The 144179-nt window shown below is 37.3% G+C and overlaps 1 protein-coding gene across 2 annotated transcripts; it reads left to right on the forward strand.

Annotated features, from left to right (window-relative positions):
- The first annotated feature begins 13299 nt into the window (after positions 1-13299).
- Positions 13300-83731, forward strand: LOC127416901 (sucrase-isomaltase, intestinal-like). Of its 2 annotated transcripts, none has more exons than XM_051656493.1 (48): positions 13300-13385; positions 14202-14319; positions 16908-17005; positions 17189-17309; positions 20881-20990; positions 21698-21849; positions 26237-26408; positions 26557-26656; positions 26923-27035; positions 29297-29422; positions 31618-31749; positions 31901-32017; positions 34221-34334; positions 34776-34860; positions 34997-35114; positions 36869-37040; positions 37822-37938; positions 38417-38571; positions 39107-39191; positions 42087-42143; positions 43625-43749; positions 44284-44372; positions 44519-44568; positions 45022-45195; positions 47452-47595; positions 48641-48844; positions 49076-49230; positions 49706-49874; positions 54782-54878; positions 56722-56834; positions 57164-57289; positions 57750-57881; positions 59173-59292; positions 59625-59687; positions 60885-61001; positions 61320-61410; positions 63132-63270; positions 63397-63530; positions 64665-64699; positions 64934-65050; positions 70885-71033; positions 71487-71571; positions 72684-72740; positions 72919-73043; positions 73149-73237; positions 73813-73862; positions 78400-78573; positions 83506-83731. In XM_051656493.1, the coding sequence occupies exons 2-48, from the start codon at positions 14220-14222 to the stop codon at positions 83578-83580; spliced, it is 5442 nt and encodes a 1813-aa protein (XP_051512453.1). In that variant the 5' UTR covers positions 13300-13385; positions 14202-14219; the 3' UTR covers positions 83581-83731. The 2 variants fall into 2 exon arrangements, with proteins under 2 accessions (XP_051512453.1, XP_051512454.1); XM_051656494.1 differs by having other exon boundaries at positions 43628-43749.
- Positions 83732-144179: the final 60448 nt, after the last annotated feature.

The following is a 144179-nucleotide window of genomic DNA, read 5'->3' on the forward strand; positions in this document are numbered from 1 at the left end:
TTAGATCCACAACTCACCTCAGCGTGCTGCCTTAAGTTGGAGCTTCAATTTTAATCTTGAAATATCTGCTTGTCTTGGTGTTAAATGAAGGCATTGTATGACAAAACTATTATTTCTTCACTGTGCGGAGCGAAGAAAGTGTGTCACTTTGTTTGAAGAGCTCGATGCTGCAGCAGTTATAGACTCGGCTCGAGTGGCAGTCTGTGACAGCGCGCGAGCTGTTAGAACTTCCGCTGTCGTAAAAGTCCCCTTCAGTAATCTCTCAATAAATTACACATTAACTAAAATTAAACCCAGTAATGTAACGACAGGAACACCACCCACTGTAACGAAGTAAAAGTAAAAAAAAAAAAAATATTAGACATTTACTTGAGTGAGAGTAAAAAGTACCCACTTTTAAACCTAATCTAAAAGTAATTTTCTTTTCCAAAAAGTTACTCAAGTAAATTAGGTAGTTACTGCCCACCTCTCTGTGTGTGTAGGGCATAGCATCATTAATTACTGTTGTGCTGACATTTGCTCTTCTATCTGGTATTGCTGACTTCCTTTAGTGTGAACATGCAGTGGATGCACAAAAACAGGATGTGTGTGTGTTGTATGCATGTGTGTTTCAGAGTGATTTTGTGGCACAGTTGCACAAATATGGAGTTCTTTCCTAAAACAAAAGGAATGGCAGTTAATGCATTATAAACTAACAATGAACAATATTATAAATAAAAAAAATAAATAAATAAATAAAAAAAAAAACAGTAAGCAAGATTAATAAATAATGTAAACAATCAGCAGTCCATTACACAACACATTTCCTAATCTTACAAATAGAAGCTTATTGTAAAGTGTTATCAATGCAATGTTTAACTGTGTTGATCACAGCAATGGCAGTTTTTTATTGAATGATAAAAGAAAATGTCGAAGTCATATTTGACGCCACAATCGAAGAAAAAATCGATAAGAAATTATACTTAATAAATCATATTTAAGAACTGTTTTTAGATGTTATTTTTACAATTAAGCACATGCATTTGGAAATTTTAATTACTAGTTTGTTTATTATTCCTCAATGATTATAATTATATACTAATTACTGTAATACAGTCATGTTTTTCCATTACAGTGATGATAATTTTGAGAGTTGATATGTGCTTTTTTTCTGGTAAATTGCCACAATGCAACAATTTCTTAATGGTTTTAAAATAGGCTTAATTGGTAAAATACATTTTCTTATTGGCAGAGACAATAGCCATAGATGCTATTTCCACTAAGGGTATATAGCAACCAAAAGCATCTTCTTTGCACTATATGTGCAAATAGTGATATATGCTATTTTCACCCCTAATTAAATACTAACATACAGTTTAGGGGCATAAAAACAGCATGTTCATTGTATTTAGTTAGAGTCCCACTGACACCCTACACCTACCCCTAAACCATGGTTGTACTACAGTAACCATAATATCACCATAGTATTTTGTAATATAAGTAACCACAAAATCAAAACATGATTACTATAAAACACCATTTTACTGTAGTAACACCATGAGTAATTGTATTAAATCTATGACTTCCACCAAAAAAACACGATTAATTTTACCCAAACCCCCCCCCCCCCCCTCTCTCTCTCTCTCTCTCTCTCTCTCTCTCTCTATATATAGCTAATAAGAGCCTCCAAAGATGGATTTTTTTGCGATCAGTTCTGGGATCAAGCCTGTCTGACCACATTGATGCTCAGTTCTGTTTCAAAGCAGTCATGTTCAGATTATTTATACAAAAACAAACAATCCATGTTCTTTGAGTAGAACCTGCTATTTGCTGTTGGCTGTTTACTGCAAGCTTAATTAACAGAGAATCACTTATAGTCCATCTGTTTCATATTTACTCGTTATAAATTCAGATATGAGTGAGACAAGCTCTCCCAGAGGAAACATGTATTGCTCAGAGGTTGCTCTCTGAAATCTCAAGGGAGATCTCAGTTGTTTTGTTTAGTTACAGTTGGTCTCAGATGTTTCTCCTAAAATTTCTTAAAAGAAATAAAAAAGCAACAAATCAGCCAATTTTTGACATACTCTGCAGTAAGAATACTGTATAGAACTATAAAAATGTGGATAGCATACCTCAGATAAATTGTTCTTGGAATAATTGGATAAGAAATATATTTGGTCCTGGAAATAAAAGTCTCATTATTTATTTATTTTTTTTTCCATATGGGTATTGATTATGACCAGGAACTCCGAGGTTATTAATCAATGGTATATTCTTCTGCTGAAGCCATTGCTCTGCATTATTTCAACTTAATTCATAAAATAATCATGTTTAATATTTGATCAAATTTGATGCAATCGACCAATCAGAGAATCATGGCACACAAATCTCACCAAAGAGCTCTGCATTGACTGTCCACTTCTATGACGCACTATGAATGATGCAATCGAGTCGGTCTCCCTTACACCCTTAAACTACTTATATATTTGTATATATCTGTATACTGTATGTTACAATATACTTAAATAATGTTGATTCTATACATATAACCAACAATTAGTTTTATGTTTCCATCTTTTTTTTTCTTTTTTTTTTTTCTTATAGCATTTGCAATGCTTCTCTTAATAAGTTGAAGGGTTTCACTTCCTATTGAAGTAGAAACCATCATGTATTAAGAATCTAAACTGGTTGGAATGGAAGGAGTTGTACTTTTTTTAAAATAAAAAAAAATTCCATGAATTTTAGCTTGGATTTCAACCATATGACATGAAAATAAAAGAGCACAGATGTCTGTAAATGGATGAGACAGCCATGGTCATGAACTGTTGTTCTATGGAAAAGCGCTACATAAAGGTTCTTCAAAATTTCTCTTTTGTTTTCCATTGAACAACCTGAGTGTGAGTAAATGATTGCAGAATATTATTTTATTTTTATTTTATTATTTTTTTTATGAACTATCCCTTTAAAATGTGGGGCTTAAACTGACCATATTTTAGCCCCAGTCATTTAGCTCTCTTCCTATCAGTCTCTCGCTCCTTCTCTGCCTGATGGAATCAGTCTGTGAACAGTGAACATATCTGTCTGGGGTGATTCGTGACTCCAGGCCTTTCATTCTGACAGGCCTCCTCTGCCATCACCCTCTCTCTCTCTCTCTCTCTCTCTCTCTCTCTCTCACACACACACACACACACACACTCTTTATCCTGACAGCAGGCTGTTCGAAGAGTGCTTGGACGCAGAACACCAACATTTCCGATGCAACCTGTGGCCGAGGGGTCAACAAGGCACCCACCGATGATGTCGTGCTCTGCCTGCCTGATCAGGCTCTGTCGGTCCAACTATACACACACACACACACACACACACACACACACACACACACACACACACACACACACACACACACACACACACACACACACGTGTACTGTATAAGTGTTTCACTTACCATTTGTTTCACTCTTCCTCTAGTTGTCCTCACTTGTCTTTCATTTCAGGAAAAACTCAGGATTTTAGTGAGGTATACCTTTGATGTGCATTTGAGAGTGTTTGCACAGTTCTGTGTCAGCCAGTGGTGTTAACGTGCAGAAATCACAGATACGATGCAAGGATGCTCTGAGTGGTTGTCAAGGTGTTGTGATGCGGTAGCTACAGTCTTCTGAGTGATTTTTAATGCATTGCTTTACGGTTTATATGTTTTGGGTGGTTGCTATGCTGTTGCTTACTGGCCCAGGTCAAAAGAGCCCACCCTTAAAAGTATAGTTCACCCAAAAAACATTTCCTTACCCTCTTGCTATCCCAGATGTGTATGACTTTCTTTATTTTGCAGAACACAAACAAAGATTTTTAGAAAAAAATATCTAAGCTCTGTTGGTCCTTACAATGCAAGTCTTTATGCCATCCTGGTCCCTAATTGGCTCAGGTCACTCGTTCAAAATATGTTCAGTAGATTTTGTACTCTTGATGAATCAGAAAGCTAAAATCCCTGCTGTGTTTGCATACACGTGTATGTGTTTCTGCATGTCTCAGAATGCCTCCATGCAGTTGTCGACTGATGTCTCTCCAAAGGTACACCCTGTCACCCTCTGTACCCTTTACATGTCAATCAGAATGTATTTGTACCTTTTCTGTTCCTAAAGGGTACATCTTAATAACTTACAAGCTGTTAAAAGCATACAGTGGGTACATCTTTGTGAGTACTGCCCCGGTGACAAGCTGTTGTATCACTAAAGGTACACACTTTTCTAACAGTGCAGGCCACTGAATTGGGTAACGATAAGCTCTGATGACATCAGAACAAATTGCTCTGAACGAGGTGTATATGAGTCACCTCTCAGTGACAAGCAACAGACACCACGCCACGATTCATTAGACCAACTGCTGCATCATTTCTCACCTCATATGTGTGACACGATCACTTGTGTGTCCCTGTGTGAGTGGAGATAGATGTGAAGACAATGATCCACTTTATTCAGAAGTTTTGAGACCTGTATTTTGTTGCTGCCTGTGAGGGACAAAGATAAAAACAGGAGATGTTTACAGTGGGATATGGTATAATGAGAAACCAGCAACATTGTATTTGACTTTGCACAATCTGGTGGTTATCTGAAGGTTATAGAACCGCTCTACAAAGACAAGACAAAATGTCTTGATTGTCCAGTAAAATGTGGATCATGAAGTAGTCTTATTCTGTTTTCTCTGAATATTACAGCAGAGTACAGTTGAGCCTAATATTTCAGATTAGCCTATATAACTTTACCTACACTTGTGCAGATCTGATTAAACCTGAATCCCTCTATTGCAAAGTTTTCTTTCATTCCTTTTTTTTTTTTTTTTGTCTAGTTAGGTCTACCAGAGGCTCACAAAAACTAAAGGGAACTTATAGATTAGAGGTGAGTGTTTAATATCTAATTTTAACAACTAAATAAATTAGACTACATTGACCTAACCTTTTTTATCAGGAGGGTACAACACAAGAAGAACAAATCGGTATATAAAAATCATGCTTACCTGGCCTATCTAGAGAGAGAGAGAGAGAGAGAGAGAGAGATAGAGAGAGAGTGATAGGAGAAGTTCCTTATTGAACAAATGATAAGGGTAAAATGTGTGAAAGTTTGCCTTGTGTTGTTCCTGTCTGTGTGTAGCACCTACTGCTCTGCATTTCCATCTAAAGAATCCCAACGTTAGAAACAAGTTCATTTTAAACAAGGTCCCTTATCATTTCATTCTGATCTCAACAGTTTATTCAGCTAATTTTGGTATTGTTTATGAACGTATAGTGCAGGCTTTGCAAAGATGTTATTGAAGGATGCATCAATGCAAACTATATTGGACCTGACAACAAAAACAACTACAAACATTGGCAGTAAACATTTCAACTAATTTAATATGCACAAAGGGTGTTTACCTAAAAGTCACAGCAAAAAATAAATAAAATAAATAATAATTATATATATATATATATATATAAGTTTTTGAAATGGATGACTTAATAATTAAGAAAAGCAGCCACTAAGCATCCCAGGTGATACCTTAAGAAGTTGGTTAAGAAAATGCCAAGAGTACATTTCTGCAAAATCTAGGCAAAGTGTGGCCACTTTGAAGATGCTAAAATATAACATAGTTTTGATTTATTTTGGATTTTTTAGTCACAACATAATTCTCATATTTCCATTTCTATTATTCCATAGTTGTGATGACTTTACTATTATTCTAAAATGTGAAATAAATAAATAAATAAAATAAAATAAAATAAAATAAAATAAAGAAAGAATGAGTAAGTGACCCTAAACTTTTGAATGGTAGTGTGTGTGTGTGTGTGTGTGCGTGTGTATATATATATATATAGCACTGTTTTGATGCTACATTCTTAAATAACATTGTAAACACATCAAATAGAAATAAAATAACATTCTACAAATATATATGTATATGTGGCTCATTAAATCCGAATTTAGTTAAATCTGGTTTTATAAAGTTATTTTGGACCCTTCACACTCACAAACAATGTTATCGGTTTTAGTTGTACGAATAACACACACACACACACACACACACACACACACACGTTGGTGTGGCTATCCTTATGAGGAGTCCCCATAGACATAATGATTTTTATACTGTACTAACTATAGATTCTATTCCCTAACCATAACCCTACCCCTAACGCTCACAAAAAAACATTCTGCATTTTAACATTTTCAAAAAAACCTCGTTTAGTATGTTTTGTTTTTTTAAGCAATTTGAATTATGGGTACACTAGAAATGTCCTCATAAACCACATTTATAGCATAATACCCTTGTTATTATCAGTTTGTAACCTAAAAAAATGTCCTCGTAAACCACCCAAACCTGCCCACACACAAACACACACACACACACACACACACACACACACACACACATAATATGAAGCATAATTAATTACATGTCTTTTGCTAAAACAAATAAACACATCTTTCAAAAAGTACACACTATATGTGTATAAGTTACATGAAGTGCATTAGTGTAAAAATAATTGAAGGTATTTTACTTCTATATGCATTTTCTGTAATTATCTCCTTTACTATTGTCAATGAACTCTTTGGCCATAAATATCTTCTCATGTGCAGAGTCCACCGTGCACAACTTTTGCCCACCCCAGCCTTCACCTCAGTGACATTCTGTCTGGTAATTATTAACTCTGCATTCTCTCTCTGTCTTTCTATCAAAAGTACCAGATCACTTTATTTCACTCATAAAGGCCAGATAAAGCCACACTTGTGTAAATTTGATCTGATTAATTGCAGAATTATTATGGTAAAAAGTTCAAGATCAAATGTTGCAACATGAAACGGTTTATGGCTTGCCAATTGTATTTTACATCACACATGTTTGGGCACACATTATTATTATAGCATAATCAGAGATAAGAGGGTGTTTTAGGTGTTGGCAGGTCAAATTAAAGCTGAAGTCAGAGAATTTAATGACATATTGGTCGTGTAAGCGCATTTGTTCATTCTTTCAGTTACTCTCATTATTATTATATGCAGTGTTTGGTAAGTTACTCAAAAAGTAATCCACTACAAATAAATACTTTTCAAAGACAAGTTTTAGTTTTTTTACATTAAGCGAATAGAAAAATGCCTATGTTTCTTCCTTGTTTATGGTCGCACACAAGTCACACACTCATTTGCAGTGATGCTTTAGTGACCCTGCAGCTGTTAAAGAAACGCAAACAGATGTATATATGAACATATTTCATGTTTGAAATGTATTTTACATAAATAATACTATGTTAGTAAATGTGTAACCCAAGTAATGCACTTAAAAATTATTATTTTAGTTGTAAGTCAGTAACTGTATATAACAACAAAAAATGTAAGTGTAATGTCTTTATAGCAATAATATATACTATTATCATATCATCATTATTATCAATTGTATTTTCACTATTTCACTAAAAAGTTAATTATTTATTAAAAATGGTGTCATCTCTCACAGAAATACGAATTCTTGATATCAAAAACTGTATTTCAATTAGTAAAAACCTTAATTCTTTATCTTTAATTGCATTTCAACTAGTGGAATTTCACAATTATCTGCCATTCACTTCCAATTAAATATATATTTAATATATTTTTTACTAGATGAAATTCCAAATATACATATCAGCTATGTACTTTTAATAGTAAAATTTATAATATATTCAAGATATACTTTAATTTTTACTTAAAAGACGTGCATTGCTGCACAATTGGAATTTCAACTAATTAGAATTAATCATAGAAGTCTGAAATTGTGTTTTTGATATAAATAATGAGTAGTTCTGGGAGTGATGAGATCATTCAACATATCAGGAATTAACATTTTTACTAGTGCAAATGTATTTACTGATGTCAAAATTGAGCACTAGTAATTTCATTCCTGATTTCAAGAATAAAGTTTTAAATAGTGAAAATTTAATTGTTTATATCTATGATTCATTTTCTGCGTAGGATTAAAAGTCAATTCGGCTTGCCATACAAGCTCTGTCCTTTACTTTTGTTCTGCATTTATTTCTCCAAACCTGTTCACTCACACATGGACCTGCAGTTCCAATCCAATTCTGGTACCTGAAACTAGAACTGGCAATTCAATCCGAGGTATTGATTCCTTCAGTTTGGGACCTGCTCTTAGCTGTGATAGCTGCTTGCATTGCTCTTAACCTGATGTGGCCATCAAAGCCTGACCATGGTCATACAGGCACATCTGGAAAAACGCTATGCTAGCTCATTGTGCTAGCTTGAGAAAAAAGTATAATGCTGTGAGCAGTAGTTCTAATTGCAGCGGGATCCTCATGGCCAAGTGTTTTACAGTAGGGTTAAAGTGAGCTATTAGAGTTTGCTTCAATTTCGAGTTCTACAACGAGAAATTGACACTACTGCTCAAGCTAAGCCCCTTTATGTAATACTTGCTGTAGAAGTGATAGAGTGAAATTATACCCTTTCAGGGTAAACAAGGGGGTGGTTAGGGGGAGGTGAATTTAGTGACTGGATTGAGCTCTGGTCAAGCTCTCAATCTACACTATGGAGCTAAGAAGCTATCTACGACTAGCTCATGTTCTGCAACACTAGCTCATGTTTTTGCAGTGTTCCAGGTTTAATACATTTAAGATCAATCGACTGCATTTTGACATAATTTTGATTACCACAAAAAATAATTTTGACTCATCCCCTGTTTATAGAAAATAAAGAAATAAATATTGCAAGTCATGGTTACAGTAAGGCACATACTGTAAATGGTGCCAGTCCATAATGTCATGTTCAGGTACAGAAAAACCCAGGTGCAGACCAGAGTGCAAACCAAAAAACTTTTATTAATGAAAAAACAAAGCTGGGTACAAAACAGTGGTTGCCCAGACTACAGCCAAGTTGTCTGAGAAAACAAAAGACCCACAATGGAGCAAAACCAAAAAAAAAAAAAAAAAAAAAGAACTGGATAAACAAACCAAGGAAAAGAAAATCAGACAGGAAGCACTGGACCCAAATCTGGAGAGATGACAATAAACCAACACAGACAAGCACAAACAAGGGGAATATAAAGGGAAGGAAATAAGGAGGGTAATGAGGAGGGCAGGTGGAAAAAATAACAAAGTAGCTTGGTAAACAAGGGGGCGGGGTCTCACTAAAGACTGGGCTGACATGAGTGCAAATGGCAATGAGAAAACACACCAAAGCCATGTGCACTCACACAGCACATGATGGCATGATCCTGACACTTGATACACAAGACAAAAAAAAAAAAACAAAAAAAACAAAACACAGGTGCTATGTCCCAACACTGAAGAAAAGACTTAAATAGAGTGCAGGAACCTGACACATAAATGTTAAAATACATAGATTTAAAAGTACAGCAACAAAATATAATCACTATTTTTGAGAGCACTCCTTTTGTACGTATGGAAAATGTGGTTCAGGATTAGATGTAGACTTACATAGAGAATGTAAGTATTATTAATCATTTTCACCTACTGACACACAAAGTATTAACAATGATTGTATCGGCATACACTTCACTACTACCATTCAATTTTGATTTTGAAAAATGTAATTTATATATTTAAACACAAAAAAGTTCATCCAAAAATATTTCTAAATTCAAATACACTTCCAATGAAAAGAAAACCTAATCTAAATATCGAAGTGGTCAAAAAAATCATACCAAATCCAAACATTTTACCTTATCCAACTTCTTCCACCGGCCCACTTGAGAGCTGTTCAGCCGTGACGTAAATTTGTAGGCGAACCCGGAAGTCTAATTTGCCATGGGTTCCCTCAGGATTTTCCTATGGGGTTTTATAATAGATTTTCCAACTTATAAGTAAAATAAGATCTGTGGTAAACATTACTTCTAGATACATGGACGTTTTGTTCTAGAACATATATTACACACTTTCATAACTCAAACGTGAATTTTGAAGCCACATGTGATTTTTTTGTAATTTTTATTTTAATTTTATTTTTTATCAGGGACAAAATTTGCTCCATTATTTATTTTTTTTCACTGAAAACAGATGTGGCTCTGAAACATCTTGGCGCAATGACCTATTTCTCAATAAAATAGCAAATTGCGCCTTTGTGCCACTTCACATACAATAAACCCACAGTTTGCGTGCATACACCCACAGATGCCCACTTGCGCATTGCGCTGGCAATTGCACTTAGAATTAGCACTCTCATGGATATTGGATGAGACATAACACACGGTCTTTGTGCGTAGCACTGCTCTTTGAGCACTTATGAAAATACAGCCCTTTATGTGTTAACATGATTAACTGTGTGATAAAATCTGAGATTTACCAGCATTACAGCGTTTACCAGATTACAGGGTTTACAGACATTTTCTTATCACATGTTCTCCTGGTCTTACTGTGAATAGTCTGTAGGGAACAGTATGTGTGTTAGGAATTAAATTAAACTGTCCGCATGTCTATGCCAGTAATGTAGGGTATTTGGTCATATAAATGTACACGGTATTGGTTAAAGTGCCCATTTACCTCCATCATTATGTAGGGAAATTTATAATGGAACAGTGTTCGACAACCATTATAAGAAAGATAAAGGACAATTAATTAGATTATTTGTCTGAATAAAATTCTCCACCATTAAAATAGTAATACAATGTCTTGTTGTATCCGCTCACAATTTCTATTGTAAGGAATTAGCTTTAATAAGGGAATTATGATTCATTCATTATTGGAGTAATATTATTCTCATGGCTTTTTGAAAATAATATCACAAATAGTGTAGGTATAGCTTTAGGGCCAGATCTTTGAAAAAATCAAGTGACAAGATTATTTATCAAAATATACCACAGTCAAATTAACTTTGAACACAAACAAGACTTTATTGATAATCTAAACATAAAACTAATCTAACACATATAAACATGAAACAGGTTGGTGAGTAAAGTTAACAGAGTAGCTTGACTGGAAATGATCTATACAGAGAAAATGAACTATATGTAGTCTGTAGACAATGCCTTGAGAACCATTGATACTTAACTCAGTCTAACTCGATTTCAGGTAACTCAAATTATATTAAAGAGACACCAGCACTTTCAGCAAAGTCTGGAGATGTACTTGCATTTTCTTGCAATGTTTGATTCTTTGGCTCTTTGTAGAAAGTTCTGGTCGTTCAGTCGATGTTTTGGACCTTTGTTAAGATCGTGGATGTCTGTTGTCTGTTATGTCAATGGGTGATGAGGTGGGCATTGAAGCGAGGCCTTCCGCATGGAAGACTTGCGACTCACGTCATGTGTGTGTGTCGTAGCATAGAGAAGAGAAGGGCTTCCTCAAAGCTTTACTCTGAGCCTTCCTGGTCTTCTACATTGCATGGAACTTGAGGGGTGCCGGGGCAAGGCTGCAAGCCATGAGGGCAAGTGCACGGAGGATGAGGAGCTGAAGAGGAAATGAGCAAGAAAAGAACTTGTGGGGGTTGTCCAGGCTGGTCTTTTAACCCATCCGGTTTGTTAATACCCCAAAGAGGCTCTAAGCCAATTAGAGGCTGCTTTTCAGAGGACCCATGGTCGAAGTGTCTTCCCCTCAAGATAATTAATTTGTGGCCTTTGTTCTAAGGTTTGTCAGTTTCCCGCTCAAAAAGTGAACATTTTAATCATGAATTTCTTAAGAAAATTATAACTGCAAATAACCCGAAAATACTTCACACCATCATTCTTGAATTTGAGAGACAATCAATTACATACAAAACTTGTACTTTCTTATTAAATTACAGTTATAATTCAGTTATAATGCATGATAAAACGTACTACTAATTCGTTTTTTAGTTTTAACACGGATAATACATTACACATTATGAAATATATAATGGTCAGGGTTATCATCTGCATAGGATGCATTTGTCCATATTTGTAGTATAATCCTACACGTCTGTGTACTTGGACTGTAGTGAAATAGAAAAGGCCAAGGTCCATGTCAACTGTTCATGAATGAAGCTTCATGTGAGCTGGTGAGCTGGAAACATGCCTAATGATTAGTATAATAGTTTTAAATGTGGAGAGTTAGTTATATTGAAGAACACTAGGTTTACAAGGTTTAGTCCCTCAGCAAATGGCCAGTCATGAGATGAGTTAGTTTGGGGGTTTACCTGATTAACAACAAAGACAGATGAGCTTCACTGTGCCTTTCACAAGATTCCCCACTGTTTACAGCAGTTAAGATTTCCCAAATGTGACACCCAGACTTGCTGGCACCAGTCCGAATCACTTTATAGCTCAGAAGAAAGTCAGTGAAGATTCTGTATTTAAATCCTTCTGTGTAGAATTGTTGAATCAGTCAGTCTATCTATCTATCTGTCTATCTATCTATCTATCTATCTATCTATCTATCTATCTATCTATCTGTCTGTCTATCTATCTATCTACCTATCTATCTATCTATCTATCTATCTATCATCTGTCTGCCTGTCTGTCTGTCTGTCTGTGTGTCTCTCTGTCTCTCTGTCTTGTCAAACTTTAGTCAATTTGTATCAACTTATTTCAGTCTCCTGAGACATTAACGTTTGATGCCACTCACTCACACGTCTCACTTGTCTCAGGTCAAAAGTCAATCCTCTGATTATAAAACAATCCAACTTAATAAAGTTTTAAAGACCCCCACAAATGACACATGTAATTACTTCATTAAAATGTACTTATTAGCCTGGTGAATCATTGTATATCTCTAAGCTCCTTTCCAATACATAATTGAAATGAAATGACACATTTCAAGCTTAAATCTGAACACCTCAAGAAACCAATTGCTTCTTTTGAAGCATTTTGAAAGAGTTCATGCAATATATTTTTTTCTTAAAATAGTAGATGTTTTGCAAAATGGTTTTCGTTCAACACAGATGTGAGACCAAAGACATTCTGAAACTGCTCGCAGGGCAGGGGGAGAAATTCATTCAACAGGTAAAAACAGCACAAGGAATTATAAAATGTAGTGATAAATAGCACTGATATAGTCATTTAGTATTTATGTCTCTGTTACAGTAATTTTGGGTGAATATGGATAAGATCAGGCTTGCAACCTCAACACAGAAGAAATGCTTTGTCATGCCTTACATAAACAAGCAGCACTACATGCAGAATAACATCTGGTTTAGTAATCATCTGTGAATGATTCCTGAGTGGGACACAAAGACACTTGTCTTGAGCAGTACCCTTCCATAACCCCGACCTTTGGAAGATACACATCTAATATCACAAAGTTACAGTTGTAAAACTGTAAAATACACCCACTTTTTTTTTTTTTTTTTTTTTTAATCCATTCCTTTGCTACATAAGACAGATGGTCCATCTCTTGTCTTCTGTAGTGTCCTCTGACTTGTTCTGACTCAAACACACACAAAGACTGAATAAGAAAGAAGGAATAAAGGACAAAAAAGGTAAGACAAATACACCACAATTATAGCTATTTTTTTTTTATTTATTTTTTTCATTATTGTTGTTGTTGTAGTAATAGTGATATATACACACACAAATATTATTATTAGGGATTTATTTTAATTGAGAGGTCAATGCAAGCTGCATACAAGAACATTGAATTGTTCACCAAAATGAAAGCAAAGAACAATTATTCAGATATTAGATAATGATAGTACTATGTTGTCTTCCTAAATTGCTTGAATATGAAATGAATTTAACTTCTCAAGTTTAAAAAAAAAAAAAATTATTTGTTCTTTTTAAAGTGAAAGAAGGACAGATTGCTTTTTGTGAAGTGAACAATCATTGTTTAAAAACCTCCAAAATCCAATGTTTTGTTGAAAGAGACAATGGGTTGAAATAATGCAAGGTAGGGAAGATGATATAAAGTTTAGGTTGTATTCCTTATATATCCCTGGCAAATATATACCTGAAAACTCTAGCAAAACATGCATGAGATATTTCATAAAATAGAGAAGATAAACAAGACAGAAGATAAAATATGAACAGATTTAATGCTGAATTCTGACAAAGGATGCATTACAGTTGTTCATGTTCAATCTTCAGTCTTGTCCTGTTTTCAGTAGTCAGCATCGATATTGGGGGATGTTTCATGCCTTTAAACTCGATGGTGGAACATGAGATTATACAGCACAAGTGGAAATCTTTTGAACATTAGTTTGGGGATTTTATACACAGAGTCATACAAGGGCATGCATGTGCATGTCATGATATGGAGGAATGAATGAATAATATGATGTTTATGGTTGTTTACACAGTCTCTTTGTATTGATCAGATGGGAAAGCATCACTTCTCAGGGTTAGAGGTGACCTTGATGGTGATGTTTGCATTGGTTGTTGTCCTTGCCCTTGGAGAGTCAGCAGTCATCAAAGGGGGTATGTAAAAATATGCCAATAATGTATAACAGGGTTCCACCATGGTTTTAGCATGGTTGTGCATCTACAACTTGTCTGGGTGACTAGGTCACACACACACACACACACACACACACACACACACACACACACACACACACACACACACACATGTTGGTGCAGCTATCCTTATGAGGACTCTCCATAGACATGATTTTTATACTGTACAAACTACAGATTCTATCTCCTAACCTACCCCTAAACCTAACCCTCACAAAAAAAAAAAAAAAAAATGCTATGCTATGCTAGCTCATTGTAAGTATTTTTACATTTTCAAAAATACACTTTGCTGCATTTTTTTAAGTGATTTGAATTATGGGGACAATAAATGTCCTCATAAACCACATTTATAGCATAATACCCTTGTAATTACCAGTTTGTAACCTAAAAACATTTCCTTGTATACCACCCAAATCCGCCCACACACACACATACACACACACACACACACACACACACGCACACATCTATATAAACTAAAAGGATGAAACCTTACAGAACAGAAATAAAGAGCTAAAGTATACATTTACATTTAGTTATTCAGCAGACACCTTTATCCAACTTACAAATGTGGAACATAACAAGCTAATTATCCTACAAAAGTCTTTTAACCATCTTTTGAAATTTTTATATTATTCTACCTTAATGATTTCTGTTGTTGTATTAAAGAGTATGGAATGATTTAGAGTGGAGCATTCCAACTATAACCACAAAATATCACATCATTTATCAAATCCATTGCCAATACTTAATGTTTCTGCTTTTATTTCCCCACAATTATGTCATATGTTCAATATTCAAATTAGAGAGAGGGAGAAAAAAAGACTTTTGGAATATTTCTTCTATTAAAGATATATAGTATATGATTAGGACATAAAAATGTACTGCATAGTAGGAATGACCCATCTAATGTTTAACAGAGATATCAAACACAAATTATTACCTCAAAATAGTGTTCGTTGTAGACTGAGGGTAGAAATATTATCCTGTGCGACTCCAATTCCCAAAGAGCAGTTTATTATAGACAAAAACACAGTCAAAGACAGTGAGAAATGCGAGTCTCTGATGTTCCACTAAAGCATAAAGAATACGGTCGCCCTGATAGTTATCAAGGACACTCAGCAGAAAGAAATCCAAAAGCAGAGAGTAGACAACAGCATCGGTGAATGGCACATGTGGGGACGAGCGAATCAAGCTCGCTCGGACATGCTTGTTATGACAGCTGTCACTCTCAATTTTAATTTACTGCCTTGATGTTGGGCAAGTGGTTTATATTTAAAAGCAACAAATTGAGCCCAGGACAACTGGTCTGGGAGGGAAGAGTCTCTTTAGTTTCAGACGACTTTGTTTTAGAGGAACAGGGCACTGATGGAGATCAGGTTACAAAACAAACAAGTACACTTTTCGAACACATTGCGTGTGGCACGTTACTACGATAATAATAATAATAGAATGTAATGCATAAACTGGCAGTCAGACTGTGTATGAACTAGGGCTTAGCAGCCTCACATTGCAATACATATCGCAACACGTTATGATTCGATACATTGCGATGCATCACAATATCCTAATTTGATTGCAATTGAAACTGCGGCAAAAGCACAAGAAAGAGTGAAATTGCATGATCAGCTTCAATCTCTCTTACCCAAAATGCTTTGCTTTAATCCAGTACCACACCTTATTGTGCTTATTTGGGCAATTCACTTAACAACCTGATAAAGGATCTAAAACATTTTGCAATATCGTGAGAAATACAATCGCGATATATTGATATATGATTGTATGTACTCAGCCCTAATCTGAACTCATTGAGGGTTACACACTGATAAATGATCACAGTTATATTTGTGTGATTCTGTAATATGCACATTTGAAGAATGCTAACCTTGTATATTTATCATATATGAAATGAAGCGATAAGCCACGTGAAGCTGCATTGTAAAAAAATCATATTACTAAATATTGAGCATTGTTGATTTGTCGTGTCTATATATACTTAAAACAAGATTAATGTACTATAGAAGCAAAATTACATATTACATTTTACCTTTTTTCTAGATATATCTAACAAAATGTAAAATACTCAGTATGAAAATGATTACTGCAGTGTGTAATACGGTGATTTTACCATGTTGTTAGTGCCAAAAAAAAAAATGGAGCTCGTTGGTTTTAAGGAATGGCGCCAACAGCAAAATGATAAAGGACACCAAAGTCCCATAAATAATTATATTTAGGAATTATTATAATCAGATAATGACTGTTTACATTTGCTAAACAACTTAATATATTATATTTTTAATTATGTAAGACTATAAATGATGTGCAGCCACATGTGTATATATTTCAGCTTTACTGGTTTTGATTGTGGCTTATCTAATCAGATTTTAAAGCCTGAAATATCAATTTTATATATAGTTTGTTTGTTTGTTTGTTTTGTTTTTTACCAATCCAAGTTCATTCCTATATTCACACTCTATAGTGTTGTTGGGTTGTCTGTAAAGCATATCACAATGCTAATTTGCTATATGTCCATTTGTCCACAAATTTAGAGTCAGGGACAGATTTAAACAATAACATCACCCCGGAATGCCCCAACATTCCTCTTGCAGAGAGAGTGGACTGTTTTCCGGATGCAGGCGCTTCCCAGGTAAACTTAAAATCCAAGTATAATGTTAGCAATGCCCAGGTCATGGGTTTGAATCTATAGGAACACATGTACTAATATAAAGTATCTTTTCATTTTTTCCAAATGCATTCGCTTTGGATAAAAGTGTCTGCCAAATGCATATTTATAAACCTGATTGCTGGTTTCTTTTTGCGTGTCCTTTAGCAAAAATGTTTGGACAGAGGATGCTGTTGGAGTCCCTTGGATGAGATAAATGTCCCCTGGTGCTTCTTCTCTAAAAACCACGGCTACACTGTGGTCAGCATGAACAAACCTGATAACACACGTGAGTTCGGCCTGTACCTGTGGAGATACTGTCATAAAACATTATGATCAAATGGAGTTTTAAATAAGACTTTATATTGCCTCTCTTGATTGAGTTATTTAATGGTTATTTTAATGTTGAGAGTGGTGTGGCTTGGTGGATATCACCATTGTGCCCTTGGGCAAGGTTTCATTATGGGAATTATCCTTGTTATAAGTTCATGGAACTGCTATATGGCAACATTGTGTGAAAATCATGGAAACAAATTGCACTGGTCCTGGTTGTGTGCCAATAAAGATTCTATTCTATTCAATGAGGCATACATTTCAAGAATACATTTTTCAAGGTTTGAAAGGACGTTTTATGTTTACTAAGGCAAGCATCACCATTATTATTGCTCATACGTAGGATATGAGATTTGAACAAACCCCTAAACCTTAGTAAACTTTGGTGTGTAATTCACCTTGCACCGTTCGTGCTATGGACTTTACATTAACATTGAAAGAGGGACCTGAGCCATATCTAGGAACACCAGAATATCATATAGACTTGGGGGTTGGGCCAGTTTTGACTTGGTTCAGTAAGCAACCACCCATAACGCTTTAGCAATCATACAGTGTTAACCTGGTGACAATTCCTGAACAACCTTTCCTTACGACTCCAAGTTTTGCAGAGGCAAACACCACTCACATTTTCTTCAGAAAATGGACAAACCTAGTTTCCAGTGTAATTGTCAGGTGTATTTTGTTGATTCATGTCTTTTATTTTGAAATTCTAGTTCCTGTTTCATGTCATGTGTTCCTGTTTCCCTTGTCATGCGATTTCTGTTTTCCCTCCATGTTCATGTGTCATGTTTTCATTGGTTTATTGTTTAATTAGCTTGTTGTGAGTTCTGTTTGTTCATTGGTTTATGTTCTCCCATGTCTTGTATTTAAGCCCTCATGTTTTCATTGTCTAATTGTCAAGTATTGAATGTGATGAATGTGAATGGGTATGTTTATAGTCAAGTCATGTTTATAGTCAAGTCATGTTAGGTCAAGTTATGTTATAGTCAAGTTCATGTTTACGTTAAGTTCACGTTTGTAGTCAGGGTTTTGGGATTCCACATCTGTAAATAAACTGCACTTGGGTTCTTCATCTTCACGTCTTCGTCATTGCCATCATCGTCAGCAGTTCCAGCATACGTTACAGAATACTAGACCAACCATGAATCCAGCAGTTTTACTTCTGTGCCTACGTCAGGGGAATCGTCCCCTGGAGGACTATGTTGAGGACTTCTGCGGTCTAGCCAGCCAGGTGGACTTTAATGAGGTTGCCCTCAAAGACTGTTTTAGATTTGGTCTGAATGAGTCCATTTCTTTTTTGATGCCTGGCGGTCGCAGTTCCCTCAGCCTGGCTCAATATATCGACCTCGCCCTACGGTTCATCGGTTCCCCGTTCACTGTGGGGGAGGCGGATGCCGAGCCAGAGTTCCACGTCATGGCCGCTGCCGAGCCAGAGTTCCACGTCATGGCCGCTGCCGAGCCAGAGTTCCACGTCATGGCCGCTGCCGAGCCAGAGTTCCACGTCATGGCCGCTGCCGAGCCAGAGTCCTGCCACGTCATGGCCGCTGCCGAGCCAGAGTTCCACGTCATGGCCGCTGCCGAGCCAGAGTTCCACGTCATGGCCGCTGCCGAGCCAGAGTTCCACGTCATGGCCGCTGCCGAGCCAGAGTTCCACGTCATGGCCGCTGCCGAGCCAGAGTTCCACGACATGGCTGCCGCCAAGCCAGAGTGCCACGTCACAGCAACGCTTCAGCCTGCTCCATGCCACGTCACAGCAACGCCTCAGCCTGCTCCATGCCACGTCACAGCAACGCCTCAGCCTGCTCCATGCCACGTCACCGCAACGCCTCAGCCTGCTCCATGCCACGTCACAGCAACGCCTCAGCCTGCTCCATGCCACGTCACAGCAACGCCTCAGCCTGCTCCATGCCACGTCACAGCAACGCCTCAGCCTGCTCCATGCCACGTCACAGCAACGCCTCAGCCTGCTCCATGCCACGTCACAGCAACGCCTCAGCCTGCTCCATGCCACGTCACAGCAACGCCTCAGCCTGCTCCATGCCACGTCACAGCAACGCCTCAGCCTGCTCCATGCCACGTCACCGCAACGCCTCAGCCTGCTCCATGCCACGTCACCGCAACGCCTCAGCCTGCTCCATGCCACGTCACAGCAACGCCTCAGCCTGCTCCATGCCACGTCACAGCAACGCCTCAGCCTGCTCCATGCCACGTCACCGCAACGCCTCAGCCTGCTCCATGCCATGTCACAGCCACACCTGAGCAGTGGGACCTGGAGATGGTTCCCACCCTTATACCCACCCTTAGTTCTCCTGAGCAGGCAAGGCGAACTTTCGGCCCTCCGATCCCGCCTGGACCCTCTGAGCACTGGACTTCGCCTTGGCCTGTCGGTCCCTCGACATTGCCTCAGCTCGGCTGTCCCTCGGCTCCACTACGGTCCTTCAGCCTGTCGGCTGTGCCGGGGTCCCTCGTCCCTCCGGCTCCTCCTTGGTCTGTCGGTCACCTGGCTCCGCTTTGGCTCTCCGATCCTCTGGCTGCGCCTCGTCCCTCCGATCTGTCAGCTTCACCGGGGACATCCTTCCCTACGGCTCCACCTTGGTCCTCAGTCCCGCCAGCTCCACCTCAGTCTTCCAATCCCTCAGCTCCGCCTTGCTCCTCCGAGCCTCCAGCACCGCCTTGGTCCTCCCTGCCATCGGCTCCACCCTGGCCCTTCGAGTCTTCGGCTACTCTCCGGGCACCACGTTCCATGGCTCCGCCCCTCAAGCCTCTCACAGCTCCACCTTCCATGGCTCCGCCCCTCGAGCCTCTCATGGCTCCACCCCCCACGGACTTTGCCTTGGTCCCATGCCCCTCGCCCTTTCTCGCCATGCCACGCCCCATACCTCAAGACACCCCCCCCCCCCAGCTCCCTACAGAACTTTGAATTTATGTCATGTTTTACGTGTTTTGTTTATGTGTTGGGGTGTCAGGAGCCACCCCTTAGTGGGGGGGGGGGATATGTCAGGTGTATTTTGTTGATTCATGTCTTTTATTTTGAAATTCTAGTTCCTGTTTCATGTCATGTGTTCCTGTTTCCCTTGTCATGTGACTTCTGTTTTCCCTCCATGTTCATGTGTCATGTTTTCATTGGTTTATTGTTTAATTAGCTTGTTATGAGTTCTGTTTGTTCATTGGTTTATGTTCTCCCATGTCTTGTATTTAAGCCCTCGTGTTTTCTTTGTCTAGTTGTCAAGTATTGAATATGATGAATGTGAATGGGTATGTTTATAGTCAAGTCATGTTTATGGTCAAGTCATGTTATAGTCAAGTTCATGTTTACGTTTAGTTCACGTTTGTAGTCAGGGTTTTGGGATTCCACATCTGTAAATAAACTGCACTTGGGTTCTTCATCTTCACGTCTTCGTCATTGCCATCATTGTCAGCAGTTCCAGCATATGTTACAGTAATCTGAAAATTGTGCATTTGACCATGTAAGTTGAACAGACAATTCAAAAATCCTTTTCCTCATGAAAAATTTTGTTTTGCTGTAGATATTGAGGCCAAGTTGAAGAGAATGGGCTCTCCATCTCTGTTTGGAGCTGATATTGAAGAGCTGAACTTCCATGCTGACATGCAGACAGAAAACCGCCTTCGATTTAAGGTTTGTGTACACTCAGCTTTGAGGCTAGCTTTGAGGTTTGTGCAAGTGTACCCCTAAAAGTTGACAAAACAAACTTTTAGCAGAGTTATGCACTTTAAATTGACAGTTTTTCTCTTCCGGGAAGACGGGACAAAAATATTGATGAATCTTGCATGTTCAAATTTTTGCCCATTAAAATACTCTCTAGAATGAGAATATTCCACCCCCTAATACTAGCTGCCTTGCACTAGCAATATCAACTAGCAAATATTGTTCACAAGAAACGGGTAAAATAGAAAAAGATTGCCAACTGCCCCGTATTAGCTGGAACGTCCCATATTTTGGGCAAAACGAATGGGGAAACTCTTGAGGGGGACCCCCATTCTAAAGTGCTTAAACTGCTCAAGCATCCAGTATTTGTATGCCAACATGTTGGCAACCATACTGTGAAATTAACTAAAGAGTATTTTCTTTTTTGGGCCCTTGAATATATAGCCCAATAGGAAATATGTCAATACCGGGACAGAAACTTGTCAAACCAATTTGTGGGGTCTTTTGGAAGCTTTTTCTACTAAATCTGACCCTTTAAAATATTTTTGTTTGTGATACATATGAAATAATATTTTTACACCAAATAATGACAGTTTGTTTCAGATGTTAACACATGAATCCACCACATCAGTGTAAACATGTTTATAACGGCAAATAGCTCTCGTTTTGTCTGCCAGATCACTGATGCAAACAACGCCAGGTATGAGGTTCCTCATGAGCATGTGAAACCCCCTTCCAGCACCCCCACAAGACCACTAAAATATGAATTGGAGCTGCTGCATAAGCCATTTGGACTGAGAGTTTGGAGAACATCTCCAAAAAAAATCCTGTGAGTCCTGCTTCAGGGGAGCCATTCATCTTTTCTCTTCCTTTTTACATATTCTTACTCGTTTTGTGCTCAGTGCACTGCTAACATGACTGCAGAGAAACATTTTAGATTTTTCTTTGACCAAAATGAAGGGCAATCACAAAAAAAAAAAAAAAAAAAAAACAGATGTATTATTTATAAACTCAGCAAAAAAGAAACTTCACTTTCACTTTCAACTGCTTTTATTTTCAGCAAACTTAAAATGTGTACATTTTTGTATGAACATAAACAGATTCAACAACTAAGTCATAATCTGAACAAGTTTCACAGACATGTGACTAACAGAAATAGAATAATGTGTCCCTGAACAAAAGTAACAGTCAGTATCTGGTGTGGCCACCAGCTGCATTAAGTACTGCAGTGCATATCCTCCTCATGGACTGCACCAGATTTGCCAGTTCTTGCTGTGAGATGTTACCCCACTCTTCCAACAAGGCACTTGCAAGTTCCCAGACATTTCTGGGGGGGAATGGCCCTAGCCCTCATCCAACAGGTCCCAGACGTGCTCAATGGGATTGCGATCCGGGCTCTTCGCTGGCCATGGCAGAACATTGACATTCCTGTCTTGCAGGAAATCATGCATAGAATGAGCAGTATGGCTGGTTGCATTATCATACTGGCGGGTCATGTCAGGATGAGCCTGCAGGAAGGGTACCACATGAGGGAGGAGGATGTCTTCCCTGTAACGCACAGCATTGCAGATTGCCTGCAATGACAACAAGCTCAGTCCGATGATGCTGTGACACACCACCCCAGACCATGACGGACCATCCACCTCCAAATCGATCCCACTCCAGAGTATAGGCCTCAGTGTAATGCTCATTCCTTCGACGATAAACGCGAGTCCGACCATCACCCCTGGTGAGACAAAACTGTGACTCGTCAGTGAAGAGCACTTTTTGCCAGTCCTGTCTGGTCCAGCAAAGGTGGGTTTGTGCCCATAAGCGACGTTGTTGTCGGTGATGTCTGGTAAGGACCTGCCTTACAATAGGCCTACAAGCCCTCAGTCCAGCCTCTCTCAGCCTATTGCGGACAGTCTGAGCACTGATGGAGGGATTGTGCGTTCTTGGTGTAACTCGGGCAGTTGTTGTTGCTATCCTGTACCTGTCCCGCAGGTGTGATATTCGGATGTACCGATCCTGTGCAGGTGTTTTTACACATTGTCTGCCACTGCAAAGACGATCAGCTGTCCTTCTTGTCTCCTTGTAGCGCTGTCTTAGGCGTCTCACAGTTGCAGTTTATTGCCCTGGCCACATTTGCCTCCATGCAGCATGCCTATGGCACATTCACCCAGATGAGCAGGGACCTTGGGCTTCTTTCTTTTGGTGTTTTTCAGAGTCAGTAGAAAGGTCTCTTTAGTGTCTTAAGTTTTTATAACTGTGATCTTAATTGCCTACCATCTGTAAGCTGTTAGTGTCTTAACGACTGTTCCACAGGTGCATGTTCATTAATTGTTTATGGTTCATTGAACAAACATGGAAAACATTGTTTAAACTCTTACAATAAAGATCTGTAAAGTTATTTGGATTTTTACAAAATGATCTTTAAAATACAGTGTCCTGAAAAAGGGACGTTTCTTTTTTTGCTGAGTTTATTAGTATTTATGCTTTATTGTAGTATTTGTTGCAATGCCCTAAAAAATACTACATTATAGCTATAATAATCTATTGAGAATAACCATTGAAAATAATGGGAATTGCTAAATGACCCTAAATGGGAAATAAAACAACATGAAAATAATGGCACAATTAATATTAGTATATTATATTAATATATTAATATACTGTGTATATAGATAGATAGATAGATAGATAGATAGATAGATAGATATACTCAGAGGTGGGTAGAGTAGCCAAAAACTGTACTCAAGTAAAAGTACAATTACTTAAAAAAAATATTACTCAAGTAGAAGTAAAAGTACTTACATAAATAATTACTTGAGTAAGAGTAAGAAAGTATCCAATTAAAAGAGTTATTCATGTAGTGAGTAACTCATTACTTTCACAAATGACATAATGGACGTTAACTTGCAACATTCCATTACATAATAAACATTTAACATGTATTACATAATTATTATTATTATTATTATTAATTGAAATTCTGTCATTATTCACCATCATGTTGATCCAAACCTATATGACTTTCTTTCTTCCATGCAAAACAATAAGTAGATATTAGACAGAATGTTAGCCTTGATCACAATTTACTTTCAGTGAATGTGTTTTTTTTCTCCATATTTTGAAAGTGAATGGTGACCGAGACTGTCAGTCCCTAACATTTTGTCTAACATCTTTTGTGTTCCACAGAATACAGAAGGTCACACAGGTTTGGAACAACATGAGGATAGGGAAATGATGACAGAATATTAAATTATGGCTGAACTATCATTTTAAAGGGATAGTTAACCTAAAAATGAAAATTCTCTCAAAATTTACTCACCCTCATGCCATCCCAGATATGTATGGCTTTCTTTCTGCTGCAGAACACAAAGTAAGATTTTTAGAAGAATATTTCAGCTCTGTAGGTCAGTACAATGCAAGTGAATATGTGCCAAAATTTGGATGCTCCAAAAAGCACATAAAAGCAGCATAAAAGTAATCCATAAGACTCCAGTAGTTAAATCAAAATCTTCAGAAGTGATACGATAGGTGTGGGTGAGAAACAGATCAGTATTTGTAATTTTTTGCTAGCAGGGGGCGATATGTAGAAAAGAATGCGAATCACCAAAAACACAAGAAGAAGAATGTGAAAATAATATGTTTCTCATCTACACCTACCATATCACTTCTAAAGATATTGTTTTAACCACTAGAGTCTTATGGATTACTTTTATGCTGCTTTATGTGATTTTGTTGAGCTTTAAAATGTTGGCACCTATTCACTTGCATTGTACTGACCTACAGAGCTGAAATATTCTTCTAAAAAATCTTAATTTGTGTTCAGCAGATGAAAGAAAGTCATACATATCTGGGATGGCATGGGAGAGCCCATATTTACAGAATCACCCTGCAAATGACCATCACCATGTCACAGAAAAGCCCAAGTTAGCATTAGAGCCACAGCTTACCTCAATGTGCTGCCTTAATTTGGAGCTGCAATTTTATTCTTGAAATATCAGCTTGTCTTGGTGTTAAATGAAGGCACTGTGCGGAGCAAAGAAAGTGTTTCATTTAGATTGAAGAGATTGATGCTGCAGTAGTGATGGACTCGGCTTGAGTGACTGTCTGTGACAGCGAGCGCAGCTGTGTGAACTTCCGCTGTCATTAAAGTCCCACTCAATAATCTTTCAAATTACGCATTAATTAAAATTAAACCCAGTAATGTAACAACAGGAATGCCACCCATTGTAACAAAGTAAAAGTAATTTTTTTTCATTAGAAATTTGCTTGAGTGAGAGTAAAAAGTACACACTTTTAAACCTACTCTAAACTATTTTTTTTTTTTTTACTGAAGTAAATGTAACAGAGTAAATGTAGTGCATTACTACCCACCTCTGAATATACTGTATATATATATATATATATATATATATATATATATATATATATATATATATATATATATATATATATATATACTGTACAGTATATATACACTACCATTCAAAAGTTTAGGATTACTTACTCATTCTTTATTTTATTTATTTATTATTATTATTTTTTATTTTTTTTTTTTCACATTTTAGAATAATAGTAAAGTCATCACAACTATGGAATAACATAAATGGAACTATGGGAATTATGTTGTGACTAAACAAAATCCAAAATAAATCAAAACTGTGTTTTTAGCATCTTCAAAGTAGTCACCCTTTGCCTAGAATTTGCAGAAATGTACTCTTGACTTTTTCTCAACCGAATTCTTGAGGTGTCACCCTGGGATGTTTTTTAAACAGTATTGAAGGAGTTCTCATCTATGTTGGGCACTTATTGGCTGCTTTTCTTTATTATTCAGTCCAAGTCATCCATTTCAAAAACTTTTTTTTTTTTTTTTTTTAATACAATTTTAGTTTTGTAATTAAATAAATTAATATGGTAGCACAATTATATTTTTGTCTACAAAACTAATTTCAAACATTTAAGCATACGCCTTCAGATCAAAAGATTTTTAAGATCATGAGAAACATTTCAGGCAAGTGACCCCAAACTTTTGAACAGTAGTGTATATATATATATATATATATATATATATTACACACACACACACACATGGTGTATACTCTATACTGTATATTCGGGGTAAAATGTAACCTAGGCAGAATCTTAAAAAAGTTTTTGTGAAATTCACCAATAAAATGTTAAACCTGGTCATCTGTATAACATATCTCCTCTCTCTCTTTCTCTGTCAGGTTTGACACAACCATGGGGCCACTGGTTTTTGCTGATCAATATCTCCAGCTCTCTGCTAAACTTCCCTCTCACAACATTTATGGACTTGGAGAGCACGTCCATCAAAACTTCCGCCACGACACCAACTGGAAAACCTGGCCGATCTTTACAAGAGCTGCTTTTCCCAATGGCGTGAGTCACAAAACAACACATATATCAAACATTTGTTCTGTATGTCTTGTTTTAAAGTAGCTTCCCCAAACCGCCTCCATAAACTGAATGAAATTTCCCACTGTAAAAACCTAATTGCCTAAACACCTCTTCTTGTCACTTACCCCAGGGTACACACAACCTGTACGGCCACCATCCCTTCTTCACGTGTCTGGAAGATGAGAGCGGCAAATCCTTTGGCGTTTTCCTCATGAACAGCAATGCTATGGGTAAAGAAACGCACCAGGCACTCTTCAAAAGCTTAGTTTTGTGATTGTGATGGCATTTTTGCATATCGCTGGACATAAACATATGCTTTGCCATGGGTTAAAGCCATCATTTTTCATAACATGATTTGTAATGTCTGTGCACAGCCTGTGCAGTGTGTTTCAATGTGTTTCAGAGTGTTTTCATGTAGAGTGACTGCTTTTATTAAAGGTTAGACAATTATAGCAATTTAAGTTGTTTATGTCTGTCTGTTCACTTCTGCATGCAGAGGTAACAATACAGCCTGCTCCAGCCATAACCTATCGAACCATTGGAGGAGTTTTGGACTTCTACATCCTGGTTGGAGACACACCAGAGGCAGTTGTGAATGAGTTCACGCAGGTGAGCGTTGCTGTTCGATAAAAATAGAAATGTCAGAGACACTTTTCTGCCGAATTATAAACGTAATGAAAATGCTTTTTTTAATGTTGTAGACATGGCCTTGCACATGTTGTGGTTTACTGAACAGTGCCGCTTGTATGGTGGCGACCCACGTTTGAATCCAGCTCAGGTCATTTCTTGACCCCACATCCCTTTTCACCCTCTAAAGGCATGCATAAATAAATAAATAGTAAACATAAAAAATAAAAGCTTTTCCATAGCACATTATTTAAGAGTATGGAGTTATATAGAGGAGGATTATATAATAGCTGATTTTATATTAATAGCAGTTTTTATTTTGTTATTTTATTCTTTTATTTGTTGGTTTTCTTGGCCTATAATATAATATAATATAATATAATATAATATAATATAATATAATATAATAATTTACAAAATATAAAATAAGTTGAAGTCCACTTATAAAATAAGTGTTTTTAATTTTCTATAAAATATTTTTTAAATATTTGAATAGCTCTCTAGAACACTTGATTCTGATTGGACAATTGCAGCATTCTTCTGTCATATAGTTTTGTATAATGAACACTAAACTGTGTAATTGTCCATTGCAACCGATTTCCTACATGGCTGTTCTAGTTTTATATCTCTTATATCTCTCTGCAGTCTCTTTTTCTTTTTTTTTCTTTTTTTTTTTTTTTTACAGTATATCTTATTTAAAGTTTATTAAAGTTTAAATAAAGTTTACTTTTTTCTCTCATTAGAATCTATCTCTTTTTCTTGTTTTACCTTTTTTTTTTTTTTTTTTTTTTTTTTAAATATAAATCTAACAAAAGACTGGAAAATCTAAATTCGAGGTATATAGTCTTTGACAACAAGTCTTAATATCATGCACAATTTTGATTTGTTTAAAGGATGCTTAGACCTTTTTACTGGAAAAAAGACAAAACACTGATCCACAATAAAAATAAAATAAAAGATAAATAAAAAAACAAAAAAAACAATTGGTAACACTTTACAATAAGGTTGTGTTTATTAACATTATAAATGCATAAGGTATCGTGAAATAACTATGAATAAGTTTGTGTTAGTTTGCAATGCATTAAATAATATGAACATTTGGGGCCTGGGTAGCTACCACTCCTGGAGTCGCAAGTTAGAATCCAGGGCATCCTGAGAGACTCCAGCCAGGTCTCCTAAGCAACCAAATTGGCCCAGTTGTTAGGGAGGGTAGAGTCACATGGGGTATATATATAATATACCCCAATAATGTGGTTCTCTTTGTGCGTGGTTACCATGGAGACGCGCTATGTCTCCGTGGTAACGCGCTCAACAAGCCACGTGATAAGATGCACGGATTGACGGTCTCAGACGCGTAGGCAACTGAGATTCATCCTCCACCACCCGGATTGAGGCGAGTCACTACGCCACCACGAGGACTTAGAGCACATTGGGAATTGGGTATTCCAAATTGGGGATAAAAAGGGGATAAATAAATAAATAAATAATATGAACATTTAAAACTTTCAATGTAAAAAAAAAAAAAGGTAGCAATTTATTTTACAGTACTGTTCTAAATTTACGTACTATATAATTACAACAACTACAGTAATTACTAGGTACTAACCCTAATTATGCCAACCCTATCCTCAAGCCATGTTAGGTACATGTAGTTACTTAATATACTCAGTACTTTCTTGGGTAAGTACACTGTAAGTATACGAAAGTACACATACTGTAAAATAAAGTGCAACCAAAAAAATATTGGTATATGTTGAAATTAACATAAACCATGATTAGTAAGTAATGAAAAAAATATATTGTTCATTGTTAGTTCATGTTAAGTATTGTAGCTACCTATATGTTAACAAATACAACCTTATTGTAAAGTGTTACTGTTTTTTTGCTTTTGTTTCTTTTTTCTTGTTTTATTTTCCTTAAGTGTAAATTTACAAAATTTAGTGAGATTTATGATTAAAACAAGAAAAAAGTTGCAAGTTTTATTCAAAAAGAAATTCTTCTCAAGTAAAATAATCTTGTTTTAAGAAATGTTTTGATATTTTTACTGATAAACAAGATACAAACATTGATCCACATTTAAAAAAAAATAAAAAAATAAAATATGAATCCAATACTGCATCAACGCTAATTAACGTTAGCTCGTGCCAATGAATGAAGTATATTCATCTAAATGAAGCCTCCACGTTAGCCTCAGGGACTTCTCTGATGTTCACAGTGTCCAACATTTTTATGTGTTTTTCCAGCTGATTGGCAGGCCTTTTATCCCTCCATACTGGTCCCTGGGCTTTCAGATCTCTCGCTGGGACTATGGCAGCCTGGAGGAGGTGAAGAGAACTGTAGAGAGGAACCGACAGGTCGGCCTTCCATATGTAAGTTCCAGGAACAGAAGGATGGCCCTCGCTTTGGTCTACAAACCTTGGTTTCACCAAACACTTCAAAAGCCACATTCAAAAGCATGCAACAAAGCCTGTAGCTTATGAATTCATGAAATGTGACTCTAAATATGTCGGTTTCACCTACATATGTAGCTAGGAGCGTTTAGTACCTTATGGTGGGGATCTAATTGCTGAAAGATGTATTGAAGTGCTGTGTTTGATGTAATTCAAACAAAAAGGGCATTAGCATGTCAGGATATTGCATCTCCATCTGATTAGCATTAGCAAATTACTGGCAGGAGAATCTCACCATCTGCTGATGGTTGATGGAAGTCAAGCCTTCCAGAAAAATCAAAACAGACAACAGCACTTCTACAATGTTAGCATGCAAAACAGGCATTTACCACAATGTCAAGGGCTGAAAGTGTTAATTCTAAGGCATGATCAAGATTCCAACTCTGTATTGTCACTGAACAGGTAAAACAAGATTAATTTAAGCCTTGCCATACTCAGATTGAGCTAAATTTAGAATCTGAATTGAACTGTTTGCACTTCAAAATTTGAATTGGAGTCACAGGAAGAGTTTAAATTATTCCAATGTTTTACATCCATTAATTTGAACTTTTTGCCTATTATGCATATTTATTCATGATATGCAGAACACTTTTTCCCCTTCAACTGATAAACCTATTTCTCTGAGCCAAATTTTAATCTGTTGATTATATACTGATGTTTGGCTCCATTTTTTAAGACACTGGGGTAAAATAGTCTCTTATTCCATAAAATGAAAATTAATTTATTAAACATAATGCAACAATTGGTGGCATTTCAAACATGAATAATATAATCTAATGTTTATGGAAATATCTCATGATTGTATGATACAATGTTTATGGGTAAATCATACTGAAAAAAGAATTAAATGTTTTTTTTTTTTTTTTTTTTTTTTTTTTTTTTTTTTACTACATTTTCAGTAGTTATATGAATTACTTTGAATGTATTATCATTGTATTTCCACTATCATGTAAAGTTACAATTCTGCATCCTGTGTGCTACCTTAAAAGTGCAGTATGTAACAGTTGTCATGTAATATTCCCCTTTTTTATGCCAATGTGTGAACAGCTTGTAATGCAACTTAAAAAATGAGCCCTTACCGGACTTCCTAGGTTTGCCTATTAAAGCCTGTAGACTGATTTTCATGCAAAGGTAGTGGGTCAGGTTTTGCCGGGAAAATCCAAAGTACGTATGTGACGTTTATGCATGCTCCCGAGAGCCTTGCCTCAGTGCTTCTCTTCCACTATTCAACAGCGACAACAAACAGCAACGCTAGGTAACGTTATCTTAGAGATGGAATCCAGCAAACGTCCGGCTCCCAGAACAATACCAACTCCTACACAAACTCAGAGTAAGCCAAAAAAAAACCACAAAAAAAACAAAAACCGACCCTGAATTGGCATTCTTCTTATTGGACAGATAAGCATACATAACTGCAAAGCATGTGAAATACAGTGCCATAAGGATTGATCTGTGTAATTTTAGCTAACTTGATCTTGCCTGCAAATGCTGACAAATTGCAAGCTACCCTGCTTCGTAACTTTCAAATAATTTCAGCGATCTTCTCTTTATACTAAAAGTCAGGTATACTGGATATATTTAAGCAGATATGCTGGTTTCTTGATCGTAGTACAACATATGACATACAAAACATACAATAGTGCAATATAACAGTGCAGTGCAACAGTAAACTTTCTGGTATAGTTCGGTAGTTTGTATCTGTATGTGTGTATCAGTATGCTATGTTAGCTGATAAGTAGTTTTAGTTTAGTCTCAAAGTTTGTAGTAAAACAATCATAACTGTGATGATGCCGGTGACTCACGTTCAGTCTTTGTACGTTACGTCGTTGATTTGGCCGATCCCTATGGAGTGTGTGCACGAGCGCGAGCACGAGCAACAGGTAGCTGGCTGCAGTTCACTTAACAGCCACAGGTGTCATTAATAACAAGAGTTTCTGAATCTTACAAAATGCACCTTTAATAAAAAATGTATTGATCTGGAATTTAATAGGAATCAACAATTAAATGCTGAGTATAGCTCACAACCCTGTCCCATACTTGGAGTTGAAAACAGGCCACCTGTGTTAAAACCTATGGGAGATCTTACATTTATATTAATCTGTTTTGTGTTTCAGGATGTCCAGTACACTGATATTGATTATATGGAGGACAAAAAGATCTTCACCTATGATATGGTGAATTTTAAGGAGCTACCTCAGTTTGCAGACTACATGCATGAGAAGGGACAGAAATATATCATCATACTGGTAAGTCTTCGCGATTGTAATTTTTTTTCATGCTGGGCTAAAATGCTTGATAGTTTAGCAAGTTAGTTAACAAAACATTTGATCCCAAGCTGACCCTATGTGTTTGTTTATTTGAGAAAGTGAGCACCTTTAAACATATTCTTCATCGTAGGACCCTGCTGTGGCCACAAGTCCAAGAGTGAATGGAAACTACGAAACATTTCTCAGGGGTAATGAAGCTAAAGTTTGGGTCACTGAAGCAGATGGGGAAACACCCTTACTGGGTGAGGTAAGTTTTTATGAAGATACTCTCAGCTTTTGAAGCATCCTTTTATTTTATTTTATTTATTTATTTATTGTTATTTTATTTTGAAATATACTGTACAGATTTAATATAATTATATTTTTATAATCATCGTTGTATTTATTATATTCAATTATTTATTTTTTATTTAATTTTAATTATATATTTATTTACCACTTCAAGTGCTGTTCCAGATCAATGTATTATTTGGGCTTTTTACCCATTAAACACTATTAATCATGTAGTATTTCCACTTTATTGGGCAGTTATATTGCATTTATTGAATGATTGGTTTCATGAAGTAATCAATTTTAGTCTTATGACGTATAAAATTGAATTAAGTTATTGAAAGCCAAATCGCGAGTTTGTCACGTGCTTTCTAAAAACATGAGATCCATCCATGTGATGGTTATGAAAAAGGTCATTCCTTTACCATCCGAAACCTTGAGTTAGATTTTATATCACCCTTTTATATCACCCAATAAGACACATATCACATGGCAATAATATCACTAGTGATTATTTAGCCAATCAGGCACAGGCAGATGCTAATTATTTTTTTTATGGTTTTATTTCAGGTCAATGTTTGCATTGATTTTGCATTAGAGTTTAATATCATGCTCTCGTGCAGCTCAGAGCCATACTAGAAGGGGGAAAAAAAGCAGAGAACACAAGAGAGTTAATTGAAAATGCCATAAGATAAATAAAAGAAAACATATAGACAGGCTTGTTTTCTGCAGTGCAAAGTGTGCACTGTGACCATTTGTGATGTTTGTGAGGGAATCTTACAAAAACATGTCCAGGTGGTATTTCAACCTAAAATAAAATGAAATAAATTATTTTTGTCTTATAGAAAATGTATCTTATTGTAGAAGCATTTAGATTTTTGCATTGTTTCATAATTTTCATGATAATTACATACAAATTACTGTATTATTACCATAATGTGTCAGACTGTTTTACTTGTAAATTGTTGTTTTGTCTTTTTGTTTTTATAATTTCCATTATTCTCAAAGATGATTCTCATTATAATCAATTTACTGTAATACAGCATTTTTTATTTCACTGTATTACAAAAACAAAAAAACAAAAACAAAAACAAAAACAAAAAAATACTGTAATGCATTTTGTTTCCCAATTAAAATTAGCATAAATACATAAAGGCAATTCAACAAATAATAAAATGATGTATAGATACTTTACATTTTAAAATCCAATTGTACAATTTATAATATATATATATATATATATGGTATTTCACACACAACAGTTAGTTCCGGTCCTCGAATCTGATTGGACGAGAGACGTCTGACACCATCTGCACTCCGACGCTTCACTGTGTGTGTATCACTCCGTTTGTGTCCACATGCTCACCTCTCTCTCTCTCTCTCTCTCTCTCTCTCTCTCTCTCTCTCTCTCTCTCTCTCTCTCTCTCTCTCTCACACACACACACATACGTCCTTGTTTATCCAATAACTTGTTAGAAACAGCACAAGCCGTGATACTATTTCTGAAGTGACATTTTTGAATTACTAATGAAGGCTTGGACGCATCATTTGGTTTGAACCAGCAACGGCAGGTTCTGATCCACCGCGTAATAAAGTAGTTCCATGCACAAATGCGTTTTTATGACCGTACTCAGTTTTTACAAATTTTTTTTTTAATTAACTTGTTCATTGAACTGTTGTATATAAGCAATATCACACTCGCAATCGTGCTATATGGCCCTAAATCAGCACTGCTGTGATTACCTGCAGCCGAATCACAGCAGTGCTGATGTAGGGCCATATCGCACTCTTGCTCATGTGATATTGCTTAAATATATAATTTTTTTTTTATTTTTTACAGTAACAAATCTAAAGTTATGTATTACAGTAATGACAAGTACAGACAAAATATGCTTAATTGTCATTATAATAATTTAATAATTCAGTCATTTTGTATAAGATGCACATGCCAGTTTGGTTGATAAGAAAAGAGAGAATTAATTCTAGGCTGATAAAGATAAAAGGAAAGAAAGATATTAACAGGAGAAGTCTAATGAATGGTGTGTACTCCATAAATAATAATAAAAAAAAGAGTTTAAAGTATCCATGACCACAGAATTGGAGTTTTGTGGCTTTTAAAGTTGACAAAACAAAGTTTTAACAGTTCTGGTATGTATGACATGTCTGCTCTCCTCTCACAGGTTTGGCCGGGGGAAACTGTGTTTCCTGACTTCACTAACCAGGCCTGCATTGATTGGTGGGTTGATGAAATTGTGCGGTTCCACAAAGAAGTCAAGCATGATGCTCTGTGGATTGTAAGTAACCTGCAGACATAATTACCCTTGACCAAATATTGAATGTGATCCTTTGAATGACATGAAAGAAAGGTCACAAAAGGTTGTGAAAAATGTTCAGCATTTCAGTTCCCATATCCTACAGTTCCCCAAATCAATACTTTATGTCACTGTATCATTACGTATAAATCATGATACTCCAACACAGGGAAGCTCTGTAAACAGTACTTGTGTGAGATTTGATTCCATCTGATATATAAACTGAAAGCAATAGCCTTAAAGTCAAATTCGACAACGTTTATTTTCTCAATACATGGTCCTGGTCTTATTGCGCATGATTCAGCAATGCACATTATTCCAAGAAACAACTTTAAATTCTCCATTAAAGATGTTGTTTTACTCTAGAGACAATAAGCTCCCAGAATTAGGGAGAGGTGAACTAATTGCTTTATTATTTCCAAGGACATGAATGAGGTCGCCAGTTTTGTGAAGGGATCCATCAAAGGTTGTGCCAATAATAAACTGAATCATCCTCCATACACCCCGAGTGAGTCTTCAGAACTACATCTTCAACCAGATTGATTTATGCCAGATATATATTATCAACTCATCATTTGCACACACATTCTCTCTCTCTCTCTCTCTCTCTCTCTCTCTCTCTCTTTGTCTCTCTCTCTTTAAAGGTATCCTTGATGAGCTCATGTACAGTAAAACCTTATGTATGGATGCTAAGCATAAATGGGGGAACCACTATGATGTCCACAGTCTTTATGGATACTCCATGGTCCTGGCCACAGAGAAGTACGGGTTCTTGTTGCTGCTACTGTACCCTTAAGACTTATATGTAAAAGTCATCTGTAATGATTGGCTAACCTCTGTGAACCAGCTTAGTTAATACTGTCATTCATCAAGGCAAGTGGCTCAATAGACATTGAGCTCATTTACATGCACACCAATACGTTGAAAACTTCCTAAAAGTCTGCTTATTTAAAAAAAAAATCAGCTTAACCAGCTAGACTTCCTTGGTCAACCAACTTTATTAGAAAGACCATGCTGATTGACCCGCATTTTTTATTATTAATTAGATTCAAAGTGTTTAATGCATTAAATAAAATCACATTAAATAATAGTTTTTTTTTTTTTCTCTCCACTAAAAATATCCAAGGAATAATTATTTTTATTTATTAATTTATTATATATATATATATATATATATATATATATATATATATATATATATATATATATATATATATATATATATGAACCATTATAACAATGCATAGTAAAAAAAAAAAAAAAAAAAACTCAAATATATAAGTATATTACTCAAATATTTATTTATTTATTTATATATTTGAGTGAGTGAGTGAACAGGGTGTGCAAAACTAGTGGTAATGTTAATTTCAGATATCTGTAATGTGATTGTAACTAGTAAGAAAGCCTTTTTAGATATCTTTAATTACTTTCCAATTTACTGATGTCTGAAATCCATTTCCAGATATCTGAAATGACATATCTAACATTTGACCAAACATGTGATTAAATGTCAAAACGACTTGCAATAGTATAACAGACCATTGTAAAAATCAACTAGCAAAAATTCAATTACAGATATCAAGAATTAAATTTGTTCTAGTTGGAATGCCATTATTGATATCAAGACTGTTTATTTCTGTGAGTGAAGACGTAATTTTTTTTTGTCTCAAGAATTAACGTTTTGACTAGTGCAACTGTATTTACTGATATCAAGAATTTGCAATTTACTAGTAGTAATTCCATTCCTGATAGCAATAATTAAATAAAGAAATAGAAAACAGAATTGCTGATGTCTATAATTAATATCCACTACGTGATTAAATTCCAAAACTACTAGCAATAGGGTTGTGAAATAAGTGTAATGACTCGCTTTTAACTAAATGTAATGCCCAAATAATACGCTTTTTTAAATCATTGTGATATTCATGGTATTGTTTAATTTTATATGGTCAACAAAATCATTGCGATTAAAGCCTTTGTAGATATTTTATATATTACCCAGCCCTAACACTAACCAGCATAAACAAACCTTACATACTGGTCTCAGCTGGTATTTTCAGCAGGGTAGAAAGTTTTGAAATGACGCACTGAATCACACGACAGCACTGAATTAAAGTCACATCAGTAGTTACTCAAGTCGTGTGACACGTGACTTCTAATAGTGTACAGCCAGTATTGTCATACAGCATGATGTCTTCCTCAGAGTCAAGAGGATCGAGTTACTTATTTTTTTTTTGCTTTTATTTTCAGCAGGAAGTCTTTTTTACTCGTCTTGTAATTTCTACCTCATTGATTTGTTCCACTCTCTGCTCCCCCCCCCCCACTCCCCCCTTCCTTTTCTCATTCATTCTTGGCTTAATTCCCACCTGTGTTTTTTTTTCCATCTCTATGGTTCCCTGGGCACAGTCCCTCTTCCCTGTTGGCACTGTTTTTCCAATTTCCTCGTTGATGTTGCTGCCCTTCAGTTGAGTTGCCAACGCTTCATTTACTGTACCTCTCAATCCTTCTTCTTCCAGGGCATCCAGACAAGTGTTTGGGAACAACCGTTCCATGGTCTTTACCCGTTCCTCTTTCCCTGGGGTGGGCAAATACTCGGGACACTGGCTGGGTGACAACGCCGCCAGTTGGAATGACATTAAGTGGGCCATTCCTGGCATGCTGGAGTTTAACCTCTTTGGAATCCCTTATGTAAGTGGTTTGCCTTGGTTTAGGACATCAAAAGAAGACACTAGTCTTTCTTTATAAAGCAACAGCCCCACTGAGAGACAAAGGACAGGTTTTGGAGACAACAAAATGGGCTAACTTTGGATATGATTGAGTTTCCATGACATGCAAGGAGAAATTGAATGGGCATTTTGGACTCAGTGCTACAGTTTGAATTGAATTAACATTGACTGACCAACTCAACTGTCAGATCCAATGAGTTTATAATGACACAGACAATGCAAACATCTCTTTTTATTGTTGTATCCAAAGTCACGTAGGTGTTGCACAATACTCAATCCAAACTTTCGTCATTTATATTTGTAGCAAATAATTTTTAAGTGTCTATCCTGAAGAATTTGAGGGTAGTTATAATAGAACATGACAGTCATATTCCAAAGGAAAATGTAATGCTGAGAAGCACCACTTTTACAGGTTTAGAGACCTATATATATAATCAATGAGGATAGCATAACTCAGATAATTTGGTCTTGGAGGAATTGGATGAGAAATTTAAGTTCATATCCAAATCTTTGACTTTTGATTAGAGACTTTAGTATCTTTCCATATCAGCAAGCATAGTTTAAGACTTATTGAAATCTAGCAGAGGCATGTGAGATTATTGGGGCCTGTCTTTCAGAAGAAACATCTTAGAAGCAGGAGACTTCAACAAGCAAAAGTCCATTTAATCTCGTTGTTTAGGAGAAAAAATTTCACAATGTCATGTTTTTGTTTTGTTTTTTATGTTTGTTTGTTTTTTCGATAGATTGGTGCCGATATCTGTGGCTTTTTCGACGACTCGCCAGAGGAGCTGTGCAGACGTTGGATGCAAGTCGGTGCATTTTACCCCTTGAGCCGAAATCACAACGCACAAAAATACAAAGTACGATCTTCCCTTTAAATACCACTAAACATTCAAACTTAGTCTACAAAACATCTTCCTTTGATACGTGTTTCTAGACCAACAGCAGCGCTCTGAATTACAAATGTGTCCTCTCTCTTTAAATGCTATTTGTAGAAGATTTATTTCCCTAATCATTATTGTGAGATTGGCATGAGAGAAGCAATCAGACCTCCGGAGCGAGAGTTTGAGAGGGCGAATGAGAATGAATGGAAAATGATATTCTTGGTGAAATTAGATGAATAAGATTTGACCTTTTAGTTGGAGAGTAATCATTCCGCGCCTGTCTCCGGGACCGATGGCTCTCCACCATGATGAACATATTATCAGGATCCACAGAGTAAAATCTATTTCTCTTTCTGCCTCTCCAGCAGTACTATCGTTCTCTTTCCTCTTCAACTTGTCTGCCTCTTCATTTATCCATACCTGGCTAGTTTCATTTATGTTTCTCTCCTAAAAGCCCCAGGATCCTGCCTCATACGGAGCAGACTCCCTGTTGGTGCAGACCTCCAAGCATTACCTGAACATCCGATACACTCTATTGCCATACCTCTACACTCTCTTCTATAAGGCCCACATCAACGGAGACACCGTAATGCGTCCCGTTATGCATGAGTGAGTCTTTAACTATATGCTAACAGCAGTGTCTGTGTGACACAACAATGTCTTCTGTTCGTGGATTCATGTGGGCCATTACTTTTTACCTTAAAGGGATAGTACTCACAAAAATGAAAATTCTGTCATCATTTACTCACCCTCATGGATTTGGTTTATAATTTTCATTAGAGGGGGAACTGGGCGAACTCACTACTCAATCAAAATACTGTTTTTTAGTAACTATACTGTAGTAAGATTTGGCTGTAAGCATATTCGGACACGGGGATACTGATATATGAATAATATATTCGGGTATTATTCAGGAATCAGACTACACTGGTTGTGCTGTTTGTCTCATGCTACTAATTCAATAGCGGTGTTACAGTACCGCTAAATGGTAGCGCAGGAAACACCGCATATTTTAGCATGGTGTAGACACCGCATTGACAATAGAAATGCACATTCGAGAACTGATAATGGAACCAAAAGTCATGAAAATCATTAGTGATATTTGAATATTGCTTTAGCAAGTGTTTTGATTCCTACTTTGCAGGTTCTATTCTGACAGTGCAACTTGGACAGTGGACCGCCAGTTCTTATGGGGAGCTCATCTCCTAATCACGCCAGTGTTGGATCCTGTGAGTGCTGCACACACACACACATGCACACCCACATGTTGGTGCAGCTATCCTTATGAGGACTCTCCACAGACAGAAAGATTTTTATATTGTACAGATTTTATCCCCTAACCCTAACCCTCACAAAAAAAAAACTTTCTGCATTTTAAAAAAAACATCCTTTAGTATGTTTTTTAAAGCTATATGAATTACGGGGACACTAGAAATGTCCTCATAAACCACTTTTATAGTATAATACCCTTGTAATTACCAGTTTGTAACCTAAAAAAATGTCCTCGTAAACCACCCAAACCCGCACACACACGCACACACACACACACACTCACTCGCTCTCTCACTCACTCACTCACTCATTCTATGTTGTAGGACTTCTTGTACGCGTGTTCTTGTGACCTCCTCTGGGACATATGAGAGAAAGATGGGACTTTGTTTCTTTTTCTGCTCTTTTCATTTCCATCCCTTCTTTTCTCTCTTTCTAATGAGATTGTTGACCTCATTATGAAGAAATTAGAACAGAATATAGATTGCGGTCATATGAAAATGGGTGATAAATTGTTTGAACAGTCTAATGTGGCTTTTCATATTTTATCATGAAATTGGCTCTTGCTGTTCAAAGAGCACTCCACGAGAACACAGAAATGCCTGTTTTGTCAAAACTTTGATGCACATGCATCAAGATAAGTCTGCATCGGGGTTATTGAAGTCTTTAGAGAGCTGCCTGTGATGTAAAGACTTCAATCACCAGTAAAATCCATATGCAACAGCAACATGAAAATTAGGATAATTACTGGACCTGGAAGTTGTTATGGTGCTAAAACAAGTTGCAAGAAAGGGGTGGGAGTGGAGGGGGGGGTAGTTGTTTTTCATTATGCTACTTTACCTTAATGACACTTGGCATCTAACTTGCAGATCAGTTGAACTTTGATCTTCACTCCGTGGGTTTTGACTGGGAAAATCGACTTGTGCCTTTACATTTTTTGTCGCCTTTTTTAAGTGTTTCAGTATTCTCGCTCATTTCAGTCCTCGCAATTAAAGAGTACAAGTATGTTAATTAGCTTTAAAGGGGGAGAGAGAAAAGCCACTACTGTGTGTAGCGTCAGGACAGCTTTAAACTCCTTGAAAACCGAAAAAAGAGTCGTAATGACAGTGCTGTCACTCAGTGGGCGAAGCTCTGGCAAGATCTGCCTTTCAGTCTGAAATTTTAAGATATGGCACAAGCTATGTATAAAAAAAATAAAATTAAAAAAAAATTCAAGTGTTTAGAATGTTTTTTTTGTTGTTGTTTTACAGCAGTTCTATAAACAAGAATTTACAATTAATTAACTGATGTTTGAGACACAATATGGCTACTATTTTGTTCTCTGCTAATGAAAATAGCTCCAAAAGAAGCCAAAGCAGGACCAACTGTTAGAATTCTATAAAGAAAACACAGACAATCAGAGTTATACGAACAATGAAACATTCCAGTGCTATTTCATGAAAAATTGGAACTCTTGGAATGACAGTCTAAATTAGTGCAACTAAACATAAATAAAATTACCATGACGTCACACCGCAGGCAACCACACTTCTGGGTTCTTTTGAGCAGCAGCTTTTAAAGAGATCATCCAAATGAAAATGAACATTATCTCATCATTTACTCACCCTCATGCCATCCCAGATGTGTATGACTTTCTTTCTTCAGCAGAACACAAACAAAGATTTTTAGAAGAATATTTTAGCTCTGTAGGTCCATACAATGCAAGTGAATGGTGATCAGACCTTTGTAGCTCCAAAAATCACAAAAAGGAAACATAAAATAATCCATACAAATTGTGTTTAAATCCATGTCTTCAGAAGCAATATAATAGGTGTGGGTGAGAAACAGATTTAAATCCTATTATTTACTCTAAATCTCCAGTTTGACCTTCACTTTTACATCTGAAAGTCACATGTGGTGCTTGTTTAGTTTCACTTTCAAACCTGAAATTTTGAAATCTATTTAATTTTTTTTCCCAGGAAAATCAGTTTTAACTTAATTAATTTTGCCAGACATTTAACAGGCTGATGAATACACATCCTCTTATGTTTAACATTTACCTTCTAAAGCCTGAGAAATACTGAAAAATACACAAATAAAAGAAAAATACTAAAAAGGAAAAACTACCATCAGACATTCAATAAGTGTACACACTACTTCTATTATTAGTCCATATACATTACATAGTAACATTTGACATTCATTATGCAAACAGCTGACTTAGAATGAACAAGTTACTTACTGTATTCAAAATAAATGCAAAGATATTTTAGAAGTAGTACATTGTTTTTATTGTAATATCCAAACAGTCAGTACGTGCAGCGATGGTGGTGAGATGGGATTTGGTTCGTCATTTATTGGCAATTTTACACCAGCATCGAACATGGGTCCAATCACAACTGAGAGCCAAAACTATCTGTTTTATTAGCACTTTAAAAATCTTTAAGAGTCACTCTTGGCAGATTGTGCACACTGCTTTTTTTTTTTTAGGTTGATATGAATATCATATTTGAGTGACAGCATCTGAAGTGTGTAGTGGGTTTTTCCCTCGGGCAATGGGATGAATCATCATTTCCTTTGGTTCGTTTGCTGCTTCTCTTTCTGTTAGCTTCTTTTATTTTCTCTCCAAGATCTCCTGTCACTTTTTTATCTCTCTGAGTCTTTTCTCTGCTGTAGGCTTGAAAAAGCCATAAGTGGAGAACCACATATCCCAAATCACCACCCATTAGTTCATTAGTTTAATGAATAATGCTCATTAGTAAATCATCAAAATAATGGCTGTCATTACGGTTCACTTTTTACAATGTGTGAATATACACAGATATGCATTTATATCTTTAACACAACAGATTTTTCCTGTTTTCTTATTGCTTCAGGGTGTAGACACAGTGAAAGCCTATATCCCAGACGCCATCTGGTATGATTTTGAGACGGTAAGACCATACTCTTGCACATGTTTGTAATTTTCAAACCTCTTAGATAAGATAGCATACAGCATTTTAGTGATTTGCCTGATTTGGACTCTCTAAAATATTGTTTTGTATTGTAAAACATTGTGTTTATATTATTTGAGCTGAAAGCAATGCCTGTTTGTTATTAGTATTATTATTATTATTATTACTTTTTTTTTTAACCAATGGCAGGAGTTTTTGTTTAAGCCCCTCTAGTGTCCGGGTGGTACGGTGCTGTAAGAGCCAGATTAAATCCCACTGATCAGATCTGTGATGAGATCAGGCCCTTGTCCTGTTGGCCACCTACAGATGCTCATGTCCATGTATTGTGCATTTCAAAACATGCCAATTAGAGAAGCTGTGAATGGCATAGCAGGTCTTGAGTTGACCCTAGCAGAGAGAGCGAGTTTGATGGAGAGAACCTGATGAGATCTGAAATTATGTCCAGATAAAGCAGAGACTCAATGTGTCCCTCTCTGTCTCTGCATTGACCTAGTCACACAGTCAAAAGAAAATGGGTTAGAGGTCGTATTTACCGGTTTGTGTGTGTGAGGGATAGAGAGAGAGAGAGAGGAAGTGAGAGAGACTGGTAAAGCAGGCATTTTGTGATTCTGGGATTCATTGCGTATTCTATTATGTAGTTGAAAAATATGACATGAACTTCCAAATTATGATTTCATAGATATCACACATAAGGGTCTAATGGGGTCTTCTCTGTTTGTTTGTTTGTTTTTTTTTTGTTTGTTTGTTTTTTTTTTTTGGTCACATGACAACAGAATGATTTGAAATGTGAAAATGTGTTTCAAATATGAATAATATTTTACAACAAAATTGAAGAATTAAAGAAATAATAATAAAAGATTATTCCAAATGAAAAAAAAAAAAAAAATATATATATATATATATATATATATATATATATATATATATATATATATATATATATATATATATATATAACATTCAAGGATTTCCGCTTTTAATGAGACTTTACTTTACTTTAGAGTCATGATGGTGGCACCACATTAACCCCAGTTAAAAAAATAAAAAAAGCATGAAAGTATTCAGGTGCATGAATTGCATTTTTTATGTATTTTTGAATATCTTAATAGATCTGGACAAAAAAATAAATAAATAAAAATAAAAATGATGACCGTCACATCATTGACCCATTTATTTTATACAGTATAGTCCTACAGAATTTTTAAAAGTGCAAATATTCTATTTAGTTTCTCGATTAATGAGGTAATGAAAGCTGATTAAAAATTATTAGAAAAGGATTCGACTTTTTAAATAGTTTTAAATGAATTATTGAGAAACTGAAACCGCTTCAAATTTCATGTCATCTTACTCATGTATATAATATCATATTATGTATCTTTTCATTTTTTCCCCCTTCCTCAGTATAAAACAAAGAACAAGGATAAAAATATATGTACAATGTTGTCTTTGTTTGTTTTAAGGAGATGAAAATTACAGAACGCAAGCAAACTGTTGACATGCACCTGCCTTCTGATAAGCTTGGATTACACCTGAGAGGTGGAGCTATTCTGCCAATCCAAAGACCAGATGTCACTACTACAAACAGGTATTGTAACTTCCAAAAACTTTAAAAACATGCTTGCCTGTGATTCAAACATGTGTTTTTTGTTTATTAATTTTTTCTTAGAAGTAGTCATTACAATCTCATTCCTGCTCATCTGCATGAGGTTGAAATTTCAATTTAACATTAGGAAGAAATAAGACAATGCTTTATTCAGGCAAATTATTTGAATTTCCCTTTGTGCTCCCTAGTGGTTTCTTGATTATTTTTGTGTCCCCTTTAAGTAAATGACTCCGTCACCCACAGAAATTGAAATGTACTGCATCACTGTAAGCATCTTTTGGGGTATATGTGCATTCAGTGTAGGGATGATGCATACACAAACACATCACATGTACAAGGTGGGGTACTCGTTATTTAAATCTGTCTTTGCTGTACGGTAGGTTCCTGCGACATTTTCTTCAAAACAAAAATCCCATCTGAACTTCAAATGGCTCTGTTTTCTTCCTACTCTTTAGTTTCTGGTAAAAAAAGTTGAGAGCTTGTGTAATGGAAGTGTGTGTGTGTGTTTACCCTCAGTCGACGTCATCCCATGGGACTGATCGTCGCTCTTGATGACAACAAGAGAGCGTCAGGCGAGCTATTTTGGGACGATGGAGATTCTAGAGGTATTTTTAAAGGGATTTGCCATTAATTAAAAGTTGATATATATATATATGTCAAGCTATATTGCTACTTATATCCAATTGTTCTTGAGAACAAATCTGATTACTATTGCATGTGTCTCTAATAACTTTGTTTTTCACCCTCTTAGATACTGTTGAGTCCGGCAACCACATTCGTTACCAGTTTTCTGTGGTTAATGTACGTCTGCACAATGGCACTTAATCTTGTTTCAAGATGATATTAAAGGAATAGTTCACCCAAAAATGATGTTATGTTTTATAGTAATATAAACTTTAACAAAGGAGATTATCAGTAAATAACAACACAAAATTTGGTCTGTCCTTACAAAACTATCAAAAAACTATGATATGGCCTCAGAATTATTGGAATGTAGTGCATGAGAGTTATGGACAAATTTAGTGGTTCTTTTATTGTAGATTATTATTTATTCATTTATTAGAGCTTGGGTTGTGTGCTCAGTTACTAATAACTGGTGTAATGGAAAAGATCTACATAAAAATTCTTCAAAATATCTTCTTCTGTGTTTCACAGAAAAAAATAACAGCATATAACAGAAATTGTGCACATTTTCTACTAAAGCTACATTTGAGATTAATCTGTAGTGATATCTGATTATCTCTGCTGCATTAGGGTGTTCTGTCAATGCACGTTGCTCACAATGGTTACAGTGATCCAAACAACTTGAAGTTTGAGAACATCACAGTCATGGGAATGGATAGATATCCCGTCGTCGTGCTTTTGTCAGATGGAACCACTTCTACTGCACTGGATGAGTCCAAAATTCACTACGATCCCATCAAGCAGGTAATAATCATAGTGTTTGAGTATTAATGGGGAACAAGGTAATAGTTTCAAGGTATTGCTTTTCTAAAGAGAAATCTGCTCTCATTTACAGCTCAGTCTCATAATGGAAACATCACTTTAGCATCACTTTCCCATGCACCACCAAACCCTTCCTCAACCTCATTTCAGAGGATCCTGTAAAGCCTCAGTTATCGAATGTATGAAGCATGCAGAATACAGAAGTAGCTAGAATAGAACAACAATAGATCTTAGTCAGAGTAGACAGCACATTTAATTTGATGCAAATGTCAGATGGCTAATTCTAAGTGCAATTTCCGTGCCAGCACAAGTGGGCGTGGGTGGAAGCGCTATCTGTAGGTGTATGCGCGCCAACTATGGGTGTATTGTATGATAATGAAGTGGCTCAAAGCGCAATTAGCTATTTTCCTGAGAAATAGGTAATTGCGCTAAGAGCTTTCAGATCCACATCTGTTTTCAAGGCAAAGTCTAAAATCAGATCCTGCATTTGCAGTTTAGAGATTCCACCAGCAGGTGGTAATAAAGTTCATGTACAAACTCTGAAAATATAGTGGAACATCAAAATAATTCACCGACAATCACAGTTGTAGCCGTTTTATGAAACAAAATTTTATGAGAATTTTGTTAAACTATCTAGAGGTCTTGTTTATATATATATATATATATATATATATATATATATATATATATATATATATATATATATATATATATATATATATATATATATATATATATATATATATTATTATTATGTTTATATTTAAAATTGTTTTTATGATCTCATTTGTAATTGTATTTTCCACCGGTTTTCGTAGAGTGACTTTTCTAGCATTGCAAAAGAGGCCAGTGGATGAAGTTGAACAGGGTAAAATTTTTGGATTTGGTATGATTTGTTTTTTTGTTTTTGTTTTTACCACTTTGTTATTTTGAATATATATTCATTTAGTTTGAAGCGTAATTTGAATTTAGAAATATTTTTGGTAAAACATTTTCATGTTTCAATAAATTAATGTCATTTTTCAAAATCTAAATCGACCGATAGAAGTGAAGTGCGTGCTGAGACAATCACTGTTAATACTAGCCATGATTTGTGATTCAGTAGATGAAAATTATCAATAATACTTACATTCTTTGTAATTTAACAGAGCGTACATACAAATTTGGATGAGAACCACATTTTCCATGCATATTAAAGGAGCATCTCATAGAAATATGCCTGATATTCAGCAAGGACGCAGTTATTGCACAAAATAACATAAGTCCATATTTCTATTATTCTGATTCACAGCATTCAGACTATTTACACTACCAGCTTCTTATGATTGTGCTGTCTTTGTTTGTATCGCTGGTGCTTGACAGGGAATGGACTATAATAGTACGCAGACAGTGCTGGAGAAGAACCTCCAAATTCAATTGCACTTGACCCAGCCCATTAGCGCATTGCATGCACAGTATCACTAAACCCACTTGTGCCTAGACTTAGCGCATGCTTGCTCAAAAATACCAAAACTTCATGGTCATGACCATTGACATTAGCAAAATGAAGAAAGTTAGCAAAATGGCTAAAATATCTTACAGCATCTTTGATCTTATACTTCTGTTAAAAGAGGTTTTGAATGAAAATATAACCAAATCACTTTGAAAGCCACCTCCAAAGAGATTCAAATGCTTTACAGAATCCTACAAAATTTATTATCTCACTTTATGTTTGCAGAACTTTTTCTTTTAAGTCAAAGATGAAAAAGTCACTTCCAATGACACAATTAGTAGGACTATGAGCCCGTCATACAAACTATGCCCAGAAATTGGAGGCCGACTTTAGTTTAATACAGAGAAGGTTCCCTAGGGTACCAGTAGAGGCCCTGTCATTCCAACTGAATGTCCAGGATGCTCACAAAACAGTGATGGAATTTGTCAGGACTCTTAAAAGCACGCACACACTCAGACACACTCACATTAGGCTACGATGAAGGGTACTGCTTTCTCCTCAAGATCTTGGAATGTCAACATGACATTCAGACCTTGCTCTTAAGCTACACGTAGCACATTAATGTCAGTTGCTTTGAGTTATAGCACATCCGCAAAGGCACTTCACAAAAACATTTGCCATTTGTCATTTTTGTCATTTGCATCTTTTAACTAGCTCATTCGAGGTATCAATGGCATCTCAGGGGGGTTACGTGAATACACCTGCTGTCCTCTTTGTGTTACATAAATCTTTGGTGTTTGTGCCAGGTGATGTATTTGAGGGGTCTCGAACTGGAGCTTGGGAAGGACTACACCATCAGTTGGGAGGTCAAAGACTCGGGCCGCTTCGATTGCCACCCTGAGGAGAACAGCGATGAGGCCAAATGCAAAGCCCGTGGCTGTATCTGGCAGGTCAGAGAGAGAGAGCAAGATTGAGAAAAAGTGTTCAACATTCAACACTGCTGATTTTAAAGAGACTGTTTGATTTATGACAGAAAAGTTTATGGTTGCAAATTTGTATGTTTGTCACATTGTTTTTTTTTTTTTTTTTGTGTGTGTGTGTGTGTGTTTTTTTTTTTTTACTTATTACTTGAGATATACCGTGGCCAAAAAAAAAATAAAAAAATAAAAAATACAAATAAAAAAAATAGTTAGACACTTAAGCTACCCTAAACTATTTATGATTTTTTTTGTGTGTGTGTGTGTGTGTGTCTAATTTAACAGAAAATCAAACCAAATGTCTTTATTCAAAAATTTTATAAAATTACATTTTTTGAATTACAATAATTTTGCAAAATTGAATTTTACAAAATTACATTACAATAAAATTAAAAAGTAAATTAAAAAAATAAAATACATTAAATTAAATAAATTTTTATTTTTATTTAATTAGCAAAATTTTACATTAAGGTTCTATTTGTTAACGTATATACATTATCATGAAAGCACAATGAACAATACTTTTTTAACAGGATTTATTCACCCTGATTGATGTTACTTTATAAAAATACAATTGTTCATTGTTAGTTCATGTTAGTTTAGAATGCATTAACTAATGTTAACATAAACAACTTTTAGTTTTTAAAGCATATGTTGAACATTAACCAAGATTAATAAGTATTAAAAAAGTAGTTCAAGGACACCTGTTTGAACTTGAGGGAAACTGACTTTCTTACATCCACTAAAAATCACCTTGGGACCACTTGCTTAAAAGTCATTGCAAAAAACTTTCTCAGAAAAGTGAAGTTAGTCCTAAAAAAAAATCTGTTTGCAAATGCCACTTAGTTTGATTTTTTTGGTCACACAATGCAATGACATTCTGATATTTTTAAATGTGACAAATTTTCAAATCCTTTTTTTTTTTTTTTTTTTGGTGGGGGCCATTATTCACCAAATTAGCTCTTTTTTAATTGTTTTTTTTTTTTTTTTTTTTTTTTTATTATTATTCTCTGTTTAGCCTTCAGATATTCCTAAAGAGCCCTGGTGTTATTACCCCGAGAACCATGGCTACACCGCCAGCAACCTGGTTCAGACGGAGAGTGGCTGGACTTTAGATCTAGACCGCAATCCCGATTTTCCTAGTCCACGTTCTCTGTCACCAGACATCAACAAGCTCCGTGTGGAAATTACATACCTTTCTGGGCACAGCCTGCGTTGGAAGGTAAGTTTTTCAAGATAAATATGAAGATTAAATATACGATTGAAATAAGATTAAGACTGAGAAACATAATATTATTATTTTGTTCTACTTATGTTAATAACCCTAAAATCATTAGAAAGATGTTTTGGGCTCTGCTAAGTACTGTATGTGAGTAGAATGTGAGGAAGGTGTTAAATAGTTATTACTGAGAACTAAAGAGCCTGTTGTTTGATCTTGGCCCTATTCCTATAGATCTTTGACCCAGTCAATAAACGCTACGAGGTCCCGGTTCCCATCACCCTGCCAGCCACACCAGAGACAGATGAAGCCAAGAGGCTTTACAAGGTCCAAATCAGTGAACGGCCGTTTGGGATCCAGGTGATCAGAAAGAGCACAGGAGAAACAATGTGAGTACACCTGAATTATTCTACCGTGTAGTTACAAGTTCATAGAGGTGCGTTTGGCACTATGATGTAAGTGAATGTTACTGTAATGTTTACTGTTGTTTTGGCCCAAAAGCCATACATCTGGCCATACATCACCTTTGATGGGAATATTACGTTTGAAATTCATGATGACTTCAAGGTTTTTACGACAATAAAATCACAGTTTGGCTTCATAATGAAGGAAGACCCATACAAACCCCTGGCAAAACTTTCTCTAATGTTGCTGTAAATTTGCACAAGATCATAATTTTACATGCAAGTAAGCTGCATGGTAAACTGTGTTGTTTGTAAAGTTTTATTGTGTGTTTGTTGTTTTGCTCTTGTGTGTTTTTCTTTTGGTTTGATGCTTTATTTATTTGAGCACGAAATAAATTTTATGATCTTGAGTGTTCTCAACAAAGTTTTGCTATATCTCACTCTCTGTCACTCTTTCCAGATGGGACTCTGCTGTGCCAGGTTTCACGTTCTCCGACTTGTTCCTCCAGATTTCCACTCGTCTACCCTCAAACTATGTCTTTGGTTTTGGTGAAACGGAGCACTTCAGCTACAAACATGACCTCAACTTTCACACATACGGCCTGTTTGCAAAAGACCAGCCTCCAGGAGTGAGTGACAGATTCACTGGTGATATTTTACAACCCCTAGTGTGCAATCTGTCATTTTATACATTTTACACTCTACACGTCACTTCACAGTTGGCCCTTGTTTACAGTTGGCCCTCGATAAGTGGCCAAATTAAAGTGGTAATCACAGTTACTTAAACCAGTCTCACATTGGGACTGCCAGTTTACCCAGATGAATCTCACAAAGAAATGTCATTTCTATCCCAAAGTCAAAAGAATAATTATAAGAAATTATTATTATTGTTGTTATTTTTGTTATTAAGATTGTTTTGCATTGCTTCAGTATTTTCATGACAATTAAGCCCCTCCCCTAAATCCTCATATTATTTTGGACACAGTGTTTGTATTATTACAAATAATAATAATAATAATAATAATAATAATAATAACAAATACTACCATTATGTATTTTTGTAATTATACTTTACTAATGTACTTTACAATCAAAATAATATGTCATTACTTTTATTTGCATTATAGTAGCTATACATTTTGACAGTTAAGCCCCTCCTCAAATTCTTATTATTAGTGTAAAAAAAAAAACAGAACAAATATATATATATATATATATATATTTATGTTTTAGTACGTAGTCTGATGTAGTATACACTTGCAATTATACTTAAAAAATGTTTTAAACAACTGAAATTAGATATACTTATTTTTTCACAATACAATGTTTTCACATTATACAGTGGGCTACAGTGATTTGAGGGGTGTGGTTCTGAATTGTCATGAAAATAATGTCACAATTCGAAAAAAATGGATGGTCCTAAAAATCTTAATTTTCTTTATTTGAAATACAATTTCTTATTTCTTCTTCTTATTTTTTACTTTAGATTTTGGGTGAAATATATAATTTTTATACATTTTATAATTTATGTTATTCACATTATTTTCACACCAGTCATGACTGGTATAGACTGTATGTTTTGGTAAAAAATCAGAGGTCAATTGTAAGCATTACAACGATGACTGGGGTTGTAACACATCCCATTATGTTCAATTTTCCCATCAGGCCTTGTGCCGTGGCTGTATGTACTGTATAGGTAAAATGAGGATGGACTGATGAGAGGTTATTTCTGCTTGGGATGACTCAACCAGAAGAAAGGTGTTAAATTCATATGACAGTTGTCTCTGTGCACAAGTGATTGTATTAAATTATAATTTCACAAGCATTGCGGTAAGGGTTTATTCTAACCCCCTAAACCTAAATATTACATTTCTGCAATGAATTCAGTCCAAACTATTATACAGACTCTATTTAAAATTTTATTTTCAGATAATTGCAGTCTTAGAGGCTGTTCACACGAACACGTTTTTGCGTCCGTCTGTGCATTTCTTCAATCGTTTTTCTATGTAAACATGCACTAGCTGGACTAGGACATCTTTTGATTGTTGCGCTGTGTGTTTTTGTATTTTCAGTGTTTGAACTTTTAAAACACGTATCAAAACACCTGTGCTCTGTTCTGTTGCACAGCATCTAGCTTCTTTTAGCGCACAGGCATGTTCGATGTGAACGGCCCTTTGAGTGCGCCATCTATTTATGTTTTTAGCGGTCCAAGCACCAAAGCTGCTGGAACCCTTTTGTATTGTACTAATTGTTCTTTTTTTTATTTTTCTGCCCTAAAAGTGTCTGGTCGTCAGGTACCGTAAGTCGTAGAGACCTCAAACTTGGTCAGTGTTTCCCCTATATGAATTCAGGAGTGGCGCTGTGCCGCTGATAAATTATGAGCACCACTAATATCTATTGACATTTCACATGGTTCATTTATATCCATGATGCAACGTAACACTTGCCAGCCCCAGTCAGTTGCTCACTTATACTGCGTGCAGTTAAATGGGACACCTGAATGAAGTGAAAGGGACCCCACTGTATACACGCACGAATTCACATTGACTTCATCGTATAGCAGCCCATCAAAGGCTGTTCGCCAGTGCGTACACATACACAACAGAGAAGCAATGATACCTCTTCTAATGGAAAGTCTTTTACTCTGAAAACTTCTTTGGGAAAGGAAGTAGAAATATAATGGTCTAAATGGTCGCATCTTGCAATAATTTTTCCTGCCGGTTAGACTTACGTTTTTTTAGGTCACACCACTGCGACTACAGAGTTTGTCAACTCTCGTTGATTATGCACGCCGCGTCCAACCCGATCTCATGGAAATTCATACATAATTTACGAGTTGGCTATTTCGTATGATCTCGAACGATGTTGTTCGCATAAACTCGTACAACTTCATCAAATGCAAATTCCCGGATGTGTAATGTGGAAGTAAGCGAAGCAAGTAATTGTCGTGTATTAGATGGAAATTATGTCCAGCGACATCACTGGCTGTAGTGAAAAGTCGTAGGAATTCAAACGAGTGCAGTCGCACGATATCATACGAATAAGCCAAATTTAGAAAAGTCGTACAAATCCTGACGATTTCGCCGTGAGATTGTGTTGGACACGTCTGTTTCTGTTTCGTATGAGAAAAACGGAAAGTAACAGCACTAGCCACTACCCGGATCAATTATCAGCCAGCTCAATGAACAGAGCAGCGCCAGCGCAGAGCAGTCTCACCCACGCAGCACAAATCATTATAAACAGCACTGTGAGAAACATGGCACGAAACTCATTCGAATTTGGCTGTGGAAAAACCCTATGAAAATCCTAAGTGTCTCTTGCCTTGGTGTAACGAATTTAAACCATGTTTAACGGCACACCATTATAAACAACACTGACGAGAACATAAATTATAAGGCTGTGCAAACCAAACATCACCACCCCAACAAAATTGTACCTTGGATTTACTATAGTAACACTTAAAGTGTTAATGGTATTTTGGCAGATGTGCAATGTGTTATAGTCATACTAAATATTTGTATATTATTTGTATAGTCATATTAAATAATTAATTTCTGTTACAAATATGTCAATTTCAAAAAGTTTCTATTTTGTTTATATAGTTTCTAAATGTATAGTTTCTGTCATTTCGTAACAAAATTGCCATAGTTTGTTTTGTTGAAATTACTTACTATCGTAGTGAGGAGCCATGCTTGGTTTTACCAGTGACTACCTGTGATCTAGTTACAAATGTCACTTAAAACTATGGACACTAATGGAGGAACTATGGCAACTTTTCATAATTATTATGGACCAAGCAGTCAGTTTTTCTTCGGTGTAAAATCTGTTCTAGAATCTGCTCTTTGATTGTAGGAAACAGTAATTGGCTTTGCTTACCTTCAGAAATTCAAAGAGATGACTGTACTTAATCAGTAGGATCACACACATAATATTTCAATATAACCCTATATAAATTAGGTAGGCCTGTATATAAATAGACTTTTTTTTTTTTTTTTACAGATGTTGCTGTTGCATCAAATCAAAATCAATGCTATATTGTCTAATGTGCATTTCAGCGACAAAATAATATAAAATATATAATAATGTCACTATTTTTATTAGTTTCTATCATTACGTATTATTATTATTTTGTTTTTGTTTTTAAATTAAGGACAAAAAATATGTATTTTTCCACTGTTGCCACCAAATCAGGTGCTGGTGCCACCATCTGTAGAACATGTTGGCATCAGTTAGTCTGGAGCCCTTTTGTGACATGTATGTTCTGTTAGGTTTATATTTTCTATTGGTGTTTATGTTAAACACTAGTTCTTCAAGTGTCAAAAGCTCCCAGTAAATAATAGACACACATGACAAAGTGAACATGAATAACCCATCTATAATGATTCTAAGGTCATTTTAAGCTATTACTCCACTGATGTGCGTAAATACGGATCTGGCCTTGCAGGCTCGTGGACGCGTCCACAACAACTATATCCACAAGATCTATTCTTTCATTTATTTATTTAGTACTTTTTTATGTGCTTTGACCCTGATAATTGCTTTTTGTGGCTTCAGTGTAGTTAAACTGTGATTTTTTTTATGTTTTTTTTGTTTGTTTTTTTTTTACGAATTTTAAGAAAATTTTAAGTAATATCTTGTATCTGCTGGTGATGTAATTTTCATATTTGCATACTCAGTAGTGATTGGTCTTCTTTCTTAGATCTATTTGCATACTGAATTGTAATTCGGCCTTTTTCTGTCAACTATTTGACCATTTATAGCTGATTTTACACAGCATAGTAACTCTGTGTTAGTTCTCGTGCAAAGCTGACAGAACAAAATGCTTTAGGCCTTTAGGTTTTATGATGATGGCAAACAGTGTTTTATTTACACAGAACCTAAAACTAACATTTAAACTGTACTTAAAACTTTAGCACCAATTTTTACTGCCTTGCAAGTAGAGTTTTTCCTGCAGGAAATCTAGTTTTAGTTTCTTTTCATATTAAAGTCTTTCAAATAAAGGCCTGTATGGAAACTCAGTATGACAACGCAAAAATAAAAAGAAAATTAATATATCCAGAGTTTACTTTGCTTCATATATAAATAGAAAAAAGGAGGTTTTGGTCTCTGATTGGCAGTTTCAATGCTCCTCAAAATGATGTTGAAGAAAGTGACTCTCTTGAGTGTTTTTTTTTTTTATTTTTTTTTTTTTATGACACAAAAAATTTATTGAGGCACAGTGTGACGTTTTTTGCATCCGCTCGGCTGAGGCCGGCTTTCCTGTCATTGGCTGTCAGTCACCCGTGCTGAACACACTAACAACTTTTTTGTCTGACTTACTGAATGATACAATGCCCTGAGATAGAGAAGGAAAAGAGTGTGCTACATTTTAGAATGAGAAAACGAGATGTAATTAGGTTCATTAAAACAGAGAGAAGGGATTTGCAGAGTTAAGCCAAATAAAAATCTCCTTAACACTTAATTGTCTTTTTAACACTGAGGACAACTGACATGTTTGAAGATCACAAACTCATACTCTCTTCCTCTCTTTCTGTAGTATAAGTTGAACAGTTATGGTGTTCATCCCTTCTACATGGGTCTAGAGAAATCAAAAAATGCTCATGGTGTCTTCCTGTTCAACAGCAATGCTATGGGTGAGTACAAAAACAAACACAACAGCACACAAACACTAAACATTTGTTTCCCATTTGTACTTATTAATGTCTTAGAAACATACAGTACTTTACGGAAGTATGTGAAACACCCTAAAACTAGTTTAATGCATGTTTAATATTGGAACATACAAGTATGTTGCTCACTGGTAGCTCACGGTTAAGTTCACGGTTAGAGCGACCGCTATTTAACAGAGGCATGAGGCTGTCATTGTGCTTTTGTGCGAGGAACTGTTCTGCTTATTCCAGGACTTTCTTCTGACTTGCTTACACATAATGCTAAAGCTGCAGAGTGTTTTTTAAAAGAGTTTTGCTCTCAGAAAGTGTTTTGAATTCAACTCCTAAAAAACACATTTTAATTCTTACATAAAAACACACAACAGTTATAATAAATGAACTTGGGGTAAAATGAAAAACTTCAAAAGTAATGCCACTTCAGTTTGAATAGATGTATTTAAGACTAAACCACATGCAAACAGACTCAGAAATGGACAAAGAAGCTTGGATGGTGCATGCACTCATTTGATTTATGTTTTTCTTTCAGATTTATGCATTTCAATGTATCAAATGGAATTGAGTAATATTTAACAAATTAAATTAAATAAAAAAACGTAAATATTTAAAGTTTAATTAATTTTATTTTTAAATGTTACAAAATTCAATTTAATGGAATTTTGTTATGAAAATAAAATAAACAAATCTGAAATAAATATTATAAATCTTAGCGCAAATCTTAAAAAATATGCTTATTTTATTTTTTATTTTTATTTTTTTAGTGTATAGAAGGGCTTCGGGAGGGGACATTCTCTTTGTAGAGAGCATTTGATTGGATGAAAAATTTTATGCAAGCAAGATGAGTCATCGATATTTTTGGTCTGTTCAGTCAGGAAAGGAAGAATGTAAATATTAAATATGTATTGCTGTTAAAAGTTAGTTAAAGAATGGATTTCATGAAACCTGTCAAGAAGATGTCCAGGTTAAATTTAATTTCTTAAGGAAATAAGAAATTATATTTTGCTCAAAAAGAAAATTAAGCCTATTTTTAATATAATTTAAGATATTTTGTATTGTGGCATTATTTTCATGATAATTAAGTACACCCTGATTCTCATTACCATAATAATAATAATAATAATAATAATAATAATAATAATAATAATATTCTGTAATCACTTGAATGCAAAAAAATTGCTACTTAAATTGTAAAGTAATAATACATCATGATAATATTTTTTGTATTTAATTAATGCTTATTTAATAATAAAAAAAATATTATAGGATTACAGTATTTTTAGACTAAAAAGCAGTAATGCGAATTTAATAAAAATCAGCATTGTGAATAATGGGAATCACATAAATACATTTGGTAATACGAATGTGGGGGAAAATGTGCTTAACTGTAATTAAAATAATGCAATAGTGCAAACCAATCTTAATAGTCTTTACATAAGATACATTTTCTTTATGTAAAATATAATTGAACATTAAATAAATATAATTACAGTATATCATTTGATTTTCTTTTGATTTTAGGGTGAAATGTGATTTACTAAAAGCCACAAAACTCTTTCAAAAGTATCTCAAAAGTCTTTTAGACCTAAACATTATCATTAACTGTGCCCAGTGTACTCTCAGATAGTAATGGACCAACATAAATGTCTCAGAACAATGTAAGAAGGGGTCCATTAACTACTGTCGTTAAATGTAAGTGGTTAAAAAGATGCACAACGGCCGACTCATTGAGTCTCAGAGAATATGTCATGGATGATGTCATAATCAGGGGCTTTTTTTGTTTGTTTGTTTGTTTTGGTTGTTTTGCTCTTAGATGTGACCTTCCAGCCTACTCCTGCTTTGACCTACCGCACCCTTGGAGGAATCCTGGACTTCTACATGATGCTGGGACCCACTCCAGAAGCTGTGGTCCAGCAGTACACTGAGGTGTGTGTTTGTGTGCACATGTGCGTGCGTGCGTATGTGTATGTCACTCCTGGCTTGATGAGGTTTAGCAGCTGGAGTTTCTCTGCCTCATTGCCCACAGAATACTCAGTTTAAACGCACACATACACATGAGATAGTATTCATAAACTTGCATGCATGAATTAAATATAAAAATATTTATCTTAAGGAAGCCTGCTTGTCACATAGACAGAAAGGGCTATTTGATTCTCTTAAGACACTTAAATATTTATGTTCATGAAAAATCTTCTCAAATGTATTCACACAAAATGTAAAACTTTTTTTCTTGGTTTGTGCATAATGTCTGACAGATTATTGGCCGGCCAGTTCTTCCAGCCTATTGGACGCTTGGATTCCAGCTTTGTCGTTATGGCTACGCCAACGATCAGGAGATCGCAGATCTTTACAACCAAATGAGAGCCGCTAATATTCCTTATGTAAGCAATCTCAATTCACCGTTCAGTGTGTGTCTGTGTTTGTATTTATGTGAGTCTCTTTCTATGTCTCTCTGAATGCAACAATAAACACATAAAGCAACAAAGCCGCACATACACTTATGCAACTCTTATAGACCTATACAACTTGCATTAGAACTTCAGGAGTATTTCACTTCTCACTGTAAATATTTAAACCATGGTCATGTGCAACTTGCTTAGATGACAACAAAAGTCATCCATCTGTTCCGTACGGCCATATTCATGCTAGCAGTGAGTCACCATCTCATAAAAGTTAATCTTTTCATAAGAAAAAAATGACATCATGATAATTTTATTCTTTCTGTTTCTGTTGTAAACCCATGCAGAAAAATTACTACTTTTAAAGATAACATTAAAACTTTGTTTATTCCACTGTTACATTACTGAATGATCTTAACATGTGACCTTTGATCCCTTAAAGGATGTGCAATATGCAGACATTGACTACATGGAGAGACAAATGGATTTTACCCTGGACAAAGAAAACTTCAATGGACTTCCTGCTCTGGTGGACCGCATGCGGGACGAGGGAATGCGTTTCATCTTCATTTTGGTACAAACACTTCTCCATTAGTGATTACTCTGGCGAAACAAAGTTAAAGTTCCCATAACGTGGTAATGGATGTTTAACTGTAATGAGAGCAAAGCTCATTCTGGAAATATAAAACGATACAAGAGATTTTGATTCAATAACTGAATGAAGTCTGACTATCGGCATGAAGTCTGGTCTGCTCTGCTGCTTATTCTGGCCAAGAACATGTGTCAAAGCATTGAATCACAGCTGAGTTTGTACATATGGTTTAGGGGTGAGATATTGTGAAGAAGAAAAATAAAATAGACAGGTGTGGAAAAAATAAAGCCTTGTAATAAAATTTTTATTGAATTTATGACATGATATGCTGATTTATTAATCAAATGGCCTCAAATAACAATAGCTCAATATAAATGATTAAATAAGTATAAATCGAGATATAATATATATATATATAATGATTCCAATAGTAAAAATGCATTACATTGTTGTGGCAGATGAGTAAAGCATGGATAAGACAATACAAAAAGTGGGTTTAGAAGGCAAAATATTGTTTATTTCCATATTATTGAACTAAGCCAATCATTGGCCTGTCCAAAGCAATCCATTTTGCAACTGAATTCTTCAGTCTGTCCGACATAGATTTATTAAACAGACTTTTCTAAGGATGCGCCAGTGTACACATGCGGCACACGCATGCTTCTGGAGCATCTTACTTTGGCATCATAAACACAGCTTTTTAGGTCACTGTGTCCATTTAAACATAATTTGAAACATCAAAACATTTCTCGAGATCCCTGCATTCAGAATTGCTTACTGCCCCCTCCTGAAAACAGGTGGTACTTCAAGCTTGAATTGCTACGATGGTATGAATATTCCGCATTATGATACGGGAACATGATTAATTGCATTAATTGTGTTTAACACATTATATTTTATATAATTTATCTCACTGAATTAACACGTTAAATCAACAGCACTAGTAAAAAATAAAGTACAGATTATTTCCCAGACAAAATTCTGAAAACAAAGATGATGTTCTGTTTGTGGATATCTAGACTTGATGCTACTAAGCTTTGGCAAATTGAGTGGTTAGTTTTACTTCAAAAGTGTAGGTAACATGTAAACATCAAGAAAGTGTTTACCATTGCTCTGTGCAATATGCATTAATCAATCAGCGAGCGGACCATGTCTAGATCTGATGTAACGTAGTACTTTAAAGGTTAATATGCATTTGGACTGATGTGGCAAGATTGTATTCTGTATCCTGATTGAGCTATGTGCCTTTTTTTTGTGTGTGTATGTGCTTAAGGACCCAGCTATATCGGCCAATGAAACCAAAAATTCTTACCCTGCATTCAAAAACGGAATGGAGCAAGATGTTTTCATCAAATGGCCTCCAGAGCTTAGCAGTGACATTGTCTGGGGCAAGGTATGCAAAAAAAAAAAAAAAAAAAAAAGGAAAAGAAAGCTAAACATTTACTTATTTTGTGCCAATATATAAAACACAATGTGGACCCAAATTGGAAGCTGTTAGGGAGGACCAACTCCCTATTAATACTAATTATATTAATTGCTCAACAAGTACAAATGGGTGCGATGTTTGGGTATCCACTAACTTTTGACCACATAGTGTAATTTTGTTTTAAGATCATGTTCTCTGTTCTGTGGGGGAAAAAAATAACCATCTGTGGCACCAGTAATTTCTATTTTAAAGTAACCTGAATCACAGAAAATTTAGCTGGTATTTCTGTCTTTCCCTAGGTGTGGCCTGACTATCCCAATATTACGGTAGACAATACGTTGGACTGGGATACTCAAGTGGAGGTATGCTTTTCTATTCCTCAAATAGTGGCAGATATTATTGCAACCCAACCCTGGTGCAAATAATGGTAGATACTCATTGCACCCTGGTGCAAATAGTTTCAGATATTATTTGCACCCATATTTAAATACTAACAGTATGGGCATTGCTGCAGTGTGTTTATTGTGTTTATTTAAAGACCCACGGACAAACTATATTAACTCCTAAACCTAACCTTAACCTTACCTTCGAAAAAATAACCTTGGTTTTACTACAGTAACCATGGTTTCAGGCGGGAACAAGTGCGATCGACATACAGAATCACTGTGATGGAATCAACATTTATGTTAATTTTAATCTATTATTTTAAGTAGTATTAAAGGAAATATTAAGAGTAGAAACAGGAAATCGGATGGGAAAAAGAGTGGGACAAAGCGCAGATTCGAACCGTGGTCGCTAGGACAACTGTACACATTCACAAACCATCTTTACACCCCACACCACTGCAGAACCCTCTGCTGGTAAGTTTGTCGTATATTTCTGTGGTTCCACCAGACTATTTGTGTCCAAATTGCTGCCCTGTGTGGCAGATGCTATTTAAACTCTGAATTATATTTAACTGGACATCCGGGTATTGTGAGTTATCTTTCCAACTTCTCGTTCTCTACAATCTGTGATCTCTACAAGAAAGCTATTACAATAGTTTAAACTCAAATCAATATTTAATGTCCATTTATTTAATTATTTGGCAAGTAGCATTGTAACAAGTAGATAATTATCAGTCAGACAATCATTTTCACAATATAAACACCAACAGAACTCGGAGGTGGAATTCAGCTGTTTCTGGACACTCAGTGGTCTCTACCTTCTCACATAATAATGTTATTTCGACTCAAATCATTATTTCACGTACATTAGTGTAATATGTAGGATAATCTACAGTCAGTCAGTCGTTATCTCAAAATGAACCCCTTCAGGGTGATACAAGACCTCTCCACTCTACAGAGGGGGCCTGATCACCCTGTCAGTGCTTTTTGCGATACTGACCGACTGACTGTACATTTTCCCTTATATCAGCCAAACAGTACATGGTAGACACTACTGTATAAGACATGTAGTGTGCACTAATATATCAGCCAATCAGCACGCAGTAATTTTTCTTGCCTAGATCAGTTTTAATCATCTTTATGTTTGTATGTCTATTTCATTTCTGTTTGTAGCTATTCAGAGCTTTCGTGGCATTCCCTGATTTCTTCAAGACAAGTACAGCAAAGTGGTGGCAAAATGAGATAAAGGAGTTTTACAACAGCGTCACAAAGTTTGACGGCCTTTGGATCGTGAGTGCTATGTCTTTTTTTAATTTTCTACGTTGGAATAAAGTCATGCAAAATGTTGTGTACTTTGACAACATTTATCTTCACATGTATCAGTGGTTATTTATTTATCTAATTATTCATTTGTGCATTTTTAACTTTAAAAGAGTTTGGGTCTTTCATTTAAATTATGTTTTTCTTATTTTATGGGATTTTATGTACTGTAATATGTGTTATTGGCATGTGGTGTTCTGTGTGAAGCCAAATATACATTTCCATAGTAGTGGACAATAAATTGGTTGATAACTTTGTCCTTTGTGATTGTGATTTGTTGTCCTTTAGGACATGAATGAGCCAGCCAGTTTTGTGCATGGAACTGTCGGAGAGAATTGTCTTGGTGATTCCAATCTGGAAAATCCTCCATACATGCCTCGTAAGTTCAATACTAATGTTAATTGTTGGCAACGTTTCCTGATGTAACCAGTCTTGCTCGACCTGCTCCGAGTGTCAGCCCGCATGGGAGGCGTGCGCGCTAACTAGGAGGCTAAAGGCCACTGCCTCTAGTGTCAATCGCTAGTGCACCTCTTGAGGCCAGGGGAGTGAGGTTTTCACATACAGCACAGATATCACATACCAGCTGGCTCACGTTTCACTGAGGCTGCCATGTACAGTGCATCCAGAAAGTATTCACAGCGCTTCACTTTTTCCACATTTTGTTATGTTACAGCCTTATTCCAAAATGGATTAAATTCATTATTTTCCTCAAAATTCTACAAACAATACCCCATAATGACAACGTGAAAGAAGTTTGTTTGAAATCTTTGCAAATTTATAAAAATAAAAATAAAATAAAAAATCACATGTACATATGTATTCACAGCCTTTGCTCAATACTTTGCTGAAGCACCTTTGGCACGAATTACAGCCTCAAGTCTTTTTGAGTATGATGCTACAAGCTTGGCACACCTATTTTTGGGTAGTTTCTCCCATTCTTCTTCCTCCAGACATGACGCTTGCCATTCAGGCCAAAGAGTTCAATCTTTGTTTCTCATGGTCTGAGAGTCCTTCAGGTGCCTTTTGGCAAACTCCAGGCAGGCTGTCATGTGCCTTTTACTGAGGAGTGGCTTCCGTCTGGCCACTCTACCATACAGGCCTGATTGGTGGAGTGCTGCAGAGATGGTTGATCTTCTGGAAGGTTCTCCTCTCTCCACAGAGAAATGCTGGAGCTCTGTCAGAGTGACCATCGGGTTCTTGGTCACCTCCCTGACTAAGGCCCTTCTCCCCCGATCGCTGTTTGGCTGGGCGGCCAGCTCTAGGAAGAGTCCTGGTGGTTCCAAACTTCTTCCATTTATGGATGATGGAGGCCACTGTGCTCATTGGGACCTTCAATGCTGCAGAAATGTTTCTGTACCCTTCCTCAGATCTGTGCCTCGATACAATCCTGTCTCAGAGGTCTACAGACAATTCCTTGGACTTCATAGCTTGGTTTGTGCTCTGACATGCACTGTTAACTGTGGGACCTTATATAGACAGGTGTGTGCCTTTCCAAATCATGTCCAATCAACTGAATTTACCACAGGTGGACTCCAATCAAGTTGTAGAAACATCTCAAGGATGATCAGTGGAAACAGGATGCACCTGAGCTCAATTTTGAGTGTCATGGCAAAGGCTGTGTATACTTATGTACATGTGATTTTTTTTTTTTTTTTTTTTTTTTTTTTTTTTTTTACATTTGCAAAGATTTCAAACAAACTTTCACATTGTCATTATGGGGTACTGTTTGTAGAATTGAGGAAAATAATGAATTTAATCCATTTTGGAATAAGGCTGTAACATAACAAAATGTGGAAAAAGTGAAGCGGTGTGAATACTTTCTGGATGCACTGTATGTACTTGGATGGCGAGATTTTACAATGGCAATGATCAAATTCTTCCAGATAAAGTCTCTAAAAATCTTTTGCCACTATGAGTGACCAATGGATTAATTCATATTTGATTCTGAAAAATACTCTGAAAACAGCCTGCTGACAGATCAGAAAACTCAACTAGGGCTTCATCAAAATATATCTAAGCATCAAAGGAAATAGCATTCAGTTTTCCAAAAAGATTGAGTTACTCAACATGTCTTGATGTGTTTGTGTGATCTATTCTCAGCATTGGAGTCCAAAGAAAAAGGTCTGAACCACAAGACTATTTGCATGAACAGTCAGCAGATCCTCGCTGATGGCACACGGGTCAGACATTATGATGTCCACAACTTGTATGGCTGGTCTCACACCAAACCCACTTATGAGTGAGTTTTCTGTCCCTTTGTCTCTAAATTTAATACAGTTCTCATTGACCTATAGATTGTATAGTAAAGGATTGGTTGTCGTTGAACGCTGTTTTGAGTCTTTGTGTGTTTGTGTTTATGTCACAGTGCTCTCCATAGTGTTACCGGGAAGAGAGGTGTCATAGTCACCCGTTCCACATACCCAACCAGTGGCCAGTGGGCGGGACATTGGCTGGGAGACAACTATTCCGGCTGGGACCAACTTTTGAAGTCTATCATTGGTATGCAAGTAATTAGTCATTAGTAGCAATGGGAATTATCCGTGTTTAATAATTCTGGTTCTGATTCTGATTCCAATTCCTCGTAATGATTCCAGTTCCTTAATGGTTCCATTAACCATTGTCTAAGTATTTTTGAGGAAGAAATCTAATTCTACACATTGTCATATGAACAACTGCAGTGCCTGATTAAAGTCTCACAAGCTTTAAGTTTAAGATTACATAACACAATAAAAAACACTTAAAAGAACCACCTCATTGGAGTCATTTGTTCATGAATTGGATTAGACTGGATGCATTGTGTGTTTCATGCTGTTGATTAAAAAGAACCAACACATTAGAGTAATTTGTTAGGGAAATGGGACAGCACTGGTCGCGCTGGAGATACGTGTTATAGATACACGCTGCAGATACGCGCTGCAGATACGTGCTGTAGATACGCGCTGTAGATTCGAAAGAACCAGCTTGACCACTAGAGACTTTAATTTGGGAATCAGACTGCACTGATAGCGCTGTATGTTTCGTGCTGTTGATTTAAAAGAACAGGTTCATTGGTCATTTGTTCAGGAAATGGGATGACACTGTTCAAGCTTTATGATTCTCGCTGCATATTCAAAAGAACCGGCTCATAAGAGTCATTCATGTTTTATAAAAATAAAAAAAAACATTCGGTTCCCAACCCTAGTCATTAGTGTGCTACAGACATTAACGATACCTCAAATTCAGACTAAAGCTCAAGATTTTTACCTGTGGACAATAAAATGTACGGGAACCGATAGACTCAAATTTAAGGAAAGACCCTAGGCATATCTAAGGGACCAGAATATCATAGAGACTTGGGGGTGAGCTCTTTTGACTTGGGCCAGTAAACAACTACCTAGCATCCACTAAGAACACGCTAGTAACCACATAGCAATACTCCCAAAACATCCTAGCATCATGGTAGCTAGTTTTGCACAGTCAAGAACTACTCACATTTTATGATGAAATTGTAAAAATCTTATTAGTCCTTGTCCTTTATTTTTAACCCAGCTCCTACATAAAATCATGGTCTGTCTGTCTTTTTGGGAAAAAAGTGTTGAGATAAAGAAATGTGTACAATTAAGTATATAAAGCAACTCTCTCTCTCTCTCTCAGGCATGATGGAGTTCAGCATTTTTGGCATCTCCTACGTAAGTGCCTCTCTCGTCCTACCGCAGCTATTGATTTTTCATTTGTTCTTTATTTCCAATCAAACAATGTTTTTTAGTTCAATTGGGTGCATTACAGTAGCACACACCCATTACACTGATTCTACAGTTCATTTATGAATGTTTTGAAGTTGGCTCTAATGTCCCTTCTTTAAAAAAAAGATCTCTAATTGAGTCTCGCTCACTCTGCCTCTCACTATGACGCTTGTTTTCCAGACCGGTGCTGATATTTGTGGCTTCTTCAACCCTGCTGAATACGAGATGTGCTTGCGGTGGATGCAGCTTGGAGCTTTCTACCCATACTCCAGAAACCATAATAGCATAAACAATCCAGTAAGATCACACACACATACATCTGACTTGAATAGTTGACGTTGTGTTTTTATGTCAAGAAAAAACATTATGCCCTCATAAAAGAGAAAAAACACCAGGGGTTAAATATTGCTCTGTAATAAAGTTATATTTCTGACACAGACATTTGGTCTGACAGAAAACTGATGTGTATAAAAATTGGACAGACATGTTGAGCCATTGTTCAACAGAGAGCGTGAAATGGGCCTTTAATTGAGAGAAATATGGTGTTAAGCCTCGATTATCACTGACAGTGTGTAACAGGCTTCAAAATAGAGAGCGAAAGGTCACTATGGACAGCCATGACAACTTCCTTCGTATTTCTGTATGGCACTTTAAATATGCTGTAAGTGATGTTTTTATGGAATGGCAGAAAGTGTATCTGTTTCCTGATAAATATTAATGACAAATAGGTGTCTGAAATATCAAACTTGTCCTTGTGACAGCCCTAGACTCTGTAAACAGCAAAACAAAACATGTGACCGCAAGCCACAGTCAGTCGTCTGTTTAGCCAGTCAGAAGACTTTAAGGAGTTTTATGCCTGTCAATCATTTTGCACGTTCACAGAGCGCACACATATATGGGCAGCAGGAAGCTGAGAGGGTCAGTTTGTCAGTTCTTAGTTTGTTGCGTGAGAATGCTATTTTTACAATCGTTGCTTTCGACAACCAACATCATAATACCAAGGTCTGGTAGAAGAATGGCTAACATTGCTTACAGCGCATTTAAGATAACCTGAACATTGTATTTGGACAGTCAGTACTGAGTAGTCCATCATAACAGGCTTTCACTGAGCTCTTGCATGTCTGTTTGGCCCCAAAACATGGGGTGCCATTGAAAATGGGCTCAGTAGACAGGTGGGCTCTCAGGTATTCACACTGTCACTTGTTTAAAATGTGACCTTTACAACCGCTGGGACCTGTCACAAAAATCCAATACGCCCGGGGAGTGAGTAGGATCGATGCGGCGTGGGGAAAATTCTGCACTGAGGGGATGTGGCAGCTCTGTTGCTAACTGATATATTTGGGGGGTATAATTAAATGTTCAAAGTAATCCAGACCCCTTTTGGGTTTCAATCATTTAAAAATGACTTTTCTAATGTGTGATTAAACAAAGAACTGAACCAACAGGAATCGAGTTCGGTGTGGGTGGGTGTATGTGCCAGGCTTGTTCCAAAAATCATGATTGAATGCGTAGGATTCTTTTTGCCATATATTTCATGATTTGGAACCTATCCTGATTGGTTTTTCACAGGGAACACACTGATAAAATGCTTAGGCTGACTGTGAATGCTCTAAGTTGCAAAACATCTCCCAAATAAAAAATGTTAACCTTGTGGGGATTCAATCTAAATCACGTAAAATCATGGAAAGAGATTTTCATGAAATTGTTCATGTTGTAGAACAATTTAATGTTCTCGACATGAAATTGAAGTTGTAGAAACATGTTAGAAATACCAGAAGGTTCTAAGGTGTGGTATTTATGTGTGAGCGATGCCCCAGAAATTCTAATCTGTACACATTGGTTTTGAATTTGTTTTTACTAGGGAGTAAAAAAAAAAAAAAAAAAAACATTTAAATTTAAAATGGCTAACAACATGCTTTTTAAACTGCATTTTACTGACAGTGAATGGAATTCATATTAAGGGGATTTTAAAACAAAAGTGCAATGTAAAGATTGCAAGACAACATAACTGTATATTTATTTATTTATTGCATTGATTCTGCCAAGTCATTCACCTGCACCAATCTGGACGTGTCCTCTGCCAGGCTCAATGATAGTTCCAAAAAGAAAGTGTCCTCTGCATGCCTCTACCCATGCGCCCGGATGTGTTTATCCCTGCATGTCCCCTTGGTGATGTAATTACCCCGCCAACATGGCATTAGCTTTAATGTGGCTACGCAGGCAAATGGAATGTCATCCAGAGTGAAGGGACAAAGGATGGAGGGCATCAAGAAGCCCAAAATTACAGACAGAAAGAGAGAGAGAGAGAGAGAGAGAGAGAGAGAGAGAGAGAGAGAAAGAGAGTGAATGAGAGGCAGACATTTAAATGAGTCAAATTGTCCTTGAACATTTGAGATTAAAGAGCTTGATGTACAGTACTATGACAACATACTGTAACTTTCAGAACTGTGTCCAAAGATGAGATCCACAAAATGTATTTGTCATTGAATAATGTCTCTTTTTATACCCTTTCTGTTCTTTACAGTCAGTTGCTGATCAACGTGCACGCACACACACACACACATACACACACATACACACACATACACACACATACACACACACACACACACACACACACACACACACAAAACATTTAAATGTAATCACACATAATTCTAAATTTAATCACACAATTCTAATTACACTTCTGAGAGACAGTGGCATAGTCACGGGTGTGCAAGGGTGTGAACATGCCACCCAAAACGTCAGCTTGCACACCCAAAAGAATTATCTTTTTGATGATTAATAATAGTATGTAGTGGTGTAAAACAGTGGTTCTCAACCAGGGGGTCGGGACCCACTAGGGGGCCTCAGCACACTTCCAGGGGGGCCTCAAGATCTCTTAAAATTATTTAAAATATGATAGATTATTATCATTTTTATATAATTATTAAAATTCAACTTATTGAAAATGCTAAAAATATGTAATAACTCCCTTCAACAGCTTGCTTTTTATGAAGAATATACAGTTTTAGACATTTCTGGAATCACAAGTTTTAAGGAAATATATAATATAAATATCTAATAGCTTACATAGGGGCCTTCGAATATTTTCTCGGACAATGGGGGGCCTTGGAATCAAAAAGGTTGAGAACCACTGGTGTAAAAATTCATTGATATAATTTTGAATCTACAATGCATCAATTACAGAATTTAATAATCGATTGTAATTACTATAATAATGGCCAGTGTGTTACAGAGGCCTTCTCAGAATACATGCGCACTCTCGAAACAGACGTGGACTGTGAGACTGAAGAAAAAAGTGTGCACTTTACATTAAGAAAGTTCATACTTCTGAGTTTGAATTTCTGCATCATTATTCATAATTGAGTACCCTCATATGACCAAATAATTTTATTGTTGTTCTTTGCTACCCCAATTATGATAGATTATGTATTTTATGGAATATTTGAAGAATACACGTACAGTACAGGTACAGTAACGCGCCTTTACTCATGATGTTTGTTCATAACACATGTTATAGGCTTATGCCATTAAGTTGTTAATTTTGTGACTTTTTGATGTAAAAATAATTTTTTTCTTCATCTTTCAATTAGTGGTTAAACACAGTTCCTCTGAGATTATATTAAAATGTATTAAGTATATTCAGCAGTCTACTTACCATCTGTTTGTTAGTTTGCATCAAGTCAGACATGATGTTATCATGCTTTTCATAATGGCTCAATAATTAATGTAACATTAGTATACATTTTTTACATTTGCAGTCAAACATGTACCAAACTTCCCTGCACTCCATAAACTTATTTTGGAAAATAAATCTGAACCGTTCTATATAATTAAATCAAAAATTTTGACTACACAGGGCTATAAAGAATTTAGAGCTGAAAATAAATTAATATGCTTTATCCCTTGGCACACCCAAAGCCTTATTTCTTGCTACGCCACTGCTGTGAGATGCTCTGCACTGCCGCTATTTTTAAAGAGACAGTACAGTTTTAGTACTGGTCCCCGGTATAATACGTAACAACATTAGCTGAGAATTTATTTCATAATTAAAATGGACTAGAATTTACCCAAATTAATTTAAATAAAATATAAATTGAATCGAGAGTGTGTGAATCGGAATCGAATTGAATCGGGAAACCCAGCCCTTGTGTGTAGGTTCATACAAGGCAAGAAAACGTGTTGACAACAGATGAACTGAAGTTAAAAAAAGATCACCTTATTTTCTCTAGTTTAAAACTTCACTCCAGTGCCAGCTGCCGGGAGAGAGAGAGATTTTCTGCAGAGAGAGCCATGAGTCTTACACTGTTACCAGCTTCCAAGTTCGCTGGAGGCACGCGGGTGTCTCTCCATCACGCCGAGTCGTATGCTAATGGAGTCAGAGGCCAGTACATTTGGAATAATTTGGCTTTTTGTCTGAGAGCAGCAGTTAACTCTAACAGGTGGACGATCTAGTCCATTCAAACACATTAACGGCATGATATTAGCATTTCCCATTACATTAGAAGAAAGAACGTTCAGTTCCCTCTGTGTGGGAGACAAAGGGAAATCAAAGATATTGTAAAGTTCAAAATGGCTGGATGAATATAGGATTACAGTGTTCTACTTAGTCATGCAGAAAAAAGAAAAAAAAAAGTTCTGTGTGATCTTTAGCGATTTGCTGTGGTGTTGCTTAGTTGTTCTGAGTGGTTTCTAGGTGGTCACTTACCTATTCAAAAGACTCCAACCCCAAAACTCTATGAGATCTTGTTCCCCACAGTAGATATGGCTCGGGTCCCTCCTTCAATTTAAAATCTGTGGAATTGTTTTCACCAGTTTTATTGCCTGCCAGGCCTAAATGGAAAGTTAGGGCGCTTAGAAAAATAATAGCAGACTTTCAACAAGATGCATAATTTAATCTGTCATTCAAGTTTGTAGCACAAATGGTTTGGGAGGAGTTGTACACCAAAGTTTAATACTTACAGTAGGGTTAAAGATTTAAACAAACCTCTAACCCTAAGTATTAGCAATAGAAATATTGATGTTTGTCTTTGCAAACACCACTAAGCATTATCAAGCAGTCATGAGAGAAAGAGAGAGTTCAGAATTAACCTGACCTTATGCGGCTAGCACACACTGATGAGAAACTAGATAACATTTGCTGTGTAAAGCGTTTAGTCCAGATTTCAAATATGTTGAAGTGTTGGCATGCAGGTGTTAGCGGTCACAGTGAATGTGCAGTGCTTGAGAAGTAATTACCAGATTATGGCTCACCTTTATCTGGGAGAACATTAACTCACACCCACCACTGTTAACAGCACTCAGCAAGAGCGCTAGACCCGAGGGACCCACATACAGGCCAGTCGATGGGGCAAACTGTTTCTCTGTCTGGCAGACAATTACCATTCTGCCTGTACATACACACACACGGGCGCAGATGCTCAATGTGGTGTACAGTTACGTCTGGATTCAGCGGGACACAGCTGTCTGGAATTTGGATCATGAAAATATGCATAACATTTCTGGACAAAAGCATGTATTCCCATGGTGTTATAATGCATATTGTAGGAAATGTGATGTTCTAGTTTGCAGCTGGATCATAAATTAATTAACTAGAGTTTCAGATTTCCCAAAGAATATGTGAGTGGTGTTTGCCCATGCAGAAGTCGCCACCACAAAGCTAGGGCTTTTTGAATGGTTGTTAGGGTGTTCTGGGTGGTTGCTTAAGTCAAAAGTCTCTTGGATATTCTAGCTCCAGATATTAATTTCATCATTATTATTATTTGTATTATTATATTAAAGTAGTATAATGATAATAGTAATGTGGGTCCCTGCTCTTTTTGGTTTTATTTCAATTAATTGTGCCACTCTTCTGTCAATTGAAAATTGATTGCTAAGAGAAGTAATAGCACATCTCTTCTCCACAAGCCGCATCGTTTGAGGTATCATTCAAGTCTGAAGAACAAAAAGTCTTGGATGTGTTATGTGCCAAAGTTCAATGCCTAGGGTTAGGGGTTTGTTGAAATCAAATCTTTCCAAATGTCAACAAAATATCAAACCAAGTTGCATTTATTATAATAATTACCATTATTTCTTTAATTACAATTACTAAACTCATTATGAGCTGTTTTTGTGGTCTTTGACAGAGACAAGATCCCGTGGCCTGGGGAGAGACGTTTGCTACCATCTCTCGTGATGTGCTGAATATTCGCTACACCCTCCTGCCCTATTTGTACACACTGATGTATGAAGCCCATGTCCATGGAAGTACTGTGGTCAGACCCATGCTGCACGAGTGAGTGTCTGTCTGAACTGTATTGATGTTTCAAAACTGACCTTCAGCATGTTCTATCTATTTCTTTCCTGCAAAATATATCTACATTACACCTTAATTTCTTCCTCGTGCTATTTTGAGTCCATCCTTACATTTCAATTACATCTGTGCTAAAGCATCATGGGAAAGACTAATCACAATTTAAACCTGATTTTCTGTCTGAGTACTGGTCGGCAATTTCTGTTTTTAGAATTTTTCCTCTAGCCAACATTGATCTATCCTTCACTGTCCTGCATATAACCTTCCTGTCCCTTGCTGATTTTAGTTGGCAGATCTCTTGGACTGAATATATCAACATTTTTGTCTTCCTCTTTCCTCTTTTACTTTTTTCTATCCCTATCATTGTTTCTCTCTCAGTCTTTGTTGTAATGTGTTATATGTATAATGTTCTCAGTACAGTGTTCTGTAATGTAGATTTGTCACGGATGAAAACACATGGGACATCGACAGGCAGTTCCTCTGGGGTCCAGCCCTCCTAATCACACCTGCTTTGGACCCGGTATGCACACAAAGACACCTGGCTATATTCACACCACAAGCCAAAAGTTCCCAGTTTAGATTTATTTGCTCAAATCTGATTTATTTATTTATTTATCTATTTATTTTTGGTTGGTGACATGACCTTTAAAATATGGTCCATAACAAACGTTGGTCTACATACACAGTCTAAAGATGTGACAAAATGGATAATTTATAGATGATTTTATTGGTAAATATATAAAAGAGACGACACTCCTCACCTGCCTGTTATCTGTAAAACACTTTATTATTTTTTTTGCAATTATATAAATTATGAAACAATAGTTTAACTTTAATCAATTATTTTTAAATAAACCATAAATTATATATTATATTAATAATATAACAAAATAAAACAAATAAGTTAATAATAATAATAATAATAATAATAATATAATTAATAATAATTAATAATAAAATAATATTTTCTGTTAATTACATAAATATATATGTATTTTAAAAATATTAATGAGTTTTATTTTAATACATAATTGTTTTAATAAATCATGAATTATAGATTACACTAATAATATAGAACAAGATGAAATAAGTTAATAATAATACAATCATTTCTTAATGTTTTTGTAAATATATACAGTAACTATATTTATAAAAATATGAATGAGTTTATTTTTAATAAATTAATGATATATAAACCATAAATAATAGACTACATGAATAATATAATTTCAAGATAAAATAAGTAAATAATAACAACAGATAATGTATGAATACTGTATAATTTCTTAATTACATTACTACATACATTGTAAAAAAATAGGTTTATCAATTTATTATTATTATTATTATTATTATTATTATTATTATTATTTAATGATATTATTTAAAAATATGCATTTTAGATTAGATTCATAATATAAGATGCTCCATATATAAATTAGTTCTAACACCTCATCATTGTGCCACTGTGTCTGTTTTCCTTAGATTAACATAAAAAAAATGCATGAATTCTGACCTGTTCACACTGAACAGGCCCTGTTTTCAGTCAGTAAACAGAGATGTCAGCAATTCCTCTTTCTAAAGTCATTTGTTGTGTTTATTAATTTTTCTTGTTGATTTTGTTTTGTGAAGGGCGTTACTGTTGTCAAAGGCTATGTGCCAAATGCCCGCTGGTACGATTACCACACGGTAAGCATTTTATCGGCATGCAAGTAAGCATTTTATTATCCAGCTTTCAATTCTTTATTAGCATGTTGTCTATTAAACAACTTATGATACAGCTGGCATCCAAACGAACTGAACCTGTGGTACACTGGCCTTTGTTTAGTGGAATCTCTTATCTACCTGTATGTGATTAATCACATAGGGTAAGGCTGTTGGGGTGCGAGGACAGTTTGTGAATATGGAAACACCATTAGAAAAAATTAACCTGCATGTGAGAGGAGGACACATCCTGCCCTGGCAGAAACCAGAGAACAACACACAATACAGGTAAAATTACACTTTATTTTTAAAAGCTGTGTTTAAAGGGAATTTCACCTATAATGTTAGTTAGTCAAGGCAATTTAGTTTGTGACCACATTTTTATCTTTGTAGTCGAAAGAATCCTCTGGGTCTGCTGGTTGCTCTTGATGATTATGGGTCGGCACAAGGCTCACTGTTCTGGGACGATGGAGAGGGTGTTGGTGAGTTAATATGTGTGTTTGTGTGTGTAGGGATGGGAAAATACAGAACATGTCCAGACATTTTACTTTACTATTCCCATTGTTTTCAATTATGATTTTCATTACTTTTAACAGTCTTTTTTTTTTTTTTTTTTTTTTTTTTTTTTTACTGTATTACAATACAAAAAAGGCCCTATGGGGGATTCTCACGAAACCTGTAAAGAAAATGCTCTGGTCCTGGCTCTCATAATACAATTTCAATAATATAAGCTTTTTTATCTTGCGGTAATGAGAATATCATTATGACCATCTTTTTTTTTTTTTTTTTTTTCTTCCTTCATTGCAGTATTAAGAATTGGGGGGTAAAATATGCGCACCGGTAACTGTGTGTGTGTGTGTGTGTGTGTGTGTTTGTAAGTTGTTCACAATGATTCTCACATTTAACTGACGATTTCCATTAAATGGATTTACACAGCAATTGTTCTATTCGTGTTTCATGAACGAGGCCTGTTGTGGAAAACTACAAAATGGTCCTTCCCTGCTATTCTCTTTCTAATTTTTTTTTCTCCTCCATTTGTCCTTCTCTCTCCTCACAGGCACTGTTCAGGAAGGAGAAATCCTTGTGACAACATTCAGTGCATCTAAGGTACATTAATACAGTAGATCTGTTTTGACGAAAGCCGTGCGAGTCATTCTATCTCTATTTATTTGAATTGTGCTCATGCACAGTTGCCATTAAATCCAATAGGGAATCCAAGATTGTACATGTCACTTAAAGCCAAACATCTGTGGCCGCTCTCTATTTATGAACAAAATCCGGCTGCAAAAACTGTTTCACGCTGTAGCAGCCCAGAGCTACTTGGCCCAGGTCACAGCACTCTGGACTTCCTGTGGGTTTGATGTCATATTTAGCTAGATTAACTGAGCAATGGGGAAAAACGCCCCCATGGAGTTGGTGACTATGTAAAAAAAGGTCAAACACAGCTAGCTTGAGTTGTCTCAGCACAGATATGACATGAATCCTAAAACAATAGAATTCTCTGTTATTTTTGGAATGAATTTTGTGGTAAATCTTTACAATAAGATTCTATTTGTTTGTAAATGCATAAGGTATCTTGAACAAATAATGGAAAATATTTTTAACAGCATTTATTAATATTGTTTAATGTTAATTCATAAAAAAAACAATAGTTAATGTTAGTTCATAATACATTAACTAATGTTAATGTATACAACTTTTAATTAAAAAAAAAGTTTATTTTGAAATTAGCATTAAACAAGATTGATAAGTGTTGTAAAAGTATTATTCGTTGTTAGTTCAGTTCCTGTTAACTATTGTAGTTTATAATATATATATATATATATATATATATATATATATATATATATATATATATATATATATATATACAGGTGCATCTCAATAAATTAGAATGTCGTGGAAAAGTTAATTTATTTCAGTAATTCAACTCAAATTGTGAAACTCGTGTATTAAATAAATTCAGTGCACACAGACTGAAGTAGTTTAAGTCTTTGGTTCTTTTAATTGTGATGATTTTGGCTCACATTTAACAAAAACCCACCAATTCACTATCTCAAAAAATTAGAATATGGTGACATGCCAATCAGCTAATCAACTCAAAACACCTGCAAAGGTTTCCTGAGCCTTCAAAATGGTCTCTCAGTTTGGTTCACTAGGCTACACAATCATGGGGAAGACTGCTGATCTGACAGTTGTCCAGAAGACAATCATTGACACCCTTCACAAGGAGGGTAAGCCACAAACATTCATTGCCAAAGAAGCTGGCTGTTCACAGAGTGCTGTATCCAAGCATGTTAACAGAAAGTTGAGTGGAAGGAAAAAGTGTGGAAGAAAAAGATGCACAACCAACCGAGAGAACCGCAGCCTTATGAGGATTGTCAAGCAAAATCGATTCAAGAATTTGGGTGAACTTCACAAGGAATGGACTAAGGCTGGGGTCAAGGCATCAAGAGCCACCACACACAGACATGTCAAGGAATTTGGCTACAGTTGTCGTATTCCTCTTGTCAAGCCACTCCTGAACCACAGACAATGTCAGAGGCATCTTACCTGGGCTAAGGAGAAGAAGAACTGGACTGTTGCCCAGTGTTCCAAAGTCCTCTTTTCAGATGAGAGCAAGTTTTGTATTTCATTTGGAAACCAAGGTCCTAGAGTCTGGAGGAAGGGTGGAGAAGCTCATAGCCCAAGTTGCTTGAAGTCCAGTGTTAAGTTTCCACAGTCTGTGATGATTTGGGGTGCAATGTCATCTGCTGGTGTTGGTCCATTGTGTTTTTTGAAAACCAAAGTCACTGCACCCGTTTACCAAGAAATTTTGGAGCACTTCAGGCTTCCTTCTGCTGACCAGCTTTTTAAAGATACTGATTTCATTTTCCAGCAGGATTTGGCACCTGCCCACACTGCCAAAAGCACCAAAAGTTGGTTAAATGACCATGGTGTTGGTGCGCTTGACTGGCCAGCAAACTCACCAGACCTGAACCCCATAGAGAATCTATGGGGTATTGTCAAGAGGAAAATGAGAAACAAGAGACCAAAAAATGCAGATGAGCTGAAGGCCACTGTCAAAGAAACCTGGGCTTCCATACCACCTCAGCAGTGCCACAAACTGATCACCTCCATGCCATGCCGAATTGAGGCAGTAATTAAAGCAAAAGGAGCCCCTACCAAGTATTGAGTACATATACAGTAAATTAACATACTTTCCAGAAGGCCAACAATTCACTAAAAATGTTTTTTTTATTGGTCTTATGATGTATTCTAATTTTTTGAGATAGTGAATTGGTGGGTTTTTGTTAAATGTGAGCCAAAATCATCACAATTAAAAGAACCAAAGACTTAAACTACTTCAGTCTGTGTGCATTGAATTTATTTAATACACGAGTTTCACAATTTGAGTTGAATTACTGAAATAAATGAACTTTTCCACGACATTCTAATTTATTGAGATGCACCTGTATATATACATTTTGTACAAGGTTAAACACAGCTAGTTTGAGTAGTCTCGGCAAAGATGTGACATGAATCTCAAAGCAACACAATTCTGTTATTTTTAGTAGGAATTTTGTGGTTACAAACACTTTACAATAAGGTTATATTTGTTAACAGTAAATGCATTAGGTATCATGCACTAACAATGAACAATATATATATATATATATATATATATATATATATATATATATATATATACACTATATTGCCAAAAGTATTCACTCACCCATCCAAATAATTGAATTCAGGTGTTCCAATCACTTCCATGGCCACAGGTGTATAAAATGAAGCACCTAGGCATGCAGACTGCTTCTACAAACATTTGTGAAAGAATGGGCCGCTCTCAGGAGCTCAGTGAGTTCCAGCGTGGTACTGTGATAGGATGCCACCTGTGCAACAAGTCCAGTCGTGAAATTTCCTCGCTACTAAATATTCCACAGTCAACTGTCAGCGGTATTTTAACAAAGTGGAAGCGATTGGGAATGACAGCAACTCAGCCACGAAGTGGTAGGCCACGTAAAATGACAGAGCGGGGTCAGCGGATGCTGAGGCGCATAGTGCGCAGAGGTCGCCAACTTTCTGCAGAGTCAATCGCTACAGACCTCCAAAGTTCTTGTGGCCTTCAGATAAGCTCAAGAACAGTGCGTAGAGAACTTCATGGAATGGGTTTCCATGGCCGAGCAGCTGCATCCAAGCCATACATCACCAAGCGCAATGCAAAGCGTCGGATGCAGTGGTGTAAAGCACGCCGCCACTGGACTCTAGAGCAGTGGAGACGCGTTCTCTGGAGTGACAAATCACGCTTCTCCATTTGGCAATCTGATGGACGAGTCTGGGTTTGGCGGTTGCCAGGAGAACTTGTCTGACTGCATTGTGCCAACTGTGAAGTTTGGTGGAGGGGGATTATGGTGTGGGGTTGTTTTTCAGGAGCTGGGCTTGGCCCCTTAGTTCCAGTGAAAGGAACTCTGAATGCTTCAGCATACCAAGAGATTTTGGACAATTCCATGCTCCCAACTTTGTGGGAACAGTTTGGGGATGGCCCCTTCCTGTTCCAACATGACTGCGCACCAGTGCACAAAGCAAGGTCCATAAAGACATGGATGAGCGAGTTTGGTGTGGAAGAACTTGACTGGCCTGCACAGAGTCCTGACCTCAACCCGATAGAGCACCTTTGGGATGAATTAGAGCGAAGACTGAGAGCCAGGCCTTCTCGTCCAACATCAGTGTCTGACCTCACAAATGCGTTTCTGGAAGAATGGTCAAAAATTCCCATAAACACACTCCTAAACCTTGTGGAAAGCCTTCCCAGAAGAGTTGAAGCTGTTATAGTGCAAAGGGTGGGCCGACGTCATATTAAACCCTATGAATTAAGAATGGGATGTCACTTAAGTTCATATGCGTCTAAAGGCAGATGAGTGAATACTTTTGGCAATATAGTGTATATATATATATATATATATATATATATATATATATATATATATATATATATATATATATATATATATATATATATATAAGCATTTATTAATATTTCTTGTTAATTACAAATTCAATTGTTTATTGTTAATGTTAGTTCATAATGCACAAAATAATGTTAACATATACAACTTTTAATCAAATAAAAAAATATTAGTATATGTTGAAATTAACATTAACCAAGATTAACAAGTGTTGTGAAAGTATTGCTCATGTTAGTTCATGTTCATGTTGGATAAAATAAAAGCAAAGTTATGTATCTCATTCTTATTCCTTTAAAGAGAAAAAAAATATGATTATATATGTATGAAGTATGTATACATCATAGTACAATTTGTGTTACTGCCTTAAAACATCTGATCTGAATAAATTACAGTAATGAGAATTTCATAGAAAATGTACTTAACTGCCATAAAAATCTTCTTCAAGCGAATCTCTTAAAGTGATGTAATTTTGGGGTGAAATGTGACCCAGGTCATTTCTCCATGAGATTTACCCTGTTGCATCAGTTTGTGCACATGCTCCAACAACACTTTTGGGCCATGGTGCTTATGTGGTTGACATGAGTTTGAGTCTAAGAGATAATGTAATTTTTCAATATCATTCCTATTTTAAAACATAACAGAAAATATGGCAGTTGCATGTAGATAGATGTCCTTTTTTTCTGTTTTAGGGTGTTCTATCAAACAAGATTATCACAGATGGCATAACTGACCAAACTGCCCAGTTGGCCCTGGGTGTTGTGAAGGTTTGGGGTGCCGGAACAGTGCCCATCTCTCAGGTTATCATGAGCGTTCCTGGGAAACCTGACGTGAAATTGGATTTCACACATGACCCTGCAACACAGGTGAGTTGCTTCATGCAAACACATAGTCTAATCTTGCTGATTAAATTGGAGGTGGATGACATGGAGTGCTTTAAGTCATTTACAACTTTATTTTATTTGAAATTAATAAATTTATTGTTTGATTGAGTTGGGTAAATCATGAAACCTGTCTAGAAATACTGTATGTATAGGTTATATTTTACTCTGAAAATAAATTAAAAAAAATGTTAGAACCATAAGATAAAGTATTAACATATCATGGTAGTATTTGTTGTACTGCCTTTGATTTAAGTAAAAATAATATCAGAATCGTCATTATGAAAAAATAGGAATTACAAAAAAAGAAAAAAAGTGGCTGGACACATTACGGTAATGATCATTTTAATTGTTCTGAACATAATGGAGGGCCAAATTAAATGTAATTAAATAAATATTGAAACATTTAAATAAATTATTGCTTTAGCCGTGCACGTAAACGTAGTAATTATATATATTTGTCTAAAATGTCTTTAGCATGTCACAGAAGGCTATATCCACGTCCATTAAGGCAAAGAAATGTGTGATGCAGCAGTTTCCTTCAGAATCAAAGTTTAAAACTTAAAAGAAAGCAGTATCATTTTTTGTGCTACAGCAAGTGGTGTAATTCTGCAAATTAACTGTGATAAACCATTCAGACTTTGGTTTCATAAAAAAAATTAATGAAAAAATAGCCAGTTATTAACCAATAACCAACATTTTAAAATACAGTTTTCACTCTGGAACAGTTAAAAGGGTCTTTGTTCTTTGTTTTTTCCCATGCTCTGCAAAAAACATTGTTCGTTCTCAGTTTTCTTTTTCATTCCTTGGAATGTTTTCAGTCCTTGATTCTAACTATAAATTCATTAAATTAATCACTATATAAATAAAAAATGTCCCTTGTATTTTTTTTTTTTTTAGCACTAGTTTGCATCTTTTAATTTTTAGCGTAATTGTTATTGGCAGGATTTTGAAAGGTGACGCCCACCGTCGTTGAGTGCCGTGCTTATAGCTGTAAACTGAAAATGAATATAAACAGAAATGAAGCTCATGCTTATAAAAGAAAAAAAAAATCAGTGCAAAGATAATAATGAAAAGGACACAAAATAGTGCTAAAATGAAATGAAAAGGCAAATTTATTGATGTATTTTTTGATTTAATGATTGATGATTTTATAGTTTCTTAAAGATTTCATTAGGTATTTAATTGTTTATTTTATTAATTATTTAGTTATATAATTTTTTTATTATGTACTGTATTTAATGATATATTTAAGTATTTAATTATTTTTTCATTATGTATTTAATGACTTACGTATTTAAATATTTATTTAAATATTTCATTTTGAGTATTTTGACACTCCATAGAAAATAAGGTAAAAATTCCCAAAATCTTGATTGTCATAAAAATAGGCTTAAATTTCATTATATAAAATATAATTTAAGTAAAATCTGAGCTGAACATGTTTTTGTGCAATCCAGCTTAATATACAGGTGCATCTCAATAAATTAGAATGTCGTGCAAAAGTTCATTTATTTCAGTAATTCAACTCAAATTGTGAAACTCGTGTATTAAATAAATTCAGTGCACACAGACTGAAGTAGTTTAAGTCTTTGGTTCTTTTAATTGTGATGATTTTGGCTCACATTTAACAAAAACCCACCAATTCACTATCTCAAAATATTAGAATACATCATAAGACCAATAAAAAAATCATTTTTAGTGAATTGTTGGCCTTCTGGAAAGTATGTTCATTTACTGTATATGTACTCAGTACTTGGTAGGGGCTCCTTTTGCTTTAATTACTGCCTCAATTCGGCGTGGCATGGAGGTGATCAGTTTGTGGCACTGCTGAGGTGGTATGGAAGCCCAGGTTTCTTTGACAGTGGCCTTCAGCTCATCTGCATTTTTTGGTCTCTTGTTTCTCATTTTCCTCTTGACAATACCCCATAGATTCTCTATGGGGTTCAGGTCTGGTGAGTTTGCTGGCCAGTCAAGCACACCATCACCATGGTCATTTAACCAACTTTTGGTGCTTTTGGCAGTGTGGGCAGGTGCCAAATCCTGCTGGAAAATGAAATCAGCATCTTTAAAAAGCTGGTCAGCAGAAGGAAGCATGAAGTGCTCCAAAATTTCTTGGTAAACGGGTGCAGTGACTTTGGTTTTCAAAAAACACAATGGACCAACACCAGCAGATGACATTGCACCCCAAATCATCACAGACTGTGGAAACTTAACACTGGACTTCAAGCAACTTGGGCTATGAGCTTCTCCACCCTTCCTCCAGACTCTAGGACCTTGGTTTCCAAATGAAATACAAAACTTGCTCTCATCTGAAAAGAGGACTTTGGACCACTGGGCAACAGTCCAGTTCTTCTTCTCCTTAGCCCAGGTAAGACGCCTCTGACGTTGTCTGTGGTTCAGGAGTGGATACGACAACTGTAGCCAAATTCCTTGACACGTCTGGCTCTTGATGCCTTGACCCCAGCCTCAGTCCATTCCTTGTGAAGTTCACCCAAATTCTTGAATTGATTTTGCTTGACAATCCTCATAAGGCTGCAGTTCTCTCGGTCGGTTGTGCATCTTTTTCTCCCACACTTTTCCCTTCCACTCAACTTTCTGTTAACATGCTTGGATACAGCACTCTGTGAACAGCCAGCTTCTTTGGCAATGAATGTTTGTGGCTTACCCTCCTTGTGAAGGGTGTCAATGATTGTCTTCTGGACAACTGTCAGATCAGCAGTCTTCCCCATGATTGTGTAGCCTAGTGAACCAAACTGAGAGACCATTTTGAAGGCTCAGGAAACCTTTGCAGGTGTTTTGAGTTGATTAGCTGATTGGCATGTCACCATATTCAAATGTTTTGAGATAGTGAATTGGTGGGTTTTTGTTAAATGTGAGCCAAAATCATCACAATTAAAAGAACCAAAGACTTAAACTACTTCAGTCTGTGTGCATTGAATTTATTTAATACACGAGTTTCACAATTTGAGTTGAATTACTGAAATAAATGAACTTTTCCACGACATTCTAATTTATTGAGATGCACCTGTATATACCGATCAGCCACAACTTTAAAACCACCTGCCTAATATTGTGTAGGTCCCCATCTTGATGCCAAAACAGCACCAACCCGCATCTCAGAATAGCATTCAGAGATGATATTCTTCTCATCACAATTGTACAGAGCGATTACCTGAATCTGAGACTTTTTTAGTTCGAATCAGTCTGGCCATTCTCTGTTGACTAATCTCATCAACAAGAGATTTCCATCCACAAAACTGCCGCTCACTGGATGTTGTTTTTTTTTTTTTTTTGGCACCATTCAGAGTAAATTCTAAAGACTGTTGTGTGTGAAAATCCCAGGAGATCAGCAGTTACAGTAATACTCAAACCAGCCCATCTGGCACCAACAATCACGCCATGGTCCAAATCATCGAGATCACTTTTTTCCCCATTCTGATGATTGATGTGAACATTAACTGAAGCTCTTGACCCTTATCTGAATGATTTTATGCACTACACTGCTGCCACATAATTGGCTGATTTGATAATCGCATGGATGATTGTTGGTGCCAGATGGTCTGGTTTGAGTATTTTTGTATTACTGCTGATCTCCTGGAATTTTCACGCATAACAGTCTCTAGGATTAACTCCGAATGGTGCCAAAAGCAAAAAACATCCAGTGAGCAGCAGTTCTGTGGATGGAAATGCCTTGTTGATGAGAGAGGTCAACAGAGAATGGCCAGACTGGTTCGAACTGACAAAGTCTTCAGCAACTCAGATAACCACTCTGTACAATTGTGGTAAGAAGAAATGCTATTCTGAGATGCGGTTTGGTGCAGTTTTAGTGGCATGAGGGGGACCTACACAGTATTAGGCAGGTGGTTTTAATGTTGTGGCTGATCGGTATAATATATATATATATATATATATATATATATATATATATATATATATATATATATATGTATAAAGTTGCACTCCTGTCTTTCTTACTATTAGTCTTGTGTGGTAAACTCCACAAAAGAAAGAGAGAAGTTTAAATTCTTCTTGGCTGTTTAAAGAGCTGCTTTTTCAAAGTTGTGGGCACATCGACCGCATGGTTTCTATTAATAAGAATGCAGGCAGGAGCTCTAGAGACAGAGATATATTCGAGTCATGAGAAGGATTGGGGGGGGTTGACAAAAAAGCAGTGTGCATGTGGATTTGAATAACTAGTGTTCTAGCCCACCACAAATCATTTATCTTTCTTAGTATTTCCCGGCTGCATAATACTTCTGAAAGATGCCAGGCTGCATGTTTGACCTCTCCGCTGTTTATGTCAGATCAGAGGTGGCGTTTCCTAACGATTCGTTCTTAGACCTTTTATTTTTCTTCATCATGCCTTTATGAGGTCATAGAGAGAAACGGTCTGCAATCACCCAGGGTCACGTCTGATATGATGTCAACATTTAAAGGTGAAACATGTACAGTAGTAGCATCCCCAAATGGAATATTAAAAACAATATTTTCAAAAAGGTTTCTTAGAAACACTGAACGACTTCCATTGGTTGAACAAACAAATAATTCTGTCTCAAACCCACACCAATAGTGCCTTTAGAAATTATGCAAATCACCTTTAAAGAGGAATAGATGAGTATATGATGACTAAGGCCATGTTGACAATAATTTGTTTGAAAACTCAGTTTTCGGTGTTTTAAAGGCATCGGATTCCAAACTATGCGGAAATGGAGAGCCTCATCACAACGCTCTGTTTTTGGTGGAGGAGAATGGCATACTAGTGTGGATGAGACATAATTGTAGTGAAATTAATGTTTTCAAATTGAAAAGTATTAGAGTTGATGTGGCCTAAGAGTTTGGGACTTGTTGCTATAGGTTTCGTTTTAACTGTACATTGCATCACAATTCCTATTTTTTATTCTCTCTTAATTTCAGGTGTTGGAATTTGACGCAACATCACAATCTCACACTCTGGTAAAGACTTTCACCATCATCTGGAAGACAATATAGACATAAACGCATGTCATCTACTCAGAGGCACTTGGGAAATTAGCAATGGCAGAATCATTTTTGTTTATTTATTAAAGTTGAGTCGAGCAACAGTGCATATGTGAGGCAATGTGATAATTATCCATTTATTTAGCATTTACTTGGGGAGCTTTTTGTGGTAGATTATGTTTACTTTGTCTTGATGTAACATATATAATTATCTCTTATAAAATAAACTTTCATTCATTAAAATACATGGTCTTTGTGTTGGTTTAGATCTCACATTATAAGCTAAGGTCCATTTCACACAGCTTGCATAAGTAGCATGTAAGTGGCACAAATTTTCTGCGCCCATAATAATGAGTTACAGCATTCACACTTCGCACAAATGCAGCACGGCCAGTTTCTTTCAGGAGAAAATACAATGCAAATGCACTGTAGACATTTTATCAATACATCATGCAAAATGAGCTTATATGAAGCAAAAATAAAATAATGAAACAAACTACTCTTTTTAAAAAAAAAAAAAAAAACTGTATGTTGTTCTTGACGCAAGTGACAAAGCACACAAACAGCAGTTCAATTCAATTCAGTTTGACTGAATTCAGACAATTAAGGCGGTCGCACACCATACGAGAAGCGCCACGTCATGGCTAGGACATGGCACAGGTATCAAACATAGGGCACATCGATGCGGTGCAGGTGGCAGACAGTACACACAAACTTTACCAAGGTTTTTCACTTAAGAATGAACAATGCTAGAGTAAACAATGTCCTTTGATAATGATTTGGGTTGAATTTAATTGAAAATATGCGAGTTGCACTCCGTGGCATGGCAGAAATTTGAGCAGCCTCTGGAGTCGTAGCTGGGCGGCGGCGGAGAGCATACTTTCATTGAAAACTGTTGTTTGGAATTTTAGAATGCGCCATGTCTGCCAGACACATCCGGTGTGCAAACCCCTTAAGAGGTTATCAGAGGTAATAATGTAGTAAAAATGTCATTTAAAACACATGTCTTAAGTTTGTAGAAATGTAAGCTTTGTTCATGTTGGTTTCATACATTTCTGAAAAAAATAAAACATTTATAGCATTCTAATAAATAAATAAATACATTGATTTATGGCTCTAAAAATGTCAAGTTGTGTAACCATCAAGTAAAAGGTATAAAAATACTTCCTTGTTCCTTGAGTGTACAGAACTTAATCATTGATTTCTTAAAGTTTCAAAAAAAAAAATAAAAAAAAAAAAATATATATATATATATATATATATTATTAAGGTAAGATTTTACAAATAACATGAATTTTTGAGTCAAAATTATCAAATATTTTTCTAAGGGTTACTCCATTTGAACTGAAAGAAAAGTGCCTTCAAATATTAATACTATTTTTAAAAACAAATGTTTCACTGTCTATTTTTTTTTAAGAAATAATACTAAAATATTATTCCAAACTATACATATGTCAGCATTTTTTTTAAGAATTTCAGCTTTTAATGATACTTTCATTATTTTATTTTTATTTATTTATTTGTTTATGTACTGCCTCCAGACATCTGCAATACTTAGACTTTTTTTTCTTCTAATTTTTTAGCCCCAGAAAAAAATATAAAAATGAATTTGAACTCAGAAATTGAAAACATGTTGTATTCGTGGTGTATTCAAGTAATTGTTTTGTGTGAATTGCATTTTTCATATATTTTTAAATAACCTAATAGATCCAGACAAATATATGAGCGCCACATCATTCACATAATTACCATAAAATGGATAGTTCACCCAAAAATCTAAATTCTCTCATCATTTACTCACCCTCATGATATCCCAGATGTGTATGACTTTCTTTCTTCAGAACACATTTGAAGAAAAATAGAAAAATGTCTTAGCTTAGTAGGTCCTTAAAATGCAAGTGAACTGACTTTTGAAGCTCTAAAAAGAACAGACAGACAGCATAAACATCACCCATATGACTCCAACTGTTAAATTAATGACTTCTAATGCGACACGATCACTTTTGGTACGAAAAAGATACATATTTAAGTACTTTTAACTGGATCATAACTTCCAGTAAGCAGCAGTATGCGTGTGTGACGTAATCACGTTGGCATGTGAGACACGCGAGAACTGACACACATGTGAAACATGGAAGAGCAGCGCTGTTTACAAGTGAGTAGGAGGAATGCTGTGCAGAAGCTTCGTTGGTTTTGGTTTAGATCTGTATTTGTATCTGTTTGTTTACTCTCAATGATGCGTTTGTGTGCTTATCCTGGATGTCTCAACCCAAAGAAGAATGTGAGATTACGTCCGTAACATGCCAACATGAATATGTCACACGAGAGACCACGTGAACTCCACCCTCTCGAAAATCTTATCGGAAGTGATGATTTATAGTTAAAAAGTACTTAAATATTGATGTTTTTTTGCACCAGAAGTGATCGTATAGCTTTAGGAGACTTTAACAGCTGAAGTCGTATGGATGACATTTATGCTGACTGTCTGTTCTTTTCAGAGCTTGAAAGGTCTGATCTCCATTCACTTGCATTTTAAGGACCTACTGAGCTAAGATATTTTTTTGTTTTTCTTCAAATGTGTTCTGCTGAAGAAAGAAGGTCATACACACCTGGGATATTATGAGGGTGAGTAAATGATGAGAATTTTCATTTTTGGGTGAACTATCCCTTTAATGTAAATGTGATCCCCTGAGACTGACATGCTGTCAGTTTGAAAGCTCTACATGCATCTGCTGTCGCAGTTAACTATGTTGGTTATGCAAACTGTGTGAAACAGGCCTAATAGTTGTTGTTAATGGCCGAGGAAACATGACCTGTGTCTACAGGCCGAACTTAAAAAGACTGAATCTCTAATGGAGGCATTTGGGGGAGAGAGAATCTAATGATAACCCCTAATTATCAACAATCACAGCTTTATAATGAGGGAAGCTCTCTGCGGCGACTACCTGCCGCCTGCTTCACGCATGACTACATTTTAATGTAATGATACAATAATCAATTGTTCACTCTACAGTAAACATAATGATATCAATTAAGCAATGGAGACTGTAATTGATTTCTGCTCTAATTGGCAATCATCGCAAGCCGGAGACATGGCGACCGCAGGGAAGGGGGCGGACAGGGTGTGCCTTCGATATTTCGATAGTAGCTAAAAACGATAATTGAGAACTTTTTTTACCCAAGAGTGAAATGGGATGGAGGAGCTCTGACTGATGTGGTAATTATTTGGGATTTTATTATGCGAAAGGGGTTTATCCAGAACATATATTTAATTAGCAAAGAACTGCGGGTCTGCTTCCCTTAGGCTAGAGACTGACCATCAAATAAAAAAATGTGGCTCAGTTTTTAGATGAGAGAAAGAGAAAATTTCCTTCCTAATCAGGCATGAGTTTAAAGAAGAATACAGAACTAATATTTATGAAGTTTTTAAAAATGTTAAAAACTGCTGTGCTACAATATATTACTATATTTAGTTGATTCCATTAATGTTATCGTTAAAAGTCGTCCATTAGTGATGTGTGAAAAAAAAACATTACAGCTGTAAGTTAACTTGGAGAAAGATTTAAAACAGCAGTGAATTTATTTTTACCTCAAGAAGGCTAAGAGTGATTTGACTCACTGATTTTATGGTAATATTTGCTTTTATCTCCAAAGAAACTTTCTTTGTTTCTTTCCTCCCTCAACGCAAGCCAAACATCAGTCAAACATCAGGTACATTAAAACAATCAATATGATTCAAATGAATCAAAATAGATAGTGAGTGTCATCTTGATTTAACCAACACTCAAAACAAAGACTGTTTGTTATTTTCAACAGAATGAGAGGGAAGCACTTGTGAATAAATAGGGGAAAACAAGAAAAAAATCCAAACAAAAAGGAAACATGAAAGATGAAAAGCGCACTCAAGTGACTTCAAAGCATTCACATGTGATTGTGAGTGTTTGCTTTATCGGCATGCTGGAATACATTAGACAAAACATGGATTGAGAACAATATAGCAAAGAACACGCTGAAATAAGAGACGACAAAACGCAAGGTTTGTTTTTCACACAAGTTCTGTTAGGTGGCCTTTGATGGAGCTTTCATATTTGCAGTTTCTGGCTCTTAACACGTACATTTCAGTGGTCTAAACAGTGATCATATAATGGGTAAAATGGGTCATTGCAACTATGCAGTAGTTTTCATGTCACCATCATATGTCTTTTTATATAGGAAAAAACATTTAAAACACAATTTTTAAAGATGGAAAACATATTACTTAATCGCAATATCACAATTAAGTGAACACGACTGTGAATAATTTCCCTAATTCTGTTTAAGTGAGAGCTGACATTTTTGCCATGTCCTTAAATGAAAACTTCTAAAATGTAAAAACTAATATTCATTAAAAAAAAAAAAAAAAAAAAAAAAACATGTCAGGTGATTCTTCATTTTTTGTTTAATATCTGTAATCAAAATGTTTCAAATAAAAAATGTTTTCTTAGGATCGTTTTTTTTATTTTTTTATTATTGGTTACCAACGCAGGTTTTTTTTTCCCCCTGTGTCCTCATGATCACTTTCCAAACTGTTAAACTGTTGCAATAACCCTTCAACTAGCCAGTTCCTTAATGACATCACCATACAGGAAGTCATCAATTTGGAGGGAAAGCAATGGCACAAACATCAGTAAGTACTATTATTATGTATGTTATTATCAGTTATATGATGTTTTGTGGTATTAGTTTCTCATTTTTAAACAATACAGAACAATAATGTAAAATACCAAAACTAAGCAGACACGGTCATGTAAGCTGACTTTCAAAAACGTTTTTTTTTTACAGAAATAATTCCCTAGAAACAACACGAGCATTCACGCTTATTTTAAAGTTACAGAGTTCAGAATTAACTGCATAACAGGAATGACTCATCCAGTGCTCATTTGCAGCCTTTTAATTGGCAACAAGTTCAGGTGAAACATTGTTGTCAAACATCTGTAACAGATGTACGGCCAAGAGATTCATGCACATTGCACACACAACACACTGTGAGAAAACACATGGCCTCCATGGAATCCGGCAGATATGAAACCAATAAGGCATGAGATCATGGCTTCAGTGTGATCTGTTTACAATTTGATGCATGTGACATATAGTTTGAAAAAGCTCTGAAGTCTGAAATAATCAAACCAAAGTAATCTTTACAATAATGCTCTTACAATGGCAGTCTATGGACAAGACAACCTAGAGGATGTAGAAAGCAGAAATATGAAGCTTGTTTTTTTTTGTTAAAACTCTTATATTAATTCTTCCATGCAGAAGTATGTGTTTAGAATTCAAATTTGTTAAAATCGTCATTTTAGCAGTGGGACCACTTTTCTGGGTGGGATTACTTTTCTCGCAATTGTCTGTTTAAGTCTTGTAGCTATACTTTAAGAACGATAATTATTCAAATGCTAAAGACTGAAAGAAAGATATTATATTGAAAGTTGGCGAAAGGCAAAACAAGCAGCACTTGTGGAATGGAGAAAAATTAAGAACTTTATTTGCCAACGTGTTTCAGCATGTATGCCTTCATCAGGGCTAAATGATTTTTGTTCCTTCCACGTACCTGGTTGGTTTTGTGAGGCTGCAACTGAAAAACTCCATAAAAAAATTATTTTAAAATATAAAAGACTAATCGTTTTTAAATATGCCAATAGTTTAATGCTAACAGTCTAATACATCTAAAAGTTTTCTAATATGAAGTTAAAATATTCCCAAGAGATGCACAAAGCTTGACTTTATTTCAGAACACAAATACAGTTGTACTGTCATTCTTAAAGCCACGCTTAACAGCGGACAGGCTCAATAACAGGCCATATGTATTGTTTCTTACGAGTCATTTCACCAAGTGACACTGTGTGACATTTGGTCACACAGCGCACGCAATTTTACTTTCACTTGTACAGCAATTACAGCCAGCCACTGACGACAGGGGGCAGAGAGGACTGATACCTGGTAATTGCTGCTCATTATGCTTCAGTTCACACACTAGACTGGCTATGACAGGTGTGTGTGTGTGTGTGTGTGAGAGACAGAGAGAGAGAGAGAGAGAGAGAGAGAGAATGTTGACACTTACTGGAACTCTTTCGGCTGATTTGACTTTCATTCCCTTTTGGGTATGAATGTGTAGATAAACACTTTAAAATGCACCGTATGTGCATTTACTTGTGTATGTGTGCGTGTTTTGACTATTCGCTGCTTTCCTGCTTTTCCTAACCATTATCCTATTTACACACCTGTATTACTATAAGTTGGTGTTGGCTTCCTTAATCCTAACCCTTAACACTAACATTTCTTCTGCATTACCTTGAAATAGGGTTGTGACTATTTTGATATTTATAAATATACAACCCCAATTCTGAAAAAGTTGGGACAGTATGAAAAATGCTAATAAAAACAAAAAGGAGTGATTTGTAAATTATATTCACCCTTTGCTATATTGAAAGCACTACAACTACACATTATATGATGTTTTTTCCTTTTTTGAAAGGTAAAATTTCATTGTTTTTTGAAAATGTACAGTAATTTCAAATCAGATGACTGCAACACGCTCTAAAAAAGTTGAGACAGTGGCAATTTAAGACTAATAACAATTTGATGAGTTGAAATAACAAGGTGATGTGAAACATGTGATGTTAAACAGGTGAGTCAATTGTGTCATAGTATATAGGGAGCTTCCAAAAACAGCCTAGTCCTTCAAGAGCAAGGATCATTCGAGAATTGTAAATTTGCCAACAGATGCTTCAGCAAATAATCCAGCACTTTGAGAACAATGTTCCCCAAAGACAAATTGGGAGGCTTTTGGGCATGTTATCCTCTATAGTGCACAAGAGAGTTAAAAGATTCAAGGAATCTGGTCAAATCTCGGTGCGTAAAGGGCAAGACAAAAATCACTTCTGAATGCGTGTGATCTCTGATCCCTCAGACATCACTCTCTTAAAAAATGGCATTCATTTGTAATGGATATCATGAACATGGGTTTGGGATAACATTAGTAAACCTTTGTTAGTCAGCACCAATCGATGCTGCATCCACAGATGCAAGTTAAGATTTTTTTATGCAAAGCAGAAGCCCTACATCAACACTGTCCAAAAACGCTGCCGACTTCTCTGGGCTCGGTCTCATCTTAGATGGAAAGTTGAACAGTGGAACTGTGTTTTTTGGTCTGAAGAGTCCACATTTATATGTAAAAAATTTTTAAAAAACATTTTGTTACAGTAGCGAACAGTTGTGTTATCCGGGCCAAAGAGGAAAAGGGCCATCCAAGCTGCTATTAGCGTCAGGTTCAATAGCCAGTGTCTGTATGGGCCAGGGGTGTGTCAGTACCCATGGCATGGGTAACTCACACATCTGTGAGAACACCATGAATGCAGACAGATATGTACAAATTTTGGAGCAACATATACTGCCATCCACCACCGTCTTTTCCAGGGACGTCCCTGTATTTTCCAGCAGGACAACTTCAAACCACATACTGCCTGGATTTCAAGTGCATGGCTGTGTGAGCAGAGAGTGTGGTTGCTAGATTGGCCTGCCTGCAGTCCTGACCTGTTTCCAATTGAGAATGCGTGGCGCATTATGAAGCATACCATACGGCAATAAAGACCCCGTACAATTGTGCAGCTAAATGACTGGGGGAAAATTCCACTTTCTAAACTTAACAAACTTGTGTCTTCAGTGCCCAAATGCTTAATAATCAGAATCAGAATCAGAATGAGCTTTATTGCCAAGTATGCTTACACATACAAGGAATTTGTCTTGGTGACAGGAGCTTCCAGTACACGACAATACAAAAACAGCAACAAGACAATAAAAAATAAATAATTAAAATTGAATTAAAAATAGATTAATATTGAAAAAAAAGTATATATTGAATACACAGTAGACAATATATATATATATATATATATATATATATATATCACACACACACACACACACACACACATATATATATACACACACATACATATACACATATATACACATATATGAATATACTGTATATACATACATATACATACATACACACACATACACATACGTAGTGCAAATCTAAATACAAATTGGTCATGTACAGTGCAAGGAATGAAATGGCAGAAGAGGTAGGATGTGTTGGATAATATAAAAAGACTAAGCTGTGTATTGCACATTAATTATTGCTCAAAGGGGCAGTTTTAACTGTTCATGAGATGGATAGCCTGGGGGAAAAAAACTGTTCCTGTGCCTGACGGTTCTGGTACTCAGAGCTCTGAAGCGTCGGCCAGAAGGCAACAGTTCAAAAAGGTAGTGGGCAGGGTGAGTGGGGTCCAGAGTGATTTTTCCAGCCTTTTTCCTCACTCTGGAAGTGTATAGTTCTTGAAGGGGGGCCAGGGGAAACCAATAATCCTCTCAGCAGTCCGAACTGTCCTTTGTAGTCTTCTGATGTCTGACTTCGTAGCTGAACCAAACCAGACAGTTATTGAAGTGCAGAGGACAGACTCAATGACCGCTGAGTAGAACTGTATCAGCAGTGCCTGTGGCAGGTTGAACTTCCTCAACTGGCGAAGGAAGTACAACCTCTGCTGGGCCTTTTTTGCAATGGAGTCAATGTGGGTCTCCCACTTCAGGTCCTATGAGATGGTAGTGCCCAGGAACCTGAATGACTCCACTGCTGCCACAGTGATGTTTAGAATGGAGAGGGGGGACAGTGTTGGGGGGGTTCCTCCTAAAGTCCACAATCATTTCCACCGTTTTGAGCATGTTCAGCTCAAGGTTGTTTTGACTGCACCAGACAGGCAGCTGTTCAACCTCCCTTCTGTATGCAGACTCTTCGTCATCTCGGATGAGGCCGATGACAGTGGTGTCGTCTGCAAACTTCAGGAGCTAAACAGAGGTGTCCTTGGCGATGCAGTCGTTGGTGTAGAGGGAGAAGAGTAGTGGGGAGAGCACACATCCCTGGGGGGCACCAGTGCTGATTGTACAGGTGCTTGGAAGTGAATTTTCCCCTGTCTCACAAGCTACTGCCTGTCTGTTAGAAAACTGGTAATCCACTGACAGATAGATGTGGGAATAGAGAGTTGGTGTAATTTAGTCCAGAGAACAGCTGGGATGATGGTGTTGAAAGCCGAACTGAAGTCCACAAAAAGGATCGTTGCATATGTCCCTGGTCTGTCCAGATGTTGCAGGATATGATGCAATCCCATGTTGACTGCATCATCCACAGACCTGTTTGCTCAATAAGCAAATTGAAGGGGATCTAGAAAGGGTCCAGTGATGTCCTTCAGGTGGGCCAACACCAGTCTCTCAGATGACTTCATGACCACAGACGTCAGGGTGACAGGTCTGTAGTCATTAAGTCCTGTGATTTTTGGTTTCTTTGGGATGGGAATGATAGTGGAACGTTTGAAGCAGCATGGGACTTCACACTGCTCCAGTGATCTATTGAAGATCTGTGTGAAGATGGGGGCCAGCTGGTTAGCACAGGATCTAAGACATGCAGGTGAAATGCCATCTGGGCCCTGTGCTTTCCTTATCCTTTGTTTTCGAAAGACGTGGCTCACATCATCTTCACAGATCTTAAGTGCAGGTTGAGTAGCAGGAGGAGGGAGGAGTTGGGTTGCATGAGGTGTTGGTGTTTGTGTGAAGTGAAGGTCAGAGTGGGTGTGGGGTGTGAGATTGGGCCTTTCAAATCTGCAGTAGAACACATTCAGGTCGTCAGCCAGTTGTTGGTCCACCACAGGGTTGGGGGTAGGAGTCCTGTAATTCATAAGTTGTTTCATGCCACTTCACACTGATGCAGGGTCGTTAGTTGAAAACTCGTTTTTCAGCTTCTCAGAGTATCTTCTTTTAGCCACTCTGATTCTCTTATTCAGTGTGTTCCTGGCCTGACTGTACAAGACTTTATCCCCAACTCTGTAAGCATCCTCTTTGGCCTGATGAAGCTGCCTGAGTTCCGCTGTAAACCATGGTTTGTCATTGTTAAATGTTAAATAAGTCCTAGTAGGAATGCACATATCCTCACAGAAACTGATATATGATGTAATAGTATCTGCAAGCTTGTCCAGGTCTGTGGCTGCAGCTTCAAAAACACTCCAATCAATGCAGTCAAAGCAGGCTTGTAGTTCCAGCTCTGCTTCGTTGGTCCATCTCTTTACAGTCCTTACTACAGGCTTAGCAGATTTTAATTTATGTCTGTAGGTTGGAAGAAGATGAATCAGACAGTGATCAGATAGTCCCAAAGCTGCTCTAGGAACAGAGCGATAGACATCCTTTATTGTTGTGTAGCAATGATCCAGTATATTTCTGTCTCTGGTTGGGCATGTAATGTGCTGTTTGTATTTGGGCAGTTCACGTGTGAGGTTTGCTTTGTTAAAATCCCCAAGAAGAATAATTACTGAGTCCAGGTATTGTTGCTCTGTGTCTGTGATTTGATCAGCCAGCTGTTGCAGCGCGGCATTCAAACACGCGTTTGGCGCGATATACACACTCACCAGAATAAACTAGGAAAACTCCCGTGGTGAGTAGAAAGGCTTACAGTTAATAAAGAGCGCTTCCAAATTAGGACAGCACATCTTCTTTAATGTTGTTACATCTGTACACCAACTTTCATTGATGTAAAATCGTGTTCCACCGCCTCTCGTTTTCCCCGTTAACTCCGCGATGCGATCCGCTCTGAACAGCTGAAAGTCTGGCAGATGTAACGCGCTGTCCGGAATGGCTTCACTCAGCCAGGTTTCTGTGAAGCACAAGGCAGCAGAGGTTGAAAAGTCCTTGTTTGTGCGGGTGAGGAGATGTAGTTCGTCCGTTTTGTTAGGGAGATAGCAGAGATTCGCTAGATGAATACTCGGCAGCGTTGTTCGAAAGCCCCGCCGACGGAGTTTGACCAGCGCACCTGCTCGTCTCCCTCGCCTGCGTCTCATAGCGCATTTAAACAACACAGCCGCGACTCTGACTATAATATCAAACAAAACGTCTGAATATTCAAAATCCAGGAAAAGATTGACTGGTATATGCTGTCGAATGTTCATCAGTTCGTCTCTGGTAAAACTGACTGGAAAAAATAAATTTTAATAAGTGTTATTAGAAGAAATGGTGATGTTTCACAGTGGTAAACACTCGACTGACCCAACATTTTTGCGTGTTGCAATCATCTGATTTGAAATTACTGTACTTTTTCAAAAAAGAATGGAATTCACAATGAAAAACATCATATAACGTGTAGATGTGGTACTTTCAATTTAGCAAAGGGTGAATATAATTTACAAATCACTCCTTTTTGTTTTTATTACCAGTTTTCATACTGTCCCAACTTTTTCGGAATTGGGGTTGTATAACAATACTTTTCTCACAATGTTACATCAATGTTTCAGATATTGATAAAGTTGTAGTTTCTGTAGCTTACTAGCTTAGTATGGAGTATACTAGAGTATGGCAACAACAACACCAAGGTCATGGGTTCAATTGCCATGGAACACACTGATAAAATGTATATCTTAACATGTTGTTACTTGTTTAATTTAGTTAATTGTTAAAATGTAAAATGGTAAAACGTAAAAAGGTAAAATGTTACTTCACTTATTAGAACAACATTAAACATTTCACCAGATGTACACGTGATGTCCGGTTTCCAGCAATCACAGCAGCATGAGTAAAAATTGTGAATTAATGTTTTAATATGTATTTTTATTGCGTTGTTTCCTATTTCTGAGACTGCTAGCTCACAGATTGCTACATTTTTAATAACAAGTGTTGGCATAAGACAATAATGTAAAAAATATGTTAATATAATAAAGCGTGATAAATTTAATGACTTTAACATAACATTTAGATTTAGTAGATGTGAAAAAATGAATTCATACAAGACTAGATTAAATCCATTAAAAGTTGTTATTATTATCATTATTGTTATTATGTTGAAATAAATGTCATTTACAACACCAATTCTGAAAAAGTTGTGCCTGTTTGGGAAATGCTATAAAAACAAAAAGGAGTGATTTGTAAATTTGATTCACCCTGTGCTTTATTGAAAGCACTACAACTCCTTGTGAAATTAATTGTTTATTGAAAATATACACTCATTAAATCAGATGATTGCAACATGTTCCAAAATAGTTGGGAAAGTTTATTACTAAGTAACCTCACCATTTCTTTTAATAACACTTAAACGTTTGAGCTCTGAAGACAAGTTTTAGTTTAGCAAGCAGAATTTTCCCCCATTTATCCCCATTATGCAGGTCTTCAGATACGCAATTGTACGGGGCCTTCATTGCCGTATTTTGTGCGGCATAATGAGCCACACATTCTCAGTTGGAGACAGGTCAGGTCTGCAGGCAGGCCAATCTAGCACCCACACTCTCTGCTTACACAGCCATGTACTTGTAATCCAGGCAGAATGTGGTTTGCCGTTGACCAGCTGGAAAATGTAGGAATGTCACTGGAAAAGACAGCTTCTGCATGGCAGTATATGCTGCTCCAAAATGTGTACACATCCTTCTGGACAGTGTTGATGTAGGGCTTCTCCTTTGCATAGTAAATCCTTCAACTGCATCTGCAAATGCAGCGGCGAATGGTGTTAAATGACAAAGGTTTAACAAATTTTCCCAAGCATGTGTCATGTTATCCATTATGACTTGTGACGTCTGAGGGATCGGAGATCATGAGTATTCAGAAGTGGTTTTCGGCCTTGCCCTTTATGCCCTGAGATTTGACCAGATTTCTTGAATATTTTAACTATATTGTGCACTGTACAGGGTGAAATGTCCAAAATGTTTCCAAAGATCTGAAAGCGCCGGATTTTTTGCTGACACATCTGTTGGCAAATTGGCAACCCTCGAACCATGCTGTTAAAGGATTAGGCTTTTATTTATTTATTTATTTTTAAAGCTCCTTATACTGTATATTATAACACAATTTCCTCACCTGTTTAACATCTCCTGTTCACCTTATTTCATCTTGTTAGATTGTTATTATTGCTAAATTGCCCATCTTAAAAATAAAAGTAAAACATCAAATAATGTGTTTTAGTGCTTTCAATATAACAAAGGGTGAATGAATCAAATTTACAAATCATTCCTTTTTTTTTTTTTTTTTTTAGCATTTTCTATACTGTCCTAGCTTTTTTGGTATTAGGGTTGTTATTGCGTGGAAATGTTTTCCTCAGTTTTATTACGTTTACCGAACCTTTTTAATTTTTAAAGTTGTTTTTGATAAGTGTCTAAGTGGATAAATGTCAATGTAAGTCCTTGTATCTGTATTATATTTATACATTCATATCATTCCCTGCAGTTCCAACTAGTAAACTCCAAAACCGGCATTTCTCTGTTGGTCTGTCTCATGTCTGAGGAGCCGTTTCAGTGTCTGTCATATTTTTCCTTTTATCAAAGTTAAACAAAAACATTATTTCTTAATTTGAGCAATAACAATTGCAATCCAATATAATTGTGATATATCCCGAAGTTGTGAATTGTGATGTTTCGCAGTGTGTATTGTATTGCGAGTTAGTTGGCAATACTCAGCTCTAACCCAACCCAAAATGTTTGGTATTTTTCTTATGTGAAATTGTAGTCACTTTACAAATCAGTTTTCTTTCTGGGGACAGCCCCACAAGGAAAGTTTGGCAAATTATACTATCCTCTTGTGGACTTTTTTAAAATGCAATCTCTACTAAAACTATTCTACAATATTGCTATTCTGCAATGACAGACACATTTTCTATTCAACATCAAGGCTTATTTTACTACAGAAAAACGAGCGACAAAGATTTTAAACTAGTTTCATTGCATAGCTCATTGTCTCTGTAGGTGTCTGTCGCACTATTTGGAACAAAACTGTTTTATTGACGTGACACTTCAGTGCAGGCCTACAAATTCATTTTGTCATGACACTCATTGGCACTTATTAATCTAGGTTAATGTTAATGTCAATATATACTAATTATTTTTATTAAAAGTTGTATTAACCTTATTAAATGCATTATAATTTCTAATTTTGAATAAATGAGCAATGAAACGGTAACACTTTACAGTAAGGCTGTACTCGTTAACATTAGTTAACATGAACCAACAATGAACAATACTTTTATAGCACTTAATCTTGGTTAATGTTAATACCAACATACTGTATACTATTACATTTTTAACATTAAGTTGTATACAGTAACATTAGTTAATGCTATATGAACTATAAAATAAGACACAAAATGGCACAAGATCTTGAATATGTGAGTATTTTATAAAATCAGTTTTAGTATCTGAACGAACCAAGTGACTAAATGTAATTGCCTTATAAACTTTGCACACCACAGTTTGTTGGAAAACAATAGCTTGTATCTGAAAAGCTTCTCTACCCTAATGAATAATGTTAAGCTAGTAACATAACTACTTTTAGTTAGTTACTGTCCAAGGCTGTTTATTACCAAACTACAAATGAAATTTGAAATGAAAACCAATATTATTAAAGCTGAGTTGGTGAGACCATTTCCATGAAATCAGTTTGAGCACCTTTTGCAAGACTACATTTCCCATGATGCAGCCATCAATGACAGAGCAAGTAAGCAGTGCTGTTGAGTCTGAAATGACTCTCTATGTTTTCACTCCACAGCAGTCCTAGACATTGAATGGGATTTCTGTTGGCAGTTTAAATCACAGGGTATGCCAAAAGAGCCATTTCATTAATAAGAGAAGCACAGCACCTGACATAATGGCACTCAGTGTCAGTTAAGAAAGTTTTGTGCAAAGTCACACAAAATTAACTGCCGCTGTAGACGCGTATCAAGTGCACAAAGCCAGTGCAAAATGTTTTAATATACATCATGCTGCAGGTGATGGAGAAATCAGTGTTACCATCTTCTGAGCAGTTTTCTATCTCCATAAACAAAAAAATATGAGTGCTTAAATGGGATGGCATTCATTACAAGAATTCTACAGGCAATCAAGCCAGTTAATAGAGTGCCAGGTTTGGAAATTTTGTAAAACTGGATGAAATAGATTGTGAAGGCGAGAATAAAGTTTCAAATGTGTGCACTAAAAAATTTTTCTAATATAGACTGAGTTGATTTTGCTTAAGTCTCCTGTTTCTCAGAGTTCTATCCTGAGAAAAAGACCCCAGCATTCAGTAATCCATGTCTTATTTTAAGTATTTGTTAATGATATTGTATCTGGTGCTTTTCACTTGCTCTAAAACAGTTTATCATGTTGTAACTCTTTTTCAGAGTTCCATGAAACTCAAATGTTTTGTTTTAGTGTTTGAGATTGTTTGTGATTCCTGTTAACAATAATAGAAACACTGACATCTGTTTTTTTTTTTTTTTTTTTTTTTTTTTTAAGGTTAATGAAGGAAATGCAGCAACATTGTTAGAAGCTTGAAAAAAATGAATCGGGGAACTTGGAGCCACATGTCTAGATGAATCAAATCCAACCAAAATAAGTGTGTAAATACAGCTGTTGTTGTAAAGTGTGTAAATACAACCCATTAAATAAAAAAATAAATAAATAAAAATAAAATAAAAAAACATGAAGAGAGGTCCATGCCAATGTCAATAGCATCTTATCTCTTTCTGAGTTGCTTATAGAACTGTACATGCTCTTTAAATCAACCCCTGTTTAAAGGTACAACTCTTCAAATTTCTATCTTACATGTAGGGGTGGGCAGTATGACCAAAATCTTATATCTCACTACAAGTAATCTGATGTAACAGTACTGTTTGCACTCATGTTATATATTTTTATAATTGTGCTGGAAAAAAAAAAAAAAAAAAATTATCAATAAGCTATGGGAGGCTGTGCATTGCAGTAATTTTACCATGGGTATGGGGTTGAAAATAAGAAATAACAAACAAACAACTTTTTATAGCAGCACAGTGGTAAAAAACACCAATGTTTGATAAAGCACTGGACTGATTATTATTCATTATCGGAATAAACTTATTCTATCAAGTTCTATGGTTCATTGTTCTAACTATTGGCTGTTTGAGGCTGTAAGATGTAGCAATTTATTTGTCAGCATTCATTTCCAATGCATCTTTTTCTCTTTTTTTTTCTATACAGGGTTAGTAAATGGTGACTGAGGCTGTCATTCCACCTAACATCGCCTTTTGTGTTTCACAGGAGGAAGAAAATCATACTGGTTTGGAACAACATCAATGTGAGTTAATGACATAATTTTCATTTTTGGGTGAACTATCCCTTTAATCAAATTATTAAATTTGCTGGTATTAACTCTCCCAGCCTGACCTAGCACTGATATTGAAAAAAAAAAAAAAAAAACTTGCACAATTGGAATGCATTAAAGGTTGCATAATATTCAAATGGAAATTTTGAATTGACAACACAATGCAACACACATCAGTATCTAAAAAGTAATTTATACATTTATGAACAGTAAAGAAGTGGTGGCTCAGCAGTTAAGGCTCTGGGTTACTGACCAGAAAGTCGGGGTTTCAAGCACCAGCACCACCAAGATGCCACTGTTGGGCCCTTGAGCAAGGCCCTTGACCCTAACTGCTCCAGGGGTGCCGTATCATGGCTGACCCTGCACTCTGACCCCAGCTTAGCTGGGATATGTGAAAAAAAAAAGAATTGCACTGTATATGTGCAAACATATAATGTGTGATAAATAAATATAATTATTAATTAATTATAAATTATATATATATATATATATATATATATATATATATATATATATATATATATATATATATATATATATATTAGTTTATCTATGATTTACTGAATAGGCTCCATTGTGTAAATATGAAGAAAAAAAAGTTTGACCACTAATGCCTGTTGCATTTTTGCTACACTTGCTACAAAACTGCCTCAAATTTATTAAGTTGATATTTTGCCTGCTGTAATTGTTTTTCAATCAGTAAAATTTGTTCCAAAAGTGTTTCGGGAGAAATTTTGTCAACTAGCTGTCACCTTTTTGTGTGACTCTAGCAAATTGTAGATTTTTCTCACTCAAAACTGTTGCTGTGATACACAAACAAAATGTACTTGTACATTTTACATACCATACCCATGAATAATAATGAGATTAGGCTGGCAAAATACATTCTGCGATTACCTTCTCTGTAGAGGACACATGCAAATTATGCCAAAACTAGGTATCTTGGAAGGAAACATGTTCATGTTATCTACCTTTAAGTACAGTCTTCATGTTGGGAGTGCACCTATGATGCCTTAAATGTTGCATGATGCCTACGAAGGCAGCTCACTAAGTTTTGCAATAATAAAAAAAAAAATGTTATTCCACACATGTAGATTTGCTATGTGTGGTGCATCGGGTGGCCAAGACAATAGTTTTATTCAGAGAAAATATTTCTTCCTTGATTGTAAAATTGAAATATATAGTGGTCCTTTAGAAAACAGGATGGAATTTGGTGCTTCAGATAAAAGATAATAGTGTAAATATTTTGTTCTCCTTGAATACATTCATTTTGCACATATTTGATGCATGCACTTTAAATAAACATTATACATAAGGCTATGTTTACAAAGAGAGAAAAAAGACAGAATGAGAGGACAAGAAAGAGGGACACAGCTCCATTTTTACACGCAAATCATTGGTGTTTCTGGGACCCCAAACATAAAAAACAAAGTCAACAGAACATGAGAGTTAGAAGACATTACCACTGCTGATTTGTTGGTAGGAATCGTCATGTTGTATGAAGTGTTTGTCTGTCTGATTTAATGGAGCATTTAGACTAGTATAATAATGTGTTCCTTCAAGGCGTGCATGGCTCAGTAGTATTGGGTAATGGTATTAGCTATTGCTTTGATCAATATGAGTTGTATTTGTACCAGCCAATGGGCACAGATCTCCACAGAGCCCTTTTTGTCCACACAAACAATAAGTCAAACAATAAGTGCTCGTTAGATCTGCTCTGACTAATGTTTTATCCCAATATGCAACTGCCAAAAAGCCAAAACATTGAAGCAATAGATTTCTATCTTGTGAAGGGACAGAACTTGCATCATGTTCTTTCATATCCTCAAAAAACAATATTTATTCACATGACACAACATTCATATTACAAAACACACTTCTGTGGAAATTTCTGCACTTTTAAGCTTTTTCTTTTCTAGGTAGTGCTTTTCGAATGTTTCTTTCTTTCTTGTTTTTATAAAAGTTGAGCTCTGAAAAGTGTTCAGCAAAAATACATTTTATAACCTTCCAAACTCTGACAATTTATCCAGAATCGCTGGATGAATTCCCCAGGATTCATGGTATAGTTCAGTACAAAGAATTGCTCTATGCTGCAAAAAAAAACAAAACAAAACAAAAAAAAAAAAATTACAAAACTTAATTTCTCCATAACTGCACTGAACAGTGTCCTTCACTAACTTGCAGTCTGTTTGCTATAAAGACCATCCACAGGAGGCAGAAGACTAGGTTTCTCAACAGGAGAACAGGACCAAACAAATGGGCTTATTGTACTGTATGTATCAACAGGAAATTTTAAAGCAACTATGTAATAATGTTTATCAAAGCAAAATGTGATGTTGACTTGATAAAGCCTTGTTTTAAATTTTAGAATAGTTTTGGAAGGAAGGAAAGAAGGAACGAAGGAACGAACGAATGAAAATCAAGTTTGTAGTCCACATAATTATAAATAAATAAAAACAATTGTGATGAACAACTTGTATTTAAGATGCAAATAATAATTAAAAAGCAAGGAATTACATTATAAATTGTTTCTGTAATATTTTCATTATGGACACTATAATGTAGTGTATTAACTGTATCTCCAAAAAAAGTCATGTCTTGCATTAAGCATAAGTCACAAAGTTGTATGACTGACGGCCATGCTGAGGAAGAAAAAAACTATTTTGCTGACAAATGTATCTCGTCTGATGTGTGCATGAACTGATGCCAGGAATGAAAAGCAGGGTTTCTCTCTCTCTCTCTTGTCTATCTTCACCATTTACTCTCAGTCACACTGCCATGCAAATATGAGAAGACACACTACACTTGCTTTCAGACAGAGGAAATGCAGCATGTTACAGACAAAATCCATACTTTCATTAAATTATAGCTCTTTTCGGGGGCATTTTTTCTTCTTTGAAGCATTGAGGTTTTCTTTACTCATACTTATTTATCTCATTTTAGTTTTTAACCTCCAAAATCATTGCTATCCATCAGCTAAGCATCATCCAAACAGTATAATTGATCTCAGGTCATTCCAAATCCCGAACTATTTTTAGTAGGCCAAGTTTAGCTTTCTGAGCTGACCTAAATGTCTCGCTGTCTTCCTTTAGTGCATAATCTGTCAAACATGTCCTCCAGATTAAGATGGTGAGGCACTGAATGTGAAGTGTACATGTTACACATTCAAAATAAACGATAAACAGGCAGGAAATGTTATATCTTGCCTTGCTTTAAACCCTTTGTCCTGTTTGAATGACATATTTCTCATTTACATATTTCACCACTGTCAACTTTTACATTTCAATTGAAATTCTACTCTCTAAAGCAAAAGAGGAGGTTTTCAAATGCATCTAACGAATCAACATACGACTAAATGTGTTGCCATATTTTATTAATCAGCAAGCAGTTTGCAAATGAAAGGAGTGACAGGGTTGGAAATGGAACAGGTGGGAGACTGTGTGCCTAGAATTGAAGCACCAGTTGTAGTGAGTTGTCGTCTGGGCAATGTGCATTATTCAAGTGAAAGTCTTTTTTTCCCTCAATAGGGAGGACATTGATGCAGAGAATGGCTGGAAAACAACATTTCAAATACTTGCAGATTTATTTTGTGTCTGTATGTTTGTAGTTTTAGTACTATTTGATTCATGAAATTTATATATGTGTTATTAATATATATACAGTTTTGTAACGGGGTTCACGGATGGGCAAGAAGGAGGCGGGAACCGGCAGAAAAGTCAACATAAATTTAATGACATACATTAACTTAAACATAAACACACAGACACACACACACAGTACCTGCATGCATCTCTCTCTCTCTCGAACTGGCGCCTCCAGCTTGTCTTTATCCCCCTCCCAGCTGATTAGGACAATTCAGTGGCGGGGATGCGTCCTCACGGCCCGGCCATGCCCTCCTCCTCCTCGTCACAAGTGCACACACACACACACACACACACACACATATATATATATATATATTACTGTATATATATACTGAATATATATTGTATGAAATTAGTGAATTTGCATTTCTCCAACAGTAATATGTATGAAATTGTATAATGGAATTAGCAGTGTCCGACCACCATTATAAGAATGATAAATGACAAATGATCAGATTAGAAATCTGGATAAAAATTATCCACCATTAAAAATTTAATGCAACAGGCTCTTTGTATCTATTCACAATTTATATGTAAGGAATTAGCTTAAGTGAATTTTGATTAATTCACTGATTGAAAGAATTAAGGTGTACATCTGATCACTCAGCCACGCTGAGTTGATATGACGCATTTGTTAACTCTTTAGAGTTATTATTCTCATGGCTTATTGAAAATAATATCACAAATATGTTGAAATATTGTTTGAGCTCGGAGCGTAGATCTTTAAAAATCAAGTGACAAGATTATTTATCAAAATATACAGTCATATTATCCTTCTGTGTGGAGCGGGATGTGGTCATGTGTCTGTCACTGTGGAGAGAGGAAGCAGTAAGGACCATCACCTGGTGATTGTTAACACTAAACACCTTTGTCTCATTACAGTGACGACGGAGACGGGCTTGAAAAGGCTGCCAAGAACGCCGGTGAGACAGAGAGAGTCAGGGACAGAGAAACCCGAAGTTGTGAAGCTGAAGTGTATATTTGTTGTGAAGCTAAAGCGTATATTTTTTGTGAAGCTAAAGTATATACGTCGATTGTGAAGCTGAAAAGCCAAAACCCTGATAGTGAAGCTGAAAAGCCAAAACCCTGATTGTGAAGCTGAAAAACCAGAACTCTGATTGTGAAGCTGAAAAGCCAAAACCCTGATTGTGAAGCTGAAAATGCTGAATAAAAAGCTGACTTACCTGGACTGCCAACCTACTTCCCACTTCCTTCTTGCTGGAACTTTTACAGTCTGTAACAGAGAAAATGGAACTTTATGAGGTCTATAGACAATGCCTTGAGAACCATACATACTTTATTTAGTAACCTCGATTTGCAGTCAGGTTACTCAAATTATATTAAAGTGACACCAGCACTTTCAGCGAAAGTTTGGAGATGTACTTGTGTTTCCTTGTGTTGCTTTGGTTCTTTTGCTCTTTGTAGAAAGTTCTAGTTTTTCCGTCGATGTTTTGGACCTCTGTTAAGATCGTGGATTGGAATGATGAGGCGGGGTTTTGAAGCAAGTCCTCCCACAAGGGAGACTCGCTACTCCCTATAACGTGTGAGTCATAGTGCAGAGAAGAGAACTCTTTTTGGAACTTTGTGTTCCGAGCTTTCCTGAACTCTACATTGTGCAGAACCTGGGCAGAGGGGCGCTGATGCAAAGCCAGCCGAAGAAGGGCTAAGGGCCCAGAGGGAAGAGGAGAAAAGAAGAGGCAAGAGCGAAGAGCATGAAGAAGGAACCAGCGAAGTTCGTCCTAGGCGGGGAGGTTTTGTTAAGTTGAGGTTGGCCGCACACCAAAGGTCCTTTGAGCCAATCAGAAGTGTCTTTTCAGATACCCTGTGATCATCTCTCTGTCCCTCCTTCTGAAGGTAATTAATGAGTCTTTGTTCTTAAGGTTTCTGTTTCCCGCTCAAAAAGTAAACTTTTTAATCATGACTTTCATAAGAAAATATATTACTGTAAATAAGCCAAATATACCTCACAGCATCATTCTGGAATTTAAGAGACAATCAATTACATACAAAACACTTCTACTTTCTTATTAAATTAAAGTTATAATTCAGTTATAATGCATGATAAAACTTCCTACTAATTAATTTGTTAGATTTAAACACGAATAATATATTACACATTATGAAAAACATAATTGTCAGGGTTATTTTCAGGTTAAACCTTGAATGAGAGTTCTATGCACTTTGGCAGATTATGTGCAGGGTAACATTACAGTAAAGTAAGTTTTATGATTGTCAAGTTCCTGGATTAATATGAGAGTTACTGATATGTGTATACACTTGAAAAGTTCATTTTGAACATCTGAAGTTATGAGCAGAGCATTAGTTTTCTGTCCCGCTAAAAAGAGTTCAACGGTTCAGAGCCAGTGCGTGTCTGTTCAGTCTCTCTGTCTTGAACAATGAGGATAGTCATATAATTTTAAGTGTTCACATTTGTTCTGACTAAATGAATGGAACAAAGGTTCTTCTTTTGGATTTCAGAAGATCGTGGACGGTCAGGCTCATGCTCTCTTATTGGTCTAATTTAAGTGTAGCAAATTGTTTATATCAAACGACAAAAGAAGTATCTTAGATTTCCATGGCGTGTGGGGTTTTTCAGAAGATTAGTCTTTAAGTCATGTGATGACCATTAAGTGTGGGGGTATTTCCTGATTTATAACATGAGTGAGGAGGGGTCTGAAGGAAGGTTATGTGCTATCCTGAAAAGTTTCCTTTGTTCAGACGGTAGTTAAAATTAGTCAGATGCTAATTATATGACTAAGTATATGACTTGGAGGAAATGCCAGTGCTGATCCTGGATTAAATTCATTTTGAATAGAAATTGTTCGTTCTTCTGCCCATAATATACTACAACATATTTACTGTATATATATATATTGCAACATATGCTATTGTACTGCATTCGTTCTGTTCAATGTGAGGAAGGAGCCACTGTCCGTGGTGCTGAATTGCCAGTTCTCTTGTATGTCACAGAGCTTACCTTAAAACCCTTCTAACTGAGTGGCAAATATCAAAGCAAGGTGCTGATCTGGAAATTCCTGCATGCTGAGTAGCAACAGTATCTCTTTGCTTTTCTTATTAGTTGAGGAAAGATATCTGAGAGATCGAGAGCCTTTTGGTAGCCTGTTGCTCCAATCCAAAAAAAAAAAAAAAAGAAAGAAAAAAAAATTCTTATAATCTTTTCTCTTTCTCTGTCTTCCTCCCTCTCTATTGTCATGATGCACTGTCACACCTCTTTGTGACTTTATCCTCTGTGGTTTTAGAGTTTGAAATTTTTGTGACTTCTGAAAGAACCTCATACTCTTGCATCAGATGCACGCATGTGAAAATAAAATATGAGACTGTGAGAGGGGTAAATAACAAGTGATTGAGAGAATAGAACAAAAGAAAATTCAATATAGATGGAGAAAGTTGGCAAGGAGAGGAACAGCTTGATGAATCTTACGAAAACCTGTCCAGGTTACATTTCACTCCAAAGGCCAGAAACTATACTCTATGCAGGTATGCAAATGCAGGCATTTGGAAAACGCATTGAAAACATGCAGTCCCATTGAAAATACTTAATGTGTGTTCTTATGTTGAGGCAACAAACCTTAGTGCTCAAGGGGGTGATAGAGTTACCTCAGATGTCTGTGCCATTAATCAAGATAGCTAGCTATGGATATGCTGAAAACTTAACTAAGTTGCTCAGCAAGATTCTTTTCAATCTGTTGCTCCACCATGACTGTAGTACACTATTATGCCCCCTGCATTGACAATTTTGACAATGCAATGTGTACTACATTTTGGAATGCAAGGAAGCATGAAAGCGAGTTTGCATAGCTTGAAGCATTTGCATTCACATACTTGCACATATTTCAGGGCTAAACCCAAACAAACAAAAATAAATTATTTTTAACATAAATAAAATGAATCTATGGAATTCAAGTATTATTTTTATTTTTTTAATCCCCTTTTATTCCCAATTGGAATGCCCAATTCCCACTACTTAGTAGGTCCTCTTGGTGGCGTGGTTACTCACCTCTATCTGGGTGGCGAAGTACAAGTCTCAGTTGCCTCCACTTCTGAAACCGTCAATCCACGCATCTTATCACGTTGCTCGTCATGCATGACACCGCGGAGACTCCGCATATGGAGGCTCATGCTGCTCTCCGCGATCCACAAACAACTTACCACACGCCCCAGTGAGAGCGAGAACCACTAATCGCAACCACAAGGAGGTTACCCCATGTGACTCTACCCTCCCTAGCAACACGGCCAATTTGGTTGCTTAGGAGACCTGGCTGGAATCACTCAGTACACCCTGGATTCGAACTCGCGACTCCAGGGGTGGTAGTCAGCGTCAGTACTCGCTGAGCTACCCAGGCCACTAATCGGAATTCAGGTACTATTATGTTTTTTTTTGTTGTTTTTTGTTGTTTTTTGTTTTTTTGCCGTGACATACAATTTTTATGAGCACAGTTTCTCATTTTACTTTTTATAATTTGTCATTATTTTTGCCATTGTGCTCAATGGTGATTCTTCTATGCATATACAAGAATTACTTATAACATTTTATCTATCTATCTATCTATCTATCTATCTATCTATCTATCTATCTAGCTATATTGTAGATATATTTTGAATTAATTAAATGAGCATAAATTAAAGAAAGTTGAAAAAAAATTGTAAAAAAAAACAAGAAAATTAAAAATTAAATAATACTAAAAGAATTAAGTCATTAATAATTGATAATTAATTACAAGAATTACTGATACCAATTACTAGTATTTTTTAAGTCACCATAAACAGTCAACAAGTAAAATAATAATAATAATAATAAAGGCAGTTTTTTTTTCTCCTTGTGACATTATTTTCATTAGAGGTTAAGCACATTTTCTTATTTTATATAGCAAGAGAAGAACTGGCCCCCCTCCCAAGTAAGTCTGGTGTCTTTCAAGGTTTTTTCTTATGGAGTTTTTCACTCCAAGCAATCACCTTTGTCTTGCACACTGGTGGCTTAAAAACAAAACTTTAAGGCATGATTGTCAAAGTTTTTCAGTGAAACTTCTAAATGGGGATTTTAAGTTATTACAGACATTACATCGTGATTCATTACAGCATTTTCTGTAAAGCTGCTTTACAACAATGTGCATTGTGAAAAGCGAAAAAAGAATGGTTTGACTTATTTTCTTATATATATATATATATATATATATATATATATATATATATATATATATATATATATATATTATTTTTGATGTATTTTGTATATATACAGTGTGTGTATATATATATATATTATATATATATATATATATATATATATATATATATATATATATATATATATATATATATACAGTCCTGTGCAAAGGTATTAGGCACTTGTGAAAAACTTTTAAAGTGAGTATTTCTTCCAAATATAATGACATATATAGTTTTCATTAATCAATTAGTGCCATACAAAGTCCGGTAAACAGAAAAATAGCTATATCAATATTTGGTGTAAACACTTTTGCCTTCAAAACAGCACCAATTCTCCTATTTACACCTGGACACAGTTTTTCTTGGTTGTTGGCAGATAGAATGTTCCAATCTTCTTGGAGAATTCGCCACAGATCTTTTATTTAGGTGTCTCTTCATGTAATCCCAGACTGACCCGATGTTCAGTGGGGGGCTCTGTGAGGGCCATGCCATCTGTTGCAGGGCTCCCTGTTCTTCTATTCTATTCTATTTGCAAAAGGAATGTTTGGGAGTATAAAATGTGTATTTCTCATTGACACACTAAAGTAGCAGATATAAATAACCATCTTAAGACAAATGTTTTTGTGAAACATCTTAAGACTTTTGCACAGTACTGTATAAATATATATATATATATATATATATATATATATATATATATATATATATATATATACCACCCCCCAACTCTGCAGGGAATCAACAACTGGCTGACAACCTGAATGTGTTTTACTGTAGAATTGATAAGCCCAGTCTCACACCCCACACCCGCTCTGACGTTCACTTCACACAAACACTAACACCTGCAACCATCCTCCTCCCCCTCCTGCTACTCAACCTGCACTTAAGGTCTGTGAAGAGGATGTGTGGCAAGTAAGATTGCAGTACTTAATGACTACAGACCTGTCGCCCTGACATCTGTGGTCATGAAGTCATTTGAGAGACTGGTGTTGGCCCACCTGAATGACATGACCCTGTCTGGATCCCCTGCAGTTTGCCTATCGAGCTAACAGGTCTGTGGATGATGCAGTCATTGTGGGACTGCATAACATACTGCAACATCTAGACAGACCAGGTACTTATGCAGGATCCTTTTTGTGGACTTCAATTCGGCTTTCAACACCATCATCCCTGCTCTCCTATGGAATAAATTAACCAAGCTCTCAGTTCCCACCTCTATCTGACAATGGATCACCAGCTTTCTCACAGATAGGCAGCAGTTAGTGAGACTGGGGAAATTCACTTCCAGCACATGTACAATCAGCACTGGTGCCCCCAAGGGATGTGTGCACTCCCCACTACTCTTCTCCCTGTACACAAATGACTGCACCGCCTAGGACACATCTGTCAAGCTCCTGAAGTTTGCAGATGACACTACAGTCATTTGCCTCATCCAAGATGATGAGGAGTCTGCATACAGAAGGGAGGTTGAACGGCTGGCTCACAGTCCAGGTTGTTTTGGTACAGTCAAAACAACCTGGAGCTGAACACGCTCAAAACAGTGGAGATGATAGTGGACTTTAGGAGGAACACCCCAGCATTGACCCCACTCACCATTCTAAACAGCACTGTGGCAGCAGTGGAGTCATTCAGGTTCCTGAGCACTACCATCTCACAGGACCTGAAGTGGGAGACCCACATTGACTTTGTGAAAAAGGCCCAGCAGAGGATTGAATTCCTTAGCCAGCTGAGGAATTTCAAGCTTCCACAGGTGCCGCTGATCCAGTTCTATTCAATGAGGCAGTCATTGAGTCTGTCCTCTGCTCTTCAGTAACTGTCTGGTTTTGTTCAGCTACAGAGAGGAGTTGTACACTCTGACACACTGGTGAGAGAGTCAGCAGCTTCAAGTTCCTATGTGTCCACATCACTGGGGAACTCACATGGTCCGTCCAGGCTGAGGCCATTGTGAAGAAGGTTCACCAGTGCCTCTTCTTCCTGAGATGGCTGAAGAAGTTCCACATCCTCACACGGTTCTACACCAGCACTGTAGAGAGCATCCTGACTGGCTGCATCACTGCCTGGTATGGCAACAGCATCGCCCTCAACCTCAAAGCCCTGCAAAGGGTTGTGCGAACTGCCAGACACATCATCGGAGGTGAGCTTCCCTCCCTCCAGGACATCTATACCAGGCGGTGTGTGAAAAAAGCTCGGAGGATCATTAGAGACTCCAGCCACCCGAGGGGGTGCTCTCACTGCTACCATCAGGCAGACGGTATCGCAGCATCAGGACCCGCACTAGCCGACTTCATGATAGTTTCTTCCCCCAAGCAATCAGACTTTTGAACTCTTGATCGCTCACGATACATATATCAGCACCGCACTTCATTAGCCTCAGACTGGACTCACATTTTATACTTCTCTTAATGACACACTGGCAACTGAATTTCAATCGACAGCTGAATGTCAACACAACACTTCATCTTTATTTCCACTAATTACATGGGGGGAGGGGGTACAATGTATTTTTATTGTATACAGTCTTCTTATTTTGTGTATACTGTATATTGTATATTATTTTATTGTATACAGTCTTCTTATTTTGTGTATACTGTATATTGTATATTATTAGGTGTATATTGTGTTGTGTAACAAGATGTGTAAACTGTGTTATGTGTAAATCAGATGTTTTTTGTAATTGTCATACTGCTATGTTGCTTGGAACTGCACCCAAGACTTTCACCCACTGTTGCACTTGTGTATATGGTTGAGTGACAATAAAGGATTTGATTTGATTTTTAAATTATAATCACCCTTTCCTATAATGAAAGCTCTACAACTACACATTATATGATTTTTACCCTGTGAATTTCAATTTCAATTTTTATTTTTTTTATTTTTTAATGTACAGTAATTTCAAATCAGATGATTGCAACAAGCTCCAAAAAAGTTGGGACAGTCGAGTGTTTACCACTGTGAAATATCACAATTTCTTCTAATAACACTTATTAAGCATTTGGGCACTGAAGACACAAGTTTGTTAAGTTTAGAAAATGTAATTTTTGCCCATTCATCCATTATATAGGTCTTTAGTTGCACAATTGTATGGGGTCTTCATTACCATCTAATGCGTTTAAAAATGCGCCACACATTCTCAATTGGAGACAAGTCAGGACTGCAGTCAGGACAGTCTAGCACACACAGTCTCTACTTACACAGCCATGCACTTATAATCCAGGCAGTATGTGGTTTGAAGTTGTCCTGCTGGAAAATGCATGGACGTCCCTGCTCCAAAATTTGTACATATCTGTCTGCATTCATGGTGTTCTCACAGATGTGCAAGTTACCCATGCCATGGGCACTGCCACACCCTTGACATTGCAGACACTGGCTTCTGGACCTGATGCTGATAACAGCTTGGATGGTCCTTTTCCTCTTTGGCCCGGGTAACACAACGGCTGTGTTTTTCAAAAACTTTTTGAAATGTGGACTCTTCGGACCAAAAACTAAAGTTCCACTGTTTTACTTTCCATCTAACGTGAGACCGAGCCCAGAGAAGTCAGCAGCGCTTCTGGAAAGTGTTGATGTATGGCTTCTGCTTTGCATAGTAAAGTCTTAACTTGCATCTGGGGATGCAGCGGCGAGTGGTGTTGACTAACAAAGGTTTACTAAAGTTATCCCAAGCCCATGTTCATGATATCCATTACAGATGAATGACATTTTTTAAGACAGTGACATATAAGGAATCAGAGATCACGCACATTCAGAAGTGGTTTTTGTTTTGTATGTATGAGATTTGACCAGATTCCTTGAATCTTATTACTAGGGATGTACCTGAAGCAAATACCTTATTTGGAAAAGCACAAATAATGACTTCAAAATGAATAACAGATTCATCTGAATAATAGAAACAATATTTGTTTGACTGATTATCCAAGAAGCACAAGGATAAAGCAACATTTCAAATAAACATATCCAAAATTACAAAGAAATTATGAGCTTGTGAAGACAATATTAGTAGCCTACTAAAGTGTAAAACTTTTGAATGAAAATGCGCACGGTGTGATTTCAGATCGGATGGGCGTGGTCTCTGTTAATTGTGCACATCTGGAGCTTGTCAAGTGTAACATTAACTAAGGCACTACATGATATAGGCTACATTTTCCACTTCTTAAAATGTCTATATTAATGTATCACACGATTCACATGTAAAAATTTCCATGTATTCGTTTATAAACCAACCTGAGCACAATGTTAAATTCCTGACCTGAAGTGATGATTTCACGGCGGAACTCATCTATTCACCTCTAAAAAGTTGGTCACATTTATTTTCACATCACCGATTAAGGTAAGTATCTGGTTAAGACTTTATTCCAAAAAAGTTGAAATGCTCCATAAAAGTTTAAATGCTCCATAAACTGTACATCTATTCAGAATATTCCTGCTCATGTGATACAAAGAAACTGAAACATGCGCAATCTTTTTCCCCCTCCCTTTTAACTGTACTAAATTTGAAAATGTTAACGTAACATTCTTCTTCTTCTTCTTCTTCTTCTTCTTCTTCTTCTTCTTCTTATTATTATTATTATTATTATATTCTTTTCAATGTTTGTATTTAATGTTTCACTGCAAAATGTGTGCTTGACATTTCACAATTGCTTGACACCTCGTGCCTCAGTTAACAACATATTCTACAGTTCATGAGCCCACATATTCAGCTTCATCTGGTAAGAAAAAAAATATAAAATAATATAATGAAATAATAATAGCACAATAATAATAATAATATTAATAATAATAATAATTAGCATTATATTTATGAGGCTATTATAACAAATAGGCATATACAAGGCATATTTTATTTATAGAAACTATACATGTAATAGAGTTACATTTTAAAAATGGGTGTTTCATTTAATTTTATCGCACTTCCAGTTTAAGCCCTGCATAAGTTTTATCCAAATACAGAGACAGATACAGATAATTTTGCGATAGTAACAGATATAGATACAAAGAGATAATGGCTGCACTGCACACCCCTACTTTTAACAATATTGTGCACGGTAGAGGGTGAAATGCCCAAAACCCTTCCAATTTGTCTTTGGGGAACACTGTTCTGAAAGTGCTGGATTATTTGCTGAAGCATCTGTTGGCAAATTGACAAGTCTTGAACGATCCTTGCTCTTGAAGGACTAGGCTGTTTTTGGAGGCTCCTTATACCATATACAGTACTATGACACAATTGCCTCACCTGTTTAACATCTCCTGTTTCAAAACGCCTTGTATTTTCAACTCATTATTTCAACTCGTCAAATTGTTATTAGTCTCCCTGTCTCAACTTTTTTGGAGCATGTTGCAATCATCAGATTTGAAATTACTGTAAATTTTCAAAAAAGCAGAATTCACAAGGTAAAGCATATCATGTGTAGTTGTAGTGTTTTCAATTTAACAAAGGGTGAATATAATTTACAAATCACTCCTTTTTGTTTTTATTAGCATTTTTCATACTGTCCCAACTTTTTCAGAATTGGGAGTTGTATATATGTTTATATGTATATTTCAAATGTTTGTATGTATAGTTGTATACGTATATTTTTTTGTATTATCTTTGCACTGGAAGCTTCTGTCACCATGACAAATTCCTAGTGTGTGTAAGCATATATGGCAATAAAGCTCATTCTGATTCTGATATATACAGTATATATATATATATATATATATATATATATATATACACACAGTTGTGCTCAAATGTTTGCATACCCTTAGATAATTGGTAATATACAGTATGTACCATTTTTAAAGAAAACATGAGTGAGCAGGCAAAACACATTTATTTTATTTCTTATGGGATTCATATTCAACTGTAGGTTATAACAGAATGGCACAATCATAAAACAAAACATAGCAACAAAGAAAAAAATTAAATGACCCCTGTTCAAAAGTCTGCATATCCTTAGTTCTTAATACTGTGTATTGCCCCCTTTAGCATCAATGACAGCGTGCAGTCTTTTGTAATAGTTGTCTATGAGGCCCCAAATTCTTGCAGGTGGTATAGCTGCCCATTCGTCTTGGCAAAATGCCTCCAGGTCATGCAAAGTCTTTGGTCATCTTGCATGAACTGCACGTTTGAGATCTCCCCAGAGTGGCTCGATGATATTAAGGTCAGGAGACTGTGATGGCCACTCCAGAACCTTCACCGTTTTCTGCTGTAACCACTGGAGGGTCAACTTGGCCTTGTGCTTAGGGTCATTGTCCTGCTGGAAAGTCCAAGAGCATCCCATGTGCAGCTTTCGTGCAGAAGAATGCAAATTGTCTGCCAGTATTTTCTGATAACATGCTGCATTCATCTTACCATCAATTTTCACAAAATTCCCCATGCCTTTAGAGCTCATACACCCCCAAAACATCAGTGAGCCACCACCATGCTTCACAGTGGGGATGGTATTCTTTTCACTATAGGCTTTGTTGACCCCTCTCCAAACATCGCGCTTATGGTTGTGACCATAAAGCTCTATTTTGGTCTCATCACTCCAAATTACAGTGTGCCAGAAGCTGTGAGGCGTGACAAGGTGTTGTCGGGCATATTGTAACTGGGCTTTTTTGTGGCATTGGCGCAGTAAAGGCTTCTTTCTGGCAACTCGACCATGCAGCTAATTTTTGTTCAAGTATCGTCGTATTGTGCTCCTTGAAACAACCACACCGTCTTTTTCCAGAGCAGCCTGTATTTCTCCTGAGGTTACCTGTGGGTTTTTCTTTGTATCCCGAACAATTCTTCCGGCAGTTGAGGCTGAAATCTTTCTTGGTCTACCTGACCTTGGCTTGGTATCAAGAGATCCCCGAATTTTCCACTTCTTAATAAGTGATTGAACAGTACTGACTGGCATTTTCAAGTCTTTGGATATCTTTTTATATCCTTTTCCATCTTTATAAAGTTCAATTACCTTGTTACGCAGGTCTTTTGACAGTTCTTTTCTGCTCACCATGGCTCAGTATCTAGCCTGCTCAGTGCATCTACGTGAGAGCTAACAAACTCATCGACTATTTATACACAGACACTAATTGCAATTTAAAAAGCCACAGGTGTGGGAAATTAACCTTTAATTGCCATTTAAACCTGTGTGTGTCACCTTGTGTGTTTGTAACAAGGCCAAACATTTAAGGGTATGTAAACTTTTGATCAGAGCCATTTGGGTGATTTCTGTTATCATTATGATTTAAAAACAAGCCAAACAACTATATGATAATAAATGGCTTCATATGATCACTATCCTTAAATAAAAGACAGTTTTTTTTTTTTTTTTTTGCATGATCAGTCATATTTTCAAAATCAATGCCAAAATGTCACAGTTTCTGCCAGGGTATGCAAACTTTTGAGCACAACTGTATATACTGTATATAGGTGATCAGACCAAGGGAAGTTAGAGACGGAATCAGCATTGTTAAAAGCCTGGAAAGCTGTAGCTGCATTCTTTCATGCACCAAGTGCATTTAATTACCAGACTCTAATTACTGCCTTGCTTTGCGTAACACTCCACGATTCATCTAGATTCATCTTTTTTTTTCTTTTTTCTTTTTTTTTGCCACTATCCTCTATCTGCTTAGTCTTCTATTAGTGATCTACCTCTGTTCCTCACCCTGACTCACAGAAAAACAGCTCGCATATAATTACTGAACATGTAGATTTTTGCTCTGCGGTTTGGTTTAATTACCTACCTTCCTTCGCTGTTTCCTTGTGTTCTCTTGTTCTTTCCGGCAAGTGGGCCAGCAATACGAAGCAGACAAAGTGCTTGAAAGGTCACTGATGAATCATATACAGTAGAAGGTTCGGAACGGCCCAATATTTCTCCTTTCTGTGTTTTTTGGGTTGTTTGTAGAATTCAGCTAAATTCCTGGTGGCATTTGAATATGACACTGAGTGCCGAAGACCTCCAAAACATATGGATTCACTTCAGTAAATGTCACCAATTAATTTGCTGCACAACAGTGCGTTGGGAACAAATGTGAAGCAAGGCAACAAATATTAACAATGGATACAAACAAAATACATTTATTCAGTTAGATAGGACAGATCTGCAAAAATATACAAATGAAATAGCAGTGTAGGTTTTGTCTGCCACTAAACAACCATTAAAATCTTTTCATTTATATACACACCAATACACAAGGACAAAGCCAAGGAGAAATATCTAAATTACTGGCACAAAGAGAGTTGACTACTAGAAAAAGCATCATCAGTAGTGTATTGTGATTCAGTCAGCACTTACGCATTCTGTAAATTCTCAATTTTTCAAAGGACATAAATGAAAAAAGCTTATTTTGGCCTTGCGATTAAATGCAGAGTGCATCGCTTGTTCATAAGACCCTTTAGAAATTGTTTGGAAGACCAACGGTGCTTGTCACATTATTGACCTTTTTCTTAAAAGTAAAAAAAAACTGTCCTCAGAATACCCTTTGATGACAGCAATCTGTTTTTAGTTGTTCTGTTATGCTCTTTTTTTCAACTTTAAAAAGCTCTCAAGTGGCGCTGGGTGATGTATCAAATATTCACTATATTATCGTGATGATTTCGCTGACGAAACTAAATTAAGCATTACTGTAATGATATGAATGTGCTTTTTATTTTCATTAGATTAATTTAACAGTACTTCAGAGCTGCACAAAAAACCTTACAGTAATAACACCATAATCACGATATGGTTATAGTTGATTATTAAACCGCAGATGGAAGCAAATTAATTAAATGAATACATGTTCTGTGTGCGCGTCAGAGTGGATGGGTAGCACACTGTTCTGTGTGCACGCAGGGGGCTCAGGATGAACACACTGTGAAAGTGATTTGATGCAAACATTAAAAACTGCTTTGAGTTATTGTACAAATCAAAAATTGCAACACAGTATCATAAAAAATGGAGGATGTGATCGCTATTCACAGATTTTGTAATGAGGAACATGATCAATGGCCAAGTGTTCTGTGTTCCGAAAATGTTCAGTGTTTCGCCAAAATAAAAGAGCTTTTATTTTGGCGAAACACTGAACATTTTACACACACACATATATATATATATATATATATATATATACATACAGTATATACACTCACTGAACACTTTATTACTCACGCACAAACACTCACGTTTTTGTAAAAACACATATGGAACTGTTGATTTAATTACTTTACTATTGTATTAGAGCATATGAATGATATTTTTTATAATATAAATTAAATGCTATTGATTCTTGTTTTCATTTAGTGAAAAACTGTGGAAAACATACCTTAATTATTTTTTTAATACATTATTTTATTTTGAATGAACATTTCAAATCCTCTTGACTTTAATGTCTGTTTGGTTCATTGAAATTATTATTTTAAACTGGTTCCTCTAATTTAAAAAAAAAAAAAAAAAAAATTAAGCCATAAGGACCAAATAAACGTCAATAGGCTGAAACATATTGAGAAATAATTTTTGAAGTCATGTCGCCCAGCCCTAGTGTGTATGTGAGATGTAAACAAAAGCTTGTTGGCTAACTTTTATTAAAGGGACAAGCCATTTAACACATCCAATCCCAATTTCCTGTTTTAGTAGGAAATAAGTCAATAGACCACAGAAAACTGCACTTGACCTTCACAGGGACTTTAATCTACAAAGCGGTCACAGCATGCATATTTTTGTTTTCTTCCTTGGGGTTCACTTATGTTTGTAAATTTTTCATTTTTTATTTTTTTATGCAAAAAAAAAAAAAAAAAAAGTCATAATGTAGCATTACATTATCTTTTTCTACCATCTTTGGCCCTCTGTCTGAAATGCTCAGTTTTCTGTATACTGTACCTTTAAGGCACGCCCACTGTTATGATTGGCAAATATCACTGAAAAGCAAACCCCCTCTCCCCCTTAAAAGTGTGGAACTGTATTTTCTAAGAATGAAAGAATAAAAATGTTCAAGTGATTTGATTTACGAAATCCTCTAAAAGAACATGTGCCCCAATTTAAGTAAAGCACACAATCAAACTACAACAATTGTTTGACTGAAATAACAATATAAAACTAAACAAAACTGTCACACTGTTTCTCCCCAATACTTATCAGGCATACAAGGTTTGGTGATAAATTAATGCTATTAAAAAAGCGAAAATAGTCCAACACATCTGCAAATGTGAAGGGTTAAAAAAATTGTGTGTCCAGCTGCAGGGAGAGTGTTATACAGAATGGTTGAACTGGGGATTCTATGAAAATGGCACTACACTGTGACGTCACTACGCAGACCACTTCAATATGAGTCATTTTTTGCATGGTGGAAACCATAAATGCTCTTTTTGTACTGGAGAGGAAGCTTTGAGTTATTAAACTTACATTTAAGAACTCAAAGCTTCATCTCAGAGTGTTTTAAACAGGTAACAAGTGGGTCCACATGAGGGCAAGCTGTTCTTGAAGATGATTTGCAGGCATGTTGCTTGGCTGTTACTATAATGTACACTTAGCAATGACAGGCAGATGAAGACGATGATGATGTGAAGAACCCAAGTGTAGTTTATTTACATAAGTGATAACCCAAAAACCTGAATCCAAAACATAACAAACATAAATGACTTGACTTGATTAGACTATACTTGACTTGACGATGTTACATTAACAATACCTGAAAAGAGACAATGGCAAACATGAGGGCTTAAATACACAGACATTGGTAACAAGCCAACCAATGAACAGACAGAACTATAAACAAGATAACAAGACTATTAAACTAAACCAATGACAAACTAGAACTGATAACGAGTTAACAAGAAATAAACCAATGAAAACAAGACACATGAACATGGAGGGAAACATGATGATCACATGACTTGACATGGAAACAGGGAATCACATGACAAGATCACATGACAGGAACAAACATGCATGGAACAAAACACGTACAACCCTGACAGTTACCTTTCATAATCTAAAATTATTATTCACTTTTAGAAGCCACCAACTGTGCTGTGTAAAAAATTGATAAAAGAAAAGTGCTCTGAATGATTTTAATGGAGAAATAAGTGCCATCCGCTCAGGACACAATAAAAGGACAGATAAATGTCTCCTTGAATTATTGTAATCTAAAAGACAGAATCAAACTTGGTGCCTTTTGAATTCTTCTAACAAGACTTCATTAAATAAAATGTTTCCCATGTCCTTTTGTGATGGAGAGCTCTGTGATGGAGATGGAGCTCTGTTCAGATGGACGTCCTGCTGTGTGGACCATTACCAAGTTCTGGATAATGAAGCCGTTTATGAGGTTACATTACGATCAGACATGAAGGACAGTTTTGTAGGATTGAGAGAGACAGGCTTATAATGCATCTTACGAACATGCTTCAAGCATGCCACAGTCCTCTCCTGTGAAACTGGTTCAAATAAACATAATTTAGTCTTGGAATTAAAGTGAAATGTCATAAACGGAGAATTAATTGATTTCATCATCAATATTTTATCATCTAAACAAAATAATTAAAACTTTATTCAAATGGAAATAGAACAATTATTTTTCAACATAGCATTGCATGATTTTGCTTTTATATGGATACTTACACAGCATAATCCAAAACACAACAGTTCAGTTATTTTTGTTAAATAAAGTGCTGCACAACAAAGCATCACAGATGTGAGATATTGCTTAAACATAATATAATTATCATTGAAATTGATTTTTAAACTGCAAAAGTCTGCAATTTTTATATATACAGTTTACCATTAAAATTTATGTTTACTGTTCAGCCAGTTCCTGCCTCCTCCATATATATATATATACAGTATATATATATATATATATATATATATATATATATATATATATATATATATATATATACCCACACACACACACACACACATATGTGTATATATATATACAGTGCATCCAGAAAGTATTCACACCGCTTCACTTTTTCCACATTTTGTTATGTTACAGCCTTATTCCAAAATGGATTAAATTCATTATTTTCCTCAAAATTCTACAAACAATACCCCATAATGACAACGTGAAAGAAGTTTGTTTGAAATCTTTGCAAATTTATTAAAAATAAAAAACGAAAAAATCACATGTCCATAAGTATTCACAGCCTTTGCCATGACACTCAAAATTGAGCTCAGGTGCATCCTGTTTCCACTGATCATCCTTGAGATGTTTCTACAACTTTATTGGAGTCCAACTGTGGTAAATTCAGTTGATTGGACATGATTTGGAAAGGCACACATCTGTCTATATAAGGTCCCACAGTTAACAGTGCATGTCAGAGCACAAACCAAGCCATGAAGTCCAAGGAATTGTCTGTAGACCTCCGAGACAGGATTGTATCGAGGCACAGATCTGAGGAAGGGTACAGAAAAATTTCTGCTGCATTGAAGGTCCCAATGAGCACAGTGGCCTCCATCATCCGTAAATGGAAGAAGTTTGGAACCACCAGGACTCTTCCAAGAGCTGGCTGCCTGGCCAAACTGAGCAATCGGGGGAGAAGGGCCTTAGTCAGGGAGGTGACCAAGAACCCGATGGTCACTCTAACAGAGCTCCAGCATTTCGCTGTGGAGAGAGGAGAACCTTCCAGAAGAACAACCATCTCTGCAGCACTCCACTAATCAGGGCTGTATGGTAGAGTGGCCAGACGGAAGCCACTCCTCAGTAAAAGGCACATGACAGCCTGCCTGGAGTTTGCCAAAAGGCACCTGAAGGACTCTCAGACCATGAGAAACAAAGATTGAACTCTTTGGCATGAAATGCAAGCGTCATGTCTGGAGGAAACCAGGCACCGCTCATCACCTGGCCAATACCATCCCTACAGTGAAGCATGGTGGTGGCAGCATCATGCTGTGGGGATGTTATTCAGCGGCAGGAACTGGGAGACTAGTCAGGATTGAGGGAAAGATGAATGCAGCAATGTACAGAGACATCCTTGATGAAAACCTGCTCCAGAGCGCTCTGGACCTCAGACTGGGGCGAAGGTTCATCTTCCAACAGGACAACGACCGTAAGCACACAGCCAAGATAACAAAGGAGTGGTTCCGGGACAACTCTGTGAATGTCCTTGAGTGGCCCAGCCAGAGCCCAGATTTGAACCCGATTGAACATCTCTGGAGAGATCTGAAAATGGCTGTGGACAGATGCTCCCCATCCAACCTGATGGAGCTTGAGAGGTCCTGCAAAGAAGAATGGGAGAGACTGCCCAAAAATAGGTGTGCCAAGCTTGTAGTATCATACTCAAAAAGACTTGAGGCTGTAATTGGTGCCAAAGGTGCTTCAACAAAGTATTGAGCAAAGGCTGTGAATACTTATGAACATGTGTGTTTTTTTTTTTTTTTTTTTTTTTTTTTTAATACATTTGCAAAGATTTCAAACAAACTTCTTTCACGTTGTCATTATGGGGTATTGTTTGTAGAATTTTGAGGAAAATAATGAATTTAATCCATTTTGGAATAAGGCTGTAACATAACAAAATGTGGAAAAAGTGAAGCGCTGTGAATACTTTCCGGATGCACTGTATATATACATATGTGTGTGTGAAACACATAAAGGCAAGGAGGAGGCGGGAACTGGCTGAACAGTAAACATACATTTTAATGGTAAACTGTATATATAAAAATTGCAGCCTTTTGCAGTTTAAAAATCACATATTGTGATTCTAATTTTATATATTGAGCATTCAAAGATTCATTTTTATCCAAAATATGTCAAATTCAGTGACATTCTGTGTTTTATAGTTCGTTTCACTGGATTCCTCGATTTCTGCAACGTGGCCCCACTTATTTAGTTTCTGAAAAATATTTACACTCAGTCGGTTATTATCGATAAATTAACCCAGACATGGTGATAAAAACGGCTGATTATCCTTGAGTTATTTCACTTTTTCTTTCTTTCTTATGCATTATTATGATCGATAAGGGTTAGAGAGAGAGAGAGAGAGATTTAAAAGACAGACTTTACAGCATAATAAATACAGTGCATTCAGAAAGTATTCATTTTTTCACATTTTGTTATGTTTGCAGCCTTATGCTAAAATGCTTTAAATTATTATTTTTTTTCACACAAATCTACACTACATACCCCATAATGACAAAGCAAAAACCAGATTATTCATAACTTTGCAAATGTATTAAAAAAAAAAAAAACAAACAAAAAAAAAAACTGAAATATCACATTGACATAAGTATTCGGACCCTTTGCTATGACACTTGAAATGTAGCATAAGGCTGCAGCATAACAAAATGTGAAACAATGAAGGGGTCTGAATACTTTCTGAGTGCACCGTATATCAGGTTACTTCATCAAAACAATATTCAATTAAATCAACATTAAACCCACAATAAAAATAAAAAAAATAAAAAAATTTAAAAAAATAACTCTCCTTCCACAACAGTACAAAAAACATTGTTACAGCACCACTGTAATTCAAATGTTTCCAGATCATGTATTGCTTTGAAATATCTAAGTTCAACAACAATTCTTGACATAATATATGATTTAAACAGAGTTATAAGGTCCTGACCATGCCTGTTCTCTATTCTTTCTTGAAATGTAAATTGCACGTTTTGCTTGACCAACAATAAAATGAATCAACAGCCATTTAATCCTTTGTTTCTGATTGTACCCTGCCCCCAAAATAAAATCCTTTAGTGCAAACCTTTACCCAAAATTCTAAAACAATTGACACAATAGAACTGTCATGATTCACTGTTGTTTGCCTTGTGTTTCTCCCGTCATCTGTTCCCCCCCCGGACTACATTTCCCATAATTCCCTGCCTTCATCACTGCCAGCTGCCCTTGATTGTTCTCACCTGTGTTTCATTAACTCATTAGTCTTTGTGTATATAATGCCCTGCTGTTTGCTTGGTCTTTGTTAGTTGTTATGTGTTTTGATCTCAGTGTATGACTGGTGCTATTGTGTATTTTTCCTCTGTTCCTGTGTTTTTCCCATCGTGGATGTTTCTTTTGTTCCTGTGTTTACCCTGTTATTCTGTACTTTTATTTTATTAAATACTGTTTTGCTGCACCTAGATCCAGCTCTCGTGACTTCCTTCCAGACATTACAAGAACAAAGAGTGATTTAAGCCTTACATATTCTAAAAAAACAATGACAAATATTTTATCTAAATCTGCAGAATACACACTTGTCATCAGAATTTGGATTAATAACAGTCACAAATGCATTTACAGTCACAAACCTATGTAAAATTCTCCATTGAAGGTCACCAGATTGCTTTTTCAATAGTGGTGTGTAAAACAGTCTTCATAATGGTTTTATCTCATTTCCCAATCCAAGCTTATCTCTACTGTCAACCTTCCATTTAATTAAGTTTTGTCAACACCTTAAAATATTTATACATTTCCATCTGCTGTGTCTAGCTCCAAGTCCTGCAGTTCATTACAATCCAACAAAGGACCTGACATGCCCTTCAAGTCTGGAATTATCCACAGCTTTGGAAAGGAATCCCTTATATTTGGAATCACAAGTCCATTCATTTAGTCTATTAATAAGTTCAAATCCTCCTCTGCCAAAATTTCCTTCCACTTTTCCACTATTGTCCTAGTTTGGTGAGATGACCTTAGACTCAGCAATGTGGACAATGCTGATGTATTACTCGGCTTAGGCTCAGCCACATCAACTAACTATGTGCTTTCATTTTACAGTATTTGTAGTACACAGCATCTGAGCAGTGGCAAATTCTTAGGGCCAGCAAAGCCTAACATGCCTAATAATTAAATATTTTTTCATCCTGTCAATCTCTTTCACCTTTTTGCCTATGTATTGTTTTTATAGCTTTCCACAATTAATTCATCTACAACCCAATAGGGAAAAATAAAAAGTTTATCCAATCAGAATTAATTCCTCGATGCTTTCAAGTGAAGCGTGACACCTGTTTCACATCGCATGCCGAAATTGAGCTGGTTTGCCGAAGCAGCACGTGAGTCTGAGCTCCACCCTGTTAGGCCTTCAGAATTTCCACTGAATCCCTCAACAGTGCAAATGAATGGGCATCTAATGTCAGATTGTCAGATTCATCAGTCGATCAGATTGATTTATTTGTTCTTGGAGGGGCGTGGTCTTTTAGATAAGTCCCAGTCAAGGCCTTCTAGCTGGCTTTGAGTGATGTAATCACACATAAAGTGATGTACATAATTTGAAAGCGAAGAGCGCGAGAGGCGAGATCAAGACAGAGACGGCTGTCATCACTGCCGTAATTTCCATCGAGAAAGAGATCCTAATGGATTTATAAACCTGAGATATTCTGCATGACCGTGTGATCGCTGAATTAATTAAACAGGAAAGGAGGGCTGATTTTCACTTCAATTAAATTGATGTGCTTTTTGCATTGTTGCAACATCAAGAGTTTTAAGCATTCAGTGAAATTTATTGAAAGCAACATTTAAATGGCAAAATTATCAGATAGCTTTTACCAGGTATTATAGACCTCCTTGGTAGATTCATATGAAAAATTATGATTTTTGAATTTCTGTTCGAGAGACATATCTTACTCTGTATTTACTAATATATTTCACAAAACAATCATGCTGCAGTTAAGATTAGGCTACCTTGAGCATTCAATGTCGTTTCAAGTTTTGGCTTTCGTTCGTGGACAAGTTTTTAAAATGTCAATTGGTATTATTAGTTGGCTGCGACATAATATATGATGTCCATAAGGTGTCTTAATCATTGTGAAACAGTGCTTTCTTAATGAAATTAATCGCACTGAAGGCCTAGACTTAAAATGCACGGGCCGCCACTGCATCTGAGTAAGGCCTTGCACATCAGCTGCAATGTCTAGATGCGCTCCTTTGATTAGGGGTTCTTCCAGTAGCCAGAACAAAGTCTCAAGAACAAAGTTTTCTCTTTCCTACTAAGATTGAAATAGCCATGAATTTTGAAAAGCCCATGATAGAAAAAATAGGCAATCCATTTATGACGTAGTTTCTTACAGTCCACAAGGAATAAAGCAGTATCCAGTCTGAGTCCATCCACTCTCTGCAGAATAGTTTTAGCCACACTCCTCCACACCACATCTGCAGTCCCAGGTAAAAACTTTTTAATAAACTGTAGACAAAATGTTGTTATTCTGCTTGTCAGATGAATTAAGCCTTGGTCACCTTCTTCTTTAGGCAGGCAAAGCACACTTTGAGGAACCCAGTGTAATCTGTCCCAGTAAAAGTCCACCAAAATGGCTTGCAGTCAGGACAGTGGTCCAACAGGTGGATCCACACAAGACAGTCTATGCCAAAGCGTTGATGCTACCAAGTTATTGATTATTAAAATGCCCTGTGAATGACAATTGCGAGTGAATCCGTTTCCATTTAGCCAGTCTACCGACCATTCTTTCCACTCTGCCTTCCCAGTTTTTCTGTTGTGCAGCTGCATCCCCCAGATGGTATCCCAAGTATTTGAGTCCTCCTCTTTTCCAGGACATCCCACCAGGTAAGGTGGGTAAGGCCTTCCTGCCATTTCCCCACAGCAAGAGCATCACTCTTTTGCCAATTCACTTTTGCAGCTGATGTCCAGAGTCTTTTCCAGCAGACATCAAGCTATTTATATCTTGTTGCCCACTGACTAAAACCATGACATAATCTGTATAAGCTGACACTTGGTGCTGTATATCATTAAGATCTAACATCAACCCATCCATTTTAGAACATAACTTATTAAACATAGGTTCAATGGCTAAGGAATATAACACTGCAGAAAGGGCACAACCTTGTCTAACTCCTCTAAAAACTTTAAAAGGGGCACTCAAACTACCATTGATTTTCAATACACTTTCAATGTCTCGATACAGCACTTTGATCATATTAATAAAATCTGACCAAACCCAAAAGCTTCAAGAGTTTTCCACAGATACTGCTGTTCAACTATATCGAATGATTTTTCCTTGATCAATGGAGATAAGACCTAAATTAAAACCAAAAATTCAGAAGCATCTAAAATATCCTGGATAAGGCTCACATTATCCAAAATAGACCTGCCAGGCACACAATAAGTCTGGTCCAAGTGAATGACTTGTCCCTTTGCCTTTCTCAGTCTGTTGGCCAGAAACTTAGAGAGGACCTTGAGATCAGAACATAACAAGCTGACAGGTCGCCAGTTCTTAATGTCCTGTAAATCACCTTTTTTCAGCAGTAAGGTAATCACAGCTCTCCTGCAACTCAGGGGCAACGAACCATACTATCATTGAGAACGGCAAACAGGTCCTTGCCCAGCACCGCCCAAAAGGCTCTGTAAAACTCAAAAGGTATCCCATCAATTCCAGGCACTTTTCCGGACTCCATGCCTTGCAAAGCAGTGAGAAGCTCCTGTTCAGACAGAGGCCTCTCCAGCTCTGCCTTTAAATCCTCTGAGACATTCGGTAGGCCTTCATAAAAGCTGGTTGACAACACCTTATCCTCTCTATACTCACTGCTGTACAGCTCAGCATAAAACCGTACAGCTCTTTTTCTCAGCTCTGATGGCTCTATCAGCTCGTGCCCACTTTCTGAGTGCAGAGAGTGAATATAACGACTCTGGCCTTTCTTATTTTTTCCAAACCAAAGAAAAATTTAGATGGGGCATCTATTTGCATCAAGTTCTGAAATCTTAACAGAGCAAAGCTCCTTGTGCTTTAAAGCCCAACAAATCTGCAAGCAAGGTCTTTTTAGATTTGAGAGCCTTTCTTTGCTTTTCAGTAATCTTTGCCAACCCTTGAAGCTCCACTGTTTCAGATTCAATTCTTTTCATAGACTGAGTGATATCTCAAGAAGCACTGAAAGTGTACTGTTGACATAAATTCTTTATTTCAATTTTTCCATAATCCCACCACTGATGCAGATTTTTAAAACACAGTTTTCTCAGTTTGAACTTATTCCAAAAAAAAAAAAAAAAAAAAATCTAAAATTAAGATCACTCAACAGATAAGAATTAAAATGCCAGTAAGCACTCTTAACTTTTATGTTTGCAATAAAAGCTTGACATGTGACCAGGCAATGATCAGAAAAAACAAATAGAGTAATTAAACAATTTTTCACAACATTAAAATGATGCTTAAAACAACCAAACTTATCTAGTCTAGCCAAAGACATACTTTTCTCCAGCATGTGTCCATGTGTATTGTTTCACATTTTTATTTAAAGTTCTCCATACATCACACAAGCTGTGAGCCTCTATCAGCTCATGTATAGCACAACCAAGGGCAGCGTGAGGTTCCATATGATTTCGATCTAAGATATCATTCTCTGTGCAGTTAAAATCACCACAGAAAAACAGATATTCATCAGAACAACAATTCTGCAAAATTGTATTCACATCCTACAAAAAACAAACTCTTTCAGTGCCATTTGTGGGAGCATAAACATTAAAGTTGCAGTATGTATGATTTAGAAACCCTTGTTATTAATGACACCTGTGGCCGTAAATTGAACTGCAGCCAGCTACCTGTTGCTCGTGCTCGCTCTCGTGCACACACTCCATAGGGATGTGAGCGAGCGAGCTAACATAACGTACTGATACACACATACAGCTACATACTACTGAACTATACCGGACAGTTTGTTGCACTATTGTATGTTTTGTATGTCATATGTTTTACTACGATCAAGAAACCAGCGTATTTGCTTAAATTTATCCTGTACACCTGACTTTTAGTATAAAGAGAAGATCGTTAAAATTATTTGAAAGTTAGGAAGCAAGGTAGCTTGCAATTCATCAGCGTAAGCAGGCAAGATCAAGTTAGCTAAAATTACACAGATCAGTCCTTGTGGTGGTGGTGTAGTGGACTAAATCACTAAACTGGTAAGCAAAAGGTTGTTGGTTCAATCCCCACAGCCACCACCATTGTGTCCTTGAGCAAGGCACTTAACTCCAGGTTGCTCCAGGGGGAGTGTCCCTGTAATAAGGGCACTGTAAGTCACGTTGGATAAAAGTGTCTGCATAAATGTAAATGTACCTGTCCATTAAGAAGCATGCCGATTCAGGGATGGTTTTGATCCCCAAAACCGAACGAAGGTCCTTCCAGGAATCAAATGCCATGCCAATGTTCACTCTAGTTTTTGCTCAACCACGATCACATTCCCACTTAGCCAGATTGTTTTTTTTTTTGGTTTACTCTGAGTTTGTGTAGGAGTCGGTGTTGTACTGGGAGCCGGACGTTTGCTGGATTCCATCTCTAAGGTAACATTACTTAGTGTTGCAGACTGTCTGTTGATGCTGTTGAATAGCAGAAGAGAAGCTATTACTGAGGCAAGGCTCTCGGGAGCACACATAAATGTCACATTTGGATTTTCTCTGCAAAACTGACCCGCTCCCTTCACATGAAAATCAGGCTCATTTTTTTTTAAATTGCATTACAAGCCATTCACACATTGGAAAAACATTTTTTTATATATATTGCACCTTTAATAAAACCAATCTTAAATTTCTCAAACTGTGCCTTTATAAATATTAGTCTGCCAGATAATACCTGCTTTAACTCATAAGAGACAGGCAGAAAACGTTTAGCAAAGAGGACAGCCACCCCTACTCTAGTAGAACTCATGTGACTGAGCAGCACCTTCCCCTCCCATTCTTCTTCCAGTCTATTTCATTAAAACAGTCACTGTGTTTCTTGAACTAACATTACATCAATTTAGTAACAAGCTTCTTTAGTTTGTGTTTCTTGAGCTGTGAACTGTTCCTCCCCCTTTCTCCTTAACACTACAACTGACCCAAGATCAGGAGAATAATCTTCAACCTGCACATTTTTCATATTCTTAATTTTTTTGCAAGAACCATCAGATTTTCTCAAACGTGTATGTACTCCGTCGATTTCATCTGCTTCTAGAATCCGTTACATTACTATCAGAGTCGTCAGCTGCACTGTGTTCAGTTTCATCATTTTTAGCTTTTTCTGTTGCTTCTGTCACCCGGACAGCTGTCATTTTCTCTCTAGTTTTCTTAGATTGTTTCCTCTCAATAGAGGGCATTTTGAAAAGTATTTCATCATTCACATGCTCAGACTCCATCCCCTCATCTTCTAGAATAGACTCAGCGGCAACTTCATTAGACTCCTTTTTGTCTTTCTCACTTTCTGCACCCCTCTGCTCTACATTACTAAAATTTTCCTGTGCACTCTATCCCACAAGTTCAACCTGGACTGCACTGCTACCATCCCCAGTCTGTTCCTGTACATCTGCTGTTAAATCATTGACATTAACCCCTGCTGCATCACTACCACCCGCTCGTTCAATTTCCATCGGCTCAGCATCAGAATCATCTACCCTCTCCGGGCACGAACATCTGATGTGCCCCTCCTGTCCACACCCAAAACACTTCATTGTCTCAGACATCGCAAACACCACATAATCAAAGCCATAAATTCTAAATTTGAAAGCCACATTCAATTCATCCTTATCATTCCATAAATCAAGTGAATTTGGCTTCTAAAACTAACAACATGCTTGAGTAATGGTGACTTGCTATTCAATGGGATCTTTTTCATTTGCGACACTATTTGTCACGGCTCCGGTGAGTTTGTCGGATTGTTTTGTATGTTTTTTTTCATTTTCTCTTCCTCATGTCTCACAGGCACGGCCAGCATGCATGATCGGCGTTTCCATGGGAACACTGATTGTTCCCGGGGGAACGCTGTTCATGCCACTGATTAGCGTGCCGAGCAACACCTGTTCTCCCATAATTCACTCCCTTCTTTAGCCTGTAGTGTTCTCAGTATCTTTGCTAGATGTTGTTTGTTGTTTGATGTTGAGTACTAACCTCACTCTCTCTGTCTAATTGGTCCTGTCTCATGTATCTGTTGGTTGCCCGTGTGTCAGGTGTGTTGTTGACTTACAGTTCTGCTGTGTGTCAGCTGGTCTTCCACGGAGGATACCTGGTCTCTGCCCATGTGACAGGAGTAAGATCACCCATCTCAGCTGGGTATTGTTCTGCACCTCACTAAGCTTTAACGGAGGATTATATGAGTCTGTTCCTGACTTCCACAATGCACACACTCATTCTACGAACACACTCTTCATGCACGATATCGGAGATTGCTTCCTGCTGCTTAAGGTGGTGCCGGGATCTTCGACATTTCACAGCCCAGTGACTGCTCTTATTTGTTGTTAATAAATCCTTTTAACGTTTCCTCTGCTCTTGGGTCTGTTTGTTCTCGCTATCGCTCGTTACAGAACAATCTATCCAATATGGACCAAGCGGAGGAATCCACTCTTTGCTCCGCACTCTCTCAGCAGGGAGTCTTGCTGGGACATCAGCAGGATAAAATCGCTGCCTCGAAGTGGGCTTTGGAGATGATGGCTTCGCAGCTCGCCAAGCTCACCTCCTTTGTTCAGCAGCTCCGCCTATCTCCTGATGCTGGCCCATCTCAGGAAGCTTCTACAGGCTCTGGCGGTTCCTCTGACTCTGATGCTTTGAAGCCTGCATTCCCCCTCCAGCCCTGTATTCAGGTGAGGCTGAATCCTGCAGCGCATTCCTTTCGCAATGTTCCCTTTTCTTCACGTTACATCCCTCTACTTTCACTTCAGATACAATGAAGGTGGCCTGTGTCATTACGCTCCTCACCGGAAGGGTTGACGAATGGGGCACTGCCATGTGGGACAACAGACATCCCTGCTGCGCTTCCTATCAAGCCTTTACCACGGAGCTCCACCGAGTGTTTGATCCCTCGGCTCAAGGTTGGGAGGCAGCGAGGGTTTTATCTTGACTGTCTCAAGGAGGTCGACGAGTATCAGATTATGCGATTGAATTTTGCAGTCTTGCTGCTTCTTTTGAGTGGAATGACCACGCTATGTGGGATCGTTTTCTTCATGGTCTTTCCAATGACATTCTGGACGAGATTTATTCTTTGGCTTTGCCTCTGCGCTTCGATGACTTGGTGGATTTGTCTATCTGAGTTGATCAACACCTGACCCTATGCCATCGACGCCATTATCCACCTACCCTGGCGGCTGATCCTTGTACCCACTCTGCCTCTCCAGCCAACTTGCGAGTATCACTGAGCATATGCAAGTCATGAGAACTCAAATCTCATGCAGGGAAAAACAGCGAAATCTCCTTAATGGACTGTGTTTTTACTGTACTGCTTCTGATCATCTCTCTGCTTCCTGTCTGGTAAAAGATCAGTAGGAGAGGTGTTACTGGAGAGCACAACACCTTTGGACAAAACCCCTGGACTTCGGACACTTCTCCTGGCCCGGCTGCAGTATGGATCTGCCTGTCACACAGTTTCCGCCTTGGTTGATTCCGGAGATGAAGGGAACTTTATGGATTTCGAACTGGCTGACTTCCTATGGTCAAAGTGGTGACTTCCTATGGTCCAGTTGGAAAGACCCATCACCGCCCACACTCTAAGTTTCATGCCGCTGCCCGTCATCTCTCAATCCACAAAGCCAGTCACCTTCATCTCTGGGAATCATACGGAGCAGTTGTCCTTCTATCTTATCCAATCTCCATCGGCACCAGTAGTGTTGGGGCATCCTTGGTTGATAACGCACAACCCACACATTGATTGGTCAACCAACACTGTTCTTGCTTGGAGTACGTATTTTTTGTCGCACTGTCTTAACTCTGCTGTTTCCCCTGTCCAGTCTTGTGTTTCATTGCAGGATGAACCGGCGGACTTATCCGGAGTACCATTGACATACCATGACTTGAGGGCAGTGTTCAGCCGGTCCCGTGCTGCGACCCTTCTTCCTCATTGCCCATACAACTGTGCGATTGAACTGCTTCCTGGCACTTTGCCGCCTCTGGGATGGCTGTATTTGCACTCGGCTCCCAAGAGGGAGGCCATGAACAGGTATATCAATGATTCTCTGGCAGCCACGTCATGGAGAAGAATCGCTATCCTTTGCCGTTGATGTCCTCAGCCTTCGAACTCTTGCAGTGAGCGTCCGTCTTTACAACATTGGACTTATGCAACGCTTATCATCTTGTCCGGTTAGGAAGGGGGATGAGTGGAAGATGGCCTTTAACACCCATAGGGGGCACTTTGAATATTTAGTTATGCCTTTCGGATTGGTCAACGCCCCCACCGTCTTCCATGGACTTGTGAATGTCGTGCTTAGAGACATGATCAATCCTTTTGTGTTTGTCTATCTTGATGATATTCTGATCTTCTCCCAGAATATCCAGGACCATGTGCAGAACATCAGGCAGGTGCTTCAGTGACTTTTAGAGAATCGGCTGTTTGACAAGGTGAAGTGTGCTTTTCATGCACAGTTGGTTCCGTTCCTGGTGTTCTAAATTTCATCGAGGGAGTGTGCATGGACCCGACTAAAGTTAAAGCCATCTCCAATTGGCCAACCCCAGATTCTTGCAAGGCATTGCAGAGGTTTCTGGGGTTCACTAAATTTTATCTGAGGTTTATAAGGAAATACAGTCAGCATGCCGCACCTCTGACAGACCTCACCTCCACACGTACTGATTTTGTTGGTTCCCGCGAGCTGAGGTTGCATTTTCTAAATTAAAGGAACGGTTTTCTACTGCACCCATCCTCGTTACTCCCAATCCTGCAAGTCAGTTCGTGGTGGAGGTGGATGCATATGAGGTTGGTGTCGGAGCAGTCTTGTCGCAGTGCTCCCCCTTGGACAGAAAGATGCATCCGTGTGCTTTTTTTCCACACCGCTTAACACCAGCTGAACGGAATTACGACGTCAGCAACCGAGAATTATTGGCTGTCCGGTTGGCCTTAGGCAAGTGGTGTCATTGGCTAGAGTGTTCAGGGGTACCTTTTGTGGTTCAGGCTCGCTGGGCACTATTTTTCACACGTTTTAACTTTGTGCTGTCTTATTGCCCGGGCTCTAAAAACGTCAAGCCCGACACCCTATCTCATTGTTTTGAGGTCAAGACCTCCACCGCCCCACCGGATACCATTCTACCCTTCACTCACGTGGTGGGCATGGTATCCTGGGAGGTGGAGGCTAAAGTCCATGAGGCGCTACGAAACACCGCGCCCCTGCCACGTGCCCAGTGGGCCGGTTATTTGTTCTGAGATCTACCCAGATGCACGTCCTACAATGGGGTCACTCATCCAACATCGCTTGTCATCCAGGGGCGACTCGCACTCAGACAATCAGCGATTCTGTTGGCCATCATTACCGCAGGACGTACGTCAATTCGTAGCTGCTTGTCCCATTTGTGTGACTAATAAGATGTCCTGTGAACCCCTAGCCGGGCTCCTCCAACCACTGCCTGTCCCTTCAAGACCCTGGTCACACATAGCCACGTATTCTGTAACTGGTCTCCCCCCTCCCATGGCAACACAGTCATTTTGACTGTAGTGGACTGGTTCTCATAGGTGGCTCATTTTATTCCCCTCCCCAAATTACCTTCAGCGAGGGAAACCATGTCTTCTGCATCCATGGCCTCCCGGTCAATGTGGTTTCTGACAGAGGCCCCCAATTTATGTCACATTTTTGGGCAAATTTCTGTTGACAGCTGGGGGCTACAGTGAATTTGTCCTCTGGGTTTCATCCCCAGATAAATGGGCAAGCTGAGCGGGTGAATCAGGAGCTGGAAAAGCCCTGTGCTGTGTGGCCTCCTGTAATCCGTCTTCTTGGAGCGATCATGTAATCTGGGTCGAGTACGCCCACAACTCCTTGCAGTCATTGTCTAAGGGGTTATCCCCCTTCCAGTGCAGCCTCGGTTAGCAGCCCCCTCTGTTCCCCGCACAAGAACCCGACGTACAAGTTCCATCCGCCCATGCCAATGCACCTGGAAAGCCACCAGAGAAGCCCTCATATGGACAGGCGCTCATGTTAAGTGGTCGGCGGACCGGCACTGGGCTAAGACCCCAGTTTATGTGTGCAGGCAGTAGGTTTGGCTGTCCTCTAAGGACTCCCCTCATGTAAACTGGGTCCCAAGGTCATTAGTCTCAAACTACCTCCTTACCTTAAGCGTATTAACCCCATTTTCCATGTCACCAAAATCATCTTCATCTTTAATGAAAGGTGGGACATTTGACAATGTGATCTTTCTGGCCGGTTGAACCAAGAGCATTACTGGAGTGGATGTTTCTTGAATTTCTATTCCACTTTCCACAACACTGTTTACTTTTTCTATACTGTCAAGGAAGATCACAAAAACACTGTTCATTGTAGAAGCTGACATTACACTTCCATACCCGACAGCCTTTCCAACCACCAAACTACATTCCTCTACCAAGCATTTAATTACAGGCATGATCTTGATAGTGTGCCTGCATGACAGTTGCTCAAACTCATTTGCGCTGAGGCCGCCATTGCCGACCAGCAAGCACTGGCTGACAGAGTGACTTAATTTAAAGGCACTCTCCTAAGTCTTCTTTTACGCAATTAATATAGCTCTAAGAAAAACTAAAGTCCAAACACTTACAATAAACATCGTAAAGATGAAAAGGATGAAAAGCAACTCACTCGTACCGCAGCACTCTCACTCACACACCAACTCCGCCCACACACTCCCACATGTGCAGAGAGAGAGAGAGAGAGAGAGAGAGAGCATTGGAAATGGAGAACTTTTTTCTTTACTTTCTCCTTAAATGCCATTTGATATCACTAAAGTACCTGCATTTTGTTACAGAAATTTTCTTAACATAGGCCTTTTTCAAAACAAGCATATTTATCATTGTAAACTATTTTGAGCTCAGTTTGAAATGTAGCTGCTTGTAAGGAGTCCTAATTAATAGAGTTCCATATGGGAGATTCGTTTACATGACGTGGTCCTGTCAGTACACTCATATCAGAATATCAAAAGCAAAACTGTCAACATCTGGTTCTGCTAAATGAAATCCATTCCATGGAATTATAATGAAGAGCTATTAATTAAAAAGCCACTAAGTGAAACTGACAGGTGATTCAAGAATGGTACTTTAGTTTTTTTGTTTTTTCCCCCATATTAATTGTATTAAAAGGATGGGCCGTGTAACACATTGTAAACTAAGCAATGGACTAATTAGATGTGCATATGTGATAATATTTAACCCACTCCACAGGCAAACTTCTACTAAATTAAACAGATGGATAGACAATTCATACAAGGAACAGTGCTCTCTCTTGAGCAGCGGGCAGCAGTATCACAGTATGTAAGGTTTATGGACAGATGCTCTCGATAATGACTGGGGCGGGCCAGGGGCAGATCTGTGCCAGTAGAAGCAGCTGGGGCAAAGGCTTGCAGGAGACACCCTGACCCCCTCTGCAATCCACCAATGTACCGTCTGTCTAATTGTGTTAATCTATGACATCAGAGACCCGATGTATCAAATCATGATGACATAATCTCCTCAACAGGAAATAAAATCTAAGCAGACTACTGCAGGTCCAAGGTCAGTGCTGCCCCCTCTGGGTTTCTGTGCAATTTACCCATGCAAGGAAAAGCATTTTAGATTTTTGTCTTTTTTAGTTGTGCTTTCTATTGTTATTATTATTATTATTGGCCATATCCCAAATGGCACACCTGATGTGGACTTGCAGTCTCGTGGCCTTCATTTGTGGGGTCAGCGAGGCTGTAGTCTATCCCTCACGAGCACCCCCTTTGACCCCTCACTGCACCGTTTTGCTGAGCCTACATCAGTGCAAGCTCCACAGTGGTATACTACCCAACAGTCCCTGTTGCTGATCCTCTTGACTAACTGTAGCAGACTGGAGTTTCATGCCGGAGGGAAAATCATGGCAGACGAAATCTATAAAATAATCTATAAAAATGTGTCATCTGACTGAAGTCTTGAAGACTGTCCCAAATGTACACTTTTATAACTCATGCACCCTCATGGCCTTGCTGACAAAGTCTGGACTCAGAAGAAGACCGCAAGGGCTTAGGCTGCCATTTGGGACAGGGTCATTATTATTAAGGTTCGGGATTTGAACACACAAAAAGTTTTGTACTTTGACATGTAGCTTATCCCACGCTGTTAGTGCTACCTTTAGAGTTAACCATGTGGCAGACACTTTTATCTTAATGTGTAAATTTTTTATAAGCTTGATTTTGTGTTAGGATTCTGACCCGTGATCTTGGCATTGTTGGCATAATATTTTACCAGTTGACCCACAGGAAACCTACGGGCATGAATGATATCTCAAATCAAGTATTTTGTTGAGTGGAGGTGTGCTATTAGTTTTCTAAGCCTGGTGAACAATAAAAGGTAAAAATATTCCATAGACATACACCGATCAGCCACAACATTAAAACCACCTGCCTACTATTGTGTAGGTCCCCCTCGTGCTGCCAAAACAGCACCAACCCGCATCTCAGAATAGCATTCTGAGATGATATTCTTCTCACCACAATTGTACAGTGTGGTTGTCTGAGTTACCGGAGACTTTGTCAGTTTGAACCAGTCTGGCCATTCTTTGTTGACCTCTCTCATCCACTAGGCATTTCCATCCACAGAACTGCCTCTCACTGGATGTTTTTTGCTTTTGGCACCATTCTGAGTAAACTCTAGAGAGTGTTGTGTGTAAAAATCTCTGGAGATCAGCAGTTACAGGAATACTCAGACCAGCCCATCTGGTACCAACAATCATGCCATGGTCCAAATCACTGAGATCCCCATTCTGATGGTTGATATGAACATTAACTGAAGCTCCTGACCCGTATCTGAATGATTTTATGCACTGCACTGCTGCCACACGATTGGCTGATTAAATAATCGCATGGATGATTGTTGGTGCCAGACGGGCTGGTTTGAGTATTTCTGTAACTGCTGATCTCCTGGGATTTTCATGCACAGCAGTCTCTAGAATTTACTCAGAATGGTGCCAAAAACAAAAAAAAAACATCCAGTGAGTGGCAGTTCTGTGGACGGAAATGCCTTGTTCAACAGAGAATGGCCAGACTGGTTCGAACTGACAAAGTCTACAGTAACTCAGATAACCGCTCTGTAAAATTGTGGTGAGAAAAATACAAGTAGCATCTCAGAATGCTGAAATGAGGTGCGGGTTGGCGCAATTTTGGTGACACGAGGGGGACCTACACAATAATAGGCAGGTGGTTTTATTGTTGTGGCTGATCAGTGTACATTGAAGGAGGGAGGCATATCTAGGGACCAGAATTTTATAGAGACATGAGTGTGCCCTCCTTAAACTGAGGTCAGTAAACAACAATCAAGCAACCACACCGAACACCATAGCAACTGCATAGAAATGCTATGAACATATTTAGAACACCCTAGTAACAACCTAGCAACATCCTAGCAACCTCAGAGAACATCCTAGCAGCTGCATAGCAACACTATAAACATACTTAGAACACCCTAGCAACTACAGAGAAAATCCTATCAACTGTATTCACCTTATTCATCCCTGCCCCTTTTCCGCGCTCCACTCTTCCGAATTTTGTCTTCTAACTTACCGTTTGTATTGAAGCTACTGAGAAGAGTCTATCAAAATGGATTACTCATGGGAGCACAGAAAGCAATTTTCACCAAGAGTTGATGGTCTACAGCACCCCTTTACTACGTGAAAATGCTCGTGAGGTGTTTTTTCTGTCACTCTAAATGTTCGTTTTTACAAGGGATGGGCGGATCAGTCCCAAAGTATCGATACTTCCAATACTGATGTTGTATCAAAAATATTGATCCTCACACAGATATATCGATTCTAACATTTCTTTTTAAAAATAGGGATATTATTATTTAGTTACCGTGAACATGAACAATAATCATAAGCTTCATAGTGAAATAAAAAGGATTAGGATATATTAGCAAATACTTGTGCAGGATGGAAACTATTTCTTCTTCAGCTCACATGCTGAAAGACACAAGCAGACAAGCGCTTCCCACGGCTCAGAAAAACATGGCCCGAATGTGGCCTCAAGCTGGCACTGATGGCCTCATGTCGGCAACGACATGCGTCCTGTCAGCCAAAGATGGGCCATGTTTGGCAATGGTGGCACAGCATACGTGATGGCAAACAACATGAGGGCCGATTGTTGGTGGGAGGTGTGTGGCCCAGATCAGGCTTGTGATCATGTGGCCCAGATCAGGCCAGTGAATCATGGGCCACATTTGAAAAGTTACATTGATTTTATATCTTTATATATATATATATATATATATATATATATATATATATATATATATATATACTATACACACACACACACACACACACACACACATCTTGTTTTTTAAATGGATCCCTAGATATTATTCTTCTTAGAAATAATAATTTTAATAAATGTTAGAATAATTGATAATCAAAAAATCAAGAAATTGTTCATTGTTATAAGTCTTTCGTAAGCCACCTGCATGACTCGTTTGTATATATTTATTTTTTTTCCATCACATTTGTTAAATATTGAAAATGTTTAATATTTATTAAAAATAAGTCAGTGTTGGTCAAGATTACATTCAAAGAACAAATTTAAATTCAGCAGCAATATCTGACTACAATGTTATCATAAATTGTGCTTCTCTAGCTCAGATAACAAAAAAACAAACAAAAAAAACGTAATTTTTCTGACTGGTTCACCTAAAGCGCATGCACGTACACGAGTTGACTGACAGGCGATCTCTGAATCTAAAATGTGGATCTTTTACCTTTAAGGCGGGACTTTCTTTTCTACACCCGGACCGTTGACCTTTGGGTGTTCAAATTTAAACTGCTGTTGTGCCGTGTATTCCCGCAGAATGTGAATCAAAATCACATCACAGGCATGTGTGTCTGTGTGCCTCTTTTTTCTTCCATGAGTGCTGCGAGGTAAGCGATGTTTCAATGATAACTCTGCATTGCACTGTTTTATTATCCTTGTGTCTTCTCATAAGACGTTACTTGTGTAGTCTAAGTAAATGAGGAATGAGGCCACTTTCAGTGTTTTAACGCTATCACACATGGCCTACCAAACAAATAAATTACCCATGAATTTATTGCAGTGCCTGATTTGTAATGTAATCAATATGTAATCATAAACAGTAATCAATTGTATTATTCAGATGTAGACTGCTGTACCCAACACTGACCATAAGTAACTTTATCTCACATCTCCAGTGATGTAATCTGTTATAATTTGAAGTGCTTTATTGTTCAGTTGCTTATCTTATATTTAGCAGGTTTTGATAATGCAGCATGATTTAAAGATAACAAGTGCAGAAATGTATATATGTTTTAGTATGCATCTATGTAGTACACCAGACACTATTGTGATTATAATGATAATTCATAAGGATCAGTGTCTTAAAACAAACCATTTTAGGAATTTTTAATATATAGCATTTTCCTTCCCTGCAGGGGCTGTTTTTGGTGTCAATGAATGAGATGTTGTCAAGGCTATAAAAAATGAGGAATAATCTGTAGAAGGATGGACCCCCACACTGTGCTAGAATATTCATATCAGTTTAGTGCAGTCTTGTAGATTCTGTTTATGTTGAGCGAATCAAGCGATATATTTGTGTATTCATTAGTAAACATGTCATGTCCCACACATGAAGAATAATATCTAAAGCCATACTGTATTGCATGTATAAGTTCACATGCTATATCAGAGTTCTGTCAAATTTATTAATCTGAAAGGTTGCCTGTGCAAAACAATGGACTGTATGGGGACAGTCCTTTTTTTGTAGATAATTACAATGAACAAGGTTAAAGCTACCAGAAGATGTTGAACACACAGAACCTGGGACAGAGGATCCTCCAATAGAACTCATACGAAGAAGAATGCAAGTTATCTTTATTTTTTCTGTGTGAGAAAATTTTTGATATCCAACCAAAATTTAATAAAGTGCTTCATTAGACCGATGAACATCCTTTTTCCTGGGGAAGATGATGTCGAAAATTACTTCTCAAAAGCTAATCAAAGTAAAATGTAGGTTTCTGTAGCTATTCTGGGTTAAATTTTAAACAATATAAAAACATCGATATTATATTTGCTTATCTCTCTCTCTGTATACAGATCACAAGAACTGCCTAGTGCACCAAACATCTTTTACTCATTTTGTTCCTGACTCCCAAGGGTATTTGTTCACCCTTGAAGTCTGTCTTGGCAAAAATGAAGCCAAAGAAAATATAAGGTTCAGTTGCATTTGACTTTTTTTTTTCTATAAGAAATTTATGAAATGTCCACTATATTTGCCTCTCACTCTCTCTTTCTGTACAGACCAGAAAAGATGTCTAGTACACCAAAGATCTTACACACATTGGTTCCTGACTTTGGCTCAACCTAGTCGAAACGGGTGAGGCCGACAGGACACGATTCCTTGCTGCCCCCATCTCCCACTGGCCTATTTGGTGACACTGTCAAGGACTTTGCCCAGCAGTTCTCGACGGTGGAGCAGTAGACGGATGCTAGCTGGCATATCCTGCCCCGGCGCGGCTCAAGATCCCGCACCCTGTCTACTCATCGCCAAGGGCGTCCCCCTGCAGTGACTGCACCGGCTCCACCGCAGCCCGCCCCTTCGGCCCGGCCCCGGTGTGGAGCCCATCGCAGGAAGCAGACGCCACCCGTCTCGCGGCCGCCCAGAACCCGTGAATGGCTTCAAAGCACCTGGTAGCACCCTACTGGCCCACCCAAGCATGGTTCTCGGACCTCATGCTCCTCGCGACAGCCCCCCCGGCAAATTCCCCTGAGGAAGGATCTTCTTTCTCAGGGACGGGGCACTATCTTGCACCCACGACCAGACCTGTGGTGGTAGACACGATCACTCAGGCTAGGGCCCCCTCTATGAGGCACCTGTATACCTTTAAGTGGCGTCTGTTTGCTAAGTGGTGTTCTTCCTGATGGGAAGACCCCCAGAGATGCACAGTCGGATCAGTGCTTTCCTTCCTGCAGGAGAGGTTGGAAGGGAGACTGTCGCCTCCATCTTGAAGGTGTACGTTGCTGCCATAGCAGCACACCACGACGCAGTAGACGGTAAGTCCTTTGGGAAGCACGACCTGATCATCAGGTTCCTAAGAGGCACCAGGAGGCTGAATCCCCCCAGACCGTGCCTTGTTCCCTTATCGGACCTCTCTGTCATTCTTCAGGGTCTACAGAGAGCCCCCTTTGAGCCTTTGCAGTCAGCCAAGCTTAAGGCGCTCTCCTTGAAGACTGGCCTCCTGACTGCGCTCACTTCCATCAAGAGGGTAGGAGACCTGCAAGCATTCTCTGTCAGTGAAACGTGCCTGGAGGCTACTCTCATATGATCCTGAGACCCCGACCGGGCTATGTGCCCAAGGTTCCCACGGCCCCTTTTAGGGACCAGGTGGTGAACCTGCAAGTGCTGCCCCAGGAGGAGGCAGACCCAGCCCTGTCATTGCTGTGTCCGGTGCACACTTTACGCATCTATTGGGATCGCACACAGAGCTTTAGGATCTCTGAGCAGCTCTTTGTCTGCTTTGGTGCACAGTGGAAAGGAAGCACTGTCTCCAAGCAGAGGATCGTCCACTGGCTCATTGACGCCATAACTATGGCATATCACGCCCAGGACGTGCCGCCCCCATTGAATGAGCCCATTCTACCAGGGGTGTAGCGGCCTCCCAGGCCCTGGCCAGGGGTGCCTCTCCAACAGACATTTGAGGAGCAGCAGACTGGGCAACACCCACCACCTTTGCAAGGTTCTATAACCTCCGGGTGGAACCGGTTTCGTCCCAGGTAGTGGCAAGCAATACAAGTGGATAAGCCCGGGATAGCTGGCTGGGTGTATCGCTTGCACATAGCACCTTCCACCTCCTTTTGAGCTGAAGACGGGTGCCATTAATTCCCAGTAGTGTTCACAAACTTTGTTCCCTGGTTGAATTCCTCCGAGCCCTGTGGCAGTCGAGTTTTCGGAGAGACTCGCTGCCGGCCCAGTACACATGCTAACTAAGAGTCCTGTTCTGGGGTAGGTGCTCCGCATGTGGCGGTTCCCTGTAAGGCTAACCCCATATGATATATATCTTCCGCTAGTTCGTTTCTCTGTTGGCAAACTGCGTCTTCCTTGGGCAGAGCCCCTCTGCCCCAGTCTCCATGTTTGTAGTAACTCCTCCCCCATTGGGCAGGATCTACCTTGAAGACTCTCCACATGGTCGGAAAGACCATGTGATGTATTTTTCCATTTAAATATCCCCCCTCTCTTTGGGCGAGGTGTGGTCTCCGCGGTGTCTTCCCCTTGGGAGGGACACCCCCCGACTAGACCTGGCGGCCCAGTCGGATAATCCCCCTTCTTTTTTAGGGAGTGGAAAAAAAGAAGGGGAAAAGAGGCCATGACTGGGTTAGCCTGTCTCTATCTTTTGGGTACTCGACTTGTCCCCAAAGGGCCATTCGACACTCATAACTATGTTGGGGGAGGTTACGTGTCGACCTGGTGTGCTGGCTATGAGGCACACAGTAGTCTGCCCACCACACTCCGCCAGTTCACGTAACACAGTTCAGCCAATTGTGGCGTTTCGTATAGGGACCCCTAGTGTCACTACATCGACAGAACGTCGAGTGAGTGACAGATAGGGAACGTCATGATTAGATGTTGTGTCGATGTAGTGACACTAGGGGTCACTCTTGGGAGCCCGAGACACCTCTGGTCTTTGATAAAAGGCCAATGGAAATTGGCAAATGGTATTTGCATGCCACTCCCCCGGACATAGGGATATAAAAGGAGCTGGTATGCAACCACTCATTCAGGTTTTATGCTGAGGAGCTGATATAAGGTCCGGCCATTTTAGCGGGTAGTTCAGCGTTGTGGCAGGAGGGACACAACGTCTCATTCCCTCCATCAGGGAATGGAGGTTACACAAGTAACCATGACATTTCAGTTGCTCTAAGTTTAGTGTGCGGACCAGAAGAACTGCATAGTGGACAGCAGATTTTTCACTCATCTCTTCCGTCAAGGGGCTGTCACCACTGAGAATAATGTCTTGGCAAGACCAAGGAAAACATAAGAATTTGTTAATTTGCTATTTAATTATTTATTCAACCTGTAAAATGTTTTGATATGTTTTGTTCTGTCTTTCTGCAAACCAATCCAGTCACATGCATTTATTAGAGTGAATTAACTTCAGATAATGTTGATTTGTCTGTCATTAACTCATACCCAATTCTTTTGAATTTGTTCACCAAAAAGATTGATTCACTGATTCGTTAAGTGGCTGTTTTTGTAAAAAAGAGTCTTTAAAGGAATGGTTACCCAAAAATGAAAATAATCTCATAATTTACTCACGGTCATGCCATCCCAGATGTGTATGTCTTTCTGTAGGTCCATACAATGCAAGTGAATGGTGATGAGAACCTTGAAGGTCCAAAAAGGACAGAGGCAGCATAAAAGTAATCCATATCCAGTGGTTAAATCCATGTCTTCAGAAGTGATATAATATGTGTTGGTGAGAAACAAGTCAATATATTTACCAATTTTTACTGTAAATAGAACATCCTAGCAACCAACTAGCAATGTCCTAGCAACCACAGAGAACATTCTAGCAACTGGATAGAAATGCTATAAACATATTTAAAACAACCTAGCAACCACTTTGCAACAACCAAGAAACCACCCTGAACACCCTAGCAACGGCATTGCATCATCCTAGAAACCACCACAAACTCCCAAGCAACTGCATAGCAACACTTTAAAAATACTAGAACACCCTAGCAACCACAGGGAGCATCCTAGAAACTGCATAGAAAAGCTATACGAATATTTAGAAAATCCTAGCAACATCCTAGCAACCACCAGAACACCTTAGCAACTGCATAGCAACATAGAAAATACTTAGAACACCCTAGCAACGTCCTGGAGACTG

This window comes from Myxocyprinus asiaticus, chromosome 26 (assembly GCF_019703515.2).
Source record: "Myxocyprinus asiaticus isolate MX2 ecotype Aquarium Trade chromosome 26, UBuf_Myxa_2, whole genome shotgun sequence".
Classification (NCBI taxonomy): domain Eukaryota; kingdom Metazoa; phylum Chordata; class Actinopteri; order Cypriniformes; family Catostomidae; genus Myxocyprinus; species Myxocyprinus asiaticus.

What these genes read in the sequence shown, in the direction of transcription:
- LOC127416901 (XM_051656493.1), top strand. Translation starts at nt 14,220, where the DNA reads ATGGGAAAGCATCACTTCTCAGGGTTAGAGGTGACCTTGATGGTGATG. An exon ending in AAAACCGCCTTCGATTTAAG is followed by an intron (nt 20,991 to 21,697) that starts GTTTGTGTACAC and finishes TTTGTCTGCCAG; the next exon opens with ATCACTGATGCAAACAACGC. An exon ending in AAACACCCTTACTGGGTGAG is followed by an intron (nt 32,018 to 34,220) that starts GTAAGTTTTTAT and finishes CTCCTCTCACAG; the next exon opens with GTTTGGCCGGGGGAAACTGT.